We start from the raw sequence: 144179 nt of genomic DNA, 5'->3' as shown, positions 1-144179 counted from the left end.
TTGTAAAGAGTGAGAAAATACAGGCAACATGCTGGGAACAGTGCTCAGTACAAAATAGCTTTCAATAAATCTTATCTATTAATTATTGTTTTCTGACATTCCTCAAATCATCATGGCATTTTAATAGCTATCTATTCATCCAATGTGGGATAGGAGATCAGACCTCAAAGAAATAAATACATACAGAATACTCCAAACTATGTAACTTTATCTTTGAACTGCCTATCATGTGACAAATAGTTAAAACTTCTGAAATACTGAATGTTCCACCACCTATAAATGGATTTCTTACAGGATACTCTTGTACTATTTAGAGCTAAGCCTCCAAAAATGACCTGAAGATAATAGCAATTATTGCTCAAGCTTAACTGAATTCATCTTGTCTCCCATCTTCCATGTGACTTTATAGTAGTTAAAAATTGATCTGTTTTAAAAATAACTATTGTATAATTTAGTTTTCTTAATTGGAGTAGCATTTCTTTCTCTTTACTCCCCTGCTTTACATTAACTCTTCTTCTCTTCCCTGCCTTGCACTAACTCCTCTTCATACATGAAAGCATTCTATATATGTATGATGAATGCATAATAGGTAACTAAGATATGCATGGTAAAAGGTAAATGGTTTCTCTAATTAGGCTTAAATAAGACTGAATAATCAATGAAGATGGATAAAATAATCCTAACATTTTAATTATTCTGTTTTTACCAAGTTGCATACACAGTGAGTTCTAAAATCATAATTCTGAAGTAAATCACATTTTGAAAACTACAGCTTTATTTTTGTGGAATCAAATATTGCTTTCACCATTTACTGAATGATCTTGGGCAAATCACTTAAGTTCTTTGGATCTCAGTTGCATCATAAGTTACATGAGGATAATAAGATTACTTCCCTTGGGGTTATTTTGAAGTTTCCAAGATCCCTCCTGTTATTAATGCCTAGCTTTTTGCCATTGTTATTGGAAAAGATATATGATATTACTTTGACTTTCTTAAATGTATTAAAACTTGTTTGGGGGCCTCACATATGATCTATTCTGGAGAATGTTTCATGAACACTTGATAAGAATGAATATTTAATTGTTGTTTGGTGGATATTATAGAGCAATTTTCAAAAGTAATTTATCTTAATAAAATGCTTAGAACAGTATCTCACATAGAGCAAGAGCTATGTAAATGTGTGTTGGCTATTTAAAAATACAATTATCACATAGCAACGGTAAATTCCAGTAAGGTATGCCTTTTATGGTACAATAAGACAGGCTGACGCAATTGTCAATTTAAGTCTTCTAAGCTCTCAAGCTCAGAGCGCCAGAGGATGGCTGGGTGTTTGTGTATGTGTGCCTATCTTGGCTCTATCTTTAATTCAGCAACTTTAGTTCACACTTTATTTAGCTAAATAAAAAATGTTTACACTTCCTTTAAGGCTGTTGGTCTTCCAGTCCTCTGGCAGCAGATACAAAAAAATAACATCCTGCTTTGCATGGCCAAAGGTTGCACGGCTTCAAGAAAGTTGTGCTAAGTGTGTTTGAGGAAATACATGATAGGCTGCTCTTGCAAAGACTGCATGATGTTCGAGAGGAGTTTAGTCTTTACCTTTAGATTTCTATGCAGTTAGCTATTATCCTGAAACATTCCTGAACTCCCAGAGTGTAGCAAGCAGCTTCAGGAACTGGCAAAGTTTATAAGCCCCAACTGAATGTTTTCACTCCCTTGATCTCCAATTCCAAGCGATACATGTGGAGTTTGGTGACAAGTAGAATAATTTGAGTCTCTATTTGAAGTGGAAGCCTCATTGGCTGTTTTAACCTATGTATAGATTATAATTTCACAGACAGAGTATCTAATAGGGTTGTACACAAACTAAAGACTCAATAGGTGTCTTATCCCAATATCTTCCCATTTTGTAGTTGTATAACAATAAGGACAGTACTACTTTTAGTGTATTCATTAGGAACATAGAAGTAATAAAATTCCTTCTCTGACCAAGCCCCAATTCTTCTCAAAATTTTTGAGAAGGAGAGAGGGAAAAAGGGCAATTAGTTCTCTTAACAATAATTGTGTATTAAAACCATCCCCAAACACAATGTCTTATGACAGCTATTTATTTCTCAGGCACAGGCTACAGGTCTTTATGGTTGGGCTGATCTTGGCTAGACTTGGTGTGATTTGGCTTCAAGGGTATGTTTGGTTCAGCTCTGTTCCACATGTCTCTGCTCCTCTTTGGACCAAAAGTAGATATATACTTAAGACATGTTTTTCTCCTACCAAAATGCAGAAGGGTAAGAATACAAGCCCAACAATGCAAGCACGTCTCGAGGCTCCTACACATTCATCTAATATCTAATTTGTCAAAACAAGTCATTCTGCTCACCATGAGACCATGGAAATAAGTTAGGGGTGGGAAAAGGGTGGTAGTGATAAGTAACGAGTGAATACATGCTGAAAATGAATTTGAATAACTAGATGAACAAACCCATGGATAACTGAGTTTCCAAAGTAAAAGTACTAAGATGATTGTTTCCAGGGACTTGATATTGGTTCAATTTGCCTTTAAGAAGTATAGATACATATACTTAGGGTTGTTTTGTTTAGGCAGAAAAGGGGAGTATCATCTCTCCATAAGGTCCTTGGCCCATATTCTCCTCACCTCTCTATAAACACTAAGTGCCAGAAAAGGATCCTTGGTTCATGCCTCAAGCCATATACATATAAAGGGAGCAGTTTCTTCTCTTCTCTGAATAATTTCTGGCTTTTTCCTTTCAATCCTCTTACTGTGAAACTATAATCCATATGATTATCAAAAATCACAAAGTTGCCAATGTAAAGCAAAAGATTTCTTGAAATCTGTGAACTCAAAAAAAGTTTAATAATTATTACTGTATGGACTGTAAACTGTGGTAGTAGAGATTCAAGAATGAACAATACAGGAATGCCCCCTTCTCTTATGGAAAGTAAGTATAGTTGGGAATATAAACAGACTATTGTACAGTACCGCATGGAAACTGCTGTGATAAGATGAGTGGAGCGTAATAGATAATAGAAGAGAAGCTCCGCATCAAAGGAAGGAAGCTGAGGTTCTGCCTCTACGAAGTGAGACAAAGAGTGGGATATATATGTGTGTGTGCATATCTGAGGCACTGCTGATACTGAGAAACCAGTTGTAAGGATAGGCCATGGTTCTGCAAGAGTGAAAGGCTTAAAATGATATTATGGAAGAAGTTCAGATACTAGTAATGGTAAGGTCTAGGGTATTACCTTGAGAGTGAGTGTCTGAGGAAAGGCAGAGGCCAAGGAATGAAGAGACCAGGGAATCAGAAAGATCATCTATGACTCTGCAGATATCAAATTCCTTAGAAATTATGTTAGGAGTATTGCTGGAGAAAATATCAGCAAACTTAGAAATTAAACCTTTAAGCAATGAGAAAGTGACCCAGCACATCTGTAAAGGGCTGCAAGTTGGAGGAGGAGTGGGTGGGGTTGTCTGATGATTTGAAACTGAAAGCTGGGTGTTTTCTTGGAGGAAAATGAGGTAGTAGTTGAGCAAGGAAAACATGTACACAACCTTCATACTCAATAAGAGGAGAAGAGTGGGAGCAAAATCAGGCACCAACTGAGAGGGCTGAAAAGAAGAAAGTACCCGCAGGCAAGAGTTATAAAGGGAAGTTTTTTATAACAATTAGGTAAGGGGAATATTCAAAGAAGAAGTTGAGGATAGATCTATGGGGAGATGCACGAAGACTGGCTATGAGTCAAAGAGGGCAGGGTGGAAGAGTGTTAGGCATCAGGAAGGGATAGAAATAGGAGCAGACACACAAAGATGTGTGGAATAGAAGACAAGGAATTAGAAACTGGGTTTATCATGGTAACTGACATAAACATCAATAAAGACCATGAGTAGATTGATCCTCATGGTCTCAAGACATAAAGTTGTGTTGAGCCTATCAGGCGTGAGGGTAATGCAGGGTTACAGGTCTTTCCAGGAGCACTCAGTGTTCTGGGCAACTTATAGACTCCATTATGTGGAAGGCCAGGAAGAGGAGGAGAGGTTGGGAGCCCATTAATGGAAATTAAGCATAAGAAAAGTAGAGAGAACCCACCATATTCTAAAAGAAAGCTGACTCAACTCTTTTCTGTTTAAAGACAGCAACTCAAATATCTTCTTCCTGATGAATCCAGGAGTCACAGAACCTGTTTGTCTCTTTTTAATTTTTCAACACTTTCAGTTTAGTGTGTTGGTTTATGCATACCTATGTTAACATAATCTTCTCCATTACATGAATGTAATACAACACCTTGGTTGAGAGTCAAATACCTTGAGTTTAAAGTCTAGCCCTTTCAGTAACCAGAAATGTATTTAACTTCTTATGTCTCAGATTTCATACAAGTAAAAGTGAGATAATAATAGTACATAGCACATAGGACTGTTGGGAGAACCTATTAGTTAATTATATAAATATATACAATATCATAAGAGTTCTCAGACATTTTAATAGCCTAAAATACATTGTATATTTTCAAAAAGGAGGTGTATGATCTGAAAAATGAGATTTGTATTAACACAAAAATGCATTTGAATTATTACTAGTGATGTAATATTGGTCAAGTTACTTAATCTCTTAAAAAAATAGTTACATATGCCCGGGCCCGGTGGCTCACGCCTGTAATCCCAGCACTTTAGGAGGCCAATGTGGGCAGATCACGAGGTCAGAAGATCGAGACCATCCTGGCTAACACGGTGAAACCTCGTCTCTACTAAATACACAAAAAATTAGCCAGGCGAGGTGGCGGGCACCTGTAGTCCCAGCTACTCAGAAGGCTGAGGCAGGATAATGGCGTGAACCCACGAGGCGGAGCTTGCAGTGAGCCAAGATAGAGCCACTGCACTCCCACTCCAGCCTGGGTGACAGAGTGAGACTCCATCTCAAAAAAAAAAAAAAACAAAAAAAAACAGTTACATATATAAAATCTATTTTACAGAACTGATAGGAATAGAAGGGCCTAGAACAAAAGGCCAGATCTTCTTGTTTCACTTGTGAGCTGGCTTATTAGGAAATTTGTTACTTGATGATGGGTATTCTAACATATAAAACATATGTTTTAATTATTAAATAGCATAATATAATTTATTAATAAGTCTTATGACAGCTTACACAGACCCTCAGTGAGAGCACATGTGGCAATGGTGGTGTGTAAAACTAGTGACTAAACATTGCCTTAAATATTATTATCGCAAATGCATTGATGGCTCAAATCATTCTTGTCTAAATTAGATGAAGTATAAATCATATCATTTTCTCTTTGGGGTCTTGCTTCAATGAAAAGAAAAAACAAATCTCTCTACTGTGAAACTCCGTCTTTTTCATACTCTCTGATCCTTCCACCTAAATAGAAAATCCCATCATAAGGGAATACGTTTTTTAAATGGAAGTGAATTCACCTTGTATCTGGATTAAATCCTTGTGAACTCTGGGATGAACAAGAGCTTTATTTCTCCCACCTGAGAATTATGTCCCAAAATTATCCATCAGTCTGTTTGCCTTACAGCCGCCTCTCCACCTCCTCTAACTGTCTCTGTGCCCCGAGCAGTGGCTCTGTTCTGCATTGCTTGAGTGCTTATGATGCCAACACTATGGAAATGTTTTCATATTTAGGAATCAAGTGTTAAGGCTTTGAAGGCTCAAGAGTCTGGGAGATGTTTATGAGGCGCTATTTGACAGAACAATCAGCAATGGCCCCTAGTGCAGTGGAACTGTAGAAGTCTGTCCTTGTTTTAGGACTGAAACTTCACCAACACTCTACATTTGAAGAAGACTGGGACCTCTCTGAGCACTAGTCTGTGAGGTAACAGAAATAACTGTCATGAAAAAAAAATTGCTAAAAAATAACTCAAAGCTATTCTGAAGAAACAGTTTGACTCTCTCAATAAAATAATCCTGAGAGGATTAGAGGTGAATCCTTTAAGGCCACAGATGTTTCTCACTATTATTATGACTCTGTAATTCAACTATCGTACTCGCAACTACACAAAGATGATTTGTAATATGGATAATATATATCTTTAATGCTCAATAATCACATTTATTATCAGGTAATACATAATGTTATTTATGCTTCATATTTTAAAATGGCATGTAAAGTAATGAGTAAAAGAATTCATCAGAAGTGTTGACAAGATTTTTAATTCCTCGATTTCCTTTGACATTTTTCTTAAATACAATAAGTAAGCCATGTAACCCCTACGTAAAACACATCTCAGTTTATGTTTATTCTGCTTTTTTATTGCACATTTGAAAATTAATAATTCAATGTTCTAATATTAGCTGTCATCTTAGCTGTGATAAAATTAATAATTCATCAAAATGATATCAAACAAATGGTGCCTTTTTTTGTTCTGGATGAGAAATAGTCCTCTCAGCTTTGAGAAACTACAATTGGTGAATTTATTTCTTTTATTTTAGGTCAACTAATATTTAATCATTTAAGCTATAATTTTAGTGCTTTCATTTCAAATATAAAAATCTACATACATCACAATTGATGCTAAGAAAACAACCTGCTTTTTGTTACAGTAGATTGTTCCTATCCTTGCTCATTTCTTGGCAGATAAGCCTTCTTCAGAAAAAACAAGAAAAGTCATGTTTTGGAAAAGTTAAATATAAGTGAAATGATGCCTTTCGTTCTGGCTGATGTTGTACTTGCACCTTTTCTAGGCTAGAATTCACTGTAAATATGTCATTGGAGGGGTGGGTGCAATAGTCAGAGATGCAGAATTTTTTTTCTGAATAATATATTTCCTTGAATTCATTCAAATATATTAAGTTAAAATAATGTGTTCATAAAGTTAAATGTTTATTTTCAGTTTTAAAAAATGTGAGGTTAAAACACCTGCTTTCAAAAGTCTTTATATTTTCCTTCATTCTTTGACAGAATCTTTGTATCTTTAATTATAGATAATGTTTTTAGGGTCCCAGGATTAGGAGTGGGAGTTATAATAAACCAATTTATTTAAATCCTTCCTGTTTCATTCCCATAATTTTTTTCTTGGGTTAGTTAGCAGGAGATGATGGTAGTATAGAGCAAAGCATTGCCGCTTGTATTAAGGCCCAAGTTCTCATCTCCACTCAGCCTGAGTTTATGAACAACCTGTATAAAATAGGGGATTTGTAATGTATCAAAGGATATTCAAGGTCCCACCAAAACATTCTATATTATAAATCTGGCAAATATTCCTGAATCATAAGTCTAACATATTCAGGTATGGTAAGAAGTAAAAGTGTGTGTTATGGGTAAGTATGAAGTGTTACAAACTGCCTCTTCATTCTGAGTTCACTTATTTCTATTTTTATTTTTATGTTTGTGTTGAGAGAAAGGGTCTTACTCTTTCACCCAGGCCTGAGTGCAGTAGTGTGATCATAGCTCAGTGTAACTTCAAACTTCCAGGCTCAAGGGATCTTCCCGCATAGTTAGGACTACATGTGCACACCATTATGCCCGGCTAATTTTCTCTTTTTAAGACAAGGTCTCACTATGTTGTCCAGTGATCTTGAACACCTGACCTCAAGCAATCCTCTTGCCTTGGCCTCCCAAAGAAATGGAATTATAAGCATAAGCTACCATGTCTGGCCGTGCATACTCTTTTTTGGTTTATCGTTTTAACTCCAGCTTCCCCAATATCAGTGTACACTAGTACCACCTGAGGTGTTGTTCAAATGCAAAGTCCCATTCCAATGTTAGAGATTCTGATTCAGTGAGACTAGTGTTGAGTCCCAAATTCACATTTTCAGATAAGCACCTAGACAGTGTTAACACAAGTGGTCCACACAGCCTTATCATCTGTCCTGGCTTGACTAGATAGTCCCAGCATTGCCTCTAATACCAATAGTAAATATACTATTAGTAAGAGTGCCCCCTTTAACTCTTGAAAGTGTTTTAGTTTAGATGATAAATAATAGACCACACTTTGAAGAACACATAATCTTTGCCTCTCAGTGAAGCATAAAGCCAGAGTTTGAAAGAAGTGTTTTGATGTGTGTACTAGAACTGGTTGTCAGGTTAACAATAAACGTCTGCAACATGAAATGGTTGTCTTCTTCTTCTCTTCCCCTCCCCACAGTGATACAAGTGTCAAGTTTGCTGCATTCTTTTTTCTTTTTTTTAAATGTATTCAAACCCTATTAGTTTGCATTTGGATTATTCAAGTAAGTGTTATTCAAGTAAGATTATTCAAGTAACTTCAAAGTTCCTAGCATTCACACTAAAATATAGAGTTTTTCACTGAACCTGTAAACCTATAGAAATTTGTTTACTGCAAAGTGAATCAGCTATGTGCAAAAGACTCTGATAAGTCTGTCAATGGGAACAAAATAAAAAAAAGGACATATTAAAAGCAGAGAATTTGTAGTCTTGTATCTTTCCCTCCCACTTTTCGCAAATTAAGTAGGTATCTTCCAACAAAGAGAAGCAGTCCTAAACGTTTTCCCTTCTCATTGAATGGAAGGTTTTATTGCAATAACTCATTTATCACACGTTTTTGAGGATTCTATTTCATCAACCATTGAGTCCTCACTACACAGAAGGTATATGTTGGGCCCTGAAGAAACAAAGAGAAGAAAACATGGTCTATTTCCTTAAGAAGACCATAATTTAGTATAAGACACAGACAGATAAACATTTCTTTAAATTGTAATGCACATTATAATACAGTAATATGCAAAATGCTATGAGAACACACAAGAAGATGGTTAACTCATTTAATTTTCATTCTAACAAATGAAGTAGTGTCTTTTTCCATAAATATCTAGGTGATGAAACATCTTATCAAAGAACCCATTAACAACCAATTGCAGTTGAAGACTGTAGTGATATATTATAAAAATGTTTCATTCAACCCACATTTGTTGAATGAGGACCTACTATGTGCAAACCACTTTTCTTGGCAATGAAGAGAATAGAAAGATCACATAAATTATGCTTCTTGCCTTGAGAAACCTAGAGATATGGTATATAATATAGAAGGTAGAAAGTGGCATATGTATAAAGAACAGTTTTTACATATGATGTAAGATTTGAGACAAACGCAATTTTCCTATTGGCTAGGAAAAGATAAGTTGACAATCTATAATATTGGTGATCATATTCTAGCCTAAACTTTTAAAATAAAAGCCTATAGATTTGTCTGCACATATTTTTATGTGACTATCAATTTTCTGTTCAAAGTATTTTCTCTTAGAAGTGTTTTGACAAAGAACGTGTTCATCTCTTCTCTGTCTTCTTGGGTTGTTTGTTAATTTGGCAGTCTGGAATATAGGAACCCCCTATTCAGGAATACATTTTACTTAGGATTTCAGAAATCTCCTCAGGTGTGACCACAGTTTCTATCTCTAGGTTTCAAGCATGTATTTTGCAATATGCCAAATTTCTATTTACCTACACAATGCTTTCTAAACACTATTCAGTGTCAGGTATGTTGTTGCATCTCACATTAGATGAAACAAAAATGTGGGTAACACAGACCACAGATTTTATGGATTTTTCTTGTATATTTCCCTATCCATAGCTGACCTTCATAGCTGGACCCATCAAGGCCTTCATAGATGGCCTTAATGTATTTCCCTACCCATAGCTGGCCTTCTTATATATTTCCCTACCCATAGCTGACCAACTTTCAATGATCTGGAACTAATTTGAGGGATGAAGGAGTCTCAAGAATCTGAAATTAGGAACTATGGGAAAACAATTTTTTTCCTTAATAAAATATTTGGATGTCTATAGTATGTCAGGTACCTTTTTGCACACGAGAGCTTTAAAGATGAATAACACACATGTAAGCCAAGTAATTACAGTTCATTCTCAGGAACTACATTTCCAGTGACATTGGATTGAAAATTGAGCAAGATTCCAATTCAGCATCAAATATTTCTCATTTGTTTCTCTCCCTTTTGAGGCAGATAAATAAAAGCTAAAAGGAGCAGAGAATCTTAATATGGAATAATGCAATATGATTGAAAAGCAATTGTCTTTTGAAGACAGGGACAATGTATGTGTATATGTATATTACATAGCCTATGTTCTTAGCAATAGTATTTAAAAATATTTTCCTTTATACCCTTAGGGTAAATAGGTAAATTTCCTTTATACCCTTAGGCAAATATGAAATTTAACTGATACATTAAATTTGCTAGGGAAATTTGAAAATTATAAACTTTTTTATCAGATTTTTCTCCTCCCATCAACCATATGCATTCATTGAGCTTTACTTTTTGTTAGTATCAACATTTATTGATTCACAAGATAAATATTGACATGACCTTGCCTTCACCTCGGTTTATATCTACTTCTTAATTCAATAAATCTAGAAACTGATCTGACAGCAGTCAATATTAGTTTAAAATTCTTAAAATAGCAGTTTTGCTGTAAGGTAATAATTCAGTATTTTATAGTTTCTGCCTCAAAGAAATAAAAAGGCAACGCAACTTGTCAGTTTGCTAGATAAAACTATTTCTGTGCCATTTTGATTCAAATATACGGATTCCACTCATGCCAAAGAACGTCGCTACTTTAATGCCTATATATCTTCTAATCTCTGACCCAAAGTACTTGAAATACTTTATTCCATTTGCTGGTGGCAATTGAACACCAGTTTCTTCCTTTGATTTTAATTGTAATTAAGCTACATAATTATGTTCTAAATGACTGATGCTTTCTGTTGGGCTTAGTTCCCCTTGGACTGAATTTTACCTGGAGATATAATAAATACAGTCAACAACTATACTGGACTTGAGAAGTTAAAGGCAATAATACATTTGTTACTTCACTTATTAGCTTGTTTTTATCTTTTCAAAGTCTAGTAGATATAAAACCATAGGTCAAAATTGCATATATTTGTACTATGGATAAAGGAGGTAGGCTTAGGGGCCTAGTCATAACCAATGCAATATGCTCTACAATTTATTACTTTTTTAAGGCCACAGCACTCATTTTTTACTTATACTATTTCCCAGTGCTTTCGGGGATAGATGACATACTCATACTTCAGAGCTCCATAATAAAATTTTGCAAAATGCTTTTTTAAAAACTTAGATTTTCCATGTAAGTAACAAATAAAAATTGTGTTTTGAAAATGAGTTTTGAAAATAACTGATATGCAGTTATGGACTAAAGAAATTGATTTTAATGTTAATATGAAAGTGTATTTAATCAGATAGCTGTTTAGAGATTGAGTTTAAATATCATGAGAATAGCTGATGACCTCAAAATAAAAATAAAAAGTTATACACTTTATTTTACCAGTTAAAAGCATCCTACTATAGTACATTTCAAAGTATAATGTAAGACATGTGTTATTAATAATCCTATTAAATGTTTCATCCTTGCCTGAATCTAACCTAAGTGTAGACAAATTGTGCAAATTGGCCGAACCATACAAGGAAGATACAAATACTTAAGAAAATACTGACACCTCACTTGAAATCACATTAGCAGACCTTGCGGGTGCAAAGCTGATAATTCTTCTAATAAATTCTAGAGTTTTTAAGGGCAGATCTCACATATTGTTTATATTCACATACTTACACATATGCATGAGTAACATGCCTCACATATGGGTGGCTCTCAGTACATTCTTATGCTTACCATAACAAATTTATGCTAATGATTTTTATTCTACCTTAACTCGGTGTTATTTAATCAAATATTAATTCTAGATTTAAAGACTCTTAGTAAATACAGTAGTTAACTATGTCTTGATTATGAAATGACATTTTTTGCAACATAATATGATAAATCAGGCTCATAATGAAGAGTCATGTAAGTATTAGAATTATAAGGTTAAATTTTTTTTAATTCATTAAATTTTAATCTCACTATTCTCACAACTTGACATTTCTTCTTAGCCCATATTATTTCTTATCTCTTCAAGCTCCATGATTGTGGGTTTATCACTGAATTTAGCACCACAAGAAATATTAATCATGATGCCTACCTGAAATAAAGAATGTATTTAGAAAACAAGTATTTTGAGATGATCAAAATGCATTTCATAATAATTATGTATTGATAAATTCTAATTGGACTTTGATATTTGGTTTACCTTTCATACTACTACCTCATGTCCGAAGGGCTAAAAATAGTCCAAGGATATACTTCATCTAATTATTCAGTGCCTTCTCTCTCATACATCTAAGAACCTAAACATGGTTAGAGAGAGAGACAGTTATTTCCAGAGAAATGGCATTTGCAATTCAGTGAAATGAATTCCCCTCTTACTTAGAATTCTTTATATTTTTTGTACTTAGTTTTGGTTAACAGAGAGTGTTGCTTACAGTATCTCTCATTTGTGTAAGTGAAAAATAACTATGTTTTTATTACTTAAAATATTACAAAAAGGGACAATATGCTAAAAATATGCAGTGAACAAATATCATCTGTACAGACTGGAAGAGAACCTTCATAAATTAACCTTATTAGTGCATTACTGTAAGCGAATGCCAAAAAAGCTCCTAATTTGCATTAAGATAGATTTTTCAGGTTGGCTGCATGATTTAATTAAAGAAAAGATTAAGAATCATTAAACAAGCTGCTCTACCTTGCAATAACAGAATTCATATCTGATTCAGGTTAACGAAAACACAGATGGTGATTCAGTAACTGTTGAGTTGCTGTAACAGAATGAAAATGATCCCATTAGTTCTCTGGAAATGTGAGGGAATTTGGAAATTAGTATGCAGATACATTGTATGGTGCTAGACAGCTTGGTCTGCTCGGATCATCGCTGATTATACTTTGTTTGGGTTGGCAACACTGAACTTAATAAATGAAAAAATGTTCCAGTATACCACAGTTGGAAACTGTTCAAGGTTGAAATAGGTGTGCAGGCTTTCAAAAGGAGAGAGTTAAGTAAACAAATGTCAATCAATTCAGAGCTGGCAACTTTTTTTCTTTCCTTTAAAGAATATGTCTGTTTTTGAGAAGCAAGTGTCATAAAAATGGAAACCCTTTACTGGATACATATGCCTGTGTGGTATTTATTGTTACAAAAGTATTTTAAATGCATAGTATCAGTTTGACAGAGACGTGCAAGCATTTTAATAGTTTTCTTTCTGGCAGAAATAGAAAAATTCAGTCACTATGAGGATTATTATATTTTTCACAAAAGGAAATCAATATAATTCTGATGGAAAATGTTATGACAGGATAAAAAAAAAGTGTAAGTATAATGGCTATTGAAAGTTTAAAGGTGTCAATAAGGACCACAAAGTAATCCTCAAGGAGCCTTCTGGGAAAGAACAACTTAAACAAGTAGCATAGTCAATCACAGAAGCTGACAGAAATAGCCTTCGTGTCAAGCGCTCAACTACACATGCAGCCACCATTTTTAACACCTGGTTCCTGCCATCGGTCTGAGTGCTGAGTATCTGACCCTTTGGAACGAGTCTCGGTGAGAGTGCAAAAGACCCAGATGGACAGAGGTCCTCAAAGGCAAACAGCAAATGACCCTATTCTGTTAACTTGTTTCAATAAAGCAGACACAGCGACATGTGCTGTAAAGTCTACTCTGGTCATATAATTTTCCCCACAACTAACTTAAAGGCCAGAACATTGATCGTGTGAAAATGCTCAGGGGATTACAAGAAATATAAAGGTGAAGCATTCTAGATCAAAATGTTCCTTGTTTATCATGTATTATAATCTTTCCAGAATGTATTGCACCAGGGACTTCATTCTACATAGGCAAATCACCTTGAAACGTAAGAAACATGAATTGATATCATATAATCTTGGACAACTCATACTACCAATGTGATAGTACTAATCTCATGGAAAACAGCCCCTTTTCAGGATTAGCACAAAAATGTTCTAAGCAGATTGCCTGCCCATAACTATTCATTTCCTTAAACTTTTTAAAAAGAGATTTATATCACCATTTTGTTCTGAAAACTTACATACTAAAAATTATAGTCTACAATGCATAATAGCTTCAACACCTGGCAACATTTAAAAGGACACATGTTGTTATAAACACGAATGTCTTAGTTACAAATGGCATCCTCATAGTTCCTCAATAACAAGCCCTTTTTATGGCTCTGAAACTAGATCTCAAAGGAAATTATACTATTGAGAAGAAATGCTACAAAATACTTTCCACACAGTGCAGAATACAAACTCAGTATCTATAATTGCAAAGGCCTTGGTACACCTCCTTTCCTTTTAACCACAGCTTTATTCTGTCTTCCCAAAAAGTATATTTAAAAGGTTTCCGGTTTCCCTGAGCACTGTATCAAGAAAAGACACTGGGTGTAGGAATTGTGCATGCAACATATGGTACTATTTTAAGTTGAGATGCTTAAGAAAGAAACTAGATCAAGTTGTTATTTGCCACTACAGTATAGTATTGTGTTGTTACAGATCTAGAGGAAGCCACCTTCACCCTAAATATGCAATGATCATTTGAGCTACATTTTAAACACGGTTATCTGAAGATCTGCATTCAGGCCCCTCTCTCAATGTTCCATAATTATTTTAAGTAGACATTTTCCCCCACCTTTTCTCAAGTAAGATGCCTTTCTTTCTTTCTTTCTTTCTTTCTTTCTTTCTTTCTTTCTTTCTTTCTTTCTTTCTTTCTTTCTTTCTTTCTTTCTTTCTTTCTTTCTTCCTTCCTTCCTTTCTTTCTTTCTTCCTTTCTTTCTTTCTTTCTTTTTTCCTTTTTTTTTTTTTTTTTAACAGAGTCTTGCTCTGTCACCCAAGCTGGAGTTCAGTGTCATGATCTCAGCTCACTGCAACCTTCACCTCCCGGGTTCAAGCAATTCTTCTGCCTCAGCCTCCAGAGTAGCTGTGATTACATGCATGCGCCACCATGCCCAGCTTGCTTATTTATTTATTTATTTATTTATTTATTTATTTATTTTGTATTTTTAGTAAAGACAGTGTTTCACCATATTGACTAGGCTGGTCTTGGACTCCTGACCTTGCAATCCACCCACCTTGGCCTTCCAAAACGCTGGGATTACAGGCGTAAACCACCGCGCCCGGCCAAGATGCCAATTTTATTCATTATCTTCAAGTCTGAACATTCTCTGGAAAGATTTGAAGCCAATGGAATAGAAATGTTGGAAAGAGTTACGATATATGGCTATCTTTTTATGCTATTTAAAATTACTTAACCCATTTCCTTTAAAACAAGAGCCTATGCAGTGGCAAATTGGTAGTTACTTTTTTATTATTGTGAACGCTGTTTATAGGTGTTGCAATATTAGTTCTGCAATGACTTGGAGAAAAGTTGATCCATAAAAATAAAAGCATAAGAAACAAATAAACAGTAGGCACTTTTAGTTTATCTCACCATAGAATTCTTTATTATAAAATGCTAATTCCTGGTGAATGTAACTTTTTTACTTCACAGAATCAAACAAATATTTAACCACATTTTTAGGTAAGTTTTTCTACATGATGTAGATAAATATACATCTCGAATTTTGCAAAGTTATTTTTAAAGGCAATAAACATTAAAATATCTTAAATACACATCAAATAAATAAAAAATTAAAGTTTGGTATTGCTCTTAATTGATATCCATTTACTTCTCATTCCTTAAGCCAATGTTTTAAACTGATTTACTACTTTCCATATCATACATTAACAAATATCACAAGGTTTACATTATTTGTACCACCATGTTATTAGTCTCATTTCACAGATTATGAGATAGGAATTTAAGTAATTTACCAAAGTTGTCATAGAGAAACAGGATTTGATCATAACACTTATGTTGCCAAATTCAGTAGACATTAACCCTAACCAATGCAACCGTTGCAATCCTTACTATACTGATTCAAAATAGCCATTTAGTGCTGAATACTGCAAGTAAGGGGCAGTTTTGTATTCAATTTGTACTGTGTCAAGTTGATTTCAATTTGTTGGTTTGTTGCTTTGCGAATGTGTTTTTTAACTTGTTTCTTACATGTGGTCTATTTTTCTAACAATTTAGATTTAAGTAATAATCTCACCACTGAACCCAGGAGGGAGAATGAATACCTCTGTCACAGGCATTAAAGCTGTACTAAAGAGGAGCCAAAATCTCTGCTGCAGAAAGCCTTTGTTTATTTATTTCATAACCAATAAATTAAGAAATGTATTTATCAGCCAGGCATGGTGGCTTATGCCTGTAATTCCAATAATTTGGAAGTCCAAGGTGGGCAGATTGGTTGAGGCTGGGAGTTTAAGACCAGCCCAGTTTGTCTCTACTAAAAACACAAAAATTAGCCATGTGTGGTGGCACTCACCTATAGTTTCGGCTACTTGGGAGACTGAGGTGGGAGGATCACCTGAGCCGGGGAGGTTGAGGCTGCAGTGAACCAAGACTGCACCACTGCACTGCAGCCTAGGTGACAACACAAGACCAGGTCTCAAACAAACAAATAAAAAACCCCTGTATTTATCATTCACGTATCTGAATGATTACTTCCATGGAATGGTGGGGAAGAGTTCTCTACCCCAAATTCCTGGAAGAAAGCCAAGGATCTATTCAGAGAAAAGAAGATCATGAGTGACTAATTATTCAGCAGCCAAGTTAAGCAGCTTACCTGCCCTCGAAGAATAGAGCCGCTTTTCTCCATGTCTGCTGAAGGCTGGCCTGTTCTTTAATGGAAGGGGCTCCATCTATTGCAGAGGGAGACGTTAAAAAGAAAGTGGTGGGGGAGAAAATGTGTTCAAATAAATTATACTGTCTGTATTAGAAAAATGGGAGCAGGGAAAAGAAGAGGCTTAATGGGAAAAAGAAGCAAAATCTAGGTGAAACAAAAGTGAGTCATAATAATAAAGCTGAAAGGAGGGAGGAGGAACAGGCTGTGAGATGACAACTGGGGAAATTCTGATGATCAGTATGCCAAACTTAAATTGTCATTAACCCAGGGTTTTCTTTTCTTTCTCTTTCTCTCCAATCTACACCCTACCCCTTTTCCCTATTTTGTCACGGAAATAAAGTATAGGTACTCCTTTACTGACAGGGTTCTCATGTAATCTCCCAGCCTATAACTCAGGCTTGGTGGATGTGTCATGACGGCATCACCATTAGGTCAATGCCACTGTGCAAGAGACAACAAATGGCAATGAAAAAAACAATACTTATAATCCGACCACATGAAGGGTAGACCAAGCAAGTCCCTGTGAAATCAGTGAATGTCTAAACTATTAACAAAGTTATACAAATAAGTTGATACTTTTGTTATTTGGGTCTCCTTGTCCTCTGTAACTATAATTCCATCTGTGGTCAAAACAAGGATTTTAATATAAAATAACAAGGCAAATCTAGCAAATGTGAGATTATTATTTTCTTTATGCATCTCTTTTAGGTTTCCTCCATGTATGGGATTCCACAGGGCCATCTGAGGATTCAATAGTCCTATCTCCTGCTGTATCACATATCTTTTTACATATTTCTTGATCAACAGCTCCTGCCGCCACAATTTGCTTCAAACTAGAGAACCCAACAGAATCCATAGGAGCAATTTTTCAGTGACAATAAGATTAGTTACAGTCTTACAGCCTAATGCTATGCTGATTGCTTTGCCAAGCATACTGGTTGGGTTGTGTAAATGTGACATGGAAATAATAAAACATGAATGAGTTAAAGATGAAAGACAATATGGAAGTAAACTTAGAGTAATACTTACCTTAAAATGTTATCATAAGAATTAGCACATAAAGCATTAAGCATTTAATACAGATTAGCTGTCATTATAGATTTTATTTGTGAAATGTATAGACATAGCTACATGGTAGTAGGAATTTCATGTGGATCAGTATGTTAAAATTTTAAGACATGTATTTTCTTCTTTTTTTCTCCCATAGGCAGCCCATTTTTCTTTATCTTCCCCAAATACATCAGAATGGTAAATTGAGAATATTTGAAATGTCATAAAATGGTCGTATTCTTTTTAGCTTGCTTTGTACGTGGAAAGAAAGAGGTGAATTTAACTGGTATACGACTGTTTTAGAAGATAAGATGTCTGAATTAGTCATATTCCAGGGATGAGATTAAAGATAGAATTCATTTTCAACAAACTCTGAGTAAATCCATTCAAGCCATTAGTTTCACCATTAGGTTCACCTTATTGTGCATCATGGCAATAAAAATATGGAGCTTAAAATAAAATTGGGGAAAGTAGAAAAGTACTTCCTAGAGATATCCTTTGAGTTGGTGAAAAATCCTTGTAAGTTCATAGGAAACTTATAAATCCAAGAGACAGTTAAAGAAAGAATCAGCAACAACCAGTGACAGCTCTAGTTAATAAAGAATGCAATCGTATGTGTGTCCTGAAGATTCACAGAGGATTTTGGCAACATGATCATGGTGCTTTCATGTGGGATGTCTCCTACTGGCACAAGGTGCTTTAAGATTAGGGCTAATTTATTCTGCTATCTATAGTGAAATATTGTAGAAATTGATAAATATTTAAAGGAAGACTGAAAGAGGTAAAGTAAGCTGTTCAAGGCCGTGCACATGATCTAACAGCACTGTTCATGGTCCATGGTAGGTACCCAGTAAGTGCTGATTGATTAAGTGAACTATCACCCATGCTTTAAAATGTCTAAGGGGGCCTAATATCAAGAAAATGCAATTCTTTTTTTTTTTGAGACGGAGTCTCGCTCTGCCGCCCAGGCTGGAGTACAGTGGCCGGATCTCAGCTCGCTGCAAGCTCCGCCTCCCAGGTTCACGCCATTCTCCTGCCTCAGCCTCCTGAGTAGCTGGGACTATAGGCGCCCGCCACCTCGCCCGGCTAGTTTTTTGTATTTTTAAAGTAGAGACGGGGTTTCACCGGGTTAGCCAGGATGGTCTCGATCTCCTGACCTCGTGATCCGCCCGTCTCGGCCTCCCAAAGTGCTGGGGGATTACAGGCTTGAGCCACCGCGCCCGGCCAAGAAAATGCAATTCTTGTACTAACAAATAAGGAATATAAATTAATGAAAAGTAAAAAAATGAAATCAGACTTTTTTTCATACAGGCTTGTTCTAGGAATTATAGCATACAGCACCTTGGAATTTTAAAATCTTACTTGAACCTAAATATAATCTGTAAATAGAGGGCACCAGACAGGTTTAGTGGATTTTTGAAAGTCTTGGGAAATTAGTACATTCACACATTATTTTTATGGAGTAAATGGTCTACATTTTAGTATAATAATTCAGATGAAAACAAAACCTTTAGTTACATGGCCAGATCAGGCGGTCAAAAGAACAGTTTGGTGGAGGACACCTAGACATAATGATATCAAGTACCAAATTGAATGTGAGATTGGCCACTCTGGAAAAACCTTTAAAGTGGATGTCCAGGACCCAATTACCTACTTACCTTCTCTTTGAGATTCAAAACAGTTCAAAACAGGAGTTCAAAATTTAGGAAGTATTTTACAGTGCTTTTATTAAGAGAGCTACTGAACTGTTGTTACTCTGTTCCGGGAATTGGGTTGAATGTGCTACCTCATGCCTAGTAAGGAGAGCTTATTTAAATGAAGATTATTCCTTTGGAAGACCCAGACACTGATGCCTGGCCCATTGCTGATGACAGTAAAGAGGGCTGTGACCCCAGGAAAGAACTTTATGTCTGTTGAGTAATTGCATTCACCTTCAGCCATAAGAAGGGGTGGCTATTTGGGATTGGACCCATACTTCTAGGGTTGACTGGATAAAGGATGTAACTAGGTCCCATGCGCCAGATGTGGGCCACATGAAGACAGCCCACCTGCAACCTTTTGGATTCATGCTGAAGAAGAATGCCTGACAGGGCAATGGACTCCAATAAAAAAGAGCCTGGGAGGATTCAACCACAGCAAAACCAGAGACTGAGGAGTAGCGGCATTCATGCCGTGGAATTGTGTCAGAAGGACTCTTCAGGGCAGGAAAAATTCATAACAGTGCCTGTGAGATGAGTCGGCTTTATAAGTCTGCCAGCCAGAGGGTCTTAATGCCGCTATACACTGGTACTTTCCACATGTTGTATGGAGAAGAAGAAATGCACAGCAGGTGAAATCTACAAGGAAGTCCATACTGCCCTGCCCTCTCCCACTGCTCTGCTTTCTCCTACTGCCCCAAGTAGACCCTGGCCTAGGGAAAGGGAGAAGGTTTAAACCTAGATCAAATTAGGAATCAGGATCATTACAAGCGATGTTCTATTTTCCGAATTGATACTGGGCTTATAAACTGAAGCTACCAGAAGACTCTCATTACCAGTGAATGCCCAGAAAGGAAATGGGCCTGCTAGTGCTTCCTCTAGTAACTGAGAAATACTTTCTCTGACTAAATAAGTTTAAAAAAAAAAGTTGCAGCCAAAAATAAAAAGAAGGGGAGGGGGGTATTTTGCTGTGTTCCAAAAATCTTGCATGAGCTGATAGAATTTTTCACTAATGCAGATTCTTATGCTATAGAAAATATGTGTCACATTTGTTGATATAAACAAGTAATAATATGCTATAAAATATTTCCAAAATAATTCAGTAAATTTTGTTATGAGACTGCACACCTATTTCCAGGTTCTTACATTCCTTTAGCTAGTAGAAAATGAAACTTCTACAGATTATTTAAATTAAGAACAGTGATTCTTAACCAGGGTGATTTTGTTTCCAGGGGATATTGGGAGACATTTTTGGCTATCACGACTGGGAGTTGTTGCTGGCATCTAGTGGGTAGAAACAAGGGATGCTGCTAAATATCCTATCCTACAGTGCATGGGACAACCCCCCTCATAACAAAGAATTAGTCCAAATTGTCAATAACTTTGTGATTGAGAAACCCTAAGTTAGAGGCATAGATAAGTATTATAAGTAAGCCAGCAAGACTGAGAAAAGACAGCATACAGAGTTTGCAGATTTAACAAATGAAACCTGAAGTCTATGGACTGTCTTCCTACCTTCTCACTGGCTACTCCCTTGTCAGTTTCATCTTCTAGCACTTTCTTCTCTGATTGACTGATTCCTAGAATGCTCCAGGGCTCAAGGAAGCCTTATCCACTCCTGTCTCCCTAGGTGGTATCATCTTTTAACCACTTTCGGTCTATTTGCCAGTTTGTAATGTGAAGAGGCTAGATCAGATAATCACTATGGGTCTTTCCACCTCTTGCAAGATTATTTTTTACTTAAAAAAAAGAAAAGAAAAGAAAAGAAAAGAAAACAGAAATCCACAAAATGGGAGAAAAAAAAAAGTAAGGCAAACACAAAATAGCTAAAAGGTGGTTAGTAAATGTTTGTAATGTGAAAGAATAAAATGCTTCCCACTGTTTTGGGGGGGCTATCTTCTATGTTTATTTCTAGGTGTTGCAGTGCTGTTTTTTCTGAGAGATGAGGAAAGTTCCTTTTCTTCAACTCCACTATTTTCCTAAGCAAGTCGAGTTACTTGACTGTAAGCTCAGCTCCAAAATACTGGTAATTGGGAAAGGTTGGTCAGTAAAATCACTGCTCCCATGATATTTTTTTTTCTTGAACAACCTATCTGTTTAATAAACAGAACAACCTATCTGTTTAATAAAAGTGACTTGGTAAAATTGAGTTATATGATCTGTCAATAGATAGTTAATCTTCAGTTTAGGGAGGAAAAGAATTTGGAAGATGAGTGCAAAGGGAAAGTCAAAGTTAAATCTAAACAGTTTCTGACTTTACATAAAATCTACTAAAAGCCCCTCCTGTGTACCTCCACTTTTTGCGTGCTTTATTAGATACGTAGGAAAATTTATGACTCTTCTTCTACTTGAAAGATACTATTTTATTAGGAAGTTTATCACATGAAGAAAGATCCAAACCATTTAACGCCTAAATATCCATTCTGACAAAGTGAGGAAGTACTTTTGATTTGAAATATTCTTGAGAGGGATCAATGTTATCAAAATGTCTCTTGTAATTCTAGAATTAAAAATTCAGTGTTTGATAAATTGAACTTATTCCATAGAGGTAACAAGTATAAAAACATTTTATGATTCCAGAATGTAAATTTTGCACCAGTTTATTGCCAGTCTCAAATAGGCTACGATCATTTCAATCAAATCAGCTTTGAAAAATGCAGAACCAAAAAAAAAAAAAAAAAGAAAAAGAAAAATGCAGAACCTCCTTTGCTAATTTCCTTTTATACTGACCCCCCTTTCCTGTCATCATTTTTTTAATTTATATTTTGACATGTATTCCTAACTGGTTGACTAGAAACATGAAATCTACTAACTATGTGACGTTATCCTGAATTGCTACAGTTCTGCATATATGCTAGGTCTACAGTATACAGCCCCGGGTCTTTCAGTCTATCAATAACATTAATTTTTGTTTATTCTTATGTTCTCTATTACTTCATATTAAAGTATATTGGCACATTACTGACTTGCACCATTCCAGTCAGATCACACAGAACACAGCACAATTCAGCACTAGTGATCATAAAAACAGAATTATCTCTCAACCTTGGAGGCTTGCCCTTCCTTGTAAAGTTTGAAATAAATATATGGAAGCTCACACTAATAATGCTCCTCACAGCTTACCAGACTGTGAATACAACACAACTTCAGTAAAGACAAACTGATGGGCATTTTTGTGCAGTAGACTGAAAGGAAGTTAGTAAGGAGATGTAAGTAAAAAAATGCTTGCCTGCAAAACCTATACTGAGGAAGTGCCATAATACACAGGTCTTAAAAATGCAAGCATTATCCAATTGCTGAAGTATTGTAAGATTAACCACTTAGATTTAAAAATCAGAATGCACCTTTTTCTTGCTTTTATTGAAACGTTCCTTGGAAAGAGAACATTTACAAACATTCATTTTTCTTAATAAGATTGTGCTTTCTTAAAAACCTCATTAATTCTAAAATAAGTTTGATGGGACCTGAGGGTAAAGACAGCAGAGTAAAAGTGAAATACAACATCTCTTTTATACCTCCCTCTTGCAGCAAGCAAGAAAGAAAAAAACCACAACCACCACAACTACCTCAATAGTAATATAAACAGGTAAGCAACAATATGGTGGCCAAGAACAGAAACAGAAGAGTCTCGTGTGGTGTGTATTTTTCCTAGGGTGCTAAGCCTTCCCTCTCTTTACCTAGTGATACAGCTTGGATATTTGTCCCCACCCAGATCTCATGTCGAGATGTAATCCCCAATGTCAGAGTTGGGGCCTGAAGGGAGGTGTTGAATCCTGGGGGCGGAGGATCGCTCATGAATGGCTTGGGCCATCCCCTTGGTGATGAGAGAGCTCTTGCTCTGAGTTCTTGTGAGATCTGGTTGTTTAAAAGTGTGTGGCACCTCCCCCAACACACACACCCTTGCCATGCACATGCCCCCCTTTCCTGTCATCCTTTTTTTAATTTATATTTTGACATGTCTTGTACTCCTAATTGCTTGACTAGAAACATGAAATCTGCTAACTATGTGATGTTATCCTGAATTGCTACAGTTCTGCATATATGCTAGGTCTACAGTGTTCCTCTCTCTCTTCCTCCTGCTTTTGCCATGTGATGTGCAAGTTCCCTTTTCACCTTCTGACATGAGTAAAAGTTCCTGGAGACCTCCCCAGGAGCCCAGCAATGTTGGCACTACACTTCCTGTACAGCCAGCAGAACCGTGAACCAGTTAAACCTTTTTTCTTTATAAATTACCTAGAGCCAGGTATTTCTTCATAGCAATGCAAGAACAGCCTAATACACATAGGTAGAGTGCTGGAGATATAATGTGAATGAGTGTAATTTAAAGAAAACCATTGACTGAGAGAGATGCATACTGAGAAAGTGAATAATTGCCTGTGGGGAAATTGCAGAAAGGCTGTTCCGAGAAGGTTCTATCTACTGTGACAGGATCTAAGGGAAAAGATAGAACCACCTGGGCTGTCCCATTATAAAGACTCAGTTTGGGGAGAGGTGGTAAAAACAGAGAGGTAGGGGCCAATAATCAAAATCAAATGTAGTTAAATATCTCAGGTAATAAAATGGAACTTATTAGAATTGAATACAAAGAGAAATAAACAAGACAATGTCTTCAGAAGAAAAAAAAAGCAGAAGGACACATAATAGTTCCTTCCCAAGTATCAACACTGGGGCCACAGGCGGCTTAGTATGTCCCCTAGTTTAATGCAGATTCTGAGCCAGGAACTCTGGGGTAAGACCTGATATTTTGCATTTCTAAGAGGCTTCCCTGCAATGCTTGTACTGCTGGTCCACAAAATAATTTGAGGAGCAAGGAAAGAGAAGAAATTAACAAGTGGATCAGACTCCATGATAGAAAAATAGGTTTTAGGTTTACCAGAAAAAGAGAGAGAAAAATTACTGAATTGATAAAGAGTCCTAGATCATTGCTTTCATGCTCCCAACTATTGCTCTGACACAATTTCAGGAAAGAGATCAGAATCCACAGTCTCCAACAAAGACAGAAAATTTGCCAATGGACTTCTCCCCTGTGCCCTTCACTGCTGACCCTGCTACACACACACACAAACACACACACACGGAGCTCTTCCCACTAACTCAGACTATAGAGAAAGCAGATCACAACACTCACTTTGACCTTCTGAGGTGAAGACAACCTATGTTTAAGAAGGTAGAAAAAGAGTACAGAATAATTCACCCATATTGTACTAGAACAAAACAAAAGTTAAATAAAGACCACACATTATGCTCAAGCAAAGAAAATAAAAAGAAAAGCGTAAAGACATACTTTAGAGAAAAACAGAAAAGGAATAAAGCATGCAAAAAGCAGATGAAGACCACAGTCAGAAATAAAATGTAACCCAGGGATCAAAATATTTTCTAAGAGCGATTCACACTATGCAGGAATTTAAATTGCAATAACATTAAGGCTCAAAGATAAGTGATTTAAAACAAAGATCTGGTTGAAAATGGAGATTGTCTAGCTAAAAGAACATCACTACAAATACACATGAAAAAAACAATATGTACAAGAAGCATATTGCCAACAGTGAGTGCTATGGTTTCAACGTCTGTCCCCTCCAAAACTTGTTGGTATGTAATTGCAGTTGGGATGGTGGTGGAAGGTGGGGCCTTATGGGAGTTTTCTGGGTCATAAGGGCAGCACACTCAATAATGGAATATTGCTGTTATATCCATTAATACAGATGATAATATAGAGAGTGGGCTTAAACTTTCTCTAGTCCTCTCTTTGCCCTCCTGCCACATTATGCTCTCCACCATGTTATGAGGCACCAAGATGGCCCTTACAAGATGCCAGCCTCTAGATCTAGGACTGTGTAGCCTCCAGAACTGTGAGCCAACAAATTCCTGTTCGTTGTAAATTACCTGGTCTGTGGTATTCTATCATAGCGGCATACACAGATTGAGGCAGTGAGAAAGGCTCGACTAAATCTTAGTGATTGCAAATAAAAGTGATAAAGATTTTAAAGAAATTAATGATGACAAAATCAGGAACATATAGACAATATAACAATATTTGGTATTATCAAAGTAAAGATCTGAACATATTGAAAAAAGTGATTAATCGCTTGATAGAAGCTTCTAACTGTGTTTATACATAGGGATACATCTCATGTTCTCAGTTTTATCAATTCAATGAAAAGATGAAATGAGACAATTTAAATGCATTAAATGGATATAGGTAGCTTACCACTCCCATAGATTATATGTAACTATAAACAACTACAACTAAAATATTTACAAGCATAAAACATTAAGGACAAACAGAAAAAAAGGAATCATAAGGTGAATAAAAGGCCGTTTGAACAGTCACATTAGGTATTACATCCATGAAACAAGAACAGTATGCTATTTAAAAATAAATATTAAAACAACAAGCAGACAAACATAACCTCGAGATTTTAGAAATTAGATATATAACAAAAAGGAAAATGTATTAGAACAATAGGAAAATAAATTTAATATATTTCCCAGACTTATAAACTCTCAAATTATTATACTACTGTTTACCCTTCTCAGGAAGTTACTAGAAGGTGGACAAATAAGAATGATCCAAGAAAAACATAGACATATAATCTAAGAAAAAAAACATAGAAGCACATTGAAAACAAAGGCAGATGGTGAAGGGGGACATTGACCTGACAGCTGTGTAACAGGTATAGAAAACATCCAGTCCAAATTACACCAGGTGAGTGGGCTCGGAGAGACAGGTCCCCAGGATTATACAATTGGTGGACCACTGATGTATTTGGAAATATTGAGATGAAGCTTCCATTAGGTAAAGTTTTAGAGAATTAGTAATTAGTACAAGTATAACTAAGCAAAGAAATAGCAAGATAATAACTCCAGAGTAAAGCACAAGTTGTTCAAGATAGAAATAGTAACTATAGTCTCCTCATGGATCTTTTGTAAATAATATTTACATAGTAAAATGAATACGAAATCTGAGATAAAACCATATCAAGAGGGCAAGTCAGATTAAATAACAATGATGACAATAACATCAACACTTACATGATGCTTACTATGTCTGTGTAATGTGTAACTTGTTTTATATAAAAACTTATAGTAGATACCATTACTATATGCATTTTTTACTCATCTAACTGGTCTAACTCAGATATTTTTAACAAAAAATGGAATATTTAAAAAAATAAATCTACATACAGCAAGACCCATTTATGCTGCAAATAAGTGTGTAAGAAAAATCAATGCCAGTTCATATTCTGGTTAAACTATTGAATCCTGAGAATTGTGAAAGAACTTTTTTCATCACCTGAACAGGAGTAAATCCAGGCTAGTATTAGGATTGTTTATACAATATTCATTTGATCATTCCACAAATGTTTTAAGGGCACCCCTTATGCCCAAGTCTTCATGTCGGCTGCAACAATAACAAAGAAAAAAAACAGACAAAGCACTTCCCTCATGGAGTTTGCCTTCTCATTAATTCAATGCCAGAAGACAATGGAACAATGTGTAAAAGATCTGAGAATATTAAATGCAGACCCAATACTGTTTAACTATAACATGAAAGAACAGACATTGTTAAACATGAAAATGCTCAGGAAATACAGCATCTGTGAACTCCTTTTGGTTCTAGCAAACCAAGAGGTAACTCCAAATAAATAACTCTGGAGTACAGAGACCGTGGTAAAAGAACAAGGAGTAAGTACTTAATAAGTTTAAATATAAACTTAGTTTCAAATAACTCTGATAATTTTATTATGAAATTGTTAAAAATCTTGACATCATATAATTCTTTATTATTGTAAAATATTGAGTCAGAAAACATAGACGGAAAAATGTCTCTTCATTTTCTTCAGTTAATAGTATAACTAAAACACATTGACCTTAGCCTTTTAACTTTTGTAATCATCTTTTTTCTTGAACTGAGAGAAATTGTTTTAGTAACTATGCCTAGAAGTTATTTTAAATGTATCTGGATGAGAGTAATTTCTTTAACATTATTTCAAGTTATTTTCTATTTTAAACATGAGTAAAGTTACATTTGAACCTTTGTTTTGTGGATATATACATATAAACTTTCATGTTTGTAATATTCTACCTTCTTTTAAATTTTGTTTCTAATTTAACCTACCCATTCTTATATTTCTGTGAAAAAAAATGTTCTCTTTTATCCAATAATGGCCACTTCTGGATGTTGATTTTAGGTATGCTTTTCTTTTCTTATTCTTGTTTGTTTTCTGCATGTATTATAATAAAATGTATCATTTTTTCAAAATAATGGACACATCTTAAATATAAAAATATATTTGCAGGGGTTTTTTTGTTTCACTCATTCAATTTTTTACATGCTTTTTATAGCACACTTAGACAATTGCCAAAGTAGGTTAAATTTCATTTTTAAAACTCCAATCAGGAAATTGTTTTGTCACGAAAAGGATCAAGATATAACTAATCCTTCCCAGTACTACAGCAAAAACAGGAATGATATAATTACACAGATTCCAGGTGGAGGCTGTAGTTCTAAAGGAACAAAGTTGTCATTTCCCGGGCAATAAGGGATTAATAAAAATCTCATTGCAGAGCATTGGAGAGAACAAAATGCCCTGGAATTTCAGGATGGTTGTAAAAATAAACGTTGTGCAATTACAAATCTCTGGAAAATTTGTGAACGTTGGGGAGTAACCACTTCCTGAACCAAAAACTGAGAATCAGCAATCCCTGAAAAACTCACTAAGTGCAGGAATTCAGATCTACCCAAACTAGGTACCGTTCTCCTAATTACACTGAAGAGGAATTAGTGACAACTGTCAATCATCCAATTATAGTTGTTTATAGCTACATTTATGTTATATGTAATCTATCTATATTCATTGTATACATTCAATTCATTTCAGTTCATCTTTTTATTAAGTTGATGAAATTTTGAATTAAAAAACCACTTCAGATGTTTTCATCAATGAGTTCAGGCAATCGATACTAAGTAAGCAACGAATATTAAAGAGGCCAGTTCCTACCCTGGAGAGTTTGTAATCTGATGGAGAACACATCAAATAAGCAGGCCAGAAGAATGCAGGGTGCCCCCACTGACTCTTGCAGTCAAAACACTGGCATACTCATTAGCTAAACTGGAAAAAGGTGCCACTCCCAGAGCGCTGGGTTTCAGGGTTCATTTAAAGGCAGATGTTCTAGATGTTAAACACCTTGGGTTCTTTTCCAACAAAGCAGATGCCTCTAATCTCGCCCATTCACCTGGTCTCACTCAGTTCCCGTTGTGATTTTAACACATTTTCTATAGATGCTTGCTGAAGATCCAGGTTTAACCTACATTATTAAGAGGCCTCAATTAAGAGTCTACCTTTGACTTTCATCACGTTATTACCTATATCCTTTCACCAACTAGATAAAAAACAGAAAAAAGGAGCCATGTATCATAATTTGTATCAACCTATCATTTTAATTTTTTCTCATGTGATTTGCAAATGTTTCTTGAATTTCTTCTAGGTAATCAGCCAAGCCATCCTGCTTTACAATCATGTGAGCCCTTTAGCCAAACTTAATCTTAATTTCCCCACACTCATGCCTTAATCTGCCCTAGTTGGAAATCTTCCTTACATCTCTCTTCCACCTGGAATGCTTATCTTTCTGCTTCTGAAATATGGTTTCTACTCTCTCTTCATATACCAGTTTAGGTTCCAAAAATTTTAACCATCCCATGATCACTTCAAATCACAATTATGCTCATCTTCTTTTCTACTCTTCTAAAGAACTGGTTTCCTCTAGAGCTAAGTGGATACTTCGAATGTCCCACTCAGTATTGCCAGTTAATATGCATTATGCCTCGAGTTGATCGAAATTATGAAAGTCAGGGACTTTGTTTTCTATTTGATACCGTTTGCATTTTCTAGCCCAGAACTCTACTCCTGGTAAGCATTTAGAAAAGCCAAGTGAACTCTTTGCTTAATTGTCATTTTCTCATCCCCCATGTTTTCTTCAAGTTTGTAGTGCTCTGGTCTATAAAGGTCAAAGCCATCGTGACATTCCCGGAATTCTGCTTGCAGCATTCAGGTACAGAGACGCCAAATAAATCAGATCGTGTGTCTTAGGCACGTATTTCTGCCTCTACAGATATCCTCTGTTGTGGTAGGTCAAAAGACAAAACCAAATTACAGGAATCACCATCATGCATTAGCATCTGGGACCCAGGGTATCGGTAACTGCAGCTCAGGAGATGAGAGGCTAGCAACGTAACTGACAGAAAAACTTGAATGAGACATTTAAACAGAGAAATGAAAGTCCAGCTCAAGATTTTTCACATTAGGATTGATTCTTAAGCAAATATGCCAAGTTCCGCCTACACTTCCAAACAGAATATGCCCTTTGCTGCCATTCCACTTCTTAAAATAGTCTCTTTAAAGCACTTAATGTGCCTCAATTAGAAATATGAATGTGTATAAAAATGTAAGGGTTTGTGCATGAAGAATGCGAAAAGGGAGACTGAGTATGAAAAATAGGGAAGATGCGATGGTGGAACAGGCCTTGACACAGAGAAGCTTCCTCATCTCTGTTAGTCACACCGTGAGACTCCCTTCCCATTTTTTCAGGGTATGTAGCTATTTGAGAACACCCAAGATCAAATCATGGCTATCAAAGACCGATGCTGCCTCATCACATTGCTGGTGGCCGGGAGCCAGGACTGTCATCACTTGGTTTTGTGCTGCTTAGGGCAGAAAATCTGATTGTTCAGCAACATGTAATCAGCTTAAAACAAATCTGGAAGATGTTACCCAAAGACTAGATGATATCCAGGCCCTGGAACTCTGTCCAAAGAAAATGAGGATTTACTTTAAAAAAAAAGAAAAAAAAAAAAAAAAGACACTGTATCTGTGATCTGTGGCAAGAAACTTGAGACATTGGAACAAGAGTCAAGTCAATAAGTTTAATAGTAAGGCTTTAAGAAACTGAGATTACAACCCAAACAAGCCAGGCGGGTCCTATAGAGCAATGAGAAACCAGAGTTGACTTTCTAGAGCCAATATCTTTGCTGTATTTGGTGTCCAGATATCACTTATAATGTATTCCACAGAAATGGCTCACTCACATAAGAAATAGAATTACCTTGACTAAACACCAAGATGATAGAAGTCTTAGGAGTTGATCTGAGTCATGATTTAACTCTACACCATGTGACCAGTGACCTTGCATATGTCACTCTGTCTCCATTAACCTTCTTTTCTTTATTTGAAAAAGTAGGGCTAGGAATACTAGTTTTACCAATATTTTGGTACAAATATTTTCTTCTTCCTTCCATATTTTCTCCCCCACCACACCTCTTGGGTGCAGAAGAGGGGTTTATAATATTACACAGGGTTGGAAAAGAAAATATTAAAAGCTGTGGGACAATAGCAAAGACTTGGAATCAACCCAAATGTCCATCAGTGACAGATTGGATTAAGAAAATGTGGCACATATACACCATGGAATACTATGCAGCCATAAAAAAGGATGAGTTTGTGTCCTTTGTAGGGACATGGATGCAGCTGGAAACCATCATTCTTAGCAAACTATCACAAGAACAGAAAACCAAACACCGCATGTTCTCACTCATAGGTGGGAACTGAAAAATGAGATCACTTGGACTCGGGAAGGGGAACATCACACACCGGGGCCTATCATGGGGGGCGGGGGGGAGGGATTGCATTGGGAGTTATACCTGATGTAAATGACGAGTTGATGGGTGCTGACGAGTTGATGGGGCAGCACACCAACATGGCACAAGTATACATATGTAACAAACCTGCACGTTATGCACATGTACCCTAGAACTTAAAGTATAATAATAATAATAAATAAATTAAAAAAAAAAAGCTGTGGGAAGTATATTAACAAGACATTACTCCCCAAGTGTAAAAGCCTGCTCTCCCTGGAGAAAATGCACTCTAAGCCATTCCAGTTGGTGTCTTTGCCCCCTTCTTTCTCCACCCTCACAGGTACTTTTGACCTCTGACTCTGGTGACCACCTGGGGAAGCAGAATGGGGGTAGAGGATTGAGGTGAGCATGAGTAGCTGTGGGACCAGAGAATACAGATCCTGAGCCCAAAGCCAATGATATTTAGAAAGGCTATCTGGGTCAGGCAGTGGCTCCCACCTGTAATACCAGCACTTTGGGAGGCCAAGGCAGGCAGATTACCTGAGGTCAGGAGTTTGAGGCCAGCCTGACCAACATGGTGAAACCCTGTCTCTACTAAAAATACAAAAAAAGTTACCTTGGCATGGTGGTACACACCTGGAATCCCAGCTACTCGGGAGCCTGAGGTAGCAGAATCACTTGAACTTGAGAGGAAGAGGTTGCAGTGAGCCAAGGTTGTGCCACTGCACTCCAGCCTGGGTGACAGAGTGAGACTCCATCTCGAAAACAAAAACAAAAACAAAACAAACAAAAAAACAAAACAAAGAAAAAAAAGGCTATATAGTATCTGGAAACAGCAGAATTGAGTGAGCCTTTCAAGGTGAGTGAAAATAGATGATGCTTATTGAGTGCTTTCTACTCACCAGACACCATTTAAATACTTTATGCATATTATTTTATTTAATCCTCATGATAACTCCTTGAGGAATGGACTCTGATTATTCCCATTTTGCAGATGATGAAAGTGGGGCCACAGTGAGTTTAAATAACTTGCCCGATACCTCCCATGGAGTAAATGGTAGAGCTGAACCAACAAGGTCTAAACCCAGAAACCACCCTCTTTCCCAAGATGATTTACTACAATGTGGAATTACCCAGGAAAGAGGAAGAATGTGGCAGATTGAGGAGAAGAAGCCATGTGAGTGAACGCACAGAGGCCTGAAAGAAGATTGTCTTCAGAGACTTAAACATATCAGGAAGCACATAGGATAAATTTTTGAAGTTGGCTATAACCAGGTACAGAAATATGATTTGCTGATTTATAAAAAGCTAGAGAAGCATTTAATATTAACTGATACAAATTTTCCCTGTTATCCAATGACATTTCTTTTATCTTCTGGGCCATGATGCATCAGTTGTCTCAAGAAAAGTTGATAAATCAGAAGCAGAAAATATCTTGAGCTTTAAAAGGACTTCGGAATTGCAAGAAAGTCTCAGATTATTGTGTTTGTGAGCACTAAATTACTTGTGACATGAAAGAAAAGGCTTAGATTAATTCCTCATGAATAAGAGAAGGACTCCACAGATAATACAAAATCATTCCTCAGGTTGATGGGAAGGGCAGGGAGAAAAGCAAGGATGACAGAAACCTTGGATAGGGTGGGGTGTCTAAGAGAAAAAGGAAATGTACCCCCAAATCCAGATAAAGTTCAGAGAAATATCTGGAGTTCCTCATTATCCAGCATTGGAAAGGGTAGCAGCATACAAATCGTATCATGGATCATCTAGATAAAAACACTAGTTGCAGCACATTTCCAAGCATGTTAGGGTGGAAGCAGGTAAACTTGTCTTCCTGCCTGAGGAAAGAACAGTATTTCCTATGAATGAGCTGACCTGGAGAGACCATGAGTTTGCAATAAGGAAAAAATAGTGGCAATGTACATATATTTGGAAGCAGAGATCAGATGGTACGATCCAAGTCTCAACAGGTGTCAGTGTGGATGAATGCTGTTAACCTGGGCGAGATTTCTTTTGCCCTGCCCGACCTCCACCCATCTCTTGCCCATATAGTTTTAACACTAGGCCCTCCTTTCTGAAGGACTGAGTTTAGGGATGAGAGACCATTCAGCAGCAATTTAATTTTCAATACATGGCAAAAAGAAGCTCAAAAGATAAAATAAATTCAGTTAGATGAATATAAAATTAAATTCCTTTGTACCTAAATTTATGACTTGGCATTCATGCCTAGTTCACATCTAAGTGGTATTGTTTTGTTAGTTTTCCTATCTGCAATGTATAAGCAAATCAAAAAAGTATACTCTGAGATGGATTTTAAGGAAAGCAACTAATGGGAGGAGAGTAGGTGAAGCTATTAGGTCAGAAGCAGTTAGTAAGACTGACCTGGAGGTCAGGACCAAGTCTTAGCAGATGAGCAGGTATTTCCCATAGGTGGACAATAGTAGTTTTATACCTCTGTACTCATATTTGTTTTTTAAATTAATCTGCAAACAAATGCACTTGTTTATTTGTCACCCTTTCTGTCTGTATATGACTACTGGACACTCTTTTCTTTTTTTTTTTTTTTTTTTTGAGACGGAGTCTCGCTCTGCCGCCCAGGCTGGAGTGCAGTGGCTGGACCTCAGCTCACTGCAAGCTCCGCCTCCCGGGTTCACGCCATTCTCCTGCCTCAGCCTCCGGAGTAGCTGGGACTACAGGCGCCCGCCACCGCGCCCGGCTAGTTTTTTGTATTTTTTAGTAGAGACGGGGTTTCACCGTGTTAGCCAGGATGGTCTCGATCTCCTGACCTCGTGATCCGCCCATCTCGGCCTCCCAAAGTGCTGGGATTACAGGCTTGAGCCACCGCGCCCGGCCTCACTCTTTTCTTTCCTTTTGTTTTCTCCAGACAATTATTCCACTTCTCACTTGGACTGGTCAGTCTCTCCTATCCTTGGGTGATTAAATTATTCAGATCTTCATTCCTTAACTGAACCCTGCAATTTCAGAAGCCAACATTTTTCTTAACTTCTTCTTAACTCTTTGCAGTGCCTCACACAGTACTATAAAACCTGTTAATATAATTCAATTCGATAACATATTTATTTGCAGGTTTCCATTTTGTTTACTTCATTTAAGTTTTCTAAACATGGAAATAATTTCAGGTAGTTTGATTTGGTTTGAAATTCCAGAAACAGTACCATTTGTGACAATATCGAGGATCCAACCTAATTTGAATCATTATTTCAAATAACCATAACTTTGTGCAACTCTAAATTTTCCTAATCTTACCTTTTTATATACTAATATATTCCAAAGTAGGATGGCAATTTTAATGACCTTAAAAACTTATGTGTAATCCTTACTCCTCATATAAAACTTCATTTTTATTATATCCGTATGATGATTTGAATAATTTTTGTATTTTTCTTTTCTCTTCTAAATGTTGTCCTATTGTGACCTAGCTCTGAAGAGTCTGTAAGACATTTAACTTGTTTAGACTCAAATGTTGTCATCTTCAAAGCAAACTAATATTTATATTAAAACTTATAACTAGAATATTTATTTTGCAAACACTTACATGGTACTTGCTGTGTGCCAGGTTGTATTCTAATTCTAAGCACTTTGCAGGTATTAATCTGCCTCAAGAGCTCAGTGAGTTGGTACTTTTAATTTCACCATTTTATAGATAAAGAAAAATAAAGGCAAAAGGGATTAAGTAGGCTGGGTGCAGTGGCTCACGCCTGTAATCCCAGCACTTTGGGAAGCTGAAGTGAGACGATCATGAGGGCAGGAGGTCGAGACCATCCTGGCTAATACGGTGAAAACGCTCTCTACTAAAATTACAAAAAATTAGCTGGGCGTGGTGGTGGGCCCCTGTAGTCCCAGCTATTCGGGAGGCTGAGGCAGGAGAATGGCGTGAACCCGGGAGGCGGAGTTTGCGGTGAGCCGAGATTGCACCACTGCACTCCAGCCTGGGCGACAGAGTGAGACTCTGTCTAAAAAAAAAAAAAAAAAAAAAAAAAAAAAAAAATATACCCAAGACTGGGAAGTTAACAAAGTAAAATAAAGAGTCTTCACTGGACTTACAATTCCACTAAGCTCGGGAAGCCTCATAATCATGGCAGAAGGCAAGGAGGAGCAAGTCAAGTCTTACACGGATGACAGGAAGCAAAGAGAAAGAATGAAAGTCAAGTGAAATGGGTTTCCCCTTAACAAACTACGAGATCTCGTGGGACTTATTCACCACCACTAGAACACTATGAGATAAATTGCTCCCATGATTCAATTATCTCCCACTAGGTTCCTCCCACACCACATGGGAATTATGAGAGTACAATTCAAGATGAGATTTGGGTGAGGACACAGAACCAAACCATATCGATATGTTTTCATTTTCACAACAACTCTTAGAGATGGATGAGATCATTACTCCATTTTTGAGATGATAAAATTAAGGCTGAAATGTTAACTAATTTTTTCAAATCCGCAAACATATTTAGTAACTGAAGCTTGATTATATCTTAAAGTTTTATTATATTTCTTCTATCTATTGCTTCATGACAAATGTCCATAAAACTTGCTGATCTCAGACAACCATTTTATTTTACTCATAGATTGATGAGTCAGGAACTCAAATGGGCTTGACTGAATGGATAATCTCTGATCCACATGGCATCAACTGGAGCTGCAGGGACTGGAGAGTCCACTTCCAAGACGGTTTCTTTACTGTATTAGTCCTTTTGCATAAATAATTGCTAAAAAGAACTACCTGAGATGGGGTAATTTATAAAGGAAAGAACTTTAATTGACTCACAGTTCAGCATAGCTAAGGGAGCCCTCAGGAAACTTAAAATCATGACTGAAAGTGAAGAGAAGGCAAGGTACCTTCTTCACAAGGCAGCAGGAAGGAGGAGTGCTAAGCAAAGGGGGAAGATCCCTATATAAGGTCAACAGATCTCGTGAGAACTCATTCACTATCATGAGAACAGCATGGGGAACCATTCCCATGAATAAATTACCTCTACCTGGTCTCTCCTTTGACATGAGGAGATTATGGGGATTATAGGGATTACAGTTCAAGATGAGGTTTGGGTGGGGACACAAAGCCTAACCATATCATTCTGCCCCTGGCCTCTCCCAAATTTTATGTCCCTCCCTTTTACATTTCCTTTACCCACTCTCCACATTGTATCTCATTATCTAGAGCAAGCTTGTCCAACCTATGGCCCATGGGACACATGGGTCCTAGGATGGCTTTGAACATGACCCAACACAAATTCATAAACTTTTTTAAAACATGCATTTTTGTGTGATTTTTATTTTAGCCTGTAAGCTATCGTTACTGCTAGTGTATTTTACTTGTGGCCCAAGACAATTCTTCTTCCATTGTGGTCCCGAAAAGCCAAAAGATTGGACACCCCTGATTTGGAGCATCTTAGAGTGGCTTGGACTCCTTACAGCACAGTGAATTTAAGATGTTCTCCCTTCTTACATGGAAGCTTACCTTTAAGAACAACTGTTTATAAACAAAAGGAACAGAAACTGACGGTCCTTTGAAAGTATACCTACATCTAGCACAGCACCACTTCTGCCATATTCTAATGGTCCAAAAAGTCAAAGCCCATCCAAAATTCACAAAGAGGGAAAATAGACCTCATCTCTCAATGGAAAGAGTGTCAAAGTATTTGCAGCCATATTTAAACAACCAAGCACTGGCACTCAGGAGGGGGGTAGGACTGGTGTCATTCAAAGACTGGGAGGGACATCTGAGTTGGCTCCCTCATAGGACTGTAAGTTGATGTTGGCAATTAGCTGAGAGCACAGATGAGGCTGTTGACCAGGGTGCCTACCCTATACACAATCTCGCCATGTAGATTCTTACATCATGATGGCTGGGTTCTTAGAGAAAGGGTCCTAACAGCTATCCTTATGAGAGACCCACTCAGAAGTTGCAAAGCTCTGCTTCAATCTATTGGTGACACAATTCATTAAGAACAAGTTAGATTCATGGGGTAGTAATTAATTCCACCTCCTGATATGAGGTGAAGTATTTTCCAAACTCTAGCATTGTTGCTAGGCCTTCTCTTTATAAATAGTTGCTGAACACGTGCTTCACTTCACTTTGTCCCTGCATTTAATCCTATCAGAGAGCTTAGGTTTTCTTACTAGTTATGTGTTTAATGCAATGAAAGGGTATGGTTTATAGTATTCAAGAAAACAATTCCTCAAATTAAGGAACTCTTAGCAGAGAGAGATTGAACCATATGAAATGTCTAATATTTAACCAGCATTGACTAACAAAAATGTGTAGGATGATTTTCAATTTTGTATGATTAAACTTAATACTTTAGGTATCCATCAGCATTGAGATGTATGGACATTTTTAAAATGTTTCATCTGAATATTTAGCAAATTCAGAAAGAAAGTTTTGCTATCTTAACTTTGACAAAAAGTGAACATTTTATACTAGGTCAGGATTGCCAGACCAACATGTCTATCTTCTGGTTACTTATGTCCCTTAGTCCAGATTCCTGAATCCCTTCCTGGCATTGATTCTCTGAGTTAATGAGGCCAATGCTTGGATTTGGCGAAGACTTGTAAAGGCCTTCTCTCCAACCTTATCCCCTTGGGAGGGAGTAAGGTCAATTCGCTGTGTCAATAGCAATAAAAGCTCTCTCCTTCTTACCAAATCTTCTATTTTTCTTTGTGACTTTCCCAGTGTTGCTCCCCACATGAAGGACCTGTCTTACAATTTACTTCTAACTGGAAAGCTTTTCAATAATAGATCCCCTGTGAAGGAACCCACAACTCTTAAAGTGAGGGAAGGTAGCCAAACCTCAAAGCTCAGAGCTGACTACTTGCTGAGTAGGTATATTTTAGGAAGGGATTATTATGTGTCAATAACTCTCTCATACTATGGTTTATATGGTATGAAGCACTCAACAAATATAAATTAGTAACAGCAACATGACTATAGCTCTCCTTTGTCTTCTATTACTTAAACAGCATTAATTGAAGTACACAAGTTTTCTATCTCTCACACCTTAGAAATTTTAAATATTTAATCATATGCGGTTCAAGACACTAGTGTCTTTGGTCTCTAAGAGAAATCCTTTCGTCTTAAGTGAGGTTCTAATTATTAACATTGAGAATTTATGGACATTACATGCTATTTGAGACACAACATTCTGATAATAACACTTCTGACCCTGTGAAGCCAGGGTAGACCAAACGTTAAGTGGGAATCAGAGCAAAAGGGATTGTCTCTTTCAGTGATGTCCTGATAGTGGATTACAAGAGGGTGTGAACTCATGATAACTAAGGAGAGAAAGGTTGCTGACTAAGACCAGTTCTATCTTTATGGAAGTCTAAGCTCTGCTTAGTGTTAGGGGTGAGATACAAAACAATTTCTCTATTTTCCCAAATAGTTCACCCCTCCCTAATTATAGCCCTTGGATGAATGTTTTGTTACATTCAGAAAGCAGGCAAAGCAGGAAGGGAATAATCAGGCATTTTACTTAGAACATTGAATTTTAATACTGTTTTCCTCTTGCTAACAGACCTTACAATTTTACTTCTTACATATTTTAAGTGTGATCAATTTTACCTTTCAGGATATTATTCCTCATCCATAAAATTACACAAAAATTGCCATAAACAAGCTGGCTGCAAAGGAACAATCGTCATACATTAAAAAAAATAACCTTCATGTTTATAGAAATAATAAAGCCCATGCAGTACTTCTTTTAAAGATCTTGCTCTAAACAAACTGAATTATTCATGCATAGAATTGTGCAGCATTAGAACACCTGTTTTCAATCATGCATAATGTAAAATCACTCATTACCTCACAAGAGCCTCTACATCTCCAGCAATCAAATGGCATTGAAACAGCAAAACAGGTGCCTGGCAGGTGGATCCAAGCAGATGTTTTGGGCTCGCATGCCTTTTCTTGTACAGGTGTGATGATCTTGTTTTCAACTGCATAATTGCTATTTAAAAAGGTAATATTTAATTCTTATGTACTTTAATATTTATTTTTGCTTCTTCAATTCCTCTCCTTCTTTGACACTGCTTGGGCTTGAGGTGGATTTGAAAGCTTTCAGGATCCTGTAAGGTGGAGTGATGCCAGATGAAGGTGCAATCCCACTGTCTGAGACTTTCATTGCAAAGGAACTCTTCTGGGTGAGCATTTGGGGTTTCAGCAGCATGACTAACTACTGAACAGAAATGGAAAACTTACTTTCCCTTGTTAGGTATCATCCAAAAGTCATATTTAACCATTTCTCCTGTGCATACAAGGAATTTTAAATTAAGTTGATGCAAATCTATGGGTGCAAATCAGATAGAGAACATCTTTCTTCAGCTGCCGATACACACTTTATTGAACTTCCTCAAAGATAGCTCTGTGTGCATCCTCCTTGTGAGGCATCAAAATGCATTTGCTTAAGCATGTTTTAGTAAAACATCTTTAAGTCTCAGCTGGAAATAGGGTTTTCACTTCGTAGTAGATTTATCCAATATAAGTTCATTCAAGCGGAATAAGTAATGCAGCTTTCAACAGGGGGTGTTACAGGCACCTCATTTCCCTGTCTGTTTGTATAGTTCTTGCTTTTTTTAATAATCAACAAATTTAGTATCAGTGGAAGGTGCTGTATTGAAAGCAGTAAAGACAGGAAGCTCTATTTTTGAAAACAGGTGCATCATGAATTTCTATGGCATCCCCTCAATGCTATCCTTCTCTACAAATCCCTGTGACTCTTTTAGCCATGAGTTGACAGTGAGTTAGGCTGTCAGAGTAAAATTAGAAGTCCATTCTGCTGACATAGTTGAAGGTTTGGAGACCCATGTGTCTCAAATACTCTCGTGACTGCCATACCAGGCAAGCAAACTCTGCATCACACCAACAACAATGTATATTTTTGACATGCTACATTATATCATAGATAATCTGGGTAAACTGTAAAATGTCCAAATACATCTAGGTAAAGAGAACAATATTTTCCATCATCCAAATATTGTATTTATCTCATTCAAGTATCCAGACATCTTGCATTATTCATGCAGAACAAAGACCTGGAAGATGGCTGTCTTTCTCCTATTCTAAAGATAGTTGGCTCAATGTAGACATGGCCATTATTTAGATTAGGCATGTGATATTCTTTCCAATGAAAATACCCTGAAAGAAGTGAAGGAAAAATTCTATTATGGTTATTTTACTAGCTAAAGTATTTACATTATTTAAGCTACTGCAATAGATTTTTAAAGTCAAAAAGTTAACCCTTTGTATTTTCTTGTATTTTCACCTCAGTATTACGATGATTTGCTGTATTGATAGTCATAACTTTCTCTTGGGTTTTACCTATATCACAAGTACAGTGAGAATGAAATGTCTGTTGCAGTCTATATTAAACAAATCAATCCCATATTTTCATATCCATCACATTTATCCTACTTATATATTAGTTATTGCTATTTTCTTGTTAGAAATTATTTTAACTATTAATTGCATATTAATTAAGATCTATCACCATCTATGAATAATAATCGTAATAAATCACTATTACCACCATTTCTCAAGTGCCTATCATGGGCCAAAAATGGTATTAAATGCTTTACACATTTTTTAAATATTTTACCATACACCTACACAAATATTACATGCACTCTGCTTACCTTTACCATTTTTATTATATGAGTATGCTACAAAATGTAGACCTACAAAAGGCTGAGAATATAAAATCTATTGCTAATAAATAAATCTAAGTTTACCTGGTTTCAACTTCCTTCCCAGGTCAGCCCACTTTAGCTTGTCAGAGTTTTTAACTCTTTCAGGAGCTGAGGAGTGGAATATAAATTTGATATAACACTCTATAATATCCCTATGTGGTCACTGGTAGAAGAAATACAAGCTGGTTCTAAACCAGACATTTAAAAAAGCATTTCCAATAAAATTATCAAAGCAAATATTACCCTAGACACAGAACCACTCTATCCTTAAATATGTGTGTATTTATGTATATATATTTGAGTTTATCTCTCTATACTACATCCTTATCAAAAATCTATTTTTGTTCTTTAACATGAAAATATATATTTAGTGTTTTGCTATCTCAATGCAAGAATACAAGAGTATGCTCTCTCTGGAGTAACATATATTTTAGTATAAATATAAATAATATTCCATATCACTTATACTTGGTAGCAATACAAATGGAAAAGAACTAAATGCAGCATTCATTGTTATATAATTTTTTAAAATCTACAATAATAATGTAAAATGCAAGGATATTTTTAACTTATAAAATCACAAAATTTACTCAGAAGCAAAGTAGAATAGATAAAATAAGTCAAAGAAGATTATGAGAAAATGGAGCTTCAGTAAAATGGAAATTCAATACAACAGAAGATAAAAATGTCACCACCAACAAATAGCTACTCTATGATCTTAACAATAGCTCATTACTGGTATTTTTTGCAACTTTTGCAGGATAACTTCATTTCTCTGTTCCCTGAATTTGTTCTGAATTTTTCTACTCCATAATAATTTCATCATTCTATCATCTACATTCATATATATACACACATATATATGTTGGGAATGGATCTGTGCAGACATATCAAGACTGAGTCCTCTCCAGGGCAGTTGCCTGAGTTCTTATTGAATTCTGCCAAATATACAGAAAAGAAACTACACTGAGAGCAAAACAAAAGAATAGAAGCTCAGGGAAGAAATGTTTTATATTAGACATTGCATGGTATTAGCTGGAAACAGATAAATAAGTGAAACATTATAATGAAACACTAATGGTCTGTTTCATTTTCAAAAAATTAATGACTCAGGATCTATTTGGAGACAGGAAGGACTGTGGTTAGCAGCTCCCACAAAATACCTAGTCTTCAAAGATTGGAAGGTAATTTCCATCCTCCACTGATCACCCTTTTTATCAGAGATTAAAAAAAACTTGCAAAATAATCCCCTGTTTGCTACATTTCTTCTCCTGCTAGCCTACCTTAAGGAGTCTCAAGGACACCTGCCTCCATGGAAGTAAAAAGTGACAGGAGGAAGAAAGAGCCAAATGGTCTTGAGAAGTGAATATCGATGTAATAGATATCAATTTCAGTTACATTAGAAGAAAACTGGTGTTCAAATGTTTAAGTCTCAGCTTAGAAAATTGTATGACTTTCTTTTTCTAGAAAATACTATAGACAGAGTATTGTGGGACATAAAATAAATAGGCATAGACATAGGGAAAGAATACAATTTTAATCTCAACTCAATCACACACTCTACAGTCAAAATATGTCAGCAAATTACATAAAAACAACTGTTCCCAAGATCCATCTGTATTAGCCCACTTTCACACTACATAGATACCTGAGATTGGTAATTTATGAACAAATTTACTCACAGTACTACATGTCAGAGGAGGTCTCAGGAAATTTACAATCATGACAGAAGGCAAAGGGAAGCAAGAAACTTCTTCACAAGGTGGCAGGAAAGAAAGAGCGTGAAGTGGGAAGAGATCCTTATACAACCATTAAATCTCGTTAGAACTCATTCACTATCATGAGAACAGCATGGGGAAAGCCACCCCCATGATCCAATCACCTCCACTGGGCCTCTCCCTCAACATATGGGAATTACAATTCCAGATGAGATTTGGGTGGGGACAGATCACCAAACCATATCACCATTTACCAAGAGGTCCATTCCCAAAGGAGACCTTTGTTAACAGCAAGAACTATCTTGATTTTAATAGAACTCTGCCACCATTTTCTTACAAACCCACTAGAAAGTGCGTACATTATTTGGAAACAAAGTTATGAAGTATAAAAGGCAGTATTTTATAATTAAACATATTTTAGGGAAATAGAAGTTGGTGATAGTGCCTGGATTGATGCAGAGATGAGCTGTTGATGTCCTTCTTATTACTTACATGGTCACCTTTCCTCCAGACATGAAATGTCCTTTAACTCATGGCAGTTGTAACATTGGGTTCGCTTCTGATTTCTTCCCCTTGTAAACCAATATAGATTCCCCGAGCTTCCGAAGTTGAGACTGCTTCCCCTCTGCTACCAGGCTGTGAGGCTAAGCTTTCACCGAGTTCCTGTTTCATTAATTCTGTCATTTCCACATATGGCATTTCCTATTACCTCCCCCATGACTCAGTTTCCCCAAACTTAGGAGCTTTAGAATTGTATAGAACGGGTATCCATTAAGCTGTACTGCTGAAACTGAGTTATTTCTTTAATTTATATGTGCTACAGTTTTTTATTTTGTCTTACAGGTATAGGGTCATGGTCTTTTCTACATTAGCCATACAAAAATATCTTGGGCTGCTAAATAAAATCAACATTTGTCTGCCATTTTCTTTTATTTATTTTCATTAGAATTAGTATTCCCTTAAAACCTATTTTTAGCACCTTTAAGTTCTGAGTAAATCAATTTTTCAACTTTTTGGAGAAGTTTACTTTCTTCAGAGTTAAGGGACTGGGAAAAACCTATCTGTAAACCAAAATAAACCCCAGACCACAGATTTTCAGCATTAACCAGAAATGCAATGACCTAGGACAACATATGAACTCAAATTATAACTAATGTTTGCAGTTAAATGCATGCAAACTACAGTATTTAGTTATCTGGTCCATTTCTTCAAAGTTCCAATTTCTGTCCAATTTATTGAATGTCTCACTCTCCTTCCCCCAGCCGTCATTTACATAATACCTGGATGTAAGGTACCAGTTTACTGTTTACAGGTAATTTGATCACTTATGATGGACCATTTGAGTGGAAGCAAGAATAGATTATTATCAACCCACAAGCAAGTGGTAAGAGTTTGATAGAATCAGTGTAATATGAACAAATTCTTTATTTTACTCATTAATATGGTTTGGACCAGTGTCCCCACCCAAATGTCAGGTTGATATGTAATCCCCAATGTTGGAAGGTGGAGCCTGATGGGAGGTGATTGGATCATGGGGGCAGAGTTCTCATGAATGGGTTATCACCATCACTTTGGTGCTGTTCTCGTGATAGTGAGTGAGTGAATTATTGTGAGATCTGGCTGTTTAAAAGTGTGTAGCATGGCTGGGTGCAGTGGCTCACACCTGTAATCCCAGCACTTTGGGAGGCCAAGGCAGACAGATCACTTGAGGTCAGGAGTACAAGACCAGCCTGGCCAACATGGTAAAACCCCATCTCTACTAAAAATACAAAAATTAGCTGGGTGTGGTGGTGAGCACCTGTAATCCAAGCTACCTGGGAGGTTGAGGCAGAATAATCACTTGAACCTGGGAGGCAGAAGTTGCAGTGAGCCGAGATCATGCCACTGCACTCCAGCCTGGGTGACAGAGCGAGACTCCATCTCAAAAAAAAAAAAAAAAAAAAATTGTAGAACCTCCCCCTTTTCCTTTTTCCTCCTGCTCTGGTCATGTAAGTAAGACACGCCTGCCTCCCATTCATCTTCTGTCAGTATTGTAATTTTCCTGAGGCCTCCCCAGCCATGTTTCCTGTACAGCCTGCAGAACCATAAGCCAGTTAAATCTCTCTCTCTCTCTCTCTTTTTTTTTTTTTTTTATAAATTACCTAGTCTAAGGTATTTATTTATAGCCATACGAGAATGGACTAATACACTCATATTAATAGAGATTTTTCCTAAAGCATTTATATTTGTTTGAAAGTAGATGGCTAATTTTCAACTGAAGAGAATAAAATGAAATTTACCAACATGATGAAAATGAAGTTTAACAAGTTGATTCATACGGTCTTTTAGGGTTTTGAAGTTCCTCAGAATTATCATTTTGATTATCAAGTCTCATTGTATTACATATGGGCAGACATGAGGTTAAAGAAATTTTTCACTTGGTAGAATGCCATAGCTATATTTTTCTGCTTTTAACATTTTAGAAAATAATGACAGGAGTGTAATTTGTGTATTCTGTCCTAAGATTCCTTGCTCAAAATGTTGTTCAAGTTATTAAATAAAACATGTTTTCATTAGCAATTATTCATTTTTGCTATAGGTACATGAAACTTCTCTGCTCATGTTGGATTACATGTGGCAGCATCCAATAAAAATTAGTCAAATGAATTAAATTTATAGAAATAAGCTAAGATTTTTACTTAAATTCACTTCATTTTTTATTGCATTGTTTTTAAAATCAATCAGGCCAAAATTAAACTTAAAATATTTATTTGTAGAGGCAATAAAGACAATGTTATTTTGGGAAATCTTTCTTTTACCAAAAGGCTTTTTAAAATTTCATTTAATATTAATCATAAGTCCTCTTATTGTGGGATGACTGGCAAGATGGTCGAATAGGAATAACTCTAGTCTGCAGTTCCCAGTGAGATCAGCACAGAAGGCAGGTGATTTCTGCATTTCCAACTGAGATACCTGGCTCATCTCACTGGGACTGGTTAGACAGTGGGTGCAGCCCACGCAGGGCGAGCAGAAGCAGGGTGGGGTGTCACCTCACCCGGGAAGTGCAAGGGATCAGGGAACTCCCTCCCCTAACCAAGGGAAGCCATGAGGGACTGTGCCTGAAGGAAAGGTGAACTCTGGTCCAGATACTATGCCTTTCCCAAGGTCTTCACAACCCACAGACCAGGAGATTCCCGTGGGTGCCTACAACACCAGGGCCCTGGGTTTCAAACCCAAAACTGGGCAGCCTTTGGGCAGACACCGAACTAGCTGCAGGAGTGTTATTTTTCATACCCCAGTGACACCTGGAACACCAGCGAGACACTCCCCTGGAAAGGGGCCTAAAGTCAGGGAGCCAAAGTAGTCTAGCTCAGGAGATACCATCCCATGCAGTCCAGCAAAGTAAGATCCACTGCCTTCAAATTCTTGCTGCCAGCACAGCAGTCTGAAGTCAACATGGGATGCTTGAGCTTGGTCGGGGGAAGGGGGGCCGCCATTATGGGTACTTGAGTAGGGTGTTTTCCTGTCAGAGTGGAAACAAAGCTGCTGGGCAGAGTTCAAACTGGGCGGAGCCCCCCACAAATCCACAAAGCCACTGGAGCCAGACTGCCTCTCTAGATCCCTCCTCTCTGGGCAGGGCATCTCTGAAAGAAAGGCAGCAGCCCCAGTCAGGGGTTTATAGATGAAACTCCCATCTCCCTGATACAGAGCACCTGGGGGAAGGGGCAGTTGTGGTGCAACTTTGACAGACTTAAACATTCCTGCCAGCCAGCTCTGAAGAGAGCAGCAGAACTCCCAGCACAGTGCTTGAGTTCTGCTAAGGGACAGACTGCCTCCTCAAGTGGTCTCTGGCCCCTGTGCCTCCTGACTGGGAGACACATCCCAGCAGGGGTCGACAGACACCTCATAAAGAGAACTCCAGCTGGCATCTGGTGGGTACCCCTCTGGGACGGACATTCCAGAGGAAGGAACAGACAGCAATCTTTGATGTTCTGCAGCCTCGACTGGTGGTACTCAGGCAAACGGGGTCTGGAGTGGACCTGCAGCAAACTCCAACAGATCTGCAGCAGAGGGGCCTGACTGTTTGAAGGAAAACTAACAAACAGAAAAGAATAGCATCAACATCAACCAAAAGCACCTCCACACAAAAACCCCGTCTGAAGGTCACCAACATCAAAGACCAAAGGTAGATAAATCCACGAAGATGAGGACAAACCAGCACAAAAAGGCTGAAAATTCCAAAAACCAAAATGCCTCTTCTCCTCCAAAGGACTACAACTCCTAGCCCGCAAGGGAACAAAACTGGATGGAGGATGAGTTTGATGAATTGACAGAAGTAAGCTTCAGGAGGTGGGTAATAACAAACTCCTCTGAGCTAAAGGAGCATGTTCTAACACAATGCAAGGAAGCTAAGAACCTTGAAAAAAGGTGAGAGGAATTGCTAACTTGAATAGTTAGTTTAGAGAAGAGCATAAATGACCCGATGGAGCTGAAAAAACAGAGCACAAGAACTTCGTGAAGCATACACAAGTATCAATAGCTGAATTGATCAAGCAGGAGAAAGGATATCAGAGATTGAAGATCTACTTAATGAAATACAGTGTGAAGAAAGATTAGAGAAGAAAGAATTAAAAGGAATGAACAAAGCCTCCAAGAAATATGGGACTATGTGAAAACACCAAACCTACCTTTGATTGTTGTACCTGAAAGTGAACAAGAGAATGGAACCAAGTTGGAAAACACTCTTCAGGATATTATCCAGGAGAACTTCCCCAACCTAGTAAGACAGGCCAACATTCAAATTCAGGAAATACAGAGAACACCACAAAGATACTCCTTGAGAAGAGCAACCCCAAGATATACAATCATCAGATTCACAAAGGCTGAAATGAAGGAAAAAATGTTAAGGGCAGCCAGAAAGAAAGGTCAGGTTACCCACAAAGGGAAGCCCATCAGACTCACAGTGGATCTCTCTGCAGAAACCCTATAAACCAGAAGAAAGTGGAGGCCAATATTCAACATTCTTAAAGAAAAGAATTTTCAACCTGGAATTTCATATCCAGCCAAACTAAGCTTCATAAGTGAAGGAGAAATAAAAAGCTTTACAGACAAGCAAATGCTGAGATATTTTGTCACCACCAGGCCTGCCTTACAAGAGCTCCTGAAGGAAGCACTAAACATGGAAAGGAAAAACTGATTCCAGCCACTGCAAAAATATACCAAATTGTAAAGACCATCGACATTAGGAAGAAACTGCATCAACTATCAGGCAAAATAGCCAGCTAGCATCATGATGACAGGATCAAATTCACACATAACTCATTTTATGAGGCCAGCATCATCCTGATACCAAAACCTGGCAGAGACACAACAACAACAAAAAAGAAAATTTCAGGCCTATATCCCTGATGAATATTGATGTGAAAATCCTCAATGAAATACTGGCAAACTGAATCCAGCAGCACATCAAAAAGCTTATCCACCACGATCAAGTCATCTTCATCCCTGGGATGCAAGGCTGGTTCAACATACACAAATCAATAAATGTAATCCATCACATAAACAGAACCAATGACAAAAACCATATGATTATCTCAACAAATGCAGAAAGGGCCTTCAGTAAAATTCAACATTCCTTCATGATAAAAACTCTCAATAAACTAGATATTGATGAGCTCAAAATAATAAGAGCTATTTATGACAAACCCACATCCAATATCACACTGAATGGGCAAAAGCTGGAAGCATTCCCTTTGAAAACTGGCACAAGAAAAGGATGCCCTCTGTCACCACTCGTATTCAACATGGTATTGGAAGTTCTGGCCAGGGCAATCAGGCAAGAGAAAGAAATAAATGGTATTCAAACAGTAAGAGAGGAAGTCAAATTGTCCCTGTTTGCAGATGACATGATTGTATATTTAGAAAACCCCATCATCGCAGCCCCAAAACTCCTTAAGCTGATAAGCAACTTCAGAAAAGTCTCAGGATACAAAATCAATGTGCAAAAATCACAAGCATTACTACACACCAATAATAGCAGAGAGCCAAATCATGAGTGAACTTCCATTCACAATTGCTACAAAGAGAATAAAATATATAGGAATACAACTCACAAGGGATTTGAAGGACTTCTTCAAGGAGAACTACAAACCACTGCTCAAGGAAATAAGAGAGGACACAAACAAATGCAAAAACATTCTATGCTCATGGATAGAAAGAATCAATATCATGAAAATGGCCATGTTGCTCAAAGTAATGTATAGATTCAATGCTATCCACATCAAGCTACCAGTGACTTTCTTCACAGAATTAAACTATCGCTTTAAACAAAAGAGCCCATACAGCCAAGACAATCCTAAGGAAAAAGAACAAAGCTGGAGGCATCACGCTACCTGACTTCAAACTATATCACAAGACTACAGTAACCAAAACAGAATAGTACTGGTACCAAAACAGATACATAGACCTCTGGAACAGAACGGAGGCCTCAGAAGTAATGCCACACATCTACAACCATCTGATCTTTGACAAACCTGACAAAAACAAGCAATGGGGAAAGGATTCCCTATTTAATAAATGCTGTTGGGAAAACTGGGTAGCCATATGTAGAAAACTGAAACTGGACCCCTTCCTTACATCTTAATACAAAAATTAACTCAAGATGGATTAAAGACTTACACATAAGTCCTAAAACCATTAAAAACCCTAGAAGAAAGCCTAGGCAATACCATTCAAGACATAGGCATGGGCAAATACTTCATGACTATAACAGAAAAAGCAATGGCAACAAAACCCAAAATTGACAAATAGGATCTAACTAAACTAAAAAGCCTCTTCACAGAAAAGTAAACTAACATCAGAGTGAACAGGCAACCTATAGAATGGGAGAAATTTTTTGCCATCTATCCATCTGATAAAGGGCTAATATTGAGAATCTACAAGGAACTTAAACAAATTTACAAGGAAAAAAAAACCATCAAAAAGTGGGCGAAGAAGATGAACAGACACTTCTCAAAACAAGACATTTATGCTGCCAAGAAACACATGAAAAAAAAGCCCATCATCACTGGTCATTAGAGAAATGCTAATCAAAACCACAATGAGATACCATCTCATGCCAGTTAGAATGGAAATCATTAAAAACTCAGGAAACAACAGATCCTGGAGAGGATGTGGACAAATAGGAATGATTTTACACTGTTGGTGGGAGTGTAAATTAGTTCAACCATTGTGGAAGACAGTGTGGCAATTCCCCAAAGATCTAGAACCAGAAATACCATTTGACCCATCTATTGCATTACTAGGTATATACTCAAAGGATTATAAATCACTCTACTATAAAGACACGTGCTCATGTATGTTTATTGCAGCACTATTCACAATAGTAAAGACTTGGCACCAAGCCACATACCTATCTATGACAGACTGGATAAAGATGATGTGGCACATATACACTATGCAGCCATAAAAATAGATGAGTTCATGTCCTTTGCAGGGACATGAATGAAGCTGGAAACCATCATTCTCAGCAAACTAAAACAGGAACAGAAAACCAAACACCACGTGTTCTCATTCATAAGTGGGAGCTGAACAATGGGAACACATTGACAAAAGGAGGGGAATATCACACACCAAGGCCTGTCAGTGGATGGAGGGCTAGGGGAGGGATAGCATGAGGAGAAATACCTAATGTAGATGATGGGTTTGATGGGTGCAGCAAATCACCATGGCACGTGTATACCTATGTAACAAACCTGCACATTCTGTACCTGTATCCCACAACTTAAAGTATAATAAAAAAAATTAATCATACATTGTTTTGCCATTATTCATCAGAGGTTTTCAAAACAGGTTTGAATATGGGTATCTACAATACTACTCAAATATATATATACATATTTTTAAATAATATTCCTATAAAGAAATACTTTTATTAAACATTTCAGACACACTTATTTCCCACATAAAAACAGTTAAGTAACTATATATATACACAATGCAAAATTATTTTTTATTTTATTTATTTAATTAATTAATTAATTAAATTTTTTTTTTCGAGACAAAGTCTTACTCTGTCGCCCAGGCTAGTGCAGTGGTGCAATCTCGACTCACTGCATCCTCTACCTCCCAGGTTCAATCGATTCTCCTGCCTCAGCCTCCCAAGTAATTGGGGCTATAGGCGCATGCCACCACACCCAGCTAATTTTTGTATTTTTAGTAGAGATAGAGTTTCACTATGTTGGCCAGGCTGGTCTCGAACTCTTGCCCTCAGGTGATCTGCCTGCCTTGGCCTCTCAAAGTGCTGGTATTAAAGGCATGAGTCACCATACCCAGTCTACAACTCAAAATTATAATAGGCATTTATTATCAGGCACATTTGTATTTTTAATAATTCAATGTTGTTTAATTGCTTTTCTGAAGTAAGGCAATGGGTGGATGGGTTTATTCTTGGGACAGAGAGAATGGTGTTTAATAATACCATAACTAAATTACTCAGTAACTACATAACTAAGTACATTTTTCTTCATGTGTAATGAACTTGAGGAAAAATAATAAATCAACATAGGAGCTCTAGTGAGGTGCCGAAGGTCAAATATTAAAATACTTCATTTTGTTAGAGACAATATAATACAGGTTGAGTATCCCTTATCCAAAATACTTGAGATGAAAGTATTTAGGATTTCATATATCATTTTTTCTTCAAATTCTGGAATATTTACATTATAGTTACCAGTTGACTGTCCCAAATCTGAAAATCCCAAATCCAAAACCCTCCACTGAGCTTTTCCATTGTTAGCATTCAAAAAGTTTCAGATTTTCAGATTTGGGATGTCCAACCTGTATCACATTCAACAGTGAAGTAATATGTATTGCATGCAATTGCTTTTGAGGCACAAAACACAAAAATCTCTGACCTCATGGGATTTATATTCTAGAAATTTCAGGACAGTCATCTTAGTGGCCTTAGACCAAACCAGTTCTCCCCCATTTCTCACTTGTCTTTCTCAAGGAAAACTATAGAATGTGCTGAGAATGCTGCATCCTGAGATAAGGCAAAATTGACCAGAACATCTGGGGCTCTATTCCTGTCCCTCCTAGAACAGGATATCCTTCCATGCTTTAGCCCACATGTCATTTGACCCCCTAGGTCGAAAGCCCAGGGTGAACTGCTTTTGGGGTACCTTAGCTGTGGTATGATGTGGGGCATGTACAGATGAGATTCAATTAAATGGGGCAGCTTTCCTGAGCCCTGGGAAACCAGCTTGCCATGGATCCTAGGCTTCCACAGTCCCTTGCTGCCTATTGATGAGTGATAAAGTTGCTTTGCTTAACTTGTTATGTGATTGTTCTGTCTCACCAGACTCATGCAAGTAGCATAAATCGCAGCCCAAGAAACATGGGCTGAAGTGGTAGCCAGAACACAGGGAACTTGCTTTACAGCAAAAAAAGAAAACTGTATTTAAAGTTAAAAGTCAGCAAATTGTATAATCTGTTAGAAGGTTGTGCTACGAATAAAGGAGAAAAAGAAGAGCAAGTTAAGAGGGAACGAGACTATGAAGTGTAGGGTGTGTATTACAGTATTACGTACTCAGTGTAGGTCACCCCATTCAGCAGGTGACATCTGAAAGAAATAAAGAGAATTAGCAACGAGGAGATCTAGGAAAAGGGCAATCTGGGGAGAAGAATTAGTGCAAAGGGCCCAAAACAGGGGCAAGAAACCAATGCAGCTGCAGCAGAGTGAGAGGAAGGGAGCAATAGATGAGGTCACAGACATCACAGGAACCAGGTATTTTAGGTCAAAGTTCAATACACTTTTCTAAGAAGAGTCCAATAGTAACTGTTTTAGGCTTTGCAGCACACAAGATGTTTGTCGTAACTGTTCAATTGCCTACATAGTGTGAAAGTAGCCATAGGTAATAATACACAAATTAATGTGAGTGGCTATGTTCCACTTAACTTTATGGAAACTGGAGGTTACATTTCATATAATTTTCACATATCATACATTTGCAAAATTATTTTTCAACCATTTAAAAACACAATGTCATCCTTAGCTCATGGGCTATTAAATCATGATCGGGAGCCAATTTACTGACACTTGCTGTAAGAAATGGTTGCGCATTGCAAGAACTTTGGTTCTTAGTTTCAGTGAAATGAAGTTTCAGTCTGGGATTTTCAGCAGAATAAAGTATGGTAAGTCATATACTTTCAAAAGATTGCTTGGGCTGTGCTATGGTTTGGCTGTATCCCACCTAAATCTCATTTTGAATTGTAGTTTCCATAATCCCCACATGTCCTGGGAGGGACCAGGTGGAGGTAATTGAATCATGAGAAAGTTTCCCACTTCTTGTTCTCATGATAGTGAGTTAGTTCTCATGAAATCTGATTTTTTTTTTTTTTTTTTTTTTTTTTTTCTGAGATGGAGTCTGGCTCTGTGGCCCAGGCTGGAGTGCAGTGGTGCCATCTCGGCTCACTGCAAGCTCCACCTCCCAGGTTCACGCCACTCTCCTGCCTCAGTCTCCCGAGTAGCTGGGACTACTGGCGCACGCCACCACGCCTGGCTAATTTTTAAATATTTTTTCTAGTAGAGAGGGGATTTCACCATGGCCTTGATCTCCTGACCTCGTGATCCACCCGCCTCGGCCTCCCAAAGTGCTGGGATTACAGGCGTGAGCCACCGTGTTGGGCCGAGATCTGATGGTTTTATAAGGGGCTTCTCTCTTTGCTGGACGCTCATTCTCTCTCCTGCTGCTCTGTGAAAAAGGACATGTTTGCTTCCCTTTCCACCATGATTGTAAGTTTCCAGAGGCCTCCCCAGCCATGCTGAACTATGAGTCAATTAAATTTCTTTCCTTTATAAATTAATCAGTCTCGGATATGTCTTTATTAGCAGCGTGTGAACAGACTAATACAGGCTGCTATGGTAAGAAGAGAGTGTATGGAGTAAGGACCAAAATAGAAAGACCTGATAAGAGGCCGATAGAAAATTCCAGGCAAGAGATGATAAGAGACTGAGACTGGGATGGTAGCAGTGGAGGTGGAATGAAGATGTCAGATTCTGGACCTGTTTTGAAAAGGCAGCCAGTAATCGTTCCTGACCAATTGTATAAGGGGTATGAAACAAAAAAGAGGTCTCAAGGTTGGCTCCTGAGTGACTAGCAAGAATAAATAAAGGCACTGGAAGACTCTAACCCCGTCTTGATGTGATATCAAGCAAAATACTTAACTCTTCCATGACTTAGTTTTCTCAGAGTCAAGTGGGGATTATAATTTGCAGAACAAGTTGTTGAGCAAAGAACAAGTATTCAATGGTAGCACTGCCTGACGTGACAGGCTCTACGTGCTCATACACTTATCCCCATGAATTCTGCCCCCTAACCCAGGTCCTATCATGGCCTTGTGGGGAAGAACCTGAGTATACCCTGCAGTGCTGCCCAGTACCACGCTGGCCGTACCTTGCAGGACTGCTTCTGATACTCTTTCCATCCGACTCCATGCTTTTAACCACTATGCCATGTTGCCTCCCTGAAAAAAATTATACTTCATTTATCATAAAAATAGACAACGAACCAACAAATGACTTATTTACCTATTAGACACTATCTTAAAGTCAGATATAGTGGATTTCAGGCCTAGGAATTTAAATCTTAGAAAAGAGAAGCAAAAAGCATGAACTAAGCACACAGCATTATAATGGACAAGAAACTAAATGTGGAATATGAACATGGTAACAAGTGTACATGGGCAAGAAATTTAGGGAAAAAATTTTAAGAAAAAATATCACATTGAATTTTGATTAACCTTGAAAACAACTTCTGCTGCATAGGAAGATGGAGAAATACGAATTCACTCATTCATTTGACAAATATTTTGGAGTGCCAAAAACCACTGCTAAAACTATAAATATATGAGACTAAGGTAGATATGGCATCTGCCCTCTTGGAGAACCCATCCTTTGTGATTGTGATTAGCAATTACAATCAAATTCTGATTAACCGGGACTATTTTCAGTGGGGTTAAGAGACCCTCTGTATTTATTTTTTCTTTTTCTTTTTCTTTTTTGAGACAGAGTCTTGCCCAAGTAGCCAGGACTACAGGCACCCGCCACCATGCCCAGCTAATTTTTTTGTATTTTTGGTAGAGACGGGGTTTCACCATGTTAGCCAGGATGGTCTCGATCTCCTGACCTCGTGATCAGCCTACCTTGGCCTCCCAAAGTGCTGGGATTACAGGCATGAGCCACCACGCCAGTCAAGACCCTCTGTATTTCTAGAAAATAATTCAAATTACAGAAATATAATTCAATCCCAAATTTTGGGTCTGTTAATTTTTAATGGGGGTTTATAAAAAGGAAGAAGAGAGATCAGGTGCAGTGGCTCATGCCTGTAATTCTGGCACTTTGGGGGGCCAAGGCAGGCAGATGACCTGAGGTCAGGAGTTGTAGAGCAGCCTGGCCAACATGGTGAAACCCTGCCTCTACTAAAAATACAAAAATTAGCCAGGCGTGGTGGTGGGCATCTGTAATCTAAGCTACCCAGGAGGCTGAGGCAGGAGAATCACTGGAACCCGGGAGGCGGAGACTGCAGTGAGCCAAGATGACACCACTGCATTCCAGCCTGGGTGACAGAGTGAGACTCTGTAAATAATAATAATAATAATAATAATTTTAAAAAATAAAGAAAAGACGAGAACAGTAAATATGAAAAGTATTTGATTCTTATTATTCATCTCTCAGACTTAAATGACTATCTATAATAGAGTGCTACTATCTGTTTATAAGAGGGTGCTATCTTCAGTGTGTGCCCCAAACATCAGCACCCTTGGAAGGAGGTCAGGAGGCAGAGGAGAAGAGAAAAGAAACCAACAAGCTCAGTTATAACAAAGAAATGTTTCTCTCAGAGGGCTTGTACTGATCAAGCTAAATTTGTTTAATAATAGAAAATAGAAACACCAATGTAAGAGAACGTATATCAAAAAACATGAGAATGCTATGAAGTATATAGAAATATTCTTGTGTAAGGAATGTTGTACATATTTTACTTATTAATAATCAAAATATGTAGATGTGTGCATGAATATCGAGAAGAAAAATGTAAATATCTTGAAGGAGAATATCACATCAGAGGCAGGTCTATTGTGGAGATATTCATAGTTCCAGCTAAATTCTTCGTATTTTCCTTAAAATCTCAGATCCAGAGCCTGGCGCATATCCTGGCTTTTGGTAGTGCTGTCACCCCTGTGCACCTAGCATTGCCTGCTGGCTAGTGACAGCGTCTCCTTGATGAGCAGGCTGGGGCCAGTCCCAGGCAGCTCCCCTTTCAGCCTGACAGCTGCATATCCCAGGTGGTCTGACATTTGAGATGGAGGCTGTGGATAAGATTGAAGGTGTTTTAGGGGAGAAGTAGGCTGTGAATAACACCAAGACTTCATCCAGATGGAATCACTCATGAGACAACCTGAGATACTCTATTACTGTCCATATGTCTTCCAGGTCTCCAAAGGCCAGACTCCATTGATTTATTAGAAACCCACTATTTATGCTTTTGGCTCATCTCACAGCAGACTACAGTAAAGGATTTATCAGAGATGCTGCTGTTTCTGTCAGTTATTAGAATTTTATATGTTCTTTAAATAAAACAGCCTCCATAAATATCCTAGTAAACATCAGACAATAAAGTAAATATTTGGGGGTGAGATTCAGTGTATTTCCTTTTAATATACACCACCTTTTTACAAGTTTCCTTCTGAGTGCAGCCTCATGGCAAAACCCTTTATAGAATGCACCTATTTTAAGTAAATAAATAAATATGTGACACCAAAGAAATCCAAATTACAAAATCTAACTATGTGAGTGGTTGTGCTTAAACACAATTTTTCCCTTGCAGATAAAGTTCAGAAGAATTATTTCATTGTTTTACCAGCACAAACAGTTGTTATTAGTGTATCTTATTTATAGATGGTTCTTTGAAGGACTAGAGTAATATAGCAAAATATCAGTTATTCCATCACACTGGTGAATTTAATGAACCTGAAGGTGTGTGTTATTTTAGCACTTGCTGTAGCTCCTGTGAAAACGCAGTGGTGCTAAAATCTGTAAACCTGTCATTGCTTAAGTAATAACCTTGTTAAAAGCATCTTCATTTAACTTACTTTAGCTGCTGCAGGATGCAGGTTTTATTTTATCGGTGTAGAGAGTAGGTGTTTCAAACCCAAACCACTTATTGTAAATATAATTAATTGCAGTTTATTAATTTATTCTCAGTGTTATTGCTTTTATTTTAACACTTAGTTTAAATTAAGTATTGTCTGGAATCTAGTACCCATTTTCAATTTTTTACAAACTCTGAATTTATATTGAATTTCTGTGGTTAAGAGAGTAAATTTTAGTCTGCACCAATGAAAATGTTCATTTTCATCTTTACTACTCCTTTATGTGAAGCACAACAGCCTCTTACGCTCAACCCTGCTGTATACAACATGGATGAAAAAACAGAGTACATTTTCGTTAATCTACTTGGAATGGATTTGAGTTTATTCTTGCCTTTAAAAATATGAAGAAAATTGCACATTGGTAGGTGTTCAGAATTATCAATTGATTTCTACAAGAACATATCTATAATTATTGAAATTCTGGCAATAAAAATGGAAAGCCAGGCAAGGCACGGTGGCTCACGCCTGTATCTCAGCATTTTGAGAGGCCAAGGCAGGCGGATCATCTGAGGTTGGGAGTTCGAGACCAGCCTGACCAAAATGGAGAAACCCTGTCTCTACTAAAAATATAAAAAATTAGCCAGGCGTGGTGGTGCATGCCTGTAATCCCAACTACTGGAGAGGCTGAGGCAGGAGAATCGCTTGAACCCGGGAGGCAGAGGTTCTGGTAAGCTGAGATCATGCCATTGTACTCCAGTCTGAGCCACAAGAGTGAAACTCTGTTTCAAAAAAAAAGTCCTTCCTATTCAGAACTCATTGAAAAGGGAGAGAGAGAGAAAGGAGGAAGAAAGAGAGAGAATAAGAGAGGGAAAGAAAGAAAAATAAGAGAGAGACAGAATGAAAACAGATAAAAACTGTAATTTGTATTTACAGTTACACCCTTAAAGCAAAACAAACTTTCCTTAATTACCTGGACAGGCCAACAGCAGGGTGTGTAATAAATGCTATGTGTTATCAATCACTTTGAAATCCTTGGCCGACTGCAATAATTGTCAGTGAATGCTGATAGGTGTCATATAACCACACCTACAAAAAGCATTATGAAAGGTGTTGGTGTCCAACCACTGTTTCAATGCTGAGTGCAATTAGTTAAACAAATACTAGCCTGAATGGTAGATTAAGATTTATATCAAATTTATTTTCCCTAAAAGATGTCAATAAAATTTCAGAATAGAAATTTTATAATAGTCCCATGTGAGAGTAAATTGAAACTTTCAAGGTCAGTTTGTTTAGGAATCTACTATTGTTAATAAAACATTTTTATAAAATCATGAAATTTCTTTGTATTTATGTTAATGTCTCAGAAAGTTGACTAGTCAATGTTGTTTATCTCTTTAAAAAATCTCCAATTTAACTTGAATTTTGGTGCTTTAAAATATAATAATCAAACAGATTGATTATTACAATATTCAAGACATTTTTTGTAAAATAAAAAAGTATAATACTGATATTTATCATTCATTTCCAGTCCTTTAATTATAATGTTGATTTTAAATTTGGGGGTGGAGGAGGTAAAGAGAAGACATATATCAAGAACTAAAGCAATTTCTTGGGTTATCTTTAAAGTTAAAAACAATACTAACGAAACATTGCTCTCCATTATTTTTGTTTTTATGATAATTTTTAGAGTTATTAAGGCTCAGATTGTTTGAAGCATGGATTATTCAAATAATATGGGTTCTTAAAATATGTAGTGACAAAAACATTTTAAAATTGTATACATATAATTTCTGTAATTATCAGTCTTTTTGTAATGTATCTACTTTCAGAAACTTATTTTTTTGTAATTCAGTTAATGTTTGTATGCTTTGAACAAATGGCATTTTAAATCAGAATATTAAACAACCCTGTTAATTTTTGTTTGGTCTGACAGTTAGTATAGTTTCTAAACAATAGCTGGACAAGAGATTATATAATTGTATCACTCAATAAGATACACTTTAAATATATATTAAAGTTAGAAGAATTTAATGAAATTCACACTCTATCAAGGATTTTTTTAATTAAATCTATTGGTTGTTAGTATCTGTGAACTCTTAAGAATAAACACCTGCAGTGTTTTATTATGTAAAAAGGTGGTTTAATTGCATCATATTTATCACAGACAAATCAAGCCCTATTCAGAAGATAATAATGACACAGTAATTGGATCAGTAATTGGTTCAGGATGATTCAATATTGTACTAATAATCATAAATACTGCTGTCTTCTGCTTTGATACAGGGCTGACATGCTAATATAGATTGGATTTGCAGCAATAAATATTGTGAACTGGATCTATTATTAATGTCCGAATCCTTAGTTTGGCTATGCTAGCCAGAAACAGGTACAAAACAGATGTACCACTTGAAAACATATGTATTCCAAATTATAATATGAATTTAGTCACTGTACTTTGTTGGCTTTTCTTAACCAGGGTATCTTTGAAATTAGTATCTTCAAAATATAGAAAGGGAGAGGAGTAGAAATAAAGAATGTTCTTCACTTTCCTTATGAAAATGATCATTTTGTGGGAGTAATATAGTTTTTACATTTGATTGAGCCAAGTTGCCATGGCTGATGTGACATGATGACCTGGTGGGCAAAATTATTCACGTGCCAGTCATGTAATGATGGATAAGAAAATCATTCCCATTACCACACTGTGTTCAGCAGACACTTGGCGGTTAAACAGAACTATTTCTTAGCCAGTGTGGTGGCAGCCTTTCACTGAGAGCCAAAGGAGGGGGAGGCTCATTATAAAGGAAACAATGATCCTTATTCACTCAACATGGAAACCTGCCTTACAAGGGCACATTGGACAGCTCTGGGCTGGAACAAAAATGGCATATTCCCTTTTATCAATGGAACAGAAACCCAGGATCAACATGCCTGGCTTGGAATGCTGCCTACTGGTGAGAGAAATGGATATATTCAGGCATTTGTTTATTTATGATAATTTCTGTGTATGAGGGGAGGGTGCTTACTGTCTACCCCCACCCAGCCCTGGAATTGGCTTGTTTTGTGGACGTAAAGAGGGGCAACTCCCAAGTGCCAATAAAGAACCTAATTATGCAGTTATAACTCTAAAGTTGTAAAACCAATTAGAAGTGTATTATTTACCTTGGAATGGGAGAAAATTTTTTCCATTATTCTTAACTAAACATAGCATAATGGTATGCACAAAATCTCTGCACAAGACTAAAAGAATGCCATGGGGTATGGAACTGCTGCTTTCTGGCAATGAACCCCAAACATAAGTGACGCATTTCCTAAGAGCAACCGAGAGACTGATGGGATCCCTACAGAAGATTTTGGTTATCCTGTAACTCATCTCATGCCTTGGGATTTTGTTCGTTACAAATTGAGAATTTGAAATGGAGTTTATTCTCCAAAGGTCATTATAAAGAAAATGAATATAAAGCTTACCAAATCTATGATGTATACAAATGCTCAAGGATGAGTATTGAATTCTTTCATATAATTTATCTCTGTACTAATTAATAAAGAACCTTTGAAGGTAGGCAGAGAGTCAAGTGATTACTTTCTCATTGCCAAAGTCAGCCAGGAAGCACCAGTCGATGAACAGTGTGTTGGAAGGAAAAAGAGCCAGAGAATACTGTATCAGTGAGATTTTGAACAACCCAGTGATTCCCATTCAAGGGAATGGGCTGCAACCTATTCTGGTGTTCTCAACACTCCCTCCTTATGCAAGGTATGGATGCCACAATTTTCCCAGCATAAGCTCGGTTGAATCTCTCTAATGGCATCTATGTTGGCCCTATTTTCTACATAGGCATAGAGGGATGTCTTCATCATTTGCAGGAGTCTGGGGTTACTGCCAAGGGCAGTGATCCAACTACACAGGCAAGGAAAACAGATAATCTATTTCGCTTCCTGAATCAGCACTGCATCCAGTAACACCTGAGCAGTGAAAATCCTGTGGTGTCTTCATTCAAGAGCCAGGAAATTCCACGTGTTTGTGGAATCAAGTTCTCTCCTAAGTGGAGTGACTGTTTATTGTTAAGTATCCATGAACGGAAATCTGCAGTCAAATAGCAGCCAGGCAGTCGCACGTTCACCATGGATCTACGCCCCAGTGGCTCCAGCTCTGAACCAACTGCTCAGGAGTTATATGATAACTAATTCACCGGGTGCTATGTCTCCCTGAAATTCTACATGTAGTTGAGGTTCACTGGTTTAGTGACGTGAATGAAGGGAATTTAGTGTACTTCAAATCTCTCATTACACCTTAATTAGGACCCCAGCTAGAAATATCAATGTTTGAACAACTGTAGCAGACAAGGTTTCTTTTCTTTCTTTAATCACATATTGTAAAGCAGATTGAAGTAGTTTATCAATGTTTTCTTCTTTTGTTTTTCTCCCGATTGAGAATCTATAGCCAAATAGATTAACATAAACACTAACGCTGTGGTTTTTCAGTTTTAATCCTTAGCTCAGTCAGAGAAATAAATGGTAACAGTTACTATAGAAAATATGCTATTAAGAATCAGCAATTTCATAATTGTTTTTTATTGTCTTTTGTTTCTGTGTTTTTATGTTTTTTTAACAGAAATCATGCCACTGAAACAAATTATACCCTTTTTTATTTGTTAGTAAATTTCCAGATTTTTTTAAATTCCACATTCATTTTGATCTTAAAAACTTGTCCTAGAACCAACAATTACCAGTGATCTTAACTTGGGGCACCTGTGTAAACTCCACTGCACTAAAGCTTTATTGTAGGAAACTCATTTTAATGCATGTAGCATCTATACCATAAATAATTTTAAAAATTAGCTTGTAGGTGTCAGTATAGTAACAGTCTTTATAGCAAACCAGGTGAAACACCTGATTTTACCTATTTATTTAAATATTTACCTTCCTAACACATAAGTTTACAATATATTTCTGATTAAAACAAAATACAATTAAACTACAACTTTAAAAATCCACCTTTAAATCAAAGAATGAAGACAAACAATACTAAAATTTAATCTCTCCTTTGGGGCCGGAGACAGCTTACAGGTCTACTCAGCCAACTAAATGACAGTCAGAAAAGATCATGTGACGGGGATCTAAAAACTAATTAATCTCCATAAAGCTGTAAGTGAGGTAGGTAGGATGACTTGAAATCTGATTACATTATCGCATTTAAGGGAAGAAAATGCAGCATGTATTTTTCATGTTGATTTTAACCACCTGAGCCCATAATGACGTTTTGTACCTTGAAAGAAAACTCATCTTTCATCCATATTTAAAAAGAACTACAAAGATGCTACTATCATTAGTACTTGATTTACACGTTTGGTATAAATACTATGAAAATGAATCATGTTGGATGCCTTTATAAAGTTTTTCAGGAATAAGTAATTCTTTGAAAAGTAGATTCACTGTAAAAAGCTAGCCATAAATCCAAAGATTAAAAGAAATTGACAAAGATATTTAAAGGAAATAATAATTTTACCATTCCCATCCCTACCTCCATAAAAAGCAAATGATTAGGTAGTATATTTTGGCTATTGAACATTTATGGACTGAATTTTTATTAGTTCTAAAGTTAAAATGCTATTCAAAATAATTCCAAAAATTGATTAAAATATGATATTCTCTATAGCTTCCAGTATTCTAGTCACACACAACTCACGTAAACAGTGTGAATGTTAGAAGGATTCATTCAGAACTCCATGAAATTGTACTGAATATTTCACATCGAATTATTTTTCTATTGTTTTAATATTTAAGTAAAGAAGACTTCCATAATGATTCTTGGAACTCTGCCTTACCTGCAAGAGAAGAACAAGGAATCTAGAATAAAAATTTGAAACATTACATTAGAATGCCCTAAAAATAATCCTTATTAGACAGGAATGAGCCCTGAAGGGAGAGAGTGTGTATGTGTCCGTGTGTGTGTTTGTGAGTATATTGTGTGTGTGAGTCTATGTGTATGTCAGAGAGACGAGAGAGAGATTTGGCGTTCTAGTAATAAACATTATTAACCACAGATTATGTAAATCTTACTATGCAAAAATATCATTTAAGAAAACATTGAAAGTGTTATATCTGAGTAGAAACTCAAGCCAGAAAAAAATATTGCTGGCAGGTAATTTATCGTATATTGAACACAAAGGGAAGATGACAAAATATATTCTATAATTTGTTTTATGAAAATGATAATTATTTTTCCCGTAATAATATTAACAAATGTGTAAGGAGACTAGATCATAAAAATAGAGTACTTCTCACTGAAGATCTGAAAGCACTTTATAGATGAAGGGCTTTTTCTCTGCTGTATTTTACATGAGCAAAGTTTTCATGAATTAAGATATATTCACTATTTTAGGACAAAAGTATTATTTTTCATGTTGGCAAAAATAATAAAGGCTACTCAATTTTTCCCAGTGTGCAAACTGCAGAAGAATCTCAAGGGTAGTGTCATTTGAGATTCAAAAGACAAGACTTTTCCCCTTCATTTCTCTGTTCTCTACTCCCGTTAAGGTGAATGTGCAGGCATACAGAGAGGTGCACGCCCGGAGATATGCTCCTGTGCAGAGTCAGATGAGGAGAGGCTGGAAAGCTCTAGAGGTTGTTGAACTGGGCAAAGTGAGAGAAAACCCCCAGGATATATCTTTTCAGGAAAGGGAGCCACTCCATCTTTTCTGACCTCTGCCTTCACACCCATCTAATCTCTTCTATATCCCTTCCTATTATCCTCTATCTTTCCACTTTACCCTTTAGATACAGAGTATGGAAAACATTTTCCCTGACCTGAATAAGCACTCACCAGAAGCTACTTCCTGAGGTCAGTGAATATTTTTAGACCTTAAAAAGCACTGTTATTGTAACTTTCTGACTATGAGTGATATTAGTTAAAATATTATCACAATTATTTAGGATTAAGTTCCTACTGCTTACATATCTCAGGTATATATTTCCAATCATTGATGATTTAAAGCATTAAGAGAGGACTCTTACCAATAGATAACTAATAAATATCCATGGTTAAAGCTAAAAGGAGGTAAAACAAAAACTATGACACTGTAGCGTATTCTAACAGTTTGTGCCAAGAATTTATAAAATGTTCTATGTATGAAATAATTTAGAAAAAAATCCTTTTAAAATTATTCTATAGAATGTTTAGTGGGATGCAGGGGTATACCTGAGGTACAAGATATCATTCCATCAAATGCTAAATTTTAACCAGAATTGTGGTCTATCATATAATGAATCATAAATGTCTGATCATTTCCACCAACTGTGTACTGCAGAAAAATTTTATGAGCCTATACACAGTCAACATAATCAAATAGACAAAGCTTGTCACTCAAGGTTTTTTTAAAAAAAATAGATTAAAAGGAAAAAAGAAAATGAAGCAGTCAAAGGAAAAGCTGATGTAATTCACAACTCTGATACCTTTCTCTAAACTTTTACCTTTACTTGTGATGTTACAGAACTACTCAGCCATTTTAGAAATTCTGAGATCCAAAATGTGTCAACAATATAACATACTTTATAAGCTGCTTTAAAGTACACCCTCAAAAACTTACTTTTCTAAAGCAGTAATTTGTATACGTAGTATAAATTGTCAACCCTTCTGCAATCTTAAGCCAAATTTTGTTTTGGTTGTGAAATTTAGGTTCCTTCTTTCTTTTCTTCTTTTACTTCCTTTCTGTCTGACAAGGTATTAGCTAACATATCTAAATTTTAGATGTAAATTGAGACCTAGTGTGACAATTGAGAGACAGGTTTATGAACCACCAACACTCCTAATTGGTAGTTTGATTTGAGTGTTTATTTCTTTATGTACTTATTTACTTATTTGTTCATTTACTTATGGATAGAACATTAGATAAAAATCCATTTGAAAATACTTTAATGAGAAAGATGGTGAGCAAATTCTCCTTTAATATAAAAGCCACTTCAAGTATTAATCATGATTACAGAAAACTCCCATTGTGACAGAATATCATTTAACTTCCAAAAACTAGAGGCAGTAACAGCACACAGTTTTTTAAGCTCCGCTATGGTAATAATTTTGTGTAACGAAATATTGTACAAAGTAATCTTTGAAAGAGTTTAAATTACCAATCAAATGTACATAACCTATTTCATTTGTTAGGGTCTTGATTTTATATATTATTTTGGCTTTGTTTGAACAAATACACTTGGCCATAATGAAAATAAACCTGCTGAAGTCTCCGAGGTCTGAAACAAGATATAACACATTTCTGCACCACGGGGTGGGCTCATGGGATACCTACTGAGAAAATGCATGCCCACTGAGCATGCCCAGACTATTAAAATGAATTGACATGTTAATGCTGACAGGAAAAGAGCACAAGAGAGCTTGCTAAATTACTGCTCAGTCAGGCACTAGGAATTCCTGAGTGGCTAAGTCCGGAGCAAAACCCACAGCAAGCACAACAACAACAAGAAAACTTTATTGTCAAATGCTCCCAAACAAACAAACACTAACAGGGTTGTCATGTTAGTAATCCACCTACCCATAAATCATATGGATTTTAATCATACCTGCCACCTTAGCTGCTTATCCCCAGAGAAATTGTTTTCTTTTTGCTCCCTCCTTCATTCGCTTTCAATTATCTGGAAGCTGTTTCGCGTGTTTATTTATTTATCTAAAGTTCACATACAGTATGCACGCACAAATTTTCTCCAGGGGTCTGGGACCAGGCAGATCATACACAAGGATGCAGTGGCGCGAAGCAGCTAACAGCTCAGATGAATGTACTCCCTCTCAAAAACCTGCTTTGGACCATGATGACAAGGAAGGGGGAGGACAGAAAGTAATTTGTGTGTGTACAATGATTGATTATGGTTTAACATGTAGGCATTTCACCTTAAGACCACTCTAGGTAGACTTAAAGAATGATGGAACAGGAAGTCCATCTGGTTTCTGATAAGCAAAGAAGAAAAAACGGCTTTTGCACATTTAAGTCATTAGTTCTATCTTCTACAGAGGTGGAATAAAGTTTATTTGCTTTTAAACACATATATTTGATCAGTCTACTTCCTGCATCTAATAATTGTTCAAATTCTTAAATGTTAGGGTGAACATAAATAAGTGACTTTCAGAACTGGGCAGACAGAGAGGGAGAGAAAGGAAACTACATGTTTCATATGAAATTATCCAATCTTGCCATCATGTTGTCTTATTCCCATAAACAACTTGAGAAAGCAATACCAATTTGGCTACTCAGGAAATAAGTAGTGCACTGTTCATGACCTTTACTCAGCTCCAGGAGGTGAAAGAGTAGCATAGATGCATCATGATGTCCCTATTCTTTAGACACAAAAATCATTTTCATGAGACAAAAGTGGGTCATAAATAGATGTTAGGGGAAATTCAACAGAGAACTTTTGCTTTATTATATCTGTCAGATTAAAGGGTTTTTGATCCTCTGTGTGAGTGTGAGTGTGTGTGTGGTGTGAGTGTGCAAGTTGTGATGCCTTTTATGCATATTCTGATCTATACTTGCCATGCTGTGTATTAGCTCCATCTCTAAATACGATCTTTTTAGAACACCCAGAGAAATGAAAAGGATCACATGGAGTTTGACATTTTGCAAAATGAAAGAATAATGGATTTATTATATTGTATGTTTTTTTCCTTTTAATAAAAATGTCTAACTGACCCTTGGGAAGCTGGGCTGGAAGTTTAGAAGTCTGAATCATTTTTCTTCTTCTTTATACTAAAACAATATAAGAATGTAATTTCTTCAGTTTCATATTTTTTTGATATTTTGGTAAATTTGAGTTATTCTCACGCAAAAATCATAAACTAAATAATCTACATTTATCCTTAAGTAATTTGTGTCTTATATCGACTTAGAATGTTATATTCATATGCCCAGATAATCAAATCCCCCTACTTTATTTGCTTTTACATTTTCCTTCTTATGACTGTGACTATGGACATGCCACAAAATGCAAAAAGCATTTGGCCTTTGACCTCAAGTCTGAACAGATAAATAATCTGTATCATATTGGATAAAAAGTTTTAGTCTTCCAAACTTAAATACATATTTCTGAGTGGAATATAAATCATTCAGTCACAATTCATAGATACTTTATTTTATATACCTATCTTTTAGAATTTCTTACCATAATATTATATTTACTCTTCCTTTAAAATTTATACTCATTAATCTATTCAACAATTACTTATTGAACATTTAATATGTATCAAGTAGATACCATATCAGAGTATTTTAGGTGACATATTCCTTAATTGGTACATAGAGCTATATCTATCTCATTTCAAAAATATAACATCAAAGTCTAAAATTAGATTATAACTATACATGGTTTAGATGCATCAAAATATCCAAAAGGTGCCCATAACTTTATTTCAACAGAAAATGGCCAACAGGAGTTTGGTTGTCCAAGTCTCTATTGATCTCTCGGCATCTTATGAGTGAGAAGAGAAGGTAGCCTAACGCAGAATATAGAGCGGCACAGAATTGTAAGAATCCCCATAAAGACTGAGAAGGAAGAGTCAGAGAGGTTGACGAACTTAGGAGAATGTGAAAAGGAAAGAGAATATTTCAGGAAAGAGAATGCAAGGCTGTCCAAATGTCAAACAAATGTCAACTAAAAAGAGGCTTTGGTTTAGTAAAAAGATGTCATTGTTGACGTTGCAGGCCTGGTAGAGTGGGAGTCCAATTGCAGTGACTTTAGAAGTAAATAGAAGAAAATGAAAAGGCAACCAGGGCAAAAAAAAATATATTTTAAAGAGTTTTTGCAGTGACGGGGAGAACAGAGAGATAAGGCTGTAGCTAGAACAGGGATCTGAGGTTGATGGAGGCAAGTGTTCAGGGACACCACGCTATAACTACTTACAACATAGTTTGTGTCTGGCTGTCTCTGGAGTTGTGCAGTGCACAGACAATGGAGCTTTATAAGGTGGCACTGTTATTTATTCATTTTCAAAATAATGAAACTTTGAGAGAGAACTTTGTTATGTTTAAGTGCTTATGCAAAGTGGCCAATAGTGAAAAACAAAGACTAGAGATATGGGGAAAGAAAGAGAGATTCAGAACTAGTGTAACAAGGGATTGGCCACAGGGGCACGATGAGGTATCCCCCCCTTTTGTTTTTTGTTTTTTGTTTTTTTTTTAAGTTAAGTGTGAATTCAGGTCAGTTGTGTCTCCTACAATTCTTCCATGGATGTACACGTGGCCAGGGTACATAAAACAGCCCTGCCACACCCTCACCAAGTCACTCTTTACCATTATAAATTTTATCTTTTATACTATCAGCATGTGACATTACTTATTTGAAGTAGGAAAAAGAAACTCTATTTTTCACTATTGTACCCCTAGCTCCCAGAATACTGCCCACAGGAGGTGCTCAATAAATATTTATGGATTTTTCAGCGATTTTATAATACAATTATTTGTAAAATTGTGCTATGTTCTTGAAGAGGATATTATTGTTTGTCCAAGCAACAGCAAATTCTCCTTTTTCTCATGTTGTTGGATCTAAATTTTATTAACGTGTGTTCACTTCTTCCCCAGCAACTCAGGAGAATCATAGTTGGTCTTAGCAGCTTGTGACTGTTTTATCAGTCTGCTTGCCGGGGAATAATTTTATGGTGGGCATGTGACCCAGGACTGGCCAATGAGATATAGGAAAGGATTATCTTAGGGGACTCTAGGAAATGTTTCCTTACTGATAAAAAGAAACAGTAAGAAGAAATAGCTTCTCATTTTCTGCTCTACATCATTTTATCTTTATTTTATACCTGGATCTAGGGCACCCATCTTATAAGCATGAAAAGAGCCAGTGTAAAGAATAAACTAACTTGCTTTAGTAGAGAAGAAAGATTTGGGTTATTGAACAAGTTAACCATGACTTTCATTTACTCATACATCTGAGTAGCAGTCCTACCCCATGACGTGTCAGGAGACAGTAGAGATGACTGTCATAATCTCTAATTTCAGAAGCTTACAAACTCCTGACCTTGAAAACAACATGTCCATGTACAGGTGAGAGGACACAAAAACAGATTAACAAACAAACACGTATTTGTAATCTAGAGGCTTGCCTGAGGACAGGCCCACTTAGAACTTGATTGAAGATATTGAAAGAATTCATTTTCATGTGACTCTGAGACTCATGGCAGGGTGCTTATGCAAAATCAGCATCATAGAGAGATTTCCAGCAGGACAGTTCTTATATAATGTAACATTATCTTGGGAGTGATGTTCTATCACCTTGTATATATTCTATTAATTAGAAGCAAATTACCAGCCCTACCCACACTCTAAGGGAAGGGATTATACAGAGGCATGGAAGTGAAGACCTTCAGGGCCATTTTGGCTTCCCTCTACTGCAGTCTACCCTCTAGCCACCAACGATTAATGTCTCTCCCACATGCAAACTAAATTCACCCCCTCCCAAATTTCCTGAGTCTCATCCCATTATAGAACCAGCTCAACATTCAAAATCTCATCATTTAAATCAGGTCTAGGTAAAAATGAGGTTTCTGGCGATAATCTGTTAAGTATAGCTAGCTCCTGAGGCACGATTCCTCTCCATCTGTGATCTTGTGAAACTAAAGACACAAGTTATCTGCCTTCAACAAACTCAATATAAATTCGTGGGACAGACCAAAAATAACATCTATAGACAGTCCAGTTCAAAAAGGGGGGAAATGAAAGATAAAAGGAAGTCACTGCTGCATGGCAGCTGTGATATCCAGCCAGGCAAAGGTTTGATTTCTGGAAGAGGTTTCGAGACCTAAGGACAATTCGGTGCGGCTCTAGGCTCCTCCTTCTTGGTTCTTGGTTCTGCTTTCTGAGTCACCCTTCTTTTTTCATAAAAGGTAGCAGCTGAGTAGTTTTATCAGTATTTCCTGCCAGTAGAATTTTGGGAGTTTGACAGCCTCCTTTCACATGTACTCTGTCCTTTTTAGTCCAAGCTGGTAGCACCTTCATTGAAACAATTATCTCAAGTACTTTGTGGGTCTCCTGTGGATTTTAAAGGGGTTCACTCCATTAGACAAAAGCCAGGCCCACAGATCTTTTTGAGTAAATCCCTTCTCTTCCTTGGCATCCTGCTAAAATCACTAAAGCACACCACCATTTACTCAGTGGAACCTTTACGGTTTGACTGGGAGAATCTGTGAGGCACAGCCTTAATCTCTTGAAAGAGGCCTTTGCGTTATTGAATACCCTAACCTTTTAATCTTTCTGAGGCTTTAGTAAAAGACTGTAGAGTCACATCCTCTGCTTTCTCTCCAGAGCAAGCTTTCTTGACAGCGAATCCCTTAATTTTAATTTTTTTTTTTTTTTTTTTTTTTTTGCCATCTGGAGAGACTGAGAATTTTCAAAATCATCAAGTCCTGGTTCCTTTTTTTAGTAGTTCTGTCCTCAATTTATCTCTCTTCTCTCACATTTTACTATAATCAGCAAGAATAAACAAGGCAGCACCTTCAACACTTAGCTTGGAAATCAGCTATATGACCACATGCATCACTAAAAAGTTCTGCTTTCCGTGTAACCGTAGGAGACAATTTTGCTAATTTTTCTGCCACTCTATGACAAAGATCCTTCTTCCTTCAATTGTCAATAAAATGCTCATCACTTTATTTTTCAGCTCTCATTGACAGTGTCCTTAATATCCAGGTTTCTGTTAATAATCTGTTCAGGACTAGGACTTTTATTTTTATTTATTATTATTTTTTTAAATTTTTTTGAGACAGAGTCTTGCTCTTTCTCCCAGGCTGGAGTGCAGTGGTGCAATCTCGGCTCACTGCAACCTCCGCCTCCAGGGTTCAAGCAATCCTCCTGCCACAGCCTCCCGAGTAGCTGGGATTACAGGTGCACACAACCATGCCCAGCTAATTTTTTGTATTTTAGTAGAGAGGGGGTTTCACCGTGTTGGTCAGGCTGGTCTCGAATTCCTGAGCTCAGGAAATCCGCCCACCTCCGCCTCCTAAATTGCTGGGATTACAGGCGTGAGCCACCGCGCCCAGCCCTATCGAGGCATTTTCTATTGTGTTTCCCAAAATTTCCCCTGCCTGCACCCACAGCCTGGTTCCGAAACCACTATCAGAGTTTAAGTATTAGTTTTCCATACTATGTAACAAATTATCACAACCCTAGTGTCCTAAAACAATACATATGTATTACCTCACTATTTCTGCAGGTCAGGAGTCCGGGCACAGCGTGGTAGAGTCCTCTGCTAAGGACTACAATCAAGGTGTTGGCTATAACTGGGATTCTCATCTGGAGGCTTGACAGAAGAAGAATCAGCTTCCGAGTTCACTCAGATTGCTGGCAGAATTCATTTTCTCGTACCTACAAGGCTGAGGGAGCTGGCTTCTTGCTGGTCATTTCCTGGAGGCCTCCCTCAGCTCCTTACCATCTGGGCCTCCTAGCATGGCCGCTTCACTTTTTCAGTCAATAAGAGAGACAGAAAATCTCTAGAACAAGACAGGTTATTTTATCATGGACATAATCATGAAGTGATGAAGTGACTCCTATCACCTTTGCTATATTTTATAGATTAGAATCAAGTCAAATTTCCCACCCAAGGGGAGGGTATGATACAAAGGGATAATATAGAAAGGTGAGTGTTAGGAGCTGATTAATGCCCTCTTCCCCACAACCCACAAATTTATATGTCAAAGCCCTAACCCACTGTACCTCAGAATGTGACTGTATTTGGAGATAAGGTACTTTCGTCTGATGGTTGTATACCCACAACATTCGTATATTGAAACCTACTCACCAAGGTGATGATATTAGGGGGTGGGACCTTTGGGAGATGATTAGGTCACGAGGGCTCTGCTCTTGTGAATGAGACTGCTGTCCTGATAAAAGAGACCCCAGAGAGATGCCTCATCCTTTCACCTTGTAAGGACACATGAGAAGGCATCAACTTTGAAGCAGAGTGAGCCCTCACCAGACACTGACTCTGCTGGTGCCTTCATTTTGAACTTCCCAGTTTCTAGAATTATGAGCAATAAGTTTCTGATGTTTATAAATTACCCAGTCTAAGGTATTTTGTTATATTAACTTAATCAAACTCAGACATAAAGTCTTTAAACAGATAATTAAGTTAAAATGGGGTCATTAGGGCAGGCCCTAATACAACAGATGGGTGCTCTTAGAAGAAGAAATTAAGAGACAGACAAGTGCAGAAGGAAGACCATGTGAAGACACAGAGAGAAGATGGCCATCAACAAGCCAAGGAGAGAGGCCTCAGAAGCCAACTCTGCTGACACCTTGATCTCAAACTTCTAACCTCCAGAATTACGAGAAAATAAATGTCTGTTGTTTCAGCCACCCAGTCTGTGGCATTTTCTAGGGTCATTGGGGTCACTTTTGAGTCTACTCACCACAACTGAGAATATTATTGGTGGTTTTAAGACAGTGTCCTAAGAAACTCTTGGAGTTTTTACAAGGTATTCAGAGGGCCCTCAGAAGGAGTGGGTGAGAGGAGCTAATAAATGAGACCCTAGGGTTTCCAACTCCACCTCAATGACTGAGTTCCATTTTTATCTGTTCTATTTTTTGGAATTTCTACCTAGTGAGGACTTTCCAAATTCAAAGAATCTCTATAGTCTTTTCTGATGTGTTCTATCTCAGGAATATATTGCTCTTATAAATTTTGTTGATTGTTAAAATAGCACTGAACTTATATTTAGAGCTGAATTCTGATATCCAACCTTATAGAATCCAGGTTTCGAACTTTGAACAAACTCCTAAACACTCTGGATTTTTGTTTTTTCAATCCTAAAATTATGAATTTGAACAAAATTGTTCTAAATTTCTTTCTATCTCTTAATTATAGCATTTTCCATATTTTGTTTTTAATCACTTTGCTTCTACTCTTAGGAAGGATAATTCTATATTATAAAAAGGTTGTTCTGCTGGATTAATAATAAGGATTTCTGAGAATTAAAAACAAAATATATTAAAAGTATTGCATATATTTGTACTGAAAAAGAACTTGACACTATTTCTCAGCATTAGCGAGATGTATGAGATTTGTGTTTTGGGCATTGATTACAGTTTTTATTCTGAATTATGTATCTTTGGGAAAGAAAATTAAATTAGCCATAATAGATTGGCTATTTTCATAAGTTCTATGAGTGTAGAAGTATCATAGCCAATTTTAAGAGAAAATATCTTGTATCTTAAACTGCAGTAGTTTTTACCTTTGTATTTTCAGAGAATAATTTAATATTTCTGTAATGTTTCTTTGGTGTCTAATAAAAGCAGGTGACAAATTAGAAAGTGAAAATAAACTTCTTTTGTTTAATTTCCAAAGACCTCATCTGTAATTTTATTGCTTTTAGCCATTTCACTCACTGGTATGGGAATTTACATCAATGAATAATTCTTTTCCCTCACACCTGTTGTCTGAACTTGCTGCCATAGTTAAAAATTTATCATTTTGTTTTAGGCTGTCAAAACTCATCTCAGAAATGAAGTACACATTTACCTTCACTCACCATAACACAGTATTTATTTCCTTTAGGCAGTGGTTCAGAGTTTGAGGTTTGCATGAGGTAAAAAACTTTCAAATGTTCTTTTAATTTTCTGTTGATATCTATTTTGGTTCTTTTGTCTTCAGTTCCTACAGTGAAGGTCCCAGAACAGAACTTAGATGAATACTTAGAAGGCCAAGTTTCTAAACCTATATCAGACTAGCAAGAGATGTTCCCTTCAAATAAGTTCTCTGATGTATGGGAGACAGGCAAAGACTAAATTGACCGTGTTTGCTGAATTCTGCAAGCCCATAGGGGGCAGAATTCCACCTGCTTGGGATCTTCTACTGGCGTAAACTCAGGGACCAGGCTTTATAAAATGAAATGGGCTGTGAGGGAACAGCCAAAGTGACGGCAGATTGTGTGCTCAATGACCGTATGGTTTTCATTATCTTGTTCTCAAGGAAGAATTCATCCAAAGAACAACCAAATGAAAGCAATGTGTAAACCATGTCAACCCATCTTTGGATGGATGTGCCACATTTGCTCCATTATCTAGTGGTGATTGTATAAAGGTGGGGAAAAGGGAGAGGAAGTGGGAAAAATGAAGGTAGTACAAAAAGAAGGTGCAGAAGGAGCAAGAAAAAAAGAAATGTGTCAGCCACTCAGCTGTCTCATTATGTAGCTTCCCACACTCACCAAAGATGTAATTCATCCTGCAGGTGCAAACATTGTTGGCTTTCTCATGGACTCTTGACGGATGGACCGGATGCATGTTTCCTTACCCCAGATGCTCTTTAGCAACACCAGCAATGAGATAGGGGATTGTGTGCACCTGAATCAGCACATGCACTGAGTCTTATTTGTCTTATTTCTTAAAGAACCAGTAGTGTTGTGCACAGAGCGACAATAACCAGCCAGAGGAAGCTTTTTTAAATATTAAAAAATGGCCAATCTAAACACTTTTGTGAGTTACTTCTTAATAACTGCCTCTAAGATAAATATGTCATTACTGCCCTGATACTCATCACCCACAGACTCACTAGTGGACGATTACCAGATCATATGACAGCACTGGACCCTGTAATAAAATTCATCCTCATGTTTTCTACAATATTTTCAAAAATTGAAGATGAATTTTGTACTATAAACTGAGAGAAAACTAGATTTTCAAGTTATCTGAACAGATAACATATTAGAAGTGGGAAGGTTCCTGCTCTCCGAATCAGCTTCCCCTTTCCTCCCCTCCTGGCTCATTAGCTCCCACCAACTTTGAGGATTCCAAGATCCCAAACAAAACTGATTCTTTTCTGGTTGAAGTTCCATTGACTCTTGGCAAAATGTAACTTCCTGGTTCAAAGAAAAAAAGCTTGTAAAAAAAAGCTCACAAGGCTTCTTAGACATCAAATGGGTCTTATGAAACCACATTTTGATGAGCTAAGTGTAAATGAATCAGAAACACATGGATTAAATTTCCCTTGAAATACACATGGGTTTGAAAATTAAGGAAAAAGTGTTTAGCCAAATGTGTTTTGGGTTTCCTTGAACTGAAAACATTTGAAAAAAAAAAAAAAAAGTCAAGGCATTTGCTAAACCCTAATACACTGTTGTGTTTGCTCAACCCTCCTTCAAACCAACTAAATTTCCACGAGGCTTCCTCCACTCCCCTGTGGTTTGTTTTGTCACCTCTGTCTTGACACTTTACAGACCAAACTCAAGTTCCATTAAAAAAAAAATAGACCGTTGCTCATCTACTTAAATATGAGGGAGCTATTAAAACACCCAGCGAATCAGAGACATTAAGGGATAGAAATCACCCATTAGGTCATGATTTCTGTCCTGAGGGTTGGAACACATGCACTCACAGCTCTCTAGTGCTTTATCCAGTGCAGTTTTAAATGTCTCAAGTGACAGGACTTCCACCAGCTCCCTTGGGAGAATATTGTGCATCCTAATAGATTTTGCCATTAGGAACTGTGCCTAAGTCTATAACAGAGGCGCAGAGGGATGTCTAGGGTAGGGGGGAGGAATGGTGGATAGTTAACTCTTTCACTACTGCCCCATAATCACCTGTAGCATGTTCAGCAACTTTAGCATCTTAGTACTAAAGAATGTGCTATGTGTGTGTGAGTTTCTATTAAAAGAAAATTTGGTTAATTGTGTAAAATTGTGCCAATTTCAGTGCAAAATAAGGCTTCACGAAGAACAGAACCATCACAAAAATACTGTGGTAAGTCATAAATATATTATCTTACCTGATAAATTTTACTATTTCTTAAAATACATGACTTTGAAAGTCTTATGATTTTCACTGATCAGGAAATGTCTAATTAGCACCAACCTGAATCTCAATGCTCATAGTACTTGTATATGTATTCTATTACGTATCTTCTCTCTAAACCACCTCCCTTCTGCTGCCAATATATTTTCTTTAAACCACTTTGCAGCAAATGGACTTATCTCACATTTCTGCTCTCCTCAGGAAAGTAACACATTTGTGAGGAAATATTTGTTTGCCTTTCTAGATGGAAAACAAAACCTTGCTTTCCATATGACTAACATGTTTTTAGAGGTCCTGTGGCAGAGTTTACATTTAATTTGCTCCAGTTCTCATTCTACTTACAAATGAGTTATAAGGCACGTAATGACTTACATGGCCTGTCATACTGCTACTATGTTAACCTTTTCAAGATTCTGCATTCTGAACAGCTAAGAGGCACACCTCTTCCTTGCCAGTTACTGCAACCTGTAAAACTTAACCAATGGAGTGGCAGCAAGAATCAGGTAAGGGGAAATGGGAAGCAACATGACCCTCTTGAGCTCTTTTTAATCTCTCTTGGCTGTAGAGTGACTTATGTTTCACCCAAACTTGTCGTTCCTTTTAAAACGACCATCTTTTTCTCCCCTACCTTGTTCCTTATATTATCTTGCCCCTCTCTGTGCTCGTTTCTGTGGCAGTCATACAAAACGAGGTCCCTCTTGGGGTATGGAGTTCAGACACCGGTATCCAACTAGCTCTCTCTTTCTCTGGTTTTTGTTTTTGTTTTGTTTGTTTGTTTGTTTGTTTGCTTTTTACCAATTTTAAGATTTGGGAAGGGAAAGTAGGAATTGAGTTGAATAAGCATTTTTGGTTGTTGCCATACTTACCCACTTGCTTAAAGATACTTTAAATAGTACTTAAATCTGAGGAGTTGCCTTTCGATTACTATATCTTTACCTAATGATACTTATTGTTAGCAAATAGAACTGGGTCATTTTCCTCCCTCAATTACACCAAAATGTGAAGTTGCTTTCCCCAGACTGTATGTATCACTATCAGAGCTTTGGCTTACCATGGTTTTGTCCAGCAACAGATCTAGCATTGTGTTTTTTGTTTTTTTTCCTTTGATGTCATAAGTCAATCCTTGTGACCCTTTTAATGCTCTTCTCTGAATTTCTTCTAATGGTTCCTTTTCCTCCCTTGCTTAAACAAATTGCTAATATTTAACAACTTCTAAATTTTGCTTTCAAAAGTGGAAATTGCATTTTTTAATATTTGTGCTGGTTTGAATTCACATCAAGTTTTGCAAAGCACAGACTAAAACACACATACGCTATTGCCAGTTGGGAGAAACCAGGACCAAAAAAGGGGGGAACTACTGTTTATTTTTCTTCCTTGAAAATCATTTTATATTGAAGTGATTGCAAGCAAAGAGTATGAACAATATTCTGAATCTAGTTACTGAGTTCTGTATTCTATTCTGGATTTGTTAAGATTCTGAGTAAAGGAGTATTTATTTTATCATCTAGAAAAATGCTTTAAATTAGGTTTCATGCTGAAAAAGACAGAAATAATTGGCTCAGTTCTTCACAAAGAGTTAAATTTTGAGATTATGGTAAGCATATGATGCATACTGCCATATTATGCCACTAGCTTGTTTTTTTGATTATTGGCAAAAGTGAAATTAGATTCAGTAATGCATACAGTGTGATGCCTTCGGCTTACACAAACTTAGTAAAGTCTAAAAATCTATCAGAAGGAGCTGTTGGCAAGGCCGTGCTCATCTAAGTGTGCATATTTACTTTTCTACTTCTTATATAATGGATCCTTTAAATAAAAGTCACTATGTAGTTCATCTTATTAAGCACATCAAATAAGTCATTGTCTGAACGGGAAATCAAATTCAAGATTTGTTTCTTTAAAGTGATTTTATTCTGTCTTACAAATACATGTTATTTCAAAAGGAGATATTAATAAATCCTTGAAAGCCAACATTTTCTATGCTGTGATCATTCCACAGACATTGAGAAAAAAAGAGAAAATATTTATAAAGCATTTAGTGATGAGTAATTCACAAGGAAATAATTATAAATACCAGTCAAACAAATTGGCAATTGTTTGCATTTCAAATTAGAAATCACATGGAATGAAGCATTGCTCTGATTTGCTTTATGAGCATTTTAGGGAAAGCTCTTCCTACCTACATTGGGGAGACTCACATGGAGGTCTAGCTGATAGAGCATTAGTGTGAGAGTCTGGATTTCATAGTCTCTCCTGGCTCTACCATACCTCGCTGTGTGGCCTGGTGGAATTTACTCTGGATTTTCTGTTTCAGTTTCCTCATCAGTGCAGCTGGGAATAAAAAGAAAGAAAAAAATGTTAAAGATATTAATGGTTAAGCTCACTAAACATTTATTAGGACCAAGCCATGTTTTTCTCTAAATGTACTCATGTCTGCTCACCTTCTCAATTCTATATAGTTTTGAGACAATCATGAGGACCTTGCATGTCTACCTAAGAGAAGAGAAAATTCAGTTGAAGAGATCACAGGACTGACCCAGGGTCACTGTGAGTATCAGAACAACTGGATAATGCCTCATTTATAGCAGTGCTCAACAAATATTAATGTGATCCTGTGGCGTTCAACCCAGATTAGCCACAGACGGACTTTCCTTGCTTATTTAACTCCTTAATTGACACTGTCAGCAAAATCTGCTTGTTTTCTCCTATATGTAGCATCGGATAGCAAAAAGGTAGAGCTTTTAGGTCTCCTCTAAATAGACATGCTTAAAAACCACAAAATATTCAGACTTGATGCTTAATTGCATTCTCAACTAATGGAATGAAGAATAGTAAGTGGCTAGGGAAGGAGACAGGTTAGACTATGTGGAGAGAGTCATGCCAGCCCCAAATTTGGTATTTGCCCATACACAGGCAAACCAATATTAAAATATGTTACATGAAAATTCATGCATAACTAATGTAATTTGTGATCATTCTTTTTTCTTTTTTCTAGGTGGTCTTGCTCTGTCACCCAGGCTGGAGTACAGTGGTGTGATCATATCTCACTGCAGCCTCAGCCTCCAGGCTAAAGCGATTCTCCCACCTCACCCCATCGAGTAGATAGAACCACAGGGCCACACCAACATGCCTGGATAATTTCCTTTTTCTTTTTCTTTTCTTGTTTTTTTTTTTTTTTTTTTTTTTTTTTTTTTAAGAGATGGGGTCATCCTATGTTGCCCAGGCTGGTCTCAAACTCCTGGGATCAAGCAATCCTCTTGGCTCACCTCAGCCTCCCAAAGTGCTGGGATTACAGGCATGAGCTACCGCACCCAGACTGGGCTCATTCTTTCCTTAGATTGACCCATGCGTGTTTCAGTTAATCTATGCACGGATAGTAAGAAAAAATAGTGACTTTTATGTAGGGGAGATTATATTATCAGATTTGCTTGGGGATGCCAAACTCACACTCTTTGTCCCCATTCCTGTTAGCCGTGTCCTAGGATTTTTTTTTTTTTCATTCTTTCTTTTTTTTTTTTTTTTTTGAGACAGAGTCAGTTCATAGATGACTGTGCCAAAGAAAAAAATTTAACAAATATAACTAAAGAAGATAGGTTTATATATCACTATAACAGCAATGATTTCCATTTAGTTCAAATTAATATTTTTCATTAATTTTTCTCAGGTTTCAGACCAAATTTTCTTATGTACATACAAAAGTGGAAATGATATCTGCTGATGTATTGGCTGTATTAACAGAACTTTGTAAATGGTGAAATTATGGTAGTTTTATATTCTTTTGATTAGATCCTTCAGAGAAACAAAACACAAAACAAAACAAAAGACTTAGTTTAGGCATTGCTTCCTCTAGAAAGCCATCTTTGACTGTCTTTGGGACAATCATTTTTAGAATGCCTTAAATATAGTTCATGGGAAATAAATTCAAGCACTACAGTAGGAAAAGATTATTTGTGTATGTGTGTGTGTGTGTGTGTATGTGTATATATATATATATGAAGAAAGATCCTTCAAATGGACAATTCCCCAAATCGTATTTTCATACAATTTACAAAATCAAAGTAAAGTTTAGAGTAGTTCACTTTGCTAAAATGAATCAAAATTAAAAATTAAAATTAAAAGTTAAAATTAAAAATAAAATTGCTTTGTAATTACAATATAAATATAAATATTGGTAAAGGAAATTATCATTTAAAAAACACTCTTACTAAATTAAGAAACATTTGGAATGAAATACACTTGAATTGGCTATGGTGCATACATAATTTATAATTTTGTTTCCAAACTCTGAAAATCTCCAATTGAAATAGAAGTATCTGTAGTCAGAATTCATAATTTTTAAAAATTTCTACACTTTAGGACTAACTAAAATGCAGAATTTTTCAGATGAAGCAGATGATTAATGATAATTTTATATAAAAATAGCAATACATATTTTTCATTGTCCATCAACAAATCAATTTTAGAAATGTTTGAGCCTTTGAAAAGCTGTTTTACAAGTAAGCCTAAATACTCTAAAATATTCTAAAAGTATTGAAACTTTTATAATTTTATATTACTCTTAGAAATCATTTGGAAGGCCTCCCTAAAGTGTGTTTTTAAATGAGGCCCCAGAAATTATCATTTTGAATTATCAGTTTTGTAATACAGGATAATGAAAAACAAGGCTTGCAAACAAAAAAGAATTAAAATTCATACTTGTAACGACAAAGGGACAACTGAGAAATTTAAGCAATGAATGTTCAAATACTGTTCCATATTTACCTTTCAAATTCTGAAATTGTCCTGCAAAATATCCTGACAATTTAATCATGACAACTTTATTTTCCTGAAAAGTGGCATCTTATGAAAATAGTTTTGTATTGGCAAAAGTGAATGCAAATGAAGAAAAGAGTCAGTACCTGTGAAAATATTTAGGTGGAATCATTCATATTTTTACTATTTTTTGCTTGCTTAATTTTATATTTTTAATATGGCTACTAAAAAAATTAAAATTAGATATGTGGCATTACAGTGTTATAAACTGATGCTGGCATAGAACCAGTTTGGTGGTTGTGTGATACTTGATTTTTAAAATTGATACTACTTTAATACTACATCCTGCCTGCCAGCCCTGCAATTCGCTACTCACTCTTTGTCCTGCTTTTATGTGCATATTTTTATACTCAAGAAAATTAGAAGTCAGAATATCCACTCTTTAGTAGAATTTGCTACTAAATTCTACTTACCAAGTACTTCAGTACCTGTTAACAGATAATTTCCTCATTTAAAATATTATGGTCCATAAAGAAGAGTCAATTAAAGGCATCAATATGTTCAAGTTAACTAACCATGAAAAGAAACTTGGAAGAACTTTGCAGGTAATTTTACGAAAAACTAAAACAAAAGAAAGCCTTTGTGATGATGTTAGCACAACTTTGTAAATCTATTTAAAAACATTAATTTGTATACTAAAATGGGTAAATTTTAGGGCACATAAATTATACCCTAATAAAGTTGTTTCAAAAAAATTAAAAATAAAAACACTGAGAAAGTGTTTTTTGTTTTAGGGACCAAAACCAGTAACACAATATTAGACACAGACACAAACAAACAAGCAAAAAAATAATTAGCCAGGCACAGTGACTCACATCTTTAATCCCAGCACTTTGGGAGGCTGAGACAGGGAGATTACTTGAGGCCAGGAGTTGGAGACTAGTCTGGGCAACATAGTGAAACCTTGTCTCTACAAAAATAAAATAAACAACTTAGCCAGGCATGGTGGTGCACACTTATAGTCCCAGCTGCTTAGAGGCTGAAGAGCAAGGATTGCTTGAGCCCAAGAGTTTGAGGCTGCAATGAGTCATGATTGTGCAACTGCACTCCAGCCTGAATGACAGAGAGAGACTAAAATAAAAGTTCAAAAAAGAAAATGGACTAAGGTTCATGAAAATATGCCAGAAATAATTGTTCTTCTTTTATTTCTTCATAATATTCAATAATAAAATATTTTGTTTTAATGGTTATGAATATATATTTTTAAAGTTTTCCTTTTGAAAATATTTTTTGAATAAGCTAATATTAGTTTATACATAGACCTTTTGTGATCAATACATAAACGTTTTGAAATATGTAAACTTCAATGCTTTTAGCACCCCCTTTTCTATTAAAAGTGTTCTGTTTTGGATGATACATTACAGACAGTCCCAGATGTATGATGGTTTGATGCATAATTTTTCGACTTTATAATTTCTGACTTTACACATTCATTTCTACTGAACATGCATCACTTTTGTTATACACATACTTTAAGTACCATATAATCATTCAATTTTTCACCTTCAGCTCAGTATTTTTAAAATTATATGAGTTATTCAAGACTTTATTATAAAACAGGCTTTGTGTTAGATAATTTTGTTTAAATGCAAGCTAATGTAAGTGTTCTGAGCACGTTTAAGGTAGACCAGGTTAAGCTGTGATACATTAGGTGGTACATTAGGTGTTATTAAGTGCATTTTGACTTACCATATTTTCAACTCACGATGGGTCTATTGGTGCATAACCCCATCGTAAGTCAAGGAGCATCGTACATGCTCACATTATTTGAGTGACACCTGCAGAGCACTGTTCTCAGATTTTAACAAATGGTAATTCTTTCATCCCTCATTTCAACTTTATGAGGCAGGTTATGATGGGAAAATTGGGGCCTGCAGAAGTGAAGCAATTTTCCCAAGTTGCACAGATAGCAAATGATGACCCCAGGATCTACATCCAGGCAGTTTGGCTCCAAAGCTGTGTCAGTAACCACCAAGCAAATGTCCTCTTGAGTTCTTTGCTTTAGGGGATATGTCTGTGGTCTATATTTCTATGTTAGGTATTTTTGTGTTCAGATCACCAGACCCTCTTCTTTCTGCTGGTGGGTAGGTGTAAACCTGGGATTTATTTTCAAATCATTTCTGCATTACTGTTTTGGTTTATTATGTTGCAGAAAGCCTCATAATCACAGCCACATTATTCTCCTGTCTCCTACCTCACCTTCATGTAAACATTTGGAGACAGCTAAAAGCTGGTGAAATAAAGTAAATGTATCTATGAATAGCAACCTGAACTGTTACAGTTGCTACTGAGAACTGTGTTATACACATGTAATAATACAGTACCTGCAGTGCCAACTTACATAAACACTTCTACTTTAAAATGACAACTCTTTTCCTAACTTCAGTATCCAAAATCTATCATAACGACGTGGAATCTCATAACGGTAAGATGATACCTAAACAAGAAGCACTTTTAAATGTGAATGCAGTTCTTCTTGGTTAGGAAAATATTACTTTGCCCTCCTCTACTAAAAAGATGGGAAAAAAGAGTAGGATCTATACCTATTATTTCTGATCAAGGGCTACAGTGTATTCAGGGATGTTGTTTTCAGCATTCCATCTTTATCCCTCTTAATTCCACCAGCAAAAATCCTCCCTGTTACCCTCCTGTCAAGCATAGTTCCATAGGTAATCATCGTCAGGTCTATGCTTCATCCTTTTCCAAAAAGGCCTATGGCTCTATTTTATACTGTATTGGTGGTGTTCTGATAGTAATGTTTATTACTTTCCTTCTCTTCCTCTTTCTCCTATTCAAATTCTACTCCTCTCCAAAGATCTAGTTGCAGATCTACCTCCTCAACAGAACTACAGTTGCTCCTTGACTTACAATAGGGCTATGTCCCAATAAACCCATAATAAATTGAAAATAGCTAGTCTACCTAACATCATAGCCTGCACTATTTTACATGTGCTCAGAACATGGGCATTAGCCTACAGTTGGTCAAAATAATATAACACAAAGTCGATTTTATAATAAAGTATCGAATATCTTATGAAATATATTGAATACTGTACTGAATTATGATTTCTACTGATGTATATGGCTTTTGCACCATCATAAAGTTGAAAAATGGTATATCAAACCATCATAGGTTAGGGATCATCTCTATTTCAATGCCCATGATTTAATGTTAGGGATCATCTGTATTTCAACGCACATGATTCAATGTTAAGTTCTAATAAAACTTATTGCCTATATCATATCACATAAACTGATTTTACATGTGTATATTTTGTATATATAGATGTACATATATGTATATACATATATGTATATATACACACATGTATGTGCATACATATATAAACACACACATATATATTTCATATATAGGTTCATGTTTTTCTTCTTTTATTTTATATATATAAAAATGTATATATATTTTATATATATAAAAATAAAAAATATATATATATATATAGTTTCATGTTTTTCTTCTTTTTCCCTAGTAAACTGTGAACCTTTTATGAAGAGGGATTGTATCATGATTTGTCTTCCTCTCCAGCTACTCTCCTTATACGGTTGATAGATAGTCGTATACACTTAAAGGGTTTCCTTTTCGTTTGATGGGTTTTAAGGTATTTATTTATAAGAAAAGGGGCTCAGCACCAATGGAACAGAATAGAGAAACCCAAAATAAATCCATACAACTACAGCAAACTCATTTTCGACAAATGTGCCAAGACATACATTGGGAAAGGACAGTCTCTTCAATAAATGATACTGGGAAAACTGGATATCCATATGCAGAATAATGAAGCTAAGACCCCTATCTTTCCCATCTATATAAATCAAATCAAAATGGATTAAAAGACTTAATCTGAAACCATAAACTAGGAAATTATGAAAAGAAAGTGTTGGAGAAACTCTCTAGGACATTGGATTAGGAAAAAAATTTCTTAATACTTCACAAGCACAAGCAACCACAACAAAAATGGACAAATGGGATCACATCAAGTTAAAAATCTTATGCACAGCAATGGATACAATCAACAAAGAGAGACAATCCATGGAATGGGAGAAAATATTTGCAAACCATCCATCTGACCAGAGATTAATAATCAGAATGTATAAGGAGCTCAAACAACTCAATAGGAAAAAAATTACAATAATCCTATTTAAATATGTGCAAAAGATCTGAATAGAGATTTTTCAGAAGAAGACATACAGATGGCAAAAAGATATACGAAAAGATGCTCAACCTCATTGATCATCAGAGAGATGCAAATCAAAAGAAGAAGATATCATCTCACTCAAGGTAAGATGGCTTTTATCCAAAAGACAGACAATAATGAAACTGGCAAGGATGTGGAGAAATGGAACTCTCATACACTGTTGGTGGGAATCCAAATTACAACAGCCACCATAGAGAACAGTACAGAAGGTTCTCAAAAAACTAAAAATAAAACTACCACATGATCCAGCAATCCCACTGCTAGATATATACCCAAAAGAAAGAAAATTAGTGCATCTGCACTCCCATGTTTATTGCAGCACTATTCACAATAGCCGAGATTTAGAAATAACCTCTGTTCATCAACAGGCAAATACATAAATAAAATACAGGCCGGGCGCGGTGGCTCACGCCTGTAATCCCAGCACTTTGGGAGGCCAAGGCAGGTGGATCACAAGGTCAGGAGATCGAGACCATCCTGGGTAATACTATGAAACCACGACTCTACTAAAAATACAGGAAAAAAAAAAAAAATTAGCCGGGCGTGGTGGTGGGCGCCTGTAGTCCCATAGTCCCACCTACTCGGGAGGCTGAGGCAGGAGAATGGCGAAAACCCGGGAGGCGAAGCTTGCAGTGAGCTGAGATCTGGCCACTGCACTCCAGCCCGGGTGACAGAGCAAGACTCCGTCTCAAAAACAAACAAACAAACAAAAAACAAAAAAAACAAAAAAACAAAAAGTACAGTACATATACACAATAGAGTACTATTCAGCCAAAAAAGAAAAAAAAAAAAAAAAAGAGATTCTGTTATTTGTAATAACATGGATAAAAGTAGAAGACGTCTAATAAGTGAAACAAGCCAGGCATGAAAGACAAACTTTGCATGTTCTTACATACTTGTAGGAGCTAGAAATTAAAACAATTGAACTCACGGATATAGAGAGTAGAATTATGGTTGCCAGAGGCTGGGAAAGATAGTGGGGGATGGGGGGTGAGAAGGAGAATGGGTACAGTCAATGGGTACAAAAAAAAAAGAGAATAAATAAGATCTAATATTTGATAGCAAAACAGGGAGACTACAATCAACAGTAATAATTGTGTATATAAAAATAACTAAAAGAGTAAAACTGGAATATTTGTAACACAGAAAATGATAAATGCTTGAGATGATAAATACACCATTTATCCTGATGTAATTGTTATGCATTGCATGCCTGTATGAAAATATCTCATGTACCCCACAAATATATACATCTACCATATACTCATACAAATTACAAATATATATATATATATATTTATTTATTTGTAATATATATATATTTTTTTTTCTTTTTTTTGGCGACGGAGTCTCGCTCTGCCACCCAGGCTGTAGTGCAGTGGTGCAATCTCAGCTCACTGCAAGCTCTGCCTCCCAGGTACAAGCGATTCTCCTGCCTCAGCCTCCCGAGTAGCTGGGACTACAGGTGCCCACCACCATGCCCGGCTAATATTTTGTAAAAAAATAAAAAAATTTTGGCATTATGATACTCTTTATCCCTAATTATTTGCAGTGTAGAATATAGAACAAGTTATTCCCATATTCCAAGTTGTACTTTAAGTCCTATTAAAAGCACTATTCCATGAGTCCTAAATTCCACCAGGCCTAACTTCTATCCATATGTGCTGCAATTACACTGGTACTTAGTCATTAACACTCCTGTTCCTTGAGGATATAACAGTCATTGTCCAATATGTTGATTTAAAAGGCAACAACCTGGATCAGATTTCACTATGGCACATCAAAATGCCAGACACATGGCGACATCATACAAAATTCAACCTTACTCATTAGCCAATCAGCATTTACATTTCCTTTAACTTGAGATCATATTTGTGGCAATTTTGAAGGGTTCAATGAATGCATGTGACCATTAGCAAAGAGGAAAGCACACGAAACAGAAACAAAAAATTCACATATGTATGGGTAGTACAAGCATGCAGAAATATGGCCTTCATTTTCTTCTTCTGTTTGTCTTCCTTCTTTTTTCTGCTCTCTTCTTCCTCCTGTCTAAAAATCAAGCTTAGGAAAAACTTTTGGAAATATATAGCATCGTCTTTCTACCCTCTATCTATTAACAAATGTCTTTGAAGAATAATCTATATATTCTGCTCAAAGATTGGGTTTACATAAAAATAGTGGCAATATGTTTGTGCATTACTTTGAATGAAGCCAGGATATATCAGTTTAAAATATAACAAAAATCACTATCACTCAACATTTTTATTTTATTATAAAATAATAACATGTAATGATCAAATATCAGCAACATATGTATACAGAAAGGGAAATAACATTCTTTTTTTCTCAGTCAACAATCTCATTTCCCGTAGTGAAACTTGCCCACCCTGGAGATACAGATATAATCTTTTGAACATTTCTATTCACATTTAACATTAAAAAATTATATTTAAAGATCCACAGTTTTATTTAAAAACCAAAAAGATATCATTAAAATACATTATATATTATTTTATTCTAACATGTTTAACTTTTATCTCATTTATTAAATAAGTACATATATACATATATTAAATAATTGTGTGCATATTTATATATATATATATATATATATATATATATATATATCTTCACTATGTCCATCGTTTTACATAAGTAAAACCATGACCTTATAAATGATATGTTATGTTACTGAAGTGAAGCAAATATTTGAATTAACTTGCTTGGTTTAGGTTTCTGCTCTTTTGCTTTCATTAATGTTTCATTTTATGTTATAATCATTGCACCAGAGGAATTTTTTTAAGAGGTGAAAGATGGAAGGAGAGAAGTATCTTCTTTTTGCAGTGAGTTTATACAGTGATTCTATCACCTCTATAGTAATTCATCAAATATGTTCATTTTCAGGTAAAAGCAAATTATTTGAATATAAAAATTATGGTGTGGAGGTTTAATTTCTTGCATTCATTAATTGTGCATTGTTTTTAAGGCAAGTAATAGTTTTTTGTCAATTATTTAGGGGGAAACATGCATTTGTAATACATTTATAAATGTCTTCATGATAATATTTGCAGCATAGCCATTCTTTGCTTTCTATTTCTAATACACACATCACTTAAGTTCCTCCTGGATTAAATATCATAAATACCTCACAGCCTTCTCTGCACAGTGTATGGACTCTCCAAAAGAGGTGGGGTTTTATTTGGCATACAGAGAATGTGTAGGAGGTGAAAGAACTTACTTTGAGTTATTCCATGTGGCACAGATGATTTACACAGTTGAGTAATCTTTAGAGCCATGAGTGGAAAGGTAACTTGGCTTTGGATTATAGAAGAAATCCATTGCCAAACTAAGTTTTTGTTACTTCACTGGTAATTAAATTAATTCCCACTTTTCAGTGGACATGTAACTGTACTAACTATAAAGCTAAACAGATTCAGCACACAAATGTAGAATAGGAAATGGAGATCAGAGAAAAGGGAGTATGAGAGTCTTTGTGATAACATATCTTTGAGAAACCACAAGTGAGAGACACTTTAATTGACTTCTACCATGATTGGTTCAGAAACACAGCTCATCAGCAGAAGGCTTGTCATCAAGACATATATTCAGCAAAATGCAGGAGGAGAACCTGAGGTTTACCTGAAATCAAGAAAAGGAAATGGTAATCAGTACTCACAATGATGGACACATTACAGCACTCATTGCTCTGGTATGACCCCTCATCTTCACTGGTTCCTCCACTGACATAGCAAAAAGGCTGAGTATTCAGCTACCCAAAGGTGAGGTCATCTAGACTGAGTGTTCCCCAACACCAGTTCTTATGCCACTTTAGTCTAACTTCAAAACAGTTGTTTCGGGGCAGGAAGGTTAGGTACATGAAATGAAGATTTAATGTGCCCTACTATGAATATTTATTAGGATATACCTATGACCAAAAGAGATAAAAAAGTGTGTCCTTATGAATGCACACTTCTTTAATACTTAAAAGAAACCGTAAAAAATAGAAAGCCCAGGCTTGGTGCGATGGCTCACACCTGTAATCACAGTACTTCGGCAGGAGAATTGCTTGAGCCCAAGGGTTTCAGACCAGCCTGGGCAACATGACAAAATCCCATCTTTACAACAATTAAAAAGAAGTAGAAGAAAAAATTAGCCAGGCATGGTGGCACATGCCTGTAGTCCCAGCTACTCAGGAGGCTGAGATGGGAGGATTGCTTGAGCCCAGGAGGGGGAGGCTGCAGTGAGATGAGGTTGTGCCACTGCACTCCAGCCTGGGCAAGAGAGCAAGACACTGTCTCAAAAAAAAAAAAAAAAAAAAAAAAAAAAAAAAAAAAAAAAGGAGAGCCCGTGGTTAGGGCTTAGGTTCAGTTTTTCAGTTTCTACATAATGACTAGCCTTCAACATTGAGGAAGTTCATTTGCAGACTCTGGATTGTGTTCCTGAACAGCAGTGGGTTTGGTGGGACAGTTTATTTTGATGTAACATCAGAATTGCAACAAATCAACTGAGAAAATTTTAATACCACAAGTAGTGTTTAATCATAATTTAAGAGACTGTATTTGAAACATACTTTACTCCAGATACATGCTCAGGTCCTTAAGTATAAAGAGAGGAAATAGATACTGATGGTGTAAGCCCTATTACAAGTCACCTGACTCAAGGCTATATGAAAGAAAACCATGTATACAATCTTCTCAGCACAGCTCAAAGAATTCTATTCTAAGTATTAAATAATTAGGATTCCAACTGGATGATCAGCTGATTTTTGAACTATGAAATAAATTGCCTATTCAGATAATTTAGAAAAAATTATTTTATAATATTCAGGATAATTTTAACCCATCTCTCCACATCGTTCCCTACTCAATGATGCTTTTAATGCCTTCTAATGCAGTCCTTTCAAGAAATTTCTGTTTTTATTTTTATTTATTTATTTACATGTATTTATTTATTTATTTGAGATGAAGTCTCACTCTGTAGACCAGGCGGGAGTGCAGTGGCACGATCTCAGCTTACTACAACATCTGCCTCCCAGGTTCAAGCCATTCTCCTGCCTCAGCCTCCCAAGTAGCTGGGACTACAGAAGCCCGCCACCACACCTGGCTAACTTTTGTATTTTTAGTAGAGATGGGGTTTCACTGTGTTAGCCAGGATGGTTTCAATCTCCTGATCTTGTGAGCCACCTGCCTCGACCTCCCAAAGTGCTGGGATTACAGGCGTGAGCCACCACGCCCAGAGAAGGTTTCTATTTTTAAAAGAAAATATCATCATCTTTCTAAATATTTACAAAACATATAAGAGGAAAAAATGCATAATTTCCTTCATAGATTGATAGCTTTTTGTTTGCTTTTTAGTTTTAATGTGGTTTTTTTTCTGTGTATCCAGCTACATAATAAATGTTCATCACAGTTCTCAGGATACAGAAACAAAGATCAACAAAAAACCCTATACGTCATCTATTTAATTACCTATCCACTTCCAACACTGTATATGTCCTTTGGTCCATTAGTATTACGAACATTTCTAATGAGGATAATTTCATTCATTTCTTCCCAGTATTGCCCATTATGCGCTAGATATCTCTGATTCTTATCACAGCTGTTGTAGATTCTGAGTACGTACTCCAACAAGCACTATGCTCTGTACTTTCAGTGCATTTTTCTAATCCTGATATCAAATCTATAAAATAGAGATCTTCCTCATATTATTAATATGAAAATAGAGGTGAAGAAGAGGAAAATAAACTTGTTCAAACTCATAGAGTAGCTTTATAAGCCAGAGTTCCATGTTAGATCTGTCTGACATCCATGCCTATATTATTTTTCCAGTTTATCCCTCCAAGGATTCTACAATGTGGTTCCATTTCTTCTTGATCATTCAGAGTAACTCTAACTCTTTTTTTTTTTTTTTTTTTTTGCCAAGTCTGTTATTTAAGACACCATGTCCTTCTCAAGACTTTTCCAAAGGTAAGCCTTCTCAATTCCCACAACTGTTCCTTACGTGCTGTGCTATAGTGCATACTGTCTTTTAACTGTCACTATTCCTTGCAAATGGGTCCATGTGGAGCCCACAGGGCTGACTGCACCCTTCAAGTGTTGTGTGTGAAGCATCAGGCAGAGTGGCACCATTATCTCCCTTACTCTTGCACAACACTTCTATTAATGCAGCCTCAGGGCCCATCAGTCTTTTTTGGCAGCCACATTACTGTTAACTCCCACTGAGTTGATTGTCAACTAAATGCCTAAGACACTTTCACACATGCTGTTGCTAAGTCATATCCCCCCCAGTTCTTTGTGTATTTTGGTTTTGAATTCAGGTGTAGGACCTTACATTATTCCCATCACATGTATTTATATTAGAGTTAGTCTAGTCATCCTAGTGGTTTATCATTTCTCAGTACCTTTTAGCATCTGTAGTTGGGGGCTGAAGGCAGCAGGGCTTGTGATTCTATCATTTGATATATCCACTCTCCCTCAAATTTGAAGCTTTCTTTTTTATTTTTTATTTTTCAAAATCTAGCCACATAACTTTCCATGTATATTTCATTTATTGATGAATCTCATCGCTGAGTAAGACTTGAAGCAGACCACCGGAAACCTCTGTGCAGGATGAAGAAGAAACTAGCCTCAAGGATTATGGAGCTCTGAGGCTGCAGCCCAAGCTGTGCCTCTCAGTCTACTGCACTTAGGAAATCCTCAACAACTATGTGGATCTTGTTGTTTCGTACAGAGGATTAGAATAATTATAGGGACTTTAAGAGTTGATGCTCAGGTAAGCAAAAATTTATGAGTAGCTTAAAGCAATCAAACTGTTGCTAGGCTATTCACTCAAACCAAATTGTCCACATATATTAAATCTCAAGGAAAATAAAAAGCTATGAAACTATGAGAGCATAAGCAGGGATATACACTATATAATAATTTTGTCACCAAAAGAATCACTACCTGCTTAAAATTATGTAAATATTATGTCTGGAAGCACTGCAAAGTTCTTCTATGAGGTCAGAGATGAAAAACATATTTGAAGAGAAACAACACTTTCTACCTCTCTTTATCCTTTGGTCTCACTGTCTTGTTTTTCTCAAATCTTAGACAAATACTAAGTGACCTAAAAAAAAAAAAAAAAAAAAAAAAAAAAGGAAGAAAGGCAAGAATGTTCCATGCCAGATAGTTTTTATCTTTTTCCTCTAACAGCATCCAAGAAACTAAAAAGGGAAAAGTGGAGAGAGGAGGCAGATAATCAGAGTTGATTGTGAATCTGGGAAAAGTCTCAACTACGCATTGAGATTCACAAAAATGAAAGATGAAAGATCACAAGAGAGGAAATGAATAACCATTTTGCCCACTGCCAGTGCTCTGCTCCCCATTCTTCCAGCTGTGGCCGATGCTTCAGCTTCACCCTTCAGACTTGAGTTAGAGGCGCTTGCAAACATCTCAGCTGCGGCACTTTCTGGTACTGCAGTTTGCCTTTCTTTAGAATGCCCTAAAGATAGCATTCTTAGTAAATATACTGTTAGGCTGAGGAAATTTCATCGGGGGGATATAAACATCCTCTCTGGTAGGAAAGGCTTTTCCACCTGCAGAGTAGAAACTATTGGAAAAATAAAAAGTTTTTTTTGTTTTTTGTTTTTGTTTTTGGTTTTTTTTGGTGGCATCAGCAGCCAAAGTGCCTGTTTTGGTTCTTGAAATGCTTTTTGTTTTTTCATCTCTGCAGAGGACAGGGTGCAGTTGTCTGGTGCCTGCCATCTTCACAGTGTATCCTCTGTGCCTAGCACAGTGCACAGCACGTACAAGGTACTCAATGAATATTTTTGACTGAATTTGTTGACCGTAGATGAACTGTGTCTGAGCCATCTAGGACAAATAATACTTTTGGTTTAAATAAGTCTGAGCAAACACTCAATATGCGAATATTTGGGTCTTACTGGGCAGTGGGCACTGCCAGGTAAGGGATTTTGTCTGCTCATGTAGTGTTCTGTTGTCGTTTTCACTGTGTTTTTCATGTATTTGATTGAATGGCTCAGGTCTTTCAATTGTGATAGAACATGCCATATCTGAGTGTACAGCAGTGCAACATTTCCTTGAACTCCCACGGTTTCTCATTCAGTTAATTTGGTATGGTACCTGAACGTTTGTATTTTTAACAAGCTCTCAGGTGCTTCTAATACTGCCGGTCCAGATACTACATTTTGAAAACTGATGCACTAATCCAACTCCCTTAAATGATAAATGAGAAAGCTAGATTGGAAACTAGAGAGAAATGGGGTGCAATGTAGGCATTCTATTTGCCAGAGCAGTACCCATAGCCTCCTTCCAAGGCTTATTTCTGTTCTCTCATGAGACTTCTTCAAGCAAAGGCAGCATGAGGAAGAACAAAGGAAGAGAACTTAGTAAAGCGAAGGCAGCACCAGTAAATGAGGATAGATCTGATGTAAAATTTGTGGATTAAATAAAAAGTTTTTACTTGTTTTAAAGATCTCCAGGGGGAAGTGAGAAGTTCTATAATCTCCCTTGCTAACTTCTTCCACATCTAAAAACATTATTCAGAACATTCCTGCTACAAACTTAAGCCCATTTTCCATTGCTAATGAGGCATTCTATATTATACTACTAAGGAGCTGATGTTGGAAAATAAATGTGTCTATGAAGTAACCACATTTAAAAAAAATAAAATTGAAATAAAAATAATTAAATGCAGCCAGCTGCTTTAAGCAACCATTTCATCACATGGCAAGAAAAGTATTCAAAAGCTATCCAAAATCTGTTCTCCTCTGTTACTTCTTGCCTTATTGCCTCACCACAATGAGCCATATCAGTTATTGAATCCATTGTCTCAGTGCATTTTCTTGTTCTATGACCAGTCCGGAGCCCTTTCAATGAATGGAACTGTCTTCATTTATTTCTCTGTACTTATCTGGTTTTATGCAGTTAATCAAATTGTTTTAAAAATTAAAACAAATACAGCCTATACTGAGTCACAAACAAAGGTAAAATTTTGTTCTCAATAGTCTTGTTAAGATCCAATGTCAGAAAGGGGAATAAGTAAGTCATGTATTTACAGAACAAAGAGGTGTACTATTTCTTAAGAATTAAATATATCACTATTTTTTTCTTCAACCTTCAAAATCATTGGTACATGACCCACACTACTCATAGATATTCATCCTTAGAAAGAAGAGGTGGATGGGGGTGCAAAAGGAACACATGCATCTTTCTGTTTACGAGAAGAAAGCTTGACTGTGCAAATCCAGACAACCAGCAGTACACTGCATCGTGTATACTAGGGAATTAACCCATTAGAGAAATCACAGAATTATAAATTAGAAAGGCTCATGACTCATTGCATCAAATGCCCTGATTTTGTGTGTTTGTTTCTTGTTTAACTTCTCTTTCCTCTGTTTTTTGGTCAAATGATTCCAATTGGTTAATAGTTGTTTTTGTACTGTATGAAGTGTGTTAAGCCAGATATAAGTTAAAAAAAAAGCATTGTCCTACACCCCAAAGCAGCAGTCTGCTCACATGGTAAAGCAAGAATATATCCAGGTGTAACGAATTTATTCCCTGTACATTTTAGTATGTAAGAAAACTCATGCTAGAATAAATAATAAAGAAAAAGTTTTAGTAAAATGCTCATACTCACACATGTTTATAGTTTAAAAACCAAGCAATGCTAAAGTAAAATATATTTTCTCACTACAAAGCACTTTACCTAGTCTGGGAATTTTTCTGGAAGTTGTTAAAAACTGAACTTTGCTACGTGTCAATATTATTATTCTCTACATGCCAGATTATATGTGCTAGATATATCCCTAAGAAGATAAATTGGAATCGTAAGTATTTTGGTAACAGAAACATAATTCATATATTCTGAGCCAATATTTTTCAAGCCATTTCTAAACAGAATTTGAAAATAAAATGCAGCATTACCCAGGACAAAAACACACACATATACAGCTAAAACAAAATTCCACACAATAATTTAACTTTGTGATATCAGATACAGTCTGACATTTTCTGTTCTATTCTGTTTTGTTCCATAAAAAGTGTTGGCTGGACTCTATTAAATTAATTTCAGCATTCACTAAATTTCACAAAAATGTTATCATTTGAAAAACACTGCATTAAGGGACTTGCAGTTTTTAAGAAATTCTATAGTCACAATCAAATAGTCCTTTAGTGTGTTAACTGCCATCTGATTTGTTTCTGTGCCAATTTAAGGTTTTGATATAATGGATCTTTTGAAGCTACATTTACCTGTATTTGAATAATGCCAATCTGAAGACAACTACACAATATATGTTATACATTTGAACAGTGTAATATTACATAAGGTGATGATTGCTTAAGATGTAATTTTTAATGAATGCAGTTACTATCTCAATTTGGTGAGCAAAGTGTGTGGTCTATGGGTGTCCCCAGTCCTGTTACCTTTGTGTTTCAGTTTCCTTGGGCTTATCCATACTTGACTTTCTATACATTAGATCATTTTTAGGAGAATATCTTAAAAAGCATCTCTAAAAATACTTTAATTCATATGATTAAAAAGTCAAAGGAAGCCCTTGTACCAGCTGTTAAACTATGTTCACAAGCTGTTATTCAGAGTTCAAACCCCAGCAAATTGAAGGTTGGGTTAACAGGATCATTCTGTGGAACTGCACTAAACCATGGCAGCTAGAATAGTGGGTGAACTGTTTCATGCACGCTCAGTTGCAGAAGATAAACTAAAGATGAGCAAAGGTATCTCACTGGAAATCTTGTTATCTAATTTGATTTTTCTAACCTATTTTCTACAGTATGGTTTATAAAGGAAAGCATATGAAGCTCACTCTGGGTTTTGTTTACTACATACACAGATTTTTTAAAGAGAATAAGAAAATCCACAGAGAGTGTTACATTGATGCTTGGAAATTGAGACATGGATTTCTCTTTTCAGATGCTAGCTTTCTCAAATAAATCTGGAGTTTCAGAGGCAAATATTTTTGCTTCTCCAAACTGTAATGTGCTAACATGCCCATGTGGGAAAACGTCAATAAGCCCTTAATAATAATTGATACCCCTACACTTCTGTGGGCATAGTGGTAGTAAGAAGTCAAGTAGCATCAGTTCCCTAATTTCTAAAAACAAAATAACCTAACTCATAAGAGAGAGTTGCTCATCCTGGCTCAGTCACTTTCTAGTGGCATGCCTTTAGGAAAGCCCTTTAAACTCTGGATCTCACTTTCTCACCGCTAACATGAGAGAAGTGGCAAGACAACATCTTCTGTGGATAATCTGTCTCTTTCCATGAGATTTTATGCTCCTAACTTTGTGCATAAAGTGGTTGTGGGGCTATATCTTCTTGCTATGCTTGTTAGGCTGACAGAAGACTAGGGAAAAAGGAAGTGAAGAAATACAAAATGTATTTTTCTTAAGTGAACTTGAAATTCCTCCTCCTGAATAATTACTTAATTGCATCGAAAAAGGAAAATAAGATTTCTCTGGGAAGGAAGAAAGGAAATGACACAAGTTGGTAATCTGGACTTGAAGTATATAATATAAAACTACTTAATAGAAGTGTAAGCAGATGCTTCTTCCTCCTAATCCAGCTGACATGCATGAAGAAAGGAGTGAAAGAAACTTTTAAGAACATCATTGTTAGCTACAAGAGAATGGGAAAGGCATCACACAAAAAAGCCAATATTTGGCTTACAAAGGAGCACAGTAATAAAATGTTCTTGGGAAGTTCTAATCAAAGATTTGAATGAATTTTAAATAAGCATCTAAACCAGCAATAAAATATTCCAAAGATTACTTTCAGTCAGCAAACATCATGAGATGCTACTTTGAATAGCACCTTGAAAATGTTGGTGCATTGCACTCCAAAGTGGCTATAGTTCATACATCTTTGGAATAAATTAGTAAGTATAATTCACCAATTGGTTTTTTGTATATGAATGTTCAATTCTCATGATCTCATTTATCTTTAACAAAGGCTTCTCTACAGCTAAGAACATGTTCTGTGTTGGGGTAGCCTAAAAACAAGGTAAGTTAAGAATATAATAAAGTGTCTTAGATAAAGGTATATTTTCTTTAAGTAGTATTTATTCTTCACTCTTTAGATTCAGAGACTGTGCAGTTTCATTTTTTCTCACATCCACATAATGCATATCCACATAATAGATACTATTAATAATTTATCACATCAAGGTGGCTGATCAATAGGTGATATGGAGTCAGAAAAAACCTAGGCTCTAACTCCAGAACAGTTCATTTTCTGTGTGAATTTTAGCAAATTACTAAACTTCTCTGGTCTCTAATTTTCAAATCATTAAAGTAGATATGATGCTCACTCAGTATTACTGTGAATTTGAATGAAATAATACATAGAATGCTTGCCCAAGTTACTCAGTATGTTATTAGGTTATTTTTTTGTATATGGATCTAACTTTAATAATTTTCCAGAAATAAAGGTTGTCTTTCAAAGTATAGACTAAAAAGCAATTCTTGGGCCGGGCGCCGTGGCTCAAGCCTGTAATCCCAGCACTTTGGGAGGCCGAGACGGGCGGATCACGAGGTCAGGAGATCGAGACCATCCTGGGTAACACAGTGAAACCCCGTCTCTACTAAAAATACAAAAACAGCCGGGCGAGGTGGCAGGCGCCTGTAGTCCCAGCTACTCGGGAGGCTGAGGCAGGAGAATGGCGTAAACCCGGGAGGCGGAGCTTGCAGTGAGCTGAGATCCGGCCACTGCACTCCAGCCTGGGTGACAGAGCGAGACTCCGTCTCAAAAAAAAAAAAAAAAAAGCAATTCTTTATTTCATACCATACTCCATTTCTCAATGGAGAGAACCTTCAATGAATATGGAAATTGTATACAAAACCCTTCAAATAATAAGGAATGCTGGGCACTGTGTATTCAGAGGGCTACTTCTGCCAATAGAGTAAGAGCAAATTTCAAGAGAAAGGGGAAAGAACATTAATTATCTTGTTCTTTATGTATCAAGAATCTACATGTGCTGATCATTCCTTCAGTAAACCTCTGAGCAGAACGTACAATGACACCAGCCCTCAAGGAGCTATACCCTAGTGGGTTTGAGAAGAGATAAGCATTAAATAAAATTACTAAATAGTATATTGTACTATTGGGAAGTAAAAGATATGGAAGAAGAAATAGTAGAGTCCTTCTGACCAGGATGTGACAAACAAAGATGAATTTTAAGCAAGGACTTAAGAAGGTAAGTAAAATGTGTGGAGGTGTAATTTTCCTGGGAGAGGAAATAGGCAGAAGAAAGGCATTAGGTTGGGGGTGTGAAGCCACATCTGTTGAATGACAAAGGACTCGGTATGACTAAAATGACATAATCAAGAAGGAAATAAGTAAAGAAGTGAGGTCCTAGGCAATAGGTGAGATTGTGGGTGGCTTTCTAGACATTATGAGAACTTGGCTTTTACTCTGGATGAAATAGCAGCGCAGGGTGGGGCCTGCAGTGTTTTGAAGAGTAGTATGCTACAACTTACTCAAATAAAACTAAGTAGGCTGCTGCTTATGAAGTGATGTGGTTTGGCTGTGTCCCCACCCAAATCTCATTTTGAATTGTAGTTCCCATAATCCCCATGTGTCATGGGAGGGCCCTGGTGGGAAGTAATTTAATCATGGGGGCAGTTACCATTATTCTGTTCTCATGATAGTAAGCTCTCACGAGATATGATGGTTTTATAGGGGTTTTTTCCCTGTTTGGCTCGTTCTTCTCCTTCCTGCCACCATGTGAAGAAGGACTTGTTTGCTTCCCCTTCCATCATGATTGTAAGTTTCCTGAGGCCTCCCCAGCCATGCTGAACTGTGAGTCAATTAAGCCTCTTTATTTTATAAATTGTCCAGTCTCGGGTATGTCTGCATTAGCAGCATGAGAATGAACTAATACAGAAAGAGATTTTTCATGTTCTCAAGAGGAAGCCATGAGACACATTTGGAGGTTATTGCAGTAATCCAGGAAGTACACCAGTATAGTAACAGTAGAGAAAGTGGACATATTTTGAAATCTAAAATAGCAGATCTGATGAGGAAATGGATGTGAGGTTTGAGAGATAGAGAGTAATGAAGGAGAACACACAGTCAAGGGCCTGAGCAATTGGAAAGATGGAGTTGCCAGTAACTGAGCTGGGAAAGACTATGGGGAAATAGATAACTTTTAGAAGCAAATATAAATAATTGATTTATGTACATGTCAACTGCAAGAGATACTCATTAGATATCCAAGTAGATACATATAAATGCAGACTGAAGTCCTTGGACAAGAGCTTACCTGGAAACCTCAATTTGGGTTCTTCAAACTAAATTTTGGGTACAATGGTGAACTGCTAGTTTTAAAGCCATGGAACGTAGATAAGTTTACCTAACGGTGTAAGGGTAGATAAGAAGGGAAGAGTCCAAGGGCAGAGTCATGGGAACATTCAATACTAAGAGATCAGCTACATGTGCTCTGTCTCAGGCACTTGGTAGTCAACTGTTCCAAGTCCATCGGGTGTATTTAGAACTTTATGTCTTGATTTATCCACCCTTCCCATACTGAACACTATCACTGCCTATCGGAAACCTTTCTCTCTTCCAAGATCACCTATCCATTCCACCTCCTCAAAGAATACTTCTTTAATCATGCTCATCCTCTGATCACAGAGAGCAAGGCATGATTTGCTCTGCATTATGTATGTGTTTCTATCTGCCCCCTTTAGCAGATTGCAAAGACTTTGATGGTAGCCATGTTAGAATTCCTATCACCACCGTTATACAAATGACATGTAATTAGTGCTTAATACATGCCAGGCTCTTAAGCACTTTTCATGTATAATCTCATTAAATCCCTTAATTCCCCTACTCGTATTTTCTAGATGAGGAAATTGAGGCTTGTGGAACTCAGGTAACCTGCTTGAGGCCTCCTAGCTAGAAAGTGGCAGAGCTGATTTTGAGAATCAGCTCTCCACTTCTCCAAAGACCTTCACCATTGGCCTGGGTCACCTTCATGTTATTTATTTTATAGTCATCTAATAAAAGGTAAATAGTATATAAAACTTGTTGGTTAAATAAATTATTGCTTGAATAATGGCTCTGCTTTCTTTTAGGCAGACACAATAAAACCTTGACTAACAAAGATTAATATCACACAACCTTCAATTGGTTACATTTCTTTTCATTTTTTGGTATAATTTACTTGTAATGGAATGTAACAAATCCCAATAAACAAATTTGACTTTACATTTTCTGCCTAAATTGAACAAGCTGCTAAAATATTTCTCTGAGGTTAGTGCATCACCTTTGGCCATCTATATGGGTGATATTCTTCCTTGAGAAATTATGCTCACAAGGAGGACCAAAGGATCATTTGACCTTGAACTTGCAGAGAAGGATATATTTTATATTCCCCAGATAACTCACTTGAGAACATTTTAAAAAATAATGTTTTGAATAATTTTAGCAACATGAATCAAAGCACACATTTTTGTTGAATCTTTGGAAACTCTAAATCCTAGAATATCTTATTTCTCAAATACAGCAAATGCCATTCAGTGCCCTACCCTTATTCTGCAGAGTTGGTTCTGTGATCTGACTGGTGTCCACCTGCCATTTTTTGCATTTATGTGCCTGGGGTTTCATTTCTGGACCAAAGAAAGCTACTTTGTGCACACGTGTCAGCTCAGAAATACCAAACATGAACACACCATCACCACTGCCACTCTCTTCCCCCACCCCTATCCAATAACTCTTCCTGCAGTGAGTCTCAGGAGGTGGTATGTAAATATCTCAACTTTCTCACCTCTCAGATAGGGTCGTTCTGAGGTGTGTGTTTTCTACTATATTCCAGAGGTCCCCTGCAGGATTAAGCTCCAGCCACACACAGTGATAGCTAGCTTAATAAAGCACTCTTTAATGGATGACTTCACTTCCCTGGGCCTCTCCCCTACCACCCTCAACTAGTGTTTCCTGCACCTCCCAAATAAACTGCCTGCCCTCGTGTCCTTATGTCTAGTTCAGCTTCCGGGGAAACCCAAACTAAGACACCGAGCATTTGCATTCGCAGGGTTTCAACTACCGTGATAGTTAGATCTTCCTAGGCGAAAAGAAGAAAGCAACAGAATGCATTTCTTATCTTCTGGTGTTCTTTTTAGCCAAATTTGCCATATTTAACTGTTTTTACATGTAATCTTAGTAGAGAAATTAAAGATATTATTGAATAGTTTACACAAGTCCTGTAATTGGGAATATGAATGCAACATATGACTAGCTTATGTGTTGGCTCTGTTCTAGCCCTTGATCTGCAGGAGCAATAAACAATTTGAGTGCATGGGGGAAAATCTCACAGAAATAGCATTATATCCACACCTGTTAAGAACAAGTATGGTTTGAGGATATTTCTAACTCTGGGGAGTGATAAAAGTGTGACACTATGAGATATGCAATGCTATAAAGACATGAGTTAATTTTAAAATACTTTCTACACTATAAACTATTAGACAAATATAGGGCAGTGCTATTATTATAATGATGAATGATATACACATGATATCATATGAAATAACCTAAAATCTGTTTCTAAAATAAGAAAAAAAATTTCCTCATAATAAACTCTAATTTCTGAATCACCAAATCTTATCAGGGCTGGTTATACCAATGAAACCTATACCAATATTTAATTGTTTTCAAAACTGATTCATAAAAGACTGTCTCCAATATGTATTTTTAACCAAATATTTTAGCATCTGCTTACAATGTCTATCAAAAATGTTTAATAAAATATTTAGCGTGAGGCTTTATTAGTCCTTGATGTTAAATGTCTAGAATAATCTTTCTCTTAGGGATCCTTTCTAACTGCAAGTTTAAATTTTAAGGGCTTTTAAAATTGCCTTTTTGTTGTTTTGTTTGTTTTTTTATAGTGATAAATGAGTCCACTACACGATTACTCTAAGCATCCTTTGATTTTAAATAAGTTCTCAGAGAAAACTAATAGCTCTAAAATTTAGCACTTTCTTAAAAATCCAATCCATATCTACATGATGTAATTTCTTTTCAAAATTAATTTTAAGGACTAGAAATTTCTCACCACTAATTGGTACATTGGGTATAATATTTGTTTTTAGATACAGAGTAAACAATTTAGTATCAAGGAAACATAGTTAAGATTTTATTAGAATTCTAAAAATGAATAATAAGCCCAGCCCTGTGCTTGTTGCAATAGCTAAAATAAACTTGCTGCTCACACCACGGTGACTTAGCTAAGCTCTTCCTTCAGTCCATCAAACTGCATGGGGCAGCAGCTGGGCTTTTTTCCGACACCCTTGGCATGTTTACTGCAGCCGTGTAACTTAGTCTCAGAGGGCTGGGACTGTTGCTAGGGCTTGGACCACACCTTCCTCCTGCTTACCTAAAGCCCATTGGTCATGATTTCATAATCAGGCAGTTTTGCACAGTGTCAACATAGGGGCATTGACAAAAATATTCTCTGTGTTTCTACAGGTGTTATATTTTTTGCTCCCCTAGTGACTACTAATCATTCAATTGGACTAAAATGATATATTTTTAAAAAACAATGTCCTGGCATCGCTGAGAACATGCATATAAGGCCATGAAGGTCTACACAGCAAGGATTGCACAATAACCTATTAAAATAAACATTTGCAACCACAGATAGCTGGACTGAAATCCTGCTCTGATACAAATAACATCTGGACAACTTTTGTTTGCATCTTCCAGCATAAAACACCCTTGAGAAAAAAATAGAAGGAAAGCTAAAAGACAAAGGACCACTAAAGGTTTTATTATGCTATGGGTGTGGTGCCATAAATTTGAGGGGGCTCAGGCCAGAGTTGCCAAACCCGAATTTAAACAGCATGTTGTTTTTAAAAGTTGTAACACTGGTGAGGAACAATTCGGTTTTCTTACATAATTAATCCAGTGTGAAGTAGAGTGACTGGAAAACATCCAGTGGTTTAAAAATAACTCAATTATTTATAAGTTCCACAGTGCTATAGGATTCCACTCTAAGGAGAAGAAAGTGAAACATCTTGGTACCAAGCATGTTGTTCTTATTCAGCAAGGGCTTCAGGAAGTCAACATAAACAATCTCATAGTAAAAGATTATGCTGAGGCCAAAGACACTAAGGTTCCCTTGGATTATGGATCAGGCTAGTGGGCAAGAAAACGTTTCTTTCCTTGACATTTATATATTGCTGATAAATATTAGTATATCTTATTAATACCCAAAGAACTGAACAATGTGAAGTGGGGGTATTAGGCTGTAGGGAACAGAAGGAAGAGGGAAGGAGGTCTGGGAAAGAAAGAAAAATGAGCCTCTTTTATAAGATCTATAACATAGGCCATGAATCATACATGACAGTGAATGGACTTTAATTTCTAATTTGTTCTTTGATGTGAAGCAAAATAATTACAAGCTGAAAGATACTAGCAAGTATTGTATTCAATATAAAGATAAAGAAATTAGCCATAAATAAACCCTTCTATAAAATCTCATGCTCAGGACAGGCTCACAGCTAGCAACATGCATTTGTGTCAGCTACAGCTGGCTGCTAAACAAAGGGAATGAAAGTTTGCTTTAATAATATTAAAATCTTGCAAAATATTTCACAGTTGTCTCAGGCATTTTTTATTCTTTTTTCTACTTAAAGGGGGCATGTGAGAGGTGGCGATAGTCTAAAAGGGCCAAGCCAGAAGTTAGATCATGGATCTGTAAGGTGCCTTTAAAGGGCTAAGGGACTTTACTAAGTCATGTGATTTACCTTAAATTCATCCTTTGTTTCCGCTAGAGTGCAGAGATAAGTAAAAGAAGGAAGCAGACCTTTATTCATTTGGCCACTCCATCAACTGTGGGCCTAGTATGTTCCAAACTTACTGTAATTGTTTCTTTTATCCTTGGAAACAAACAAATATGAACCATGATTGTATAATTTACTTACTAGGCTAAACAAGCATGATTTTGATGTACTAATACCCATAACAACAAAAGTAGAAGTCAGTTATTTAAGCAAATTATTGACAACATAAATTATTTCTTAAAAATGTATTTGTTGCTGATTAATGGATATAAACTGATAGATCAATTTCAGTAATTCCACTATAAAAAGAGATTTATTTTCATTGAGGAGCTGTGACAGTGGAAATATTGAAGGAAGGTAGTGAGAGAATTACAGTTTCAGGTGGTTGTAGTTATAATATCTAACTGCTATTAAGTGAAATTGTTTTAGCTGTAGTCCTGGTACTAATAGCTGGAAATTACTGCTAAAACAATTTTACAAAGTTTTTGACTAAGGATCAAGTCAATAAACAGGCTCATGACTACCTTGTTCCTGACAGTTCCATTGCTTTGCCACTTTTTTCTTCTGTTTGTATCAAGTCAGTGGCCATTCATTATCCAGCCATCAGTGGCCTCTGCCTCTGTAGTTGATCTTTTGTTTCACTTTCCCTATCCAACCCAAAAAGGCACAAGCATATCATGGCTTCTTTGATGGCACTGACTGCCTGATGCAGCAAAATCCTTTTAAAAATAAAATAGAACAATTCCCACTGATGAGGTCAGTGCATCACTATGCACGTGAAAAGAGAAGAGAAAACTGAACACTGTGAGCTCTGAATGACATCTCTATATGTGAACAAAATTATCAATTTGCTCATTCATTAAATTAATTTTTTCATATACTAATTTACTTAAGGCCTACTTTGTGGCAGTGATGAGTTAATTATTAGGATGGAGATACAGTGTATTGCTTCTGGGGGTGATAATGATAAGCGTTATACGAATAAGGGAAGCCATGACTCTAAGGAAGTTGAAAATGGCTTCAAAGAGGATAAGGCATTTGAGGTGGGTCTTGACAAAGGAACAGGATGCACTTGGTGAGGAAGAAGGAAATAAAGCATTCCAGGTAGAGAAAAGATCATAAAAATGAAGAGGCATAAAACTGCATGATGCTTGGGGGAAATGTCACTGTATGGTGTGACTGGAGGTATGTGACACGAGATACAAATGCAGTGATAAGTTGGGACTAGATTGTAGAAGAAGCCATGCCCAGGAGTTTACTCTTAAGGCAAGGGGAAGAATGGAGGATTAATATAGAGTGTGAAATAATCGGCTATAAAAAGATAAGTAAAACTTGCTCATTTGCCTTGAAGAGAGAAACAGGCTATTTTCAGTGGGAGTTGCTACATCCCATTGTAGAGTGAATTATAAGGGCTATCTTGGCAGTGAGGAAAAGATGGCAGCTTATGAGGCCCAAGCCAATTGTTTCTGCTTCATCATTCCATGCCATCTACCCCCACCTTCTCTTCTGTTCATGATTTACCAGCATAGATTTCCTTATCTACCAAAGAGAAAAGACTTTAATCTCAATTAACATCTCTCCTCCAAAAACAACAAAAAAATTAAAAATCCTCGATGTTTCAACCCGTGGACACTAGAGCTACACTCCCATGAGGAAAGTGAAGTGGTGAATTAGGCATTGATCCAGATTATGCATACCTCCTTCACCCATCATCACTTCAAATATTATCTTGCCTTTTTTTTTTAAATCTCTATAGTTAGTACTAAAGAAACACTTTCCTAACAGATTATTCCTTCACATTTTATTTTGGATTGATGTAGCTACAGACTTAAAGAGCCTATATGAACAAACTTTCTGGCACTTTGCAGTTGCAGCACTAGTTCTAAAAAAAAAAAAAAAAAAAAAAGGAAAGGAAAGAAACGAATAAAGGTTATTCCAAGATGAAATGCTAGCATTATGACCCACACAGACCACCTGGAATTCTTTAAACCATTACACTCAGTAACAATTCTTCTCATGCAATGTAGCTTGTACTTCCTAATTTCTCAAGAGATATTTACTTGGACACTAGCTCTTTGTTTTCAACAGTTTTCCTGCCCTTGCAGATTAATCCCCACCTGTAGTCAAATGCTTCCATTTATGAAATCACAACAGTTGTTTAAGTCATTGGATTAAGAATGGAAAAGTTTATGCAATTTTTGGGATGTGGGAAGAGAAAAAGGATATTTTTAAATGAGCAAGACAATCATCTTATTGATGATCTTATCATCTTTAAAGAAAAAAGAATAAAGAAAAGTGTAACTGGATGTTCCTGGAGCTATAAAAAGTAAAGCTAAAACTACATTTTTTTTTTTTTTAAAAAAAGGCAAATGAAAAAGTGACTAGTAGAGCTCTTCAATGGCCTTTATAATCACCAGAATCATTCATTCACTCTGTACTCAGTATGCTATAATACCACAAAAGAGAAGGCTAAATTGAATGAGCTAATTACTAGGCTCCATTCTGCTAATCTACTATGTGATGATTGGAATCGCATGCATTTACCCAGTGACACAAAGAGCAGAGTCACAGGAAAATCTGTCATTGAATTCAAACTAGATTTTATTTCGTCAAACTGAATTATTCTGAACCCTAAATAATGTTTACAACAAATGATGCTTATGATCTACAGTTAGTCAGTTAACCAGATAATTGCCAGTTCACCAAGTTCTTCATGTTGTGAAAATTTAGATGGCTTATTGTGGAAGAGGACCATAACCTGCCCTTTTCTATGCCCTGTTTGAGATGAAATGATGAGACCATGGCACAAAAATAATGATTACGTGGTGAACTTAAGATTTCCACTTTCAACTGAGAAGTAACATTGAAGATCATTAAGAAACTACCCAAAACCAGGGAAAGAAGGATCCAAAAATGTTAAAAGTTACAATTTCCAGTGATCACCCAGAACTGGGAATAGTGTCTATCCTTACCAGCCAGATTGGAAAACCTCATGATTAATGGAGCATTGGGTAAAGTACTCAACAGAATCTTGCCTAGGTGGTAGGGAATAATTAGTCCTAGACTAAGCTTTGCTCCAGACCCAACTTACAAAATCTTAAAAGGAAGATCCAAAAGAATCAAACTATGTTCATATGATTTAACTATATGCCAGAAAATAACTCTAGACTATTTATACACTCAATAAAATAAAATGTATGATACTGTCATCTAATCAAATATTACCAGACATGACAAGAAGTAGGAAAATACAACCCATCATAAGAAGAAAAATCAAGCAAATCCACATAGAACTTCCACAGACGTTAGAATTAACAGATAAGGACGTTAAGATAGAATTTATAATTGCATTGTAAGAGGTAAAGAAAGAGATAAAAATGTTTTTAATACCAAAATCAAACTTGTGAAGATGAAATCTACAATGTCTGAGATGAAATACATTGGATGAGAAAAGTCGCAGGTAAGATGCTGCAGAAAAACAATTAATAAATTTGAAGACACAGCAATAGAAAAACAAAAATAAAATATTTAACTTTAAAAAATGAACAGAGAAAATATTTTAAAAATGTTTATTTAAAAAAAGTAAACAGAGAATTAGGGAGTTGTGGAACCACTTTAAATGGCATAATATTTGTGTCATTGGTGTCCTTGAAAGAGTTGAAAGAGGATGGACAGAAAAATAATTTGGAGAAATTATGACTGACAACTTTCTTAATTTGATGAAAACTGTAAACCTATAGATCCAGGAAATCCAAACAAACTTAAGCACAAGAAATATAAAGAAAACCTCACCAGATTACATTATAAGCACATTGCTCAAAACCAGGGATAAAGAGAAACTCTTTAAAATGTCCAGAAAAAAAAAAAGAAGCAAAGATAAGGATAAAGAAGCAAAGAAAAAGATATAACGGATTTCTTGTTAAACCAATAAAAACAGGAAGACAATCATTTCTAAAGCATTGAATGAATAAATCTGTTGAATTAGAATTCTATACCCAGCAAACACATCTTTCAACAACAAAAGTAAACTAAAACTTTTGCATGTATACAAAAGCTGACAGAATTTGTTACTAACAGGTAGGTAATATAAGAAATGTTAAAGGAATTCCTTCAGGCTGAGTAATAATGAATGAAAATATGCATCTACACAAATAAACAACATCAGAAAAGGTAATTACATGAGTAAACAAGTTGTCTTATTAGTATCAAATCTCTTTAAAATATAATGGACTGTTTAAACAAAAATAATAAAAATATGTTGTGGGGTTTGTAACATACGTGTAAGTAGAATTTAAAACAGCAGCAGTTCATTTCTAGAATAGTGATAGAAGAATACTATGGTAAAGTTCTAATACAGGACTGTGAGAAGTTAAAGATATATGCTATGAACTATAAGATAATCATTAAAGTAACAAATCAAAGACTAATAGTTAATACACCAACAAAACATAAAATGGAAGAATACAATATATTAGGTTGGCGGGAAAGTAATTGAGATTTTGGACTATGAATTTTAAATCATTATTAGGCTCAAACACATCTTTATTAATCAAAATAGAAACCATTAGAATCAATACATTTTTGCCAATGAGAAATAAGTTTGTTTATTACTGTAACATAAATATCCATGCTTTGGGATTTGATGAACTCTTGGAAAGCATTTCCTGCATCCTGCTGATTGTAGAAGCTTTTTCCCTGCAAAAGCTGTTGAGATGATTGAAGATGTGGTAGTCAGTTGGCAAGAGGTCAGATGAATGACAGATGAGTCAAAACTTCATAGCCCAATTCATTCAACTTTTGAAGTGTTGGTTGTGCGAAATGTGGTCGAGAGTTGCTGTGAAGAGTTGGGCCCTTTCTGTTGATCAATGCTGGCTGGAGGCTTTGCAGTTTTCAGTACATCTCATCAATTTGCTGAGTATACTTCTCAGATGTGATGATTTTGCTGGGGTTCAGAAGGCTGTAGTGGATCACACCGGCAGCAGACCACCAAATGGTGACCATGACCGTTTTTTGGTGCAAGTTTGGTTTTCGGAAGTGCTTTGGAGTTTCTTCTCTGTCCAGCCACTGAGCTGGTCATCACCAGTTGTCATATCAAATCCACTTTCCCTTGCACATCACAATGAGATAGAGAAATGGTTCATTGTTGTGTAGAATAAGAAAAGACAACACTTCAACACAATGATTTTTAAAAATTTTCACTCAGCTCATGAGGCACCCACTTATCAAGCTTTTCCACCCTCCCGATTTGCTTCAAGTGCTGAATGACCAAAGAACGGTCAACATCGAGTTCTTCGGCAACTTCTTGTGTCATTGTAAGAGGATCAGCTTCGATGATCTTAATTGGTTGTTGTCAATTTCCAATGGTCAGCCACTACACTCCTCATCTTCAAGGTTCTCATCTCCTTTGCCAGACTTCTCGAACCACCACTCCACTGTACATTCATTAGCAGTTTCTGGGCCAAATGCATTGTTGATGTTGCAAGTTGTCTCCACTGCTTTACGGCCCATTTTGAACTCGAATAAGAAAATAGCTCAAACTTGCTTTGTATCTAACATCATTTACATAGTCTAAAATAAAAAGCAAATAATAATTCATTGGTAAGAAAAAAACATAAAGCAAGAAATGCCCATTAAAATAATGTATAACCTAACCACATTTATTTAAGAATGTATTCCAATGTCAAACAGCAAATTCTAACAATGCAAAAGCTTTGCACTAACCTAATACTAACTCAAAAAAGGCAGAAAAATACAGCAGAATGGGAACAAAGATCAAATATAAAATAAATAGTAGATGATAGGATTGAATCTAATAATATCAATAATCATATTAAACAGAAATAAGCTAAAAATTCCAATTAAAAAGCAGAGATTATCAGATTAGATTAAAAAGCAAGATCTTACTATAAAGTGTCTACAAGAAATGCATGTTAAATACAGAAAAATTGTTTAACATTAAAAGAATGAAAGATTTACCATACTAACTATCAAAGGAAAAATAAAGTTACTATATAAATTTCACAGTAAGTCGATTTCAGAGTAAAGAACATAACCAAGGATAAGCTTGTCATTTCATAGTAATAATTGCATAAATTTGGTAAAAGGATATAGCAATCCTAAACTTTGATGTTTTTAATAAGAAAGTTTCAAAAGACATGAAGTAAGAATTGACATAACCACAAGAAAAAAAAATGCATTATTATAGTCGGAGGTTTCAGTACCCCATTTCAGTAATTGATAGAAGAAATAGAAAATAAGGATATAGAAGAACTTAAAAAAAAAAACACTGTCAACAAATTTGATGCATTGAACATGCCACTCAACAATAGAATATACATTCTTTTAAGTGCACAGGAAACATGTATTAATATATTCTATTTTTTGTCAATAAAACAAGTCCCAATATATTCACAAGGCAAAATAGAAATGGTCTCTGACTACAATGAAATTAAATTAGAAACAAATAACAGAAAAATCTCTGGAAAATCTACAAATATTTAGAAATTATAGAACAGATTTCTAAGTAATCCATTGGTCAGAAAAATAAATCAAAAGATTAATTAGAAAGTCATTAGAAATGCAAATAAAAACACAGCATATCAAAATGTGTGGGATGCTGCCAACACAGTACAGACCATGATAAGCAGGAAAAGTGATACCACCAAATGACTAGTTAAATAAATGCATTAAGCCTTAAATCAATGACTTTAGGGTCTTCTATAAAATACTAGTAATAGGAGCACAAAATAAATCTAAAGTAATAAGAAAAGAAAATAATAAAAGAGCAGAAATTATTGAAATAGCAGAGAAACAATTGAATGATCACTTAAGAGATCATATGAATAGCCGTATCTATTTTAAATAAGTGGAGTTTTTAATTTAAAAACATTCCAAAAAATTCTTTCATCCCAGATGGTTTCAGTAGTGAATTCTACCATACATTTAAGAAAAAAACTTGTACCAATTTTATGCAAATTCATTCAGAAATTCAGGAAGAGGAAAAATGTCCCTACTCATACTATGAGGATAACATTAGCCTGATATGAACACCAAACTACATCATTGCAAGTAAACTACAGATCTGTCTCCTTCATGCCATGCATACAGAAATTCTCAGTGCAATACAAGGAAGTCAAATGCAACAATATACCAACAGGGTAATACTTCATCATGACCAACCAGGGTTTATCTGAGTGATGCATGGCTGATTCAGTTGTCAAAAATCAAATCATGTAATTCACCACATTAATAAACTATTAAAGGAGATCCATATGATCATGTTAATATAAACACACACACACGCAAGTATCTGGAAAAATTCAATATTCATTACTGATAGAAATCTTAGTAAACCAGAAATAGATGGCAATTTCCAAAGCCTGAAAATGTGCATCAAGGGAAAACATACAGCTGATACCATACTTTTGGTGATAAAAGACTGAAGTTTTTCTCTCTTTGATCAAGAAAAAGACAAAAATTTTTCCCCTCACCACTTTTATTCTACAATGTACTAGAGATTTTAGACATTTCAATAAACCAATAGGAAAAAAATTCGAATTAGAAGCAAGGAACTAAAACTGTCCTAATCTCAGACAACATGATTTTCTATGCAGAAAATCCCATAGAACCTACAGAAAAACCTCCTAACCCTAATAAGTTCTTTAAGTAAGACTGCAGAATATAATTCTGATATAAAATTATCATCTGCTACCAATAAACGATCTGCAATTGATATTTTAAAAATACAATCAACAATAGTATAAAAAATAAAATTCTTCAAAATATGTATGATGAAAAAATCCTCAATATTTGCACACTGGGAACTATAAAATATTGCTGAAATACATTAAAGGAAAATTAAATAAATCTAACATTTACCATGCCCATTGGTTGGGAAAAGTCAATAGAGTTAATTTATTAATTTTCTCCAAATTTTTCTACAGATTTAATACAGTCTCAAACAAAATCCCAGCAGGGTTTCTGGAGAAATTGACAAGTTGATTCCAATATGAAAGAAGGACATATTTGAGGGCTGAAACTACTTGATTTCAAGATTAGTATAATGTGACAACAATCAAGAAAGAATGGTATTGGCATAAAGATAGATAAATAGATATGGATAACTTATTTTTGACAAGTGTGAAGAACATTCAGTGGAGAAAACGTATGCTATTTAACAAATGGTTCTGAAATAATTGAATATTAATATTCAAAGAAAAACAAACTTCAATCCTTACCTTGAACCATATTTGACAATTAATTCAACTGGATTATACAGACTTAAATGCAAAATACAATACCATAAAACTTCTAAAAGAAAATCTCTGTGACATTTTGACTAGGCATAAATACTTTTAAAATATAACACTAATAGCATTTTTCTAAAAATAAAATTTAAAAAATGAATTGACTATCATAAAAAATCAGTTCTTTAAATAAACAGTGTTAAGATAATTGAAAGCAATGTGTAGACTGAGGGAAAACATATATCAAACATATATCTGAGAAAGGACTTTTATTCAGAAAAAAATAAATATATCTTAAAGCTCCACAATAAGAAAACACACAGGCCAGGTGCGGTGGCTCATGCCTGTAATGTCAGCACTTGGGGAGGCCAAGGTGGGTGGATCATTCGAAGTCAGGAGTTTCTGAACAGCCTGGCTAATATGGTGAAACTCCGTCTCTACTAAAAATACAAAAATTAGCCGGGCATGGTGGCGCACACCTGTAATCCTGGCTACTCAGGAGGCTGAGGCAGGAGAATCACTTGAGCCTGGGAGGTGGAGGTTGCAGTGAGCTGAGATCACGCCACTGCACTCCAGTCTGGGTGACAGAGTGAGACCTTGTCTCAAAAAAAAAAAAAAAAAAAAAAAAGGGAAAAGAAAACAAATGACCCAATTAAAAATGGACAAAAGATTTGAATAGACACTTCACCAAAGGAGATAAGCAGATGATATATAAGCACATAAAAAGATATTAAACATAATTATTAGAGAAATGAAAAATAAATCAATGATAGATATTACTACACACTTATGAGAATGGCTAAAATTAAAAAGACTGACCATACCAAATGTTGATAAGGATTTGGAGGAACTAGAACTCTCATGCGATAATACTGATGTAAATATAAAAGGGCACACCACTTTGGAAACAATGTGGCAGTTTCTTGAAAAGTTAAATATGCACATATCATATTACCCAGCCATTCCACTTCTACTTAGTTACTTAAGGGAAAAGAAAAGGTATGTGTATACAAAGATTGGTACAACAATGTTCACAGCAGCTTTACTTTTAGTAACCTTAAACCAGAAACAACCCAAATGTTCACCCTCAGGGGAATGCATAAACCAATTACTATATATCTATACAATGGAATACTACTCAGCAATAGAGAGGAATGACCTATTGATACATGCTACATGATTTAATCTCAGATTATTTTTGCTGAGTGAAAAAGCCAGACACAAAATCATATTTTTATTATTTAAAATTGTGAAATATTCCAATATTTCACATGGTAGGGAATCAAAGGAAGGGATTACAAAGGAGACATGAGGAAATTTTCTGGAGTGATAAATAGGTTCAATATCTTGAGTGTAATGTCAATATCACAGGTGTATATGTACATCAAAATTTATCAAATTGTAGATTTTAAACGTGGTTTTTTATATTACAATTAGAACTCAATAAAGCTATTAAGAAACAAAATATAATTATTTTTAGAATGTTCAATGAATACTTAAATATGAACTGTCAATTTCCATAGACTTTCCCTCTATAAATTTGCAGATAATCTTGCATACTGTGGATACCTATAACAGATGTAAAAATTAAATAAGACAGTTACATTTTCCTGCTTACAGAAGTCATATTTTAATGAATTTGGAGCATAAGGATCATTGCACTTCTTGAATTTAGCCCTACTTATTCATGCATACAATATTTATACTGCAATATTAATATGCTGTGTTGGTTTTGATCTGTTTTTGGAAGACAGAAGAGATCCCTCCACTCAGAAAAGAGATAACCCAAATTTGGTTAGAATCCAAATGGTATTGTGTGACCTAATTAAGTGGTGGGTATTTCATGAGCTTAGTCTTTCTTTCACATCTGGCTGTTATTAGATAGCCCTACTTGGCTACCCTACAAAGTAGCATTTAATCTAAGGGCCAACTCTGCCCCACATTTATTAACGTCTCTCACACTGACTAAATCCACAGGGAGAGGTTGGGCCTAAGAAACCAGGCAACAAAGTAGGAGATATCTCTGCAGAGGGACTAATTCTTTTTCTGTTTGGTTTTTAAGTGCATTTTGCCTTGACTAACTTCAAATATTGATTGTTAGAAAGTGGACTGGAAACGTAATGATTGACTGATCGCAATGTATTACATACAACGAATTTTGAATACCACAGAACTAATTGAATAAATGAACGGAAATATTAATATTGAATTAATAGGAATGATCAGAGTGAATTAAACACAGCGGGCCAAATTCTGCCCCTGGATATGCATGCACAATTTCCATTGACTTCAATGGGGGTTTTGTTGTGTGTATCCAAGGGCAGAATCCAGCTTAATTAATTTTTTAATTGTTTTTAAATGGTGAATGAATTGGTTAAAGTGCAAAGCACCAGAGATGACTTCGTACATATTGCATGTATCCTGTGTTTTTAAAAATATGCCTGAAATACATGCTTATAATCTTACATATATAACTACCACAAATGTTAAATTTTAAAATTTGCAGAAAATAATGTAAGAAATAAAAACATTCCCATTACTTTTTTTTGTAAAAGGTTAATGTATACACATTGCTGCAGACTTCTATTTCTTTATATTAAAATGACAAAACTTTGATTTATTAATGAGCTTTGAAAATAAATCTGAAGCTTCGGTGCCCAAGAATCCATCCACATCCTCGCAAGTGTCCTCTAGGTGAATTTAATAGCTCAAGGTACTCTCTTTACCATAGCCTTCTTATTTTCATCACCTTCCTATTTTAGTTAAAACATTATTTGACAAATATTGTGAATGCAAAGGCTTATTATTTGGTCTTAAGTAACTGTCACATCAGTTTAGTTTTTACTACTTAAGAAATTTTACTATGAAATCCCTTCTAGATTATGGATCCATAATAAGGTTTAAAATATGTTTGATTCCCTAATTGATTCAGTCATTAAGATAGGCCAATTCTACTCTATGTCATCACATCCATTGGCCTGCCTCAGGCAATAAAAAGTCAACGCCTTAGACCTGAAATTTATAACAATTTGACATAAGACATCATTCCATAATGTCATCTACCAAGTAAAGAAAAATAATCTTTTGTGAGATAAGCTTTAAACATGCACAGGAAATGTGTGTGTGTATGTGTGTGTGTGTGTATGTATTGGGATGGAGATTAGAACAACTCTCTTGTAGAAGGACAATAAAAACAAAAATGAAGTATTTATATTACACATTCCTTGAGTGACTGCATAATGTAACATTAAATTGATAACTTTCTTTGTTTTAATTAATAGGGTTGTTTTTTTGGTTTGTTTCTTTTCTTTTTTTTTTTTTTTAAGAGCAGATTCAAGATTCAGTTTCACAACACAATTGAACACAAAGCACAGGGAATTCCCATTTGCTCCCTCCCTGCTCTCACATACGTTGACACCCCGACCATAAACCTACCTAATCAGTGTAGTATGTTTGTTATAACAGAAGAACCAACATTGATGTTATCAACTAAAGCCCTTAGTTTACATCAGTATTAACTCTTGGTGTGGTACATTCTATGGATATTGACAAACATATACAGACATGTAGCCTCCATTGTAGTATCATACAGAACAGTTATTCTGCCCTAAAAATTACCTGTTTCACCTATTCACCCCTTTCTGTCCGCAAATCTCTGACAGCCACTGATTTTTTTTACAGTCTCCAGAGTTTTGCATCTTCTACAATGTTATATAGTTGAAATCTTACAGTGTGGAGATGTTTCATATTGGTTCCTTACACATAGTACTCATTCAAAATGTTTTCATATCTTTGCATGGTTTGATAGCTCATTTCTTTTTAACATTGAATAATATTCCATTGTCTAGATGTAAGTATCTATTCACCTACTGAAGGACATCGTACCGTACTATGCTTCCACGTTTTGGCAATTATAAATCTGGTATAAACATCTGTGTGCAAATTTTTGTGTGGACATGTTTTTAAGTCTTTTGAGTAAACACCAAGGAGCAGAATTGATGGATCAGATGGTAAAAGTATGTTTAGTTTTGTAAGAAATTTCCAAAACTGTCTTTCAAAGTTACTTTACCATTTTGCCTTCCCACCACCAGTGAATGAGAGTTCCTATTGCTCTGCCTCCTCATCAGCATTTGATGTTGTCAACGTTTTGGATTTTACCCATTTAAAATGCTGTGTAGTGATATCTCATTGTTATTTTAATTTGCAATTCCCTAATGACTATGATGTCACGCTTCTTTTCATATGTTTATTTGCCATCTGTATATCATCTTTGGTGAGGTGTCTTTTCAGCTCTCTTGCTCATTTTTTAATTGAGTTACTCATTCCTAATTGTCGAGTTTAAGAGTTCTTGTGTGTTTTGAATAAGAGTTCTTTATTAGATATATTTCTACAAATATTTTCTACCAGACTGTTACTTGTATTCTCATTCTCTCGACAGTTTTATTTTTTTTTTCTTTGAGAGACAGGGTCTCACTCTGTCACCAGGCCTGAGTGCAGTGACGCAGTCATAGCTTACTGCAGTGTCAATCGCCTGAGTTCAGCTCTTGCCTCAGTCTCCTAAGTAGCTGGGATTACAGGCATGTGCCACTATGTCCAGTTTTAACCTTTTTTTGTAAATAGCGTCTCACTACCTTGTCCAGGCTAGTAGCAATCCTCTTGCCTCAGCTTCCCAAAGTGCTGAAATTTTGATAGTCTTTTTAACAAAGGAGCAGTTTTTAATTTTAATGAAGTCCAACGTATCAATGCCTTTTTTTCATGAATTGTCCCTTTTAATTTAAAATGTCAGCACCAAACCCAAGATTTCATCTATATTTTCTGCAGTGCTATCTTCTAGGAGGTTTATAGCTTTGCATTTTATGTCTGCAAACTATTTGAGTTAATTTTGGGGAAGGGTATAAGATTAATATATTGATTATTATTATGATTATGATTATTTTTTTTTTTGCATGTGGATGTCCAGTAATTCCTGCACCATTTGTTGCAAAGGCTATCTGTTCTTCACTGAAATGCCTTTGCTACTTTGTTAAATATCAGTTGACTACATTTGTGTGGGTCTATTTTTGGGATCTCTATCCTGTTCCATTTATCTATTTGTTTATCATTTTGCCAGTGCCACACTCTCTTGATTGTTAGTTTTATAGTAAGTATTGATGTCAGTGTAAATTTTTCAAATTCATGTAATCCTTCTCCTTCAATATTATGTTGGATATTCTTGGTCTTTTTCCTCTTCACATGAACTTTAGAATCACTTGGTCAGATTGTTTCCTTTTTAGAGGACTTTTTTTTTTTTTTTTGTACTCAGTTATCTTTTGTATCGGTTAAGTTAATATAAACCTTTAGAGCTCTCCTTTTTTAGAAATTCTTTTTTAAAGAAGTTAATAGCTACTTAAAAATAGAGTGACTACAACTTAATGTATTGGCAAGACTCATTATTAGATTTTGCCATAATAAAAAGTTTGCTGTTAATGAATATTAACTATTTATACAGTAATTATAATTTATATAATGTGGGTATTTAGAGAATAAAATATTGGAACATATTATATTGTAAGAAACGGATATTAAAACAAACATCAATGTATTTAAAATTACTATTATTTTAAATAATCAAGTTCTAAGATACTTATTTTTCAAAGTAGCTGCAGGAGGCACTTCATTCTCTCAGTCTAGTTCCCTGTGCCTATCACAATTGATGGTAAAGAACTGCCCTGCCTCCTGAACAGAGGTGATTGAGGGTCTCGAGCCAAAGTAAGGTGAGTAAAATTAAATTAAAAGCTATGATGAAGATAGAGGAGGAAATCCTTTCAACTCAGTCTCCATATCATGAAAACAGTCTCCTGAAACCATATTGGTGATAGCAGGCTGAACTTCTTTAATTTGGGGGTATTTGTTTTTGTTTTACTGCTTCGTATGTATTTACTTATTTTTTATTTTCCTTTATAATAAATATGAAACAGTTGAGCTAAAATTTAAATTTTCATAGGTAGGAGATATTTTTGTATATTACCTGTAGAGTAACAAAATATTGCTAATAGGAGATATGATAGTAACCGTGGAAGTACACTGTAGACTACGGAGAAATAGTACATTACATCAACCTAGCCTCATGATCCTGTTTCAATTATGAGAATATAGCATCAACTCACAAAAAGTGCATCTGCAATTATCTATCCCACAGAATATTTCACTTGATTAAAATTACAAATGGTAATCAATGTCATACATCATAATTTTGCATTTTTCAAACAATAAGTAAACACAAAAGAAATTGCTGCAAATAAGTATGTAAATAACTTTTAACAAATGGTGCATCTATAATCCTGAAAACTCAAGAATAAAGGCAATATACTCATGTTACTCAAAGTGTGGTCTGCGGACCCACAGCATTCTCATCACCTCCCTAGGAATTTGTTAGAAATGTGATATCTCAGACCCATCCTAGCCCACCTGATTCAGAGTGTGCATTAAAAAATAAAAACAAAAACCAGATGATCACTGCAAACATTTAACTTTGAAACGCAGTGCTTTACAATCTTAATAATATGCTGGAAAATAAATGGACTTTGGAGTTAGAGCTGTTCTGCAGCTAATGGTATAATCTCGGATGTTATTCAATCTGTGTATGCTGTGTCCCCATCTGTCATGTGGGGATGATAATATCTACTTCCCAAAGTTGTGGTGAGAATAACATGTAATAGCATGTGTGCGGTACATTCACCACTCCATTCATGCAATTGTTCATGGACTACCTCAAGTAATAAGTTCAGAGTACACTGCTGTTCACATATTAACTCTTGCCACAAAGTTATACAGTCCAAAAAATAAGAGAAAATTCACATTAGTATTAAATCAGTACACTTTTTACCCTGAGAATTTGAGGAGATCCTCAATCTGCAAAACCTTTTTTCAAATCCACACTCTTTCTTTCTGCTTTCAACTGTGTATGTGCTGAGATGAGAGTCACCTTATGGCTGGGTTCAGTCCTCAGTTCTCCAGCATGTATTACTTCTTAGGAATGGCCAGAAATTCCTTCTCAAGTCTTCCAGAAATCGTTGTCTCTCTGCTCTCCCAGTGCTTACCCCGATCCTTGCTTGCAGACATTTCCATTCCCACCTTCAAAGACAATATGAGCTTTCCACAATAGCCATCACCTGAGACAACAACATAGTTGAACCTCTCCCTTGTCCATGTAGAAGGGCAAGCTATTGTATCCTATTAGTATCTGTCTCATTTATCTTCCTCTCCCCTAGCTTTTCATTTATCCCAAAGATGATATCCCAACTCATCTTTCATTACCATGATCTGCCAGGAGGCCCTCTGACCATTTGTGTTAACATATCTGTATTTACCATCCCATTGCCTAATTATAATGCCCATCTCAATGCCTGACACATTGTAGTCCCCTCAGTAGGTGCTATTTTCCTTTTTCAATTCAGGCTGCTATTTGAGGTAACTCACAACAATACTATGAATAATAAAATTATATTATATTATATTACATTGTTTTAAAATACATAGGTATTTTCTAATTCACTGTTAATCAAATCTTATTACTAAGACCAACTTGGTAAGTGTGTATAAACTTACAAACGATAATTTCTAGCACATGGTCACTAAGCCTTTGGGTAGAAAACTCTCCATTATTTACCTTCTCTGAGGCCTTGTTCTAGAGTTTTAATAAAAGACCCTTTGCACTACAGCTTGATTTTTATGCATTTATCATCAGAAGTACAGTAATATTCATTATACATAATTGAAATAGTATTCCCTCCTAAAGGAGCAATTCTGTCACTCGTGTCTCATGAGTTTATTCTCATTCAACTTGTCTTTTAAAAATTGACTACTGAAATGGTGATCAAATAGGAACAATTTTAAGAGTATGAGTGAGTGCTGCTAATAATTAACTGATGATAACAGGCAGAAAACAGAACTGTCTGGGCAAACCAGGATGTGGAGTTGCCCTACATATTGGTAATTTCAGCACTGGAATACTTAAAGGCTATAACTAATACAAAGTTATTCCAATCATGGAAGATAATTTCATCAAGGCAGAAGTGTTTTGCAGCATCAGATTCAATCTGAAGAACTTTCTTAGGACATGGACAAGTAAATGTCTGTGAGACTATGAACTTGAGTCCTCACCACAAAGAAGGAGTCAGGAAACAATACAAAGAGGATGAAGCCTTGGAAAACTACACAAGAGGCAAAGTTTGACATGGTACTAGGTGTTGTCAGGAGCAATCAATGAAAGGAAGGTTATTGTAGTACTTAAAATAAGTGACTGTGGGCCAACAAAAAAGAGAGTCTTTAAGGGTATCCATCTGCAAAGACAGATATCAGTATTGTAACAATTCTAAGGGTATTTTTGTTTATATTTGATTAAAATGAAAACATTTCTTTTTCATATTGCTAATTAATAACTTTTATTTGGATAATAAATAGATTTCCAACATTTAAAAAGTCATAATATCAAAAAATTTTAAATACCTAGGAATTTTGGTATACATTTAATGTGTATAAATTATATATAATTTGTGCATTTATCTTTCTGACAATGATGGCAAGAAGTGAGCTTTAAAGGGATAGAATCTGGTATTCAACAGTAAAGAGAAACAGGGGCTGATTGATGACATTATTTAGTCTTTTCTTTTGAAAATAAATAAATATGTTAAAAAGTAATGACATAAACTACTTTTTAAAGTGATGCTACGTATTTTAGAGATGCTCTGGGTGGAAATATTTATGTGCCTGTGGTTTGCAATGAACTAGAGCTAAGCAGATAGATAAACAGGATGGCTGAGCCGGGAACACCTTTTTTGTGTGTTTTTCTTCAGGTCTGCAAAGCCCATAAGGAGAGTTCTTAAAGTTAGGTAAGAAACATTTGTAAATTTAAAGTTTTATAAGGAGGAAAGAGAGAATTTATTTTGTCTGTTTAAAAGTGCAAATCCCACTATTTTGGGCATCAAGGGTGCAAAAAGCAAATGTAATTGTTTTGTGAATTTGACCCTTGGGTTTGTCATTCAAACCTAAGCATCGCAACTAGATTAGAAATTTCAACAATGTGACATCTCTATGACTTTTTCTGTGAAATCTAATGCTCTGTCTCCTAGTCATAATATAAAACACTGTAGGTCTGCATTATGTAACTTCCAACCATATAATTCTATACTTGGCTCAAAATCTGAAATTTTCCCTAAAAAAAAATAAAGAAATAATAATAGTATTAAATTTGAAGTCACTCATATTTAAATATATGAGAGTTTCACTTGAAAAGTTGAATGTTTTTGACTATCTGCTTTAAATAATAACTCATCTAGAGCAGCTTACTATAGTTTTTGATAATATTTCACTTCATATTCAATTTTGGAAGTCTCTGGTTTTGCATATTCTTTGAATTTTGTTCTTTTGATACTATAAGAAATAAATTTACCCAACATAGCAAAACAAATATTGATTTTGTCATAAAGTCAATGCCATTTGTCAGGCTTCCTCACATTAAATATGTTAAAAGTACACATGATTTTATTAACCCACTACTAAAATCATACTTTATATAATCAATTTTTCTGACTTTTGAATTCTCTCAAGGATTCAGGAAAATCTTTATTATATAGAATTAATAAAAACAACTATAATTTTCCAATTTAACTTCCCCTTGGAATAGAATACTGGTTGTGCTGAATATATGTATACTATAACTTATCAGCTCTGTAAAGACAAGGATTTCTTAGGAAGCATACAATGACTGCTATTCCCATTTCAATGGGAAAGGAAATATCTCTTTTTGAAAGTTCATGAACTTAAAGCCTTGGCTCCATTTTGATCCTAAAACGAAAGAAATTTAAGTATGTTATGATATAAATGAAAATTATTTTATTAAAACTAGTTGGCTCTTAAGAGTTACAGGCTCAGTCAGATATTATCATTAGAGACAATTAAATTGTTTCCTATGAGTCAGTAATGTTAGTCTCAGATTAGCAGAAATAACACATTAGATCAGAAGTCTAAAGAGATCTCCAGAAATCTCAGCTAGCCCACTCTATCTTCTCTAGCAGGAGGAATACCCTACATTTCTCACCAAAATGCTAGCTATTTTTAAAGGGATGAAAACCTAAGGTCTTATATTAAGCAACAAAAACATCAATAAAGTCTACTGTTCTCTCTCTACAACTTTTCATTAAGACCCTACAAAGTTTCTCAGTGTTCCAACCCCATGCTTTCTCCTTTGTTCTCAATTCTCTTTTATAATTCCTATACAGTTTTACATTGTTGCTTTAACATACATAACATTTACATGTTGAAGTTAACAGACATTTTGTCAAAGAGGAAAATACAATTCCATATTCTTTTTAAAACTACATTTTTGGTAGTGAATATTTTGATCAGATAGCTTTTTTAACATTTTCAAATGTATATAAAATGTGTTAATTTATTCATACCCCAATGGTAAGTATAATAATTCAAACAGTTGAATAATTGAGCCTACTAGCCATTCTAGAATTATTTGAGATCAAGAGCATTATGTAGACAATGTTGTATTGCAGGCACGTTAATTCACTGTGTAAGTACATAGACTTTGGGGTTTGATGGACTTGGGTTAGAATGCCAGCCATATCATTTATGGTCTCTGAGACATGAACATGAGTCATCGATCTAAAAAGACAGTCGAGAAATAATGCCAAGCAGATAAAGACCTGAGAGACTTGATAGGAGAGAATGTTTGGCAAGGATGGTAATACGTGTCGTCGTGAGAAATTGATGAGAGGAAAGTTACTGTATTACTTACAAGATGTGAGTACTTGGGCAAGTTACTTATTCTTTCTGAGTCTTATTGACTTATCTATAAAATAGAAGCGGTGTTAGCAAACTTGCAGAGAGTATATAAAGCTCTAAGTGCAGTGGTTAGAACAGAAGTCCCCACAAAGAAGCTGTCATTATCATCAGCATCTACATGTTGTGTGTGTGTGTGTGTGTGTGTTTGTGTGTGTGTGTATGTATAAAATATTTTTTCTTTCAAGTTGGGGTTTTACTTTTAGATAATTAACCTATCACCTCAAACCTAATAGTTATTCCCAATTTTATATATTTTTATATTAGGCATTATTCCCATATTGCAAATTATAATTATAGTATTTTTTAACCATTTGCAACATTCTTAAATATAACTACCATGTCCTAAATCACACATTTCTATGGAGTCTTCAGATCCACCTCATAAAAACACCTCAAAAATATAGTCAATGTCTACAGTGAGTATCAAGTTTGTTGGGCCTAATTTTTAGGACCCCATACCAATGAGTTCAAGGTCACAGGTTTTCCCATTGCAATTCATGTAGGCAACAACTGTCTTTGGAATGGACGCCTAGTCATCAGGTGGATACTGCGCACGATTCATCACAGTGACTAAGCAAGAAAGCAGATAGAATTTGAATATAATCATCACCATCTCCAACATAGCAATTCCAAGGAGTTACCCTATTAGGAATGAATAGAAGTATCCTCATAAGCATGAACATATACCTTCGGGCCAAATAATATTTTCTCAATTTATCTTCTGTTTATTCTCTTAATTTAAATAAACTTTTGGGAGAATGGTTTTAGATTTACAGAAAAGTTACAAAGATTTTTAGAGAGTTTCAATGTACATTGTATCAGTTTGCCCTATTTTTAACAACTTATATTACTGTGCTGTATTTGTCAGAATTGAGTCAACACTGATATATTACTATTAACTAAACTACATGTTTTATTTGAATGTCACCAGTTTTTTTCAGGTCATTTTCCTGTTTCAAAATCTCACCCAGAATACTACATTACATCTAGTTATCACATCTTCTTAGAATCTCCTGATGTGTGAGTGTTCAAGACATTCTTTGCTTTTGATGACCTTGACAATTTTGAGGTGTACTGATCATGTATTTTGTAGGATATCCTTTAATTTAGGCTTGTCTAATTTTTTTTCATAGTTACATTAAGGTTATTATTTTTGAGGAGGTCTCCTGTTTACATGAATGTTCTGATTGTATTTTGTCTAGCTGAGAGTTCAAAGAAGCCTTTCTGTGTGAGGCAATATATGGGATCATCCTGATTTATTTAGCTCTCCTTGTTCAATTTTACTTAGTGATTAAGATGAAAGCTATCCAGATAACTACCACAGAGGGTAAGATAATGCAAGGAAATAAGCATGCAAAAAAGAAGACAATATTTTTAGCCTATTTTTCTGAATATGTAAAAATCCCTCCCCAGGTATATTTTCCTGAATCCTCTTGCACACCAAAGACAACCGCTCACCACACATTATTCTTCAGTATGTTTCTTTTATTTTGTATGCATAAAGGTCAACCTGAAATATACATCAAACCTGAATGAAACATCCTCTTCCCTTATGTAACATACCAGTGCTTGAAGTTTGCTCTTCCAGCATTATTTGTTTAATAGAAATATTTTCCATACCACCTGGTTCTGGCAGAAAGTCAAAATTTGCATTTATATGAGGTAGTTTATCAAATATAACATACAGAAGTCTGTTAAGTACACATTGCATTTTGTTTGTGAGAAAATCTGTTTGTATTTAATGTAGTTTTTAAATTAACTTTAATGAAAGCTTCTGAAAATTGTTGTTCTAAGCATTTGAAATATGCAACAAGAACTGGTGGAAGACATAAACATGTTTTCCATTATATGTTATCTGATAGCCCAAAATTACTACAAAGAAGAATGTGGGACTATGTTAAATTAGAAAGATAAGCAAGCATTTAGTTAAAAGCAAAGGTCTTTAGAAGAGAAAAGCATCTAACACAGTTAACCCTGAGCATCTTACAACCATCTTCAGTCAGAGGTATTTTAGCATTTTTAAGTAAGAATATTACTTACTGTACACAGAAACTAAGGCTATTTCCACCAGATTCTAATATTTTGCTTCTCAATCTGAGACTGGCCAAATACTCAATGATTCACCTAAGTCTCCCTAAAGTGTTGAGAATGGTAGTTTGGAGTATGAACCCATCTGTCTTGTGTCTCTTAATACAACAGTTCATCTTGCCCTAGTGTTTTCGCTTTTCATTCCTTACAATGTTTTCTTAGTATTATCATTCTGAATCTCAATGTATCCCAGTGATTTTCACATAGATGGCTCCGTAATCATGGATATAGGGTTGACATTCATTTCTAGTAGACCATGATGTTTTCATCAATTGGGGCAAACCCAAGTGTCTTTCGGGTTTGGACAAGTTATTTACATGAGCGAAGGCAGCTAGACGAGTGCCGAGGTGAACACAGTGCTCATCTGTAAAAAAGGAAATTTCTACCTGTCTGGATCTCATCTTTGGTATGTAGATCAAAATGCCCAATATTTTCAGACAGTGAATGTTTTAAAATTAAAGCTAGAAATCCAGATACCTGTATTTTAGGTGTTAAAAACTAACTTTGAAATGTGTAAAATATTGTGCAGGCCACAAATTATGGCTAGGGTGCCAGTATGCAGCCTGTGTATAAAGTACAATAAATAAAAAATATTAATAATTGCCTAATTCAAGTAAAATCTTGGAAAAATAACTATTCCTTGAATAAACATTATATTTCTTTGAATGGAAAGTCATGCTTATTTTAATATAAATCAAATGTTATTCAAAATTATTGCTCTTCAATGCTTATAGCATTTGACAAAGTCTGGGCTATGGTTCCTAAACATAGGATTTGCTACACCTTTGGTTGTAAACTTACTTGAAGCCATTGCAGTATTGTTCTAATAGTTTAATAAAAAGTTTTAAAACAAAGTTTTATATGCAATAAATTCCATGTTTGATTAAACTATCTAACAATTTTAGCTTCGTAAACCTCTTATCTTCTAACCTTAAAGTTGTTTATTCATAATTGTCATCATGTGTGAGCTGGTCTAAAACTTTAAATTGATTAAAACTATACACAGAGGGCTTGAGCCTCCATAGGATTTGCCACTTGTACAAGGCACATGTTGCTCTAAACAGTCATATCTAGCAGTGACCTCTTAGATTAGTGACCAGATGGCTTTGCTTGGGACAAAAGAAGGTATGTGAATCTATGAATTTCTATGTTAAGATCTGTCAAGGAAAGCAGTCCGCACCTCATTCTTTCCTTACAATCACAAAAGTGGAAAAACAAAAGGCTATTGTTCGTCCACTTTCTTCATGTTTTTCTTCTCCCTCCTACCTACAGCAGGGCCATCTGACAGCCGGGGAAGAAACTGGTAGAGCTGGACGTGAATGGTACTCTTCTTCCCTCCTTAACCCAAGTCCAGCCTAATTCTCTCAAGGGTAAACTTTGAGTTCTTTGTCACTTTTATCATGTCCTCAGGTTTTTCCTTGTAGCCCAAAGTCAACATTTTCAATAAGAGAATAATTTCATAAATCTATTACTATTATCTCTATGATGCTTTTGAAGTATTATTTAATACATTTGAGGGAGATGTTATCAATAAAAGTTTCTTAGTGGGGATTTAGGAGTTATATATTTTTTAATGTAAATAATTTTCTTTTATGAGTCTTTTCACCCAAAATTATATTTCCCATTATATTTTGAGGTTGTTTCCATTGTATTTTGAGATTAAAACAATATTGAAACAATCTCAAAATACAATACAAAATACAATGGAAACAATCTCAAAATATAATGGGAAATATAATTTAGGTGAATATAATTGAATTATATTCAATCTCAAAATATAATGTAGACAGCCTCCAGCGTCCCCTGCCACCAGGCAGTTCTGGGAGAAATTATACATTCATATGCATGAAAATGTGTGGTTTTGTCTATAAACATTTGTAAGATGGTACATACAATAAATGTTCATATGCTATTACAGAACTTAAAGTTTTAAAAGAAAAAAACTCATGTAAATATCTTCAGAAACCCAGTATAGCTTTTCAAATAATCTCAATGGTGGAAAATGCTTGCCTTGTGTCTATAGTTATGATTTAAAAAAAATAACCACACCTGGTGAACAAAACAAATAACCTTAAATTGGGCCATACACTGAGTTACAATATAAAATATTAAAATGTAACATTTTCGTGTAACAAACATGCATTAAGTGCCTATCTCATGCAAAGGAAACAATCCAAAATGACAACTAAACCATAGAAGGTATATAGGTTCACAGTTTTGAAAAGAACACTATTAATTTGACAATGTATTATGTTTCATCATACCTTAATTAATGAAATTAGTTCATTTGATTGCTTTTAGTCATTCTAATGTAACACGAACAATGCTAATACTAAAATTATTAATCCAATATATTCATTTCTATGGCTATTTTCTTGATACATCAGTGGATTTCACTATTAGCTTGTTTGGCTGGTAAAGAATTATAAGAGAAATGCATGAAGTTGAAAGACAGACAAAATTTGAGTTTGTTACTGATGTTATCAACGTTTAAGGCTTGTAGTCCATTAACCATCTGCATTAGAAGCAACTGGCAATATTTGTTAAAAACATAAACCCTTGGGCACCATGCTAAAATTCGGTTTTATTATCACCAGGTTATTTCCTTACAGACAAAGAATTGAGAACTAACAGTTTACATATAAAGAAATCATTGTAATGAGTTCAACACTTCTCCAGTGAGTCTTAGAAATTCTTCATGGTAAAGTGGAATTTCACCATTAGGTTGTTTGTTGTATCAAGATGTCTTATTTGCTAACAATTATATCACAGCCACCAGATTTTCTCTAAAAATCTATTTGATACATCTCCATTTCCTGTGAAGCATTTATTTACCACAGTTAGTGATTTTCTGTTTTTTAATGTATGTTTAACTGTAGTATCTCTTTCATATGCCATATCATTCCAAAAAGGATGTCAGAAAGCTTGATACAGTATAAATAATTACAAAATTATAATTTTGGCTGTTAGTCCCCTGTCTCTGAATATTTAAGAAAAAATATACCATATGATGCTTCTGCCTTTCTCATTTATGATCTCATTTTTTATCTACTTTGATGGGGGTTTTAAAGAATGTCTTTAACCTGCATGTCACCCTGGTTATAACAAATATATAACCGGTAATTATCCACTTCAGGTATATCCTTACAGTGTATTTTATCTTCATACAAAAAAAAAACTTTCATAAAATATTAACTTCATAAAATGGAGTTAATATTTTTATACTTAATCTTGTCTGTTTTACAATGATACGTGCAAATAGTTTAATAACATTATTTGCTTATACCTCTTAAGGTTCAAACAACCAGTTGTTATATAGGAACAAATAAGTCTTATCTGTTTCAGAAGACACATACTCTGTTAGCATACAATAGCTAATATCAAACCACTAATAGATTTAACCTTGTAAGTTCATAGATATTTAAAAGAGTTATGGTTTGAAGGTCAACTTGTCTGTCTTACTGTAAAAGAAAGGCAAAGAAATGAATAAAAATTAGAAAGAATTAATTCTTCAAAAAGTTTTTACAAATCAAAACCCTGCCGTTTCACACTGAGAACAAAAGAAGCATATTAAACACCAAAGTTTATCAAGACAAATTAGGTCCCAGTTTCAAATTTTCTTTAATCTTTTGCATCTGAACAGTTTTTTTGCCTCATGCTGTTTTCCCTAGTTAAATGTTAAAATGAATTCTAGCCAATACCATTGACTTCCTCCCTTAAAAATATTGAGACACATAATAAAAAATTAATTACTTCCCCTAATTTCCGTGTGATTCTTTAAAAAGATGTAAAATTCATTTAAAGTAAGTGGTGACTTTGTCTTTGAAGATCACGACAATTAACATGGATCAAAGCTTAGGTTCTGTAACGATGATAGCTTATTAGCATAATGAAATTAACTTAGAGACAAGAATCTTTAATAGGTACAACAAAAACGCTTTAATAATACTTGAAGAAAATTATGTATTTGCTAGAAGTACAACAGTTTCAGATTTTCTATCCAATTAATAAGTTGTTAATTAACTCCTTTTCCAAACAATGCACACTTTAAGCTAACATCTGCCCATTGGAATATTCTATCTATAGTGCTTCATTTTTTGTGAGGTTATAGTGGTTTTGCCAATGATACTTTGTATTTTTTTACCATTAAGAAAATTCAAGTTTAGCCTTCCATACTAGAAATCCAATATTTCATCATCAAAATAGAAAAAGGCTTAATGTCTATCTTGGGAAGGAAATAAAGATTTCAAAATATGATTGCAATTTGACTGGTAGCTCACACTGAAGGTGTTCAGCATTTCAAGGGCAAATTTTTTTTTGGATAGCTTTGGGGTGCTATAAAATTTGACTCATTGTTTAAATGCAAGAAATAAAAAGAATCTATTAAAAAAATACTCATAATTTTCGTTTGGGTGTACATGTTGGAAACTACTTGGATTTTGACGATAAATAAAAGAATGCTTTATTTTGTTCCAGCAGTAAGTCTTAATAATTATGCTTTCATCCAAAGGCTGTAAAAAAAGTATCTTGTCATTTTCTAACCATTCATTCATTAAGCTATGATTTATTGACCACTAATATTCATGGCAGGTGCCAGGCACTAAGAGTCTCCTAATTTTAAAAAGAAGGAGGGTTGTGTTGTTCCAGGTGCTGTTTTCATTGTTGCTGGTGCTATTGTTTCAGCCAAATGGTTGATTTTCTTTTTGCCCAGGTAGCAGAAATGGGCACTCTGTCCAGGTCCTTTACCTCTGTTATATCTGATTGCTATAGTATTTTTCTGACACTCATAATTGAGCATAATCCAAAATCAAAACAACAAAGACCAAAACACAATGACATAGATACTTAACAGAAGACTAATTTTAAAAAAATATAATAATTTGACAAGGAATTATTGCACATGCCTTCCTCATTTCCATCTCCTAAAAGCTCCTTCTCTTCCCCATCTATTTGGGAAGTCTGTGGTTTTCTAATTCATATATGTTGGCAATATGCTGTCTAAGTGCTTTGTTTTCTAGATCTAGAAATTAATAAGTAGCCCCGAATCCCAAAGATATTATGCTGCCCTCAATCCACATAAACATCAAGTCCCCTGGCTGCCTCTCTTGCCACCTGATATCTGTATGCCTTTGTCCAAACAGCTACACACTATAAGCTCCTTTTCTACCAGATAAGGGCCCAAACCAGAAGCACAAAAATTGGTGTCATAGTAGACATAGAGAGGGAAATACCAGGAGACTAGGAATCTCAAGATAGTCAGTGATGTGATGAAGACATAACTCAGAGGTGCTTTCTGGTGTAGCCCTCAAAATAGACTAGATTATGATTTTAGAGAATTCCAACCAAGCAGTGTATAAAAACTATTTCTTTTTTTTTCTGATTGGTTGGTAGCTCTGTCTCCCTACCTGAGCTCTGAGAACATTTTGTACTTTATTTGAAAACTTACCAAATTCTATCCTGTTCGTATGGCTATTTTTGAAGATTTCTTACCCACTACTTAACTATTATTGGAACCCTACCTTAAAAAAAAACACGTAAAGAAGCATGTTGGCTTCTAAACTATGGTAAAATTAAATCTAGGGCATTTGGAGAAATACCCTAGCTTCTCCCCTCTTCCTGCCCTGCAGTCTTCCATCAATAACTCCATAGGTCAAACCTTGCTGGAAGCCCAGTGGACACAGGGACTTGGGAAATGTAGTTTGCAGAGATTAGCCACTTCAACTATAAGGCAGAGCAAGAGAAAGGCACAAAATGGATATGAGAATGACTGGCACAATTTGGTTAAAATTTAACTTTTTGTTAGCCACAGGTATTGAATACAACAGAATATTACTGAAATAACATCCTCACTGATTTTCTTACCACCTGCTTGGCACTTTAAGGCCCACTCACCATGGGTGATACCAGGGATATCATTCTGAAATGCAGACCAGATCATGCCATCCCTCCCATTGTAACATCTTTCAATTCAATCTCATTCTTTATATTATGCAGTTGAACCTTGAACAATGCAGTGGTTAGGGACAACAACCAGCCCAAAATCCATGTATAACTTAGCCAATGAGAGCCTATTGTTGACCAGAAACCTTACTGATAATGTAAACGGATAACACATATGTTTAGGTTATATGTTTTACATACTATATTCTTACAACAATGTAAACTAGAGAAAAGAAAATGTTGGTAAGAAAATCATAAGGAAAAGAAGATATTTTTACTCTTCATTAAGTGGAAGTGGATCATAAAGGTCTTCATCTTTTACGTTGAGGAGGTTGAGGAGGAGGAGGCAGAGGAAGGGTTGGTCTTGCTGTCTCAGAGGTGGCCGAGGTGGAGGAGGTTGGAGGGGAAGTGGGAGAGGCAGGCACACTTGGAGTAACTTTTATTGAAAAAAATATATAAGTAGACCTAGGCAGTTCAAGCCCATGTTGTTCAAGGGTGGATTGTAAATCTTGAGTGCATCACAGAAGTAGTCTCTAGCACCTCCCTCTGGTGTCAAGATATACCCTCTGGTCCACCCTCAGTTAACCACCTGTAGCTTTAGACTGCTGCAAACTATTGTACACTGTGCCTCATATGGGCCTCTTTGCTTGAAATGCCAGAAACCTCCCCTTGCTCACCCTATCAGAGTCACCACCATCATTTTTTTTCCATTAGAATGACTCTTATATTTCTTCAAAACTTAATCTTTGGCCAGGCATGGTGGCTCACACCTGTAATCCCAGCACTTTGGGAGGCCAATGTGGGGGATTTCTGGAGCTCAGGAGTTCAAGCCAGCCTGGGCAACATGCCAAAACTCCATCTTTCCCCAAAATACAAAAATTAATAGGGTGTTGTGGCATGTGCCCGTAGTCTCGGCTACTGGGGAGGCTGAGGTGAAAGGATCGCTTAAACCCATGAACAGAGTTTACAGTGAGCCAACAACACACACACACACACACACACACACACACAACATAACTTTTATGCCCCTAGTATGACTGAAAGATCTTTTTGTGTGCCACTTTGAACTCTGGATATACCTCCATCAACACATGTTACTGTAATCATTGTGTTTAGATTTGACATCGAGTATCCTCTGCAGGATGCGAAGTACATGAAACCTGAGGACCGTACCTCTTGATTGAGAAACATTAATGCCCGTCACATAGGAGGGGAACAACAAAAGATTATTGAATTAGTAAACCAATGAACGTGTGATCTCTTCTTTGACCATATTTGATGACAACCTATTCATTTTATAAGTCCCATTGCTATGAAGAAAACTGAACAAAATTGAAACAAAAGTAATTTTGTTATTAATATAGAAGGAAATTGTTCCTTAAAGGTGTTTCTAAACAGTAATTAAAATATCTTACAATGATCTCTTCTAAATAAAAGTAGACTTAGTTCGTGTCTTCTTTCATTGAGCATTCTCTTTTAATGTAATCTTTCCTTTCTTTATGTGAGCTTTGCTGCTCTCTACTTTGTAAGGTTGTGCACAGCTGTGTCCTGGATTTGAATTTCCCTTGATGACTCTGTTCTTTTTAATGTTGTTATTTTTGTTTGTTTTCAGAACAATTTATGCTTCACACTTAATTTGCATGTTTTTTTCCAACTTTATGAGTTTGAACAAGAATACTTCTCTGTTCTCATATGACAACTCAGCGGGATAAGTGCTGTACTTAAAAGAAGTTTGTTTTGTTTTTCTCAAGTGCAAAAGATATTTATCATAAGTAACCACTATCTTCCAAAAGTATATCATACAACTAATAGCTAGGGAATCCCTAAGAAAAAGGTAAAAACAAAAGAGGAAGGAATAAAGATAAAGACAGAAATAAAGAAAAGACAATGAACAAATGAGGAAAAACGAGGCAGAGAGCAGGAAGGAGAAAGCCAAAGCAAAAAATGTTTCTCCTCCCTTGCATTTAATTATCATATTTTGCCCATAAGGACATTTGTAGCAATACCTTAAACTGTGTTACCCCTAAACCAAATAATAATAATAATAATAAACTTAAGGCAGGATCCTGCAGAGGATAGGTATACATTAGAGCGCTCAAGGGCTGATACAGTGAGAAAACTAAAGGTATGTTAAAATCTTGGCCACTGAATGAGTAATGCCATTATAAAACACTGTTAGAACACATAGAGGGGCATTCAATTTCAGTAACTGATACAATCTGATCCAGAGTCTGAATGATATAATGATCCAAGAATACATTGCTTAAGGTCTTTTAAAATACTGTGTGAAAAGCTGACAATCATCTCTGAAATCTTTGTTTTTGCTTAGCCAAAATTGATTGCTTATTTTAGTGAAAAATTTTCAAACAAATGCTAAAGTAAATAGGGTGATATACTAATTTATATATAGCCATTGTCCAAATTTAACAATTCCCAAATATGAGTCAATATTATTCCATAAATCTCTATTCTCCCACTTTTGTCATCAATAATGTTATTTAGCTGGAGTGTTCTAAATCAAATTCCAGACATCATATCATTTTACCCATAAGTGATTCAATATGTATTTCTAAAAAGTAAGGGTCATTGTAAGCATAACCACAATGCCATCAAACATCTAAATCATTAAGCAAATACTTAATATCATCATTGTCCAGCCCACACTTAAATTTCCATTAACTTTTTCTTAGATAGTGTGCTCAGATCAGAATACAAACAAAATCCACACTTTGATTTGGTTTATGTGTTTCTTAAATTTCATTTAATCTTTAACAATTGATGCTTTTTGTTGAATAAGTTAGGTCCTTTTTCAAGTTGAATTTCTCTTACTCTTCACTATATTGTCATTAACCTGTCTCCATCCGCTAGGTTTCGTGTAACTTAGTAGACAGAGTTAGAGTTTTGAGTTCATTCAGAGTAATATCTTTGGGAGGTGTTTGAGGAGGAAAGACACTTCATGGCCGCTGCTACTTGTTCCCTGTTGTACTACATCAGGATCTACTTAGTATCTGATTATCCATTTGAACTGGCTTTTTGAAATTGATGTTTAGTGAAATTATCAATGGGTCCAGGTATTGTCAGCCTGACACAACCATTACAAAATTCCCTATCAATATGTTCATGTAAATTTTGATATAGATACTATAGAAGTAATTATCTTATTGAAGGTTGCAAAACAGTGACTTTAAATATTCTATTTTTTTCTTATGGAATGTTTCCTTCTTATGATGACTAGGTGAGTTACTCTGAAACATACACTGGGATAAACTGAAATGGATCTGGAGGGAATCTATATTGGTGAAAATGTTGAATCATTTTTCTTTATGTTATTTGCCTGTGATAAGAGCAAATCAAAAATATTAGGACATTTAGTAAATAATAGTTATTTTAAACTTTCAAATAAAATCTTATACAAGATTTATAAAGAAGTTGAGTTTGCTTCTATAACTTTTAAAAATAATTTTTTTTAATTTTAAGAAAATTGTAGATAATATGAAATTACACGAAAAATACATAATGACACCATGCTCCCTTTGCCCAGTTATCCTTTATAATATCATTTTGCAAAATTGCAATACCATGATCATGACCAGAATATAGACACTGATATAGCCAAGGTAACATTTCCATCACTGTAAGAATCACACGTTTCCTTTCATAGGCTCCCCACCCATTCTTAAACTGTGGCAATCACTAATCTGTTCTGCATTTGTACAACTTTGTCATTTTGCAAATGATATATAAATAAAATCATACAGGGTGTAACTTTTGGAGATTGCCTTTTCTTTTCACTCAGTGTAATTCCCTGGAAATTCATCCAGTGGTCTGTTTATCGATAGTTCATTTCTTTTTATTGCTGAATAGTATTCCACATACTACAGATTTTTTAGCCATTCATACACCAAACGACATCTAGCTTAGTCCTAGTATCTGGCTATTGTGAATAAAAATTCTATAAACACTTACATACAGGGTTTTGTGTGGGTGTTAAGTTTTTGTTTCTCTGATATAAATGCCCAGAAGTGCAATTACTGGGTAATATGATGTCTGCATGTTTAATTTATTTAAGAAACTGCCAAACTATTTTCCAAAGTGCCTATACTATTTTAAATTTTCACCAGCAATGTAGGAGGGATCCACTTTCTACCACTTGTTGCAAGCATTTGGTATTAGCACTATTTTTTTTCTTTTATTTTAGCCATTTCAATTGGTATGTAGTGATATTTCCTCATTTTAGTTTGTGTTTTTCTAATGGATAATTAGGTTGAATATCACTGAAGTTGTGTGGTTGCCAATATATCCCTTCAGTAAAATGTCTGTTTGTGTCTTTTACCTATTTTATAATTGCATTGCTTTGTTATTTATTGTTGAATTCTGAGAGTTCTTTATACATTCTAAATACTACTCTCTTGGAAGATACATGTTTTGCAAACATTTTCTCCAAGTCTGTAGCTCCTCTTTTCATATTCTTAACAGCATCTTTTACAAAGCAAAAGTTTTTAATTCTGATGAAGTCCAATTAATCTATTTTTTCTTCTATGAATTATGCTTTTGGATCTCAAAGATTTTCTACTATTATTTTTTATAAATGTTTCATAATTCTGTGTTTTGCATATAAGTCCATGATGCATTTTTTTTTAATTTAAGATGTGAGATTTAGGTCAAGATTTATTTATTTATTTTTTTGCCTATGGATATCCAATCATTACAGCATCTTTTGGGGGAAAAGCCTATTTTTATGGAATTACTTTTGCATCTTTGTCAAAAATCAGTTGAGTATATTTATGTGGATCTAATAATGGACTCTCCATTGTGTTCTATTGATCTATGTACCTGTCTTACCACCACTGTCACACAATCTTGAATACTGTAGCTATAATAATAAGTTTTAAACTTAGATAGACCTATTTCTACTCTTCCATTTCTCTTTCTCAAAATTGTGCTAGCTATTTTAGTTTCTCTGCTGTTCCATATAAATTTTACAATAATTTTCTCTATATCTACCAAAGAATTTTGTTGGCATTTTAGTAGGAATTTCGTTAAACTTGTATATGAATCTGGTGAAAATAGGTATCTTTACTATGTTGAGTCTTCCAATATATGAACACAGTATGTCTGTTTATTTAGATCTTCTTTGATTTTTTTCAGCAACATGTTTTCAGCATATAAGTCCTGTATACATTGTTTTAGGTTTGTGCTTAAGTATTTACCTTTTTTTGAGAAATTTTAAATGATACTGCATTGATTTTAAATTTTGCTCACTATGTATTCATTGCTAGCCTGTAGAAATAAATTTATTTTGAGCATTCATTTTTGTATCCTAAAAGCTTGTTAAACTCACTTAGTTCTAGTAGTTTTTGGTTGAATCCTTAGGATTTTCTATATAGATAGTCATGTCATCTTCAAATAGAAACACTTTTACTTCTTCCTTTCTAATCTGTATGGTGTTTATTTCCCCTTTTCTTAATACACAGGATAGGAATTCTAGCACCTTGTTGAATAAGAGTGGTGAGAGCAGATAGCCTTTGCCTTGTTTTCAATATCGGGGGAAGGCATTCAATTGTTCCCCAAGTATAAAATTATCTTTAGGCTTCCTGTATATGCTCTTTATCAAGCTGTGTTGGTAACTGATTAAACGGTGCCCAACCAGATTGAGGGTGGGCCTGACTCTCCCAATCCACTGACTCAAACGTTAATCTCCCTTGGCAACACCCTCCCAGACACACCCAGGAACAATACTTTGCATCCTTTAATCCAATCACGTTGACACTCAGTATTAACCATCACAGTCTGCATAAGATAGTTGATATTGGTATACATAAAGTAATGATGTAAGTCCGCCTGCATGGCTCTGTCTACTAAGGGTGTCCACCTTGTTGCCACTCAACCCACTCAATTCAACTCTGCCCCTGGCCACTAAAGTAGTTGTCCAGCCCCTTCATAGCAGAGCCTGGAGCATCATTAGTAAAGCAGCAAATACTAGGCATTACTCATCCGGCAGGCCATCTGCAAGGCTTCACTGTCAGACCCAGCTTGACATAGCAGCTTAAGGTCTATGATACTGGCTTGGGGGCAACTGGCCAGGAAGTCCAGCTACTCTGACCCTGCCCAGACTGAGGCTAACTAACAATTTATGTTGCACTGTCCATTTAGGTTTTGACCAGATTATGTAACATTTTATGCCAACATCTATACACTATAAGAAACATGCCATCTTCTCTTCCAATACATCTTGCCTGACAGAACACTAGTACACATGTGCAGCAAAGTAAATTTCCTTAAAACAAGTCTTGGTTTCCTACTGATGTTATGATAATAAAAGGGGCAGGAAGTTCTCAAAATGCTCATGTTAATGAAATACTTACAACCCTTTCAAGTATTGATGAGGAAAGGATAGAGCTATTAGCCAAACCCACACACATTAGTTAGCTGGGGTCAAGAGTAGCACTGAGATTTCTAGTAGCCTTAGTCCCTGTGTGTATTACTTTTTCCCATGTTCTCTAAAGGACTGTGTGATTAGTCAGAAAATCACTCCTTCAGTATGCCCATCATGTACCCCTCTCCTCAATTGAGCAGATAATTAACTCTCTCTCTTTCCACAGTGGTTCTTAGTATTTCTAGGCTGTCAACAACATTTTCAGGGGTACATCTTGAAAAAAAAAAAAAAACAGGCAAGACAATGTATTGTATTTTTTATAAAGCCAATTTTAAAAACTTCTGACATTATAATTTGTCTATTTTTCTACTTTTCAAAAACCCAAACTATTGATAAATGAGAAAAGTATAATAAGAGGTATTATATTTTCAATGCTCTTTTTATTAAATAGAAAATTGTTAACTCCATGTCAGTCTCCATTGTTCTGTGTAATTTTGCTGGTCCATAAAATACAAGTTGGGGAACTACTGTGCAAAATATGCATTGCCATTTATTTGGCCTTGTATAATGTTTAGAGACATATTTCAAAATTCATTTGTCAAATTCAAGATGAAAGACAATTGACTAAACCATATAGCTGAGAAAATACAAGTCAAGTAATATCATTTGTGAGATGTTTTCACATTTAAGAGAAGAAAATTGCTATGTGAAAATGTATAAAAATATATTTAAAACAAAAAATACAACAAAGTGATCATGAGACCCTACCTGTTGGATGGCCTGAACTCCCGTTATATGCTAAATGTCTGGTATTTATTGAAGGTGAGTGACTGAATACAATCCTTCTAAGCATAGTACAGCAACTGGAGTTACACAATGGCATTCCCTCAGAGCCCCCATTGACAGCTATAGAAACAAATTAATTATCACTTTGTTTTTAATTTTAGTTGTCACTAACAATGCCTCCACCTTCTGGCTTAGCATCTCAATATTAGCTTACAAGCATGAAACAAGAACTTAATCAGGGGATGTTTGGGGATTTACTTTTCAGCAGCTAAAATACTGAAGGTGAGGTATGAGCAAACATTTGGTGGTGTGGGACAGTAATTACGTTCAATCAGAAGGTACAAACTGCAGTGTTAACTAAATCTGTTCCTAACTAATGTCTCATCTCAATTAGTGGGAAAAAGATTACACTGCAAGAGTGTATACAGGTTGAGGATTCTTGCATAAGAGTCCAGACGTTACAAGTCCAAAGTCTTGTTAGCACTCTTGATACCTTCAAAGATGAAAAGTGATTTGTTCCAAAGAACACTATTTTTTAATTTTTTCTTTATTTTTAAACTATTACTTGCCTGTGCTACAAAACCAGATTCAAGACACATATGTGATCTAGGGAAGACAGAATCTCAATACCATGAATCTTTACAGGCTACATGGGGGTTATTGTTCACTTTTTAAAAAACTGTGAAAGATAAACAAAAGAAAATCGGACTCTGAGGTTGAGAGAGAAGATTCGTCTTAACACTCCGGTTATCCAGGTGAATAACTTTAGACTCACAGATATCTGTTGCTTCTATTCCCACACCTGGACTATGGTGCCAGTATACATTCTACATTTTCCACAATGTGTTTGTGAATCTGTTACTCTTTTATTAATATTTTAAAGTGTGGAATTTTTAAATAGATACCTTTTCCCTTAGGTGGTAAAAATTTTTGTCATGCTTTCCTTTTTAGGTTTATCATTGATGGGCCTAATTGGATAGCTACATTGTAAACAGAATAATTAAAGTCTAAACTACTGATTTTTCAAAGATCATCATTGCATCAGCCTCACTTAGAATGCAAATGCATGAGCCTCACCCTGGACCTGCAGAATCAGAATCTCTGCTGGTAGGGTCCACTTAAGAATCTGTGTTTTTAAGAAGCTCTACCCATGATTCCAACACTCACTCAAGTCTGAGAATCCTTGGTCTAGGCTGCCTATTGTCAGAGAATAGTGTACAGTGCCAGAGCAGGGACTAAATCCATGGCCTGTGAATTCTAAATTAGAGTTCTTCCAACTACACAAATGTAAGTAATTCTACTATTGAAATCACAATTTGACTTTCATTTTGGCTCTTTGGTTTTAGAAAGCATTGTTAGAGAATGGATGAAATACCCTGGGTTAGACCACAAGGGAAAGATTTCTGCTTATTTATTTATAGCTTTCATGTACATAATCTGTATAATTCCTGAAATAAAAGAAACACTTTTATATTCTTGCAGTCATAACCCTCAACTATTAACTTCTCGGCTTAGTGCATTCTTATACGAAGTTAGAGGTCCTAGTAGCTGAGTTTGCATTTGACAGAAGATTACCAAAGGCAAGAAGAGACTCATGTTCAAAGCTTTTGGAAACAAGAATCTAAACCATTGAATTATATGGGGTAGCTGTCCTTAAAGGAATAAAAAAAGATGTAAATGAGATAATCCCATATGAACAAACCTATGCTTATCTCAGAAAGCAGGTTAGAATAACTAAAATGATATTCTCTCCTTCTTTATTCAAAGGCATCTAAATGGAATTGAGTAAATGAAAAAAAAAAAAAAAGTAACAGCTCTTTTCCCTTTGGAGCCATTTGCTGGTTAAATTTGTTTGTAGAAGTGACCATGCTTCAGAATAATTAACTTTGGTGAAGGTTTTAAGCTACAGGTAAGCTCAGGACATCGCTGCCTTATGCTCGAACAGTAGTCAGATGAGACTAGAGGAGCTGCGACCCTGGGCCAGCCACCTCACCTTGCCAGAAATTTGTTCTTTAAGCTCCAGGATACATAATATGTTTCTGTATATATATATATATATATATATATATATATATATATATATATATAAATAATTTTTTCAACAATTAAAATAAAAGATTAAAAAAATTCCTATCTTAAGATGCTGGCATCCTATTCAACTTTCTTACTTCTCCTAAGTTTATTAACATGCTGTCTTCTGTCATTGCAAGGCATAATCTATTATAAACAAAATAGAAAAACAATTGCTTAAGGATTCATTATGTACTAAACATTGCGTCTCATCAAATTGTATTAAATTTCTTTGCAAATAAAAACAATGTGTGCCAGGAAACTGACTAAAGTATTTTAAGGAAACATTTAAAATTACAAATACAATTTCACAATAGAAATAAAAGAATTGTATAAAAACTACATCATTCTAAGCATTTATAAATTTATTCCCTCTCTAGAGCATTCAAATGAAACACAAAGACAATACATAACTCAATAAATAACAATATACAACACAATACAAGAATAAAGGAATGAAGAAGGGTAGAACCCAGTACAACAATAACAGTTGAGCGTTTAAATCAATTTAATTGTCATTTTTTTCCCATTGCACCAAATTATACCTGTGTATTTGGGCATGTAAAAATTATGGTGGTCTGAAGTCTAGAATGCCTGAAATAAGATGGGATTGGTTTGAAAAGGCTATGAGGAAATGAAATTATTTAGCAGAGGTTGAGAGAAAAAAAATTGAGATCCAATCAATGATATGAAGAGAGAATGTGGTTAAGATCAGTGGTGTGTAGTACTCAGTGCTAGCTTCTAAAAATATCATGGGGCAGTCAAGTTTTCCATTGCCTTTCTCCTGGCTCTTGGGAACTGCTGACTGTCCAGGAACTTCACACCATGGTTCTCACTTGACATCCATATATTAATCAGAACATTTTGGTTGCATGTGACAGAAAATAAACTCAAGCAGACATAAGGAAACAATGATTGAGGCAAGGGAGGCCCAAAGAGTGAAAAGTTTAGGTTAGTTTTACATATGACTAGTTGCAAGCACACATAAATGCATACTCCTTTTTACTCAGCCCCCATTTCTCAGTTGTGCTTTATTCTGGGTTAACTTTATTTTCACATAGGCTCTTCTTTTATGATGACAAGATGACCTCCAGAAGCTCTAGGCTTTTATTGAGACCACGCACTAACACTAGCGTGGAGATGCCTTCTCATTGGGTTTCTTTGGCTCCAATTGGCTGATTGTGGGTCACACACTTATTGTTCAACCAATCACTGTGGCCATGGGATGTATTTTTTTTTTTTTTTTTTTTTTTTTTTTTTTTTTTTTTTTTTTTTTTTTTTTAGTAGATGCAACTCACAAGATTTGGGTGATGTGAACCTCAACTAAATGAGTGATGAGTACAGAAGAATGGGTTTTCCTAGGAAAATCAGAGTGACTTCAGCAAAAAAAAGAGAGAGATGATGAATGCTAGATTGAAATGAGTGTCTAGTGAAGCCTATAGTTTTGAGCAGTGACTCACAGTCTAGACCCTTCCTTACCTCCTACTCCCAAGCACAAGATCTTATATTTTGTTCTTCAAGGCGCTCCTAAGGGAATAAACTTCCTCAAGTACACACTGTACCTGTCATTGCTTCACTACCATAGCCTGGGAAATTCTGGAATTATGGCAAGGAGTCCCTGGGTCTTATTCACTGCAATCTCATCTCAAAAGTTTCTGGTTATAGTGCTTGCTATTACTGTTGGGTAAATGATATAATTTGACTGTGTCCCCCCAGCAAATCTCATCTTGAATTGTAGTTCCCATAATCCCCATGTGTCATGGGAGGGACCGAGTGGGAGGTAATTTAATCATGGGAGCAGTTACCCTCATGCTGTTCTCATGATTATGAGTGAGTTCTCATGAGATCTGATGGTTTTATAAGGGGCATTTGCCCCTTTTGCTTGGCACTTCTCCTTGCTGCCCCCATGTAAAGAAGTATGTGTGTGCTTTCCCTTCCACCGTGGTTCTAAGTTTCCTGAGACCTCCCCAGCCATGCTGAACTGTGAGTCAATTAAACCTCTTTTCTTTATAAATTACCCAGTCTTTGGTATCTTTTTATTAGCAGTGTGAGAATGGTCTAATACAGTAAATATAGTTAAGATTTTCTTTCTTATTTTGAGCTGGTATCTGATCTACCCTTCTATAGTTTACCCATTGGTTCTAATTCATCCAATAAAGCCATCCAAATCATGTCTATTATGTGTTCTACATACATCTTCACATTTTTAAAGGCAAGTTTATTCAACTACTGTGCATATGTCATGGCTTCCAGAAATGTGATGCCCAATTATTTATTTATGCTCATTTTTCCTCCCTCTGTTATGCTATTCTTTACTCCTGAACTCTATTTTGGTTGAACCTTAGATGGAAGATTTTTCATGGTTGTTTTTAATTTGCTTGTCTGTTCATTTTGTTTACACAGACTCAGGAAGTCAAGGAAGTAAGAGTTCAACCAATATTAAGTAAAGAATTGTTATCACGCTATATGATCACTTATCATCTATTGGCTTCATATTTGAGAGCAATAAAATATACCAGTTTCAGCTATGAAACAAAAATGTTCTGCAAATTCTGCATTCATGTATATTTTTCTTTCTTCTTTCATTTATCAGGTTGTTTTACTCCAAAACAAACAAACAGGCAATTTGAGTCTTATAGAGAATGCATACTTTATAATCTTGTAGTCTACAAAAAATTTATTTATTGCTGCAAATGGTTGGATTCCCGCTTGTATGCCATGGGAACTGAATTTTTGCCCTAATGTTTTGGCACATCTTCAGTGTACTTACCACTGTAGGAGTGGTGTGTATCCACAATTATGTTATTTGAAAAGAATCTTTGTACTGGAAAATCCCATTGAGATGTAGCATTGCATTTCCAAGGGTGCCTTGGGACAAGAAAGAATGGGGCAGCAATATACAACCATTTGGTTACATCATTCATACCAGAGAAATTGTCATCCTACTGCTGATGGGGAACACTTGTATTTCTGTATTATCAAAGATTTTGCAGAACTGCTCACCCCCCCTCTATTCATTTCATTCCAGCTGTTCTAACATAAGGAATGAAGCAGATTGTTTCATTTGTTAAGCATACATTAAAAAAGACAATGCCATCATTTGGGGGGCTTTTGAAGGGGTTTTTGCTCAGTTTGGACTGTGTGTGGAGCAAGCTCACTGCCTTATAACAAAAGCATAAAACTCCGTGGCGACAGAGGCTAAAGTCAAAGGCTAAAGAATTTGTTAAAAGGAAGAACTCCTAAATGTTAAACATTTAGGAATAACAAGAGAAATGAGAAAGGAAGCAGGGAAAAGGTAAAGGAGAGCATCAGAAGGAATGTGCACTGTCCCAGCACTGTGTCCTTTTATAATCCTTTGGGAAAATGCACTCATAAGGCTCCAGTGGCTCCTACATCAGAGAACCAAAAGATTGTTCTTGTTTGAGCCCGTGGTTAGTGCCTTCTAAGTATGTATAGATTTGGAGGGGGTTTTTTTGTACTAAAATATTAAAATTGTTTTAGAATGTACCAGACTTCTGAACATATCAAATTCTGATTTGTATCAAATGTCTGATACGTTCTTGTCATGTTAACTTGAGATATAAGCCTTGCTCTCTCCTTGAGAATCTTCCATTTCTTCATATGGTATTCCTTGCGGGGAAAAGAAAGAGAGATCAGACTGTTCCTGTGTCTATATAGAAAGAAGTAGACATAAGAGACTCCATTTTGTTCTGTATTTGAGATGCTGTTAATCTGTGACCCTACCCCCAACCTTGTCCTTGCAAGAGACATGTGCTGCGGTGACTCAAGGTTTAACAGATTTTGGGCTGTGCAGGGTGTGCTTTGTTAAACAAGTGCCTGAAGGCAGTGTGCTTGTGAAAAGTCATCACCATTCTCTTAAACTCAAGTACCCAGGGACACATGCACTGCCAAAGGTCGCAGGGACCTCTGCCTAGGAAAGCTAGGTATTGTCCAAGGTTTCTCCCCATGTGATAGTCTGAAATATGGCCTCGTGGGAAGGGAAAGACCTAATCGTCCCCCAGCCTGACACCCGTGAAGGGTCTGTGCTGAGGAGGACTTGTATAAGAGGAAAGAAGGGTTCTTGGCAGCTGAGATAGAGAAAAGCATCTATCTCCTGCCCGTCCCTGGGTAATGGAACATCTCGGTGTAAAACCCGATTGTATGTTCTGTTTACTGAGAAAGGAGAAAACCTTAGGGCTGAAGGTGGGACGTGCTAGTGGCAATGCTGCTCTTTATACACTAAAAAAGTTTATGGAGATGTTTGCATATGCATATCAAGGCACAGCACTTTTCCTTAAACTTTTTCATGTCACAGAGATCTTTATTCATATGTCTTACTGCTGAACTTCTCCCTAGGAGGATCCTATTATCCTGCCACTTCCCTTTTTCTAAGATGGTAAAGATAATGATCAATAAATACTGAGGGAACTCAGAGACCTGTGGTGTCGGTATGGGTCCTCTGTATGCTGAGCACTGGTCCCCTGGGCCCACGTTTTCTTTCTCTATACTTTGTCTCTGTGTCTCATTTCTTTTCTCAAGTCTCTCGTTCCACCTAACGAGAAACGCCCACAGATGTGGAGGGGCAGACCACCCCTTCAATTCCTGCCTCATTATACTTTCTGTATAAACCACAGATATCCAAATATTCTCTTTC

Source organism: Macaca nemestrina, chromosome 11, assembly GCF_043159975.1.
Source record: "Macaca nemestrina isolate mMacNem1 chromosome 11, mMacNem.hap1, whole genome shotgun sequence".
In the NCBI taxonomy this organism is placed as follows: Eukaryota; Metazoa; Chordata; class Mammalia; order Primates; family Cercopithecidae; genus Macaca; species Macaca nemestrina.
This window is presented reverse-complemented; position numbering follows the sequence as displayed.